Source organism: Odocoileus virginianus, chromosome 30 (genome assembly GCF_023699985.2).
Source record: "Odocoileus virginianus isolate 20LAN1187 ecotype Illinois chromosome 30, Ovbor_1.2, whole genome shotgun sequence".
Lineage (NCBI taxonomy): Eukaryota > Metazoa > Chordata > Mammalia > Artiodactyla > Cervidae > Odocoileus > Odocoileus virginianus.
This window is the reverse complement of record NC_069703.1, coordinates 25,965,175-26,087,416: the sequence shown is the minus strand read 5'-3', so window position 1 is coordinate 26,087,416 and position 122,242 is coordinate 25,965,175. Positions and strand designations below refer to the sequence as shown.

At 41.1% G+C, this 122,242-nt stretch overlaps 1 protein-coding gene across 2 annotated transcripts; it reads left to right on the top strand.

The window, feature by feature from the left end:
- The first annotated feature begins 3,914 nt into the window (after positions 1-3,914).
- Positions 3,915-100,613, top strand: PAX3 (paired box 3). Of its 2 annotated transcripts, none has more exons than XM_020910770.2 (9): positions 3,915-4,333; positions 5,633-5,868; positions 7,220-7,346; positions 8,515-8,649; positions 69,614-69,819; positions 79,307-79,472; positions 80,569-80,783; positions 99,588-99,834; positions 100,329-100,613. In XM_020910770.2, the coding sequence occupies exons 1-9, from the start codon at positions 4,249-4,251 to the stop codon at positions 100,361-100,363; spliced, it is 1,452 nt and encodes a 483-aa protein (XP_020766429.2). In that variant the 5' UTR covers positions 3,915-4,248; the 3' UTR covers positions 100,364-100,613. The 2 variants fall into 2 exon arrangements, with proteins under 2 accessions (XP_020766429.2, XP_020766428.2); XM_020910769.2 differs by having other exon boundaries at positions 7,217-7,346.
- Positions 100,614-122,242: the final 21,629 nt, after the last annotated feature.

Sequence of the window (122,242 nt, the reverse complement as noted above, 5' to 3'; positions counted from 1 at the left end):
GCCCACATTTCCATCTAGTCCTTAAATCCGACCCCATCCCAACCGATTTTTTGACAAGGGAGAAGAGAGGTGCCACAGCTTTTGACGAAAAACTGCAGGGAGCTTGATGACAGTCGCTAAGTCCGGCTCTGAGATAGGCCTCAGGTTTATTCCTGAGCAATCACCAATCTGGTGTCCGGGAGAAATGCATGGGCAGGATCTGGCGTTTTGATTTCTTCCTGGGGAACATTTCTCAAGAATTGATGGTTTCCCATTGCATTTGCTCAAGCCTTAGGACTACCTCCTGAAATGCCTGAGACCCGGCGGGAGGTCAGATGCCTTCCCCCAGAGGTTACTACCTCAAGATAAGGCAAAAAAAGATCTGGGTGGCAGGCACCCTCCAGTTCAGGCACATTATTTTATATAGATCATAATTTCCTCTTAAGGCCTGTGTCCAGATAGAATAAGGTCATCGTCTCTCAGAGACACAAGAAGTCCATGGGTCATGAAAGACTGTGGCCTGGGGCCCACAAGTGAGGGAGCTGTGTTCTGGGTGTCACCTGGCCTGGGGCAGACTTCACTTAACCTGACTGGACTGTGGACCCCTGCATCCAATCCTGCCAGGAGGGAGAGCTTCCTAGGAACTGGGCATTGTCCTCCCCTCCCCTGGAGCTGGGAGGGGAAGCTGCTGTCTATTTCACCTGAAGGGCTTCTGAAACTGGGGGTGCCAGAGGAAGCAGTGGTAAGTCGTGATCTTGTTTTGGTTGAATTATCCTACCGTTGTCCTCAAGGCTCCAGTTTCATCTTGCACATGCACAGACAGTGCGGGTGGATACCACCCTCCTTCACAAAACTGAGCTACAGATTCTCTGGCTACTTTCTGGATAATTTGTCAGCAGAAATGATGCTGCCTCCCAAACCTGGACTCAGGGCTGCATGGCGCAGGCACTCGTCTTCCAAGCCCACTGCAAGGTCACTCTTTGCCAATGAGTAGAACGGGGACTCGGTGGTCTGTAGGTTCCAGGCAGGGGTGGGGCCTGGTGGAGAGTCCTTTCCTGCTGCAGGAGTCAGGGGATGGGCTAGCTTTGGCTTCCAGAGACTTTGGAAAGAAATAAGGGGAGGCCCAAGCTTTCGAAGACAGGGAAGGATGGGCTGGAGTGTAGAATCAGGTGCCTTCTTGAGAAACCAGGTGGGAACCAGTAACCACTCTGCCGTCTGGTGACCAGCGCTCCCGTGATGCGAGACAGCCTCCCCCCACCACCACCAGACCCCCTCCCCCCTGTCTGACTTGACTGCAGTGGGCATCACTGGCCCGGGGGTCTCAACCAACACTGCTGTCCTGGCCCTCCCGAGTCAGACTTCAGGTCTACCAACCTCAGGGAATTTGGACTCTGGGGAATTCGGAAGTGATCCTGCAACCTTACAGGCCCAAGCACCTGAGGATGTCCTCCCACCCATCTCGGTCTCAGGTTCCTCTAGCTGTTGCCAGGGTGGGGAAAAGTCGAGTTAGCTGGTGGCATATAAACGCCAGAGCGCTCTGGTGGGGGGGGGGGGGGGGGGCGGGGAAGTCCGGGAAAGAGAGATTCCTGGGCCACAGGTCCCCACCCTACCCTCTCTGGTTTCCATTTGTACATTTTTATAGCAAGGGGTGGTCGGTTTATGGATGTGCGTGCTTGCCCGGCACCTATGGGCATTCGAAATCAGTTTCAATCAGCGGTATCCCCATTCAAGGGTCCTGCCGGCCCTACGGTTGAGAGGAGGATGCAAAACCTGGGAGAGTGAGTCTTTGGCTTCATGTCCCTTCACAGATCCACAGACCCTGGGAAGAGAGAACATCCCGGGAGAGAGTGTTGGGTCCACGGGCAGAGCTTGAAGACCAAGCCCTCGGCTCCGCAACAAATGAGACACAGCCCTGGCCGTTCTTTAAGTTTTTTACACTGTCATTGCCGGTGGTTGGGAGTGGTTCCCGGGTTCCTTTTAACTGCGAGTGGAGTTTGCATTTGCTCCCGTGAAACGCACTTTGGGTACCTCCCTCCTCCAACAAGAACCAGGGACCCTAGAAGGTGTTCTGGCTGCTCCGCTCAAGCTTTAGTGGCAGAAAACTTGGAAAAAGCCCAGCTCTTGAGAAGTAGCGTAGGAAACAGGACACAGGCTTTGGTGGCCCTCAAGTGTGCAAGAAGGAAGTGAGAACGTTTTCCCCCTGACGAACTGAATCATTTTGTGTTAAAACCAAGTTAAACAGGGCTGCATGCTAATCAGCATCTCTCCAGTGTAATGCGAATGCATGGGGCCTCCCCCCTTGGGTGGGTGAGGGGGTGTCCAGACTTTTTCTGGTGTCTCCATTGCCCGTCTCCCATTGCTCAGAGGGTCAACCAAACCTTTTGACTTTGGGCTGAGATGAAAGCTGCCGGCTTTTCCCACTTGCGAGTGGAGTTTTAAAGAGCCGGCTCCCACACAGTTGAGCAGCTCTACTCCCCCCAACCCCCCATCTTGCCTTCTTAGTTTGACTTAATTAGGGGGTGGAGAGTTGGGGTTGGGGGGGGGCTGAGTTCACGTAAAAACTGTCAAATGAGTTGAGGGGGAAAAGGACAAGAGAGGGTGGAGAACTCCAACACAGAAAAAAATCAAAAATCGTAAAAGGAAAAGGGGGAACTTGAAGCCCAGAAGTCATTGTTTCCTTTATTTCAAAGGGAAAAACCTGCCCGATTCTCATCCTTTTGATTGATTAAGGCCCTGAATACCTCGCAGGCCCAGAGTGACAGTCTCTGAATAGACTCGAGCGAATAAAGCGCAGTGCAGAGCGCGGGGCTGGCACTCGGGGGTGTGAAGGAGGCGAGTTCGCTGGCACTTACCAAGTTATAAATAAAAGCCTATGCACAATAGCACCTTCTCTAAGGACAGACAGTCTTTACAACACTCCTGGCGTCATATCCTGCTGGGGACACTTCAGCTCCTAGCCAAGACTTTGCTCCTTTTATTTTTCCAGCAGTTTAGTCTGAATACCATAATAAATTCCTGAGAACAAACGCTGCAGCCGGGCAAAACTTTAACATATAGATGAATCTCTGCCGGAGCATTGGGGGATCTGTACCTCTAGATTTAGAGCTGGGGCTTCTGAGAGGGTTTTTTTTTTTAATCAAAAAGAGGAGATAATTTTCTTTCTCTTCCCCTTCCCAGGCTTCGGGTAACCAGGACTGGGGCCTCCGGCCACTACCTAAGTAAGCTTCAGTGTCCCGGCTGCCAGACGGTGAAGACAAAAGAACTTATCAGCACATCCTGGACTCTTTCTGGGAGGAACCCCATAGGGAAGACCCTCATAATAAGCCTAGGCCAAGGGGCATGGGCCAGAAGAAGGAAGACTAAAGAGGTCTGGGGTCTCCAAACCTTCTTATTGGAACTGCGCCCCCTTCATTGGCAGTAAGCCGAGAAAAATGGGCGAGAGGCAGAGCCACAGGTAGAAAACCAGAGACATAGAGACACATAGAGAGACAGAACGAGAGGACGAGTCAGAGACGGAGGCACAGAGATACACAGAGAGATGAGGAGACGGAGAAAGAGAAAGTCAAGGAGAGAGACATACATGGAGTGACAGACAGACAGGCACAGATCCCTCCTCAGTCTCGGCATCTCCTGCGTACTGTCTCTGCGGGTTTCCCTGGGTCTACCCTTCTTTCCCCAGGTTAGAGGCGCAGCGCGGGTCCCTCTCCGGGCCGGCCGAGGCTTGGGCACCGCCGGGGATCGGAAGAGAAAGTGGCCGCTGTCGCCCAATCAGCGCGTATCTCCGCCACCCGGGACGGTCTCCCCGTCGGCCAATCGCAGCTCAGGGCTCCTGACCAAGCTTTGGGTGAAAGAACTAATAAATGCTCCCGAGCCCAGATCCCCGCACTCGGTGTCACGACGGGAGGAGACTCAGGCCGGCCACGCTCCCGCCCCCGACCCCCCTCCCCGGCTCGCTGCCGAGCTCCGAGCCCCCTCCCCAGCACTCCCAGCCGCGGGGCCGCCGGCCCAGACTCGCACCAAACTTTTCCGCCCTGGGCTCGGGATCCTGGACTCCCGGGGCCTCCCTGCCCAACCCCTTTCCCCAGTTCCACCTCGAGCTTCTCTTTGGACGAAGAGCGAGCAGCCCCCCTTCCCCGGGTCCCTCCTTTCTCTCCAGCCTTTTTGGGGAGGGGCTCTCCACGCTCGGGGGAGTTCCCTGGGGTCGCCAGCGCCTGTCTCGTCTATTTCGCCTTCACCTGGATATAATTTCCAAGCGAAACTGCCCCCAGGATGACCACACTGGCCGGAGCTGTGCCCAGGATGATGCGGCCGGGCCCGGGGCAGAACTACCCGCGCAGCGGGTTCCCGCTGGAAGGTAAGAAAGGGCCTCAGCGCCGCCTAGATCGTGGGTCCGCGGCCAGGCTGCTCCACCCAGCCGGGGTCCCCACGGATCCCTTCGGCGCGTCCAGGAGCCCATTCCCGGGGTACCCCCATATCAGGAGGGAACAGTCGGGCGAGATCCCCTCTCGATTTCCTCTGGGTAAACGAAGCGTCCTCTCTCTGCAACTCCTGCCGGAGCTTGGCGGCCAGGCCTGCTCCCGGGCCGGTATGCTTTTCGCCTGTTGTTTTGGAAATGCCTTGGTGCGGCAGGGATCAACCGACTTTTGAGCACCAGCAAGCAACTTTGTGCCCCCGAAGGCATCTCAAAACTACCCTGGCTGTTCCTGTATTCGCTAAACTCTTGTTAATTCTGGAAGGATTTTCTTAGGGGGTGCAAAGTTGTGGTGGCGCATGCCCCTGCAGAATCGTGCTGGGAAATTTTTAGTATTAATTGATTCCTTAATTAGGGCCCCATTTATCTCCAGCTTCATCTGGAAGTTTCCACAACTTGTTTGGGGGACTGCCTTTTAGTTAGTCTGAAGGTTCTGGACTCCAGGGAGGCAGGAGACCTTGCAAGTCCCTTTTAGGACTTTCTAGATAGTTTGCGAGGTTGGGGCGCCCGAGCCGGGATGCTGACTCTGGTCGCCTGGGCTTGGCCCTCAGTCTGAAACAGGATGTATTATTAATAATAACCAGAGCACCAGAGGTGGCGAGGGGCCTCTGAGCAGACTGGACTGTTGTCTCTGGCCCGAGGTGTAACAGGTGACTCGAGCTGACACCTGCAGCTTGCTTTCACTTGCTTTGACCTTTGGCTGTGGCACTCCTAGGCCAAAACCCAAAGGGTTGTCAACTCCTCCAAGTCTCTTAGAAAGAAAGACACCCCAATTAGACAGCGTTTAATGCCAGTCGCAGAAGGCCTGGGTGAACTTCTCTCTGCAGGGAGGCTGTTCCTTCACCAGCCTCCAGGTCTCCCCACCCCACCCTCCCACCCCCGCCCCTGCAAATTGTCCCCTTTCTTGGGTCCAGAGGGAAGACAGGTTCACTAGAGTGAGTTTATTTTGCCCTGGTTGCTCCTCTCACACAAGATTATGTGCCCTTGAACTGCTTAACAGTTTGAACAAGTGTGGTTGAAATAGGGTCTCAGGTTGGGAGCCCGAATGTAGCAATTTCAGTGCTAAGGCTGTAACATGCAGATTGGCCAGAAGAGTGTGAAATTGGGGTTCATCTTTTGGGCTGCTCTCCTCTCTCCCCAAATGACCTTCCATTTGTCTCTCTTCTTGCCTTCTGTTCCCAGTGTCCACTCCCCTCGGTCAGGGCCGGGTCAACCAGCTCGGAGGTGTTTTTATCAACGGCAGGCCACTACCCAACCACATCCGCCACAAGATCGTGGAGATGGCCCACCATGGCATACGGCCCTGCGTCATCTCCCGCCAGCTGCGTGTATCCCACGGCTGCGTCTCTAAGATCCTATGCAGGTATCAGGAGACCGGCTCCATCCGCCCTGGCGCCATTGGTGGCAGCAAGCCCAAGGTGAGCTTGGCCGGGCCCTGGGGGCCTCCTGCCTGTGGGGCCTGGAGTTAGGGCAGAGTGGGCAGCGGGAAAGGACTGCCAGCTGGGACTTTCGGAGGTGTTTTTTTCCCAAGTCTGGGAAGGTGTGTGTGTATGTGTGTGTGTTGCGGGGAGGGGGGCAGGGCGTGGTGCCGGTGGAGAGAAGGGTCTACAATGCTGTTTGAGTTGGTACTCCTTGATAAATGCTAAGGAAAAACTCCAGCCTTTTTGTGAAGGAGATAAAGCATTTGTTTTTTATGCCTCAGAATCCTGAAATTCACATCTAACTGTTTTACTAGGCAGACACCCAAAGCATGCAAGCTGTAGGTGCTCACCTGTTGCTGGTTTCTTCTCCAAGTATCTCCCCAGCTCCCAGCGACTGCACTGCCCATTCCACATTTAATACAAGGAGTCACTTTTGGTTTTTGAATGGTTTTGCTCCCAACTCTTCTCCCCAGTTGCCTCCAGTCCCAATTGTCTTCAAGGAATCAAAAGCTAGGGTGATTTGCTTTCTTTGTAATGAGCCGATGACTTGGCTTTTAAAAGGCAGTTTGGTGCTATCCTCAAATTTATTTTGGTTCTCCTTACAAAAGGAGAGAGAATCACACTGGCTATGGCTGAGTGGGAGGGGATTGCCTACAGCTGTCCTTTTTTCTGGATGTGGGGAAAATCCAATATAATTTTCTGGTTGCCACAGGGCAAAACCAAAAGGAGGGTTCTGGTAAACTGAAAATTTCCAGACAACTGCCTTTCCTTGCATGCCAGCCTGCTTTGCAACCTTTCTAAGAATTTCTGGAAACTCTTTTTCTTGGGGGGGGGGGGGGGGGGAATAAAGAGCCTGTCTTTCCAATTATTCATATTTGCTACCACTCTGACTTTTATTGGAGACTCAGCTTTTGTGTTTCATTTTGCTCTTCACTTGAGCTAAAACCTTGAGTTCCTTTGGAAAGGCCCAAGTTACAGATCTAACCTGATTTCTTCAGCTCCTCTTTCAAGCCTTCCTTTTTTGGTTTCATTTTCATGTTGATTCAGAGTAAGTGTTGCCTTTCTTTAATCTCAGGATCAGAAAGTACACCGCTTCCAAGAGGTCATATCTCTTCTTATTTTATCCCAACTGTGAGAGCTGATGTGGGGAGGAGAGGGTTGGGATGGTTTCCTCCCTGTCCCTTTCTAAAGTACACTGCTCAGAGAGTTGGGGTCCTTTTGCTAACCAGGGGAAACTTGCCATGGGGCGCAAGAAGGAGCATCCCTCCAGGCCCAGAGGCGGTGAGGCTGCCATATCGGGCCCAGAGGACTGGGTACCAACGCCGGTCTGCCGGTTCTCTTAAAGCAGGTGACAACGCCTGACGTGGAGAAGAAAATAGAGGAATACAAAAGAGAGAACCCCGGCATGTTCAGCTGGGAAATTCGAGACAAATTACTCAAGGACGCGGTCTGTGATCGAAACACCGTACCCTCAGGTACCAGGCGCATCTGCGTCTTCCCAAGACGAGGCGTCAGTCGCTATTATGCGGGCGGGCCATCTGAACCATAATCACCCCCCAGCGATCGATCGGGACGATCGGGAGGCGGTCCCTCCTGGGGCTGTGAGATATTTACGAACTAGACGTTTTATGAGGGAGTGATCACCTGCTTGTCCTGGGGTTGAGAGACCGCCGCTCAGGGCTCCCCAAAGAGGGTTTCTGTCGAAGGCGCAGGGCAGGAAACGCGAGGCGGAGGCCGAGCGTTTATTAATATTGATGTTTCCTTTTAAAGAGAAACAAATGTTTTGGTAACCCTAACCGAAGGGAGATGGGGCCGCGCCAACCGAGGCTTCTCCGTGCGCGCACGGGAGGGGAGGCTTCGGCAACGGCCGGGAGATTTTTTTTCCGGGAGAGTCCCAGGGACCATCCGGCGCCCCCGGCGGCCAAGGGGAGGCGAAGGAAGAAGAGGGGCGAGCGCAGGGCGAGCGCGAGGGCGCGCGGGTTTGTTTTTAATTAAAAGGAAACCCCCCCCCCCCCCCGCGAGAACGAGATATTTCAGAGGACGGATTTGTTTACCAGACTGGAATCTGGAAAAAATAAACGGGGAAGAGTGCATTTTCTTTTGATTTTTACAATAGGAAACGATTCTGCAGTTGAAATTTAAACCCTTTATGGTCTCAAAAGAAAAGAAAAACAGTCGAATTGCAGGGGACGGGTCCGCTCTTGTTCTTCCTGCCATACCGCGAACCGCGGGGCGCAGTGCCTTCAGGTTGAGGTGGGGGTGTGCCGAGTGGGCTGGCGGGAGAATTTTCTGAGACTGGAGATCTAGAGACCTGTCTGTGGAGTCAGGAAGGAGGCTTCCTACTGGGGAGAGAGGACCGGTACGGCTGTTCCCGGCCCCTAACCCGGAGGAACGAGCTTTCCAGGCTCCGGTCTCCGCGATCCTAGAAGACGATTGTACAATGAGGGGATGGGGGGAGGTTGAGTGGGAGGGTGAGGAGGGTTGTCGAAGGACAAGGATGCCCAAAGATGCAGGAGGGGGCAGAAGCAAACGGTGCAGGGCAGGCCTTTTTCACCCCCACTCCCATTAGGGGCTGGGGAGCCCCTTCCAGCATGGTCCTGCACATCTCAGTGGTTTGCGCCCCCTTCTTCCTCCCGCCTCCAGTGAGTTCCATCAGCCGCATCCTGAGGAGTAAATTCGGGAAAGGCGAAGAGGAGGAGGCCGACCTGGAGAGGAAGGAGGCAGAGGAGAGTGAGAAGAAAGCCAAACACAGCATCGACGGCATCCTGAGCGAGCGAGGTAAGCGACGGCGCGCTGGGCGGCGCCCTGCGGGCCCGCGCGTCCCGGACTCCGCGCTCTGATCTTGGAGGCGTCAGGGCTGCGCCTCCCCGGCTCAGGTCGCGGTCCCTCCTCGCTAGCATCTGCTGCACCCGGGTAAGAGCATTGGCGAGAAAGACCCGAGATGCACCTTCATTGAATACAAAAATCTCTCTCTCTTTTCTGTTTTATAAATCTTCGTTCCGCACCACTCAGCGGTCTGACTGAGGGGCTGCCCTCTTGCCCGCAGGCTTGCAGGACTGAATCTGAGCAGTTTGGGGCCTGGGGGGCAGTCTTTGAGCCTCCCGAGGTTAAAGGAACTTTTTGCGCCCTTAGGAAAGGCCCAGAGTCTCCAAAGAGCTTTCTTGATTGGGGACAGGGGGTAGGCAGGGGGGAGAGGAAGAGAGACTCAAAACTCTTGAAGGCAGTAGGTTCTCAAAGTTTCATCACACTGATTGCCTTATAAACGTATATGTGTACGTCGGTGGTTTTTCCTTTGTTTTAAATTGGTTTTCAAGTGCGGTAGGGTTTGAACTGTGTGTGTCTGGGAAGAAAAACAAGCCTAAGATCTCGGTTACAAGCCGAGGGGCTCTGGGATCTCGGGTTCGCAGTGTGGGCGCACTTTGTCTTCCCAGGGGTGTCTTCTCCTTGGCTGGGATCTGGCAGCCTCAAGAGAAAACCCCCCCCGTGGAGCCTTAAGTGTAGCCTTGGGGTTTTCTTCAGAGCCCCATGGAAAAAGTCAACCCCGTGGGAGTTGAACGGGGAAGGGATCTCTGGCACAAGGAGAGTCTCCGCAGTTCTGCCTCTCAGCACTTTTGGCCTGGGGGATGGTTGCACCTCTTCCAAGGCTCAAAGAGTCGGGAGTTGCCCGGTGTCCCCACCCACACATGGCCTTCCCTTGCTGGGGACTGAGACTCCTGAGGCTGAGTGGACTTTTGAGTTGACCTAGAAGGGCAGGCGGTGCTCCAGGTGGGCTTGGAGCGATCACCCACTTGGATCTGAGATGCCTGCTGGTGGTGTCCTGGGTAGTACTGTGGGTCAGGAAACTGGTTGCTTCTCTTACTTCCATTGCTCAACTCCAGCGCAGACCATTGGCCCTCCAGAGCCGGCAGCTTTACAAATCAATACAAAATCTGGACACAACCTCGAAGAGACACAGACTTAGATGTTACAAATCCAAACCACAGATTGTAGGGCTAAACTGATGCCTAGGTGCTCTGGCACACGCAGGCAATCAAGACATAAAAATCCAGGGCAGGGTGAGCGGAGAAGACACATACCCTGTGGCTTCCCTCCTTTGAAGCAGGGGTGTCACACGGACTCAGTGTAAGCCCTTCTTTTTGGAGGGGTGCCTTTCTGCCCTTGTCATTGAGAGGATGCCTGGCTTTTAGTCCTGGTCTAGCTGCTGTATTTGGAGGTGCTGGGGAGGGAGGAAGGCGAGAAGCCAGCCAACCCCAAACCCACCGGGACCCTGCAGGCAGTGAACCCAGAGGGAGGCTTGGGAAGGGGGGTGGAGGTGGCCGGGCTTTGCTACTTGTTGCTGGAGGCGCCTGCGCCACAGCTCCACCGCTCCCTCACCACACCGGCAACCGAGGGCCCAGGAGACAAAACGCCCCAAATGAGCTGGTCAAACATTTGTACAACTTTTCCAGCTTTTACAAAGAAGGCCTTCTCTACACAATCTACACTTGGAGATGAACTTGGGAGACAAAGCCGGGAGAGTCCATTGAAACTCACACTTTAGCTCGGCCCAGACAAAGCTCCCGCTCGCAGCAGCTTGATGTGAACAAAGGAAGGCAACCTTTTTATAATTCAAGGAGAAAAGAAGAGAAAACAGCTCCACAAAGGGCTGAGAATAGACATTATGGGCTTGCAATGAGGGATGAATTATTCAATGAGCCCCAAGAGCTGCTGCGCCAGGAAGTTTTATGGACTCTCCAGCCGTGGAAAAAGTGGCCATTTCACCTACAAAATGTTTCTAGTCTTTCGCGCCGTCTAGCAGGGACTGCTGCCATTCAAGGGCAATTGCTACCATTTTTAAAAGCAGAGTATTCTCCCCAGCGGGGCTGAACCGTTGAAAACACACACATACACGCACCTCGGAGGCTGAAGTCTAATTTAATTTGGGGTTGTCAAGCAAGAGGCAGCGTCAGTCTCTTTAGCGCCTCTAGCTCCTTTTCCAGATGAGCCCTGGAGGGCAAGAGGGGCCCAGAGAAAGGACAGAGTGGAGTGGAGTTGGAAGGGAAGTTTAGAAATCTCAAAAAAAAAAAAAAAAAAAAGATTCCCTGTCGTTTGGGCAGCAAAAGTCCCAGGCTGCCCGGCTCGGAAAATAGAATGAATGTTGATAAAGGGGTCTGAGCTCCCAGACGGGCCCAAGGAAGGCCGTTTGAGCGTCCTGAGCAGTGCGGCGCGCACTCTCTGAAGCTTCCAGATTCCTTTTCGGCCTGCCGGCTGTTGCTAACTGGCTCTTCTCGGGTCCATCTTTCTACTTGTCAGAGACTAGGATATAGGGTGAGAGGCACCCTGAAAGAGGTCAGAACAGCTCTCGTTTTTCTCCTCGGGGTCGCCTTCTTGATGGCCCCATTCACTTTCCCAACTTTGCCTTGTGCCTTGCCCCATCCAAGAAGAGCGTGGCGGACCGACCCGGTGCGCGCAGGCCAGTGCGCCCCGGCACGCAGCAGTCTCTGCGCGCCCCTCCTCGGATCTGCACCTCCAGCTGTTTTGCCAGGGTGGAAGGAGAGGGTTAGGCGGCCAGGAATCCCGCACCCTTCCCAGGACCTTCTTCACTCCCCTTCCTTCCCCTCCCCAGTCGGCACCGAGAGCCGACCGGGCGCAGCCGGAGGAACCCAGCCCGGTCGCGGCAACTGGGGGGCTGTGGGCACGGCCCGCGCCGCGGCCACTCAATGGGCGCCTCTGTTCCTCCCCCGACGCGGCGGAGCGGGCCCGCGGGCGCCGCCACAATGGGCACGGCCCCCACTCCTGCGCCCTGAGCCAAAGCGCCGCGCCGCGCCGCCCCCTCCCCTGCGCTCCGGCCGCTCGAAGCTTAGCTCGACGGGCTGCAGCCGACTCAATTGCCTCCTTTATGTCCTCCTCACTTTCATCTAGACACAGCCCGCCTCCCCCTCCTTCTTCTCTTTTTTCCCCCTTCCTTGCCTGAGGCTCACATTAGTGAAATTTCTGCAACCTCCCCCCATTTTTTTTTCTTCTTATTTTAAAGAAAGCCCTTAACACAAAAGCGGTGACTAATCAATAGAAACTGCTCCTTCATCAGCTCCTCCCCCCAGCCGCCGCCTCCTCCTCCTCCACCAGCGGCAGGGTGACGCTTTTCCTGTTTGTGAGTTTTGGGAAACATTTTTGCTTTGTGCCGTAATGGAATTAGAGGACAGATGAGGACTGTAAATGGACACGCGACTGCAAGACTCGCGCTTAAATATTTAGATGCAAAGTTACAATTACTGACTTGTTGCAGCAGCTTTGAAGTGGCAGCTCGGGGGTGCAGGGAGAGAGAGGCCAGATTGCCAAATTGATGTTTTGATTGGGGCTGGAGATACACTTTCATAGGACCCTAACCCTTTTTAAAAATCGCCAGTGAGCGTGAGAGGTTTGCAACAATTTCAAAGTTTGAGCCAAGAGACCCAAGCATAGGTCGGTTGGAGCTTACCCTTCTTTTATATCGATCCCTTTCAATTTGACATTTATGAAAAGCACTGTTTTGTTTGAGAAAGTAAAAGTGACAAAAGTTTTGCTCGAGTTTGCAAACTTGTGAACTTTTCTAAAATTAACGAAGACGACGTCATCTTTTCAGCGGGGCATAGGATAAAACAATTCAACACGTACTGAAGTTTTAAAGGTTCTGGAACGATTTCGTTTCCTGTGGGATCATGAACATTTTATCATTAATGGGAGCACTACTGAAATCGAGGGGAACGGAAGGCAGTATCGTGTCTCCCCCCTCCACCCAACCCCGCCAGTTAGCAGGGAAGGACTTTTTGGCGCGAGGCAAAGGGCGGGGGGCAGGCAGGGGCGGGGGCGGGGAGGGGGGAAAACTTTCCCACAGATTAAAATCATGAGCTGTAAGATCTTAGGTTTGTGGCATCGGAACCTTTATTAAAGTGGACAGCCCGCTCTCCATTTGTCAGAATCACGAATTTGAACCCATGTCGTCTCTTGTCTTTGGGGGGTAAATTTCATGTTTTTTGAAGCCCTTAAAATACTCAACAAGGAAATATCACCCATTTAAAAATCTATGGGAAATACCAGAACTTGAGTTAAATTGAAACAGCACGCTGTGTTCTTTTCGAGGAGGTAACGGTAACGATTTTCCCGTTGGACCGATTTGAAAGGAAGCAACCGAGATCAGATTGTAGCTTTCTTTTTCGCTGGTTGGTTTTGTCTGGTTGACTGCTGTCGGCTTACTTTATAGCCTTATTGAAAACATGCAGATTTTCTAATTAATGCTTGAAATTGTATGTTTATTTTGAAGTTTGATTTGTTAGGTGATAGCACCGGAACGGAGACGTTGGGGCTTCAAGTGCGTAATAATTACTGAAGGGTCATTTAAGAGTCCCCAGGGCTATGCAATAAAACCCATCCGCGCGGCGAGGTGGAACCAGCAAGTGCGCCTGGGTTCAAGGGGTGGAATATGCGGAAATTCATCAGGTGAATAGCAGTGTCGCCACCGAACTCAGATTCAACGTTCATGAGTATATGTATTTTGAGAACAACAAAAATCCTTCGTAACCATGAGGTTAAATGTTAACGTACGAAGATAGTCAATAAATGTTAAAAGCCTCAACAACAGCAACAAACAAATGGTGAGAGTTTCGTTAGGGTTGGGGGCAGAGAAGGTTCTGTTTGGTAGGGTCCTACTCCCAGGTAATTTATTTATGCGGGTAAATAAAGATTAAAGAACCATTAAGAATGTACATATATAACTAACAAGACAGTAAAAGGCAATTAAGCAGTCAGTTTAATGCCTTATCTCACTGGCTGCTCTGGGGTTGTTTTACAACAAGGAATTAAAATCTGAAAAGGAAGTTTTCAGCAGCTCTGGCCAAATATTGATTAAGTAGCTGTTTGTTGATACCATTGTTACGCATTAAAAGGCCAGGATCGCGGCCTCTCAGTGGCCATCTTCCATTGTGAAGGATTCTTAACCACTGAGATCAAAGCGGGATCATTTCAACTTATCTGTCTTGGAAAATCCCCCTTTTCCTCTGAAACCTCTAAGGAGGATTGACCGAATTCTCTTTAAGAAATAGGAACCGAAACCAGTTACATGTCCTAGGTTTGTAGAGAAGAGATTCATGGGGTGTTTTTAATTATCCTATGGTGATTTCTTGTTTAAAACTTAAGCTAAGATGGTGAATTTATCATCAAATAGATTCTCCTTGGCGGGGAGGTGGTGGGAGGCATGGAAACTAAGATCCCAGTGTCCACTAAATTTCTAAATATGGAAGTTTTACTGAAGTTGCCTTCCAAGCTGGAATGATGTAAAGGCAAGATGTCAGAGTTTTATGTAAAACTAGGTGGGGAATAATTAAATACACAGGAAACTGAGAGTTAGATTAACTGCATTTCCCTACATATGTTTCCACAATTTTTTCTGTTTACGGATGGTTAGATGAGTCCCATGTATATTTTTAAACCTCCTACAATGTAGGAGCAGATATGTGTTTGTTTGTGTGTGTAGTTTGTGCATCGTTAGAGTTTATTTATAAGTCGGTCACTATGAATTATGCTGGCAGTAAACTCTACCCAGTTGCACACACACAGAAAGGTTTATTTGTCCTGTGGCTTACACTTTCTAGAGTCATCAGAATTTGAAGTAACAGCACAGATTCCCAATTCATACTCAGCACTGCTGTTGAATGCTAGGAAAAATATTTCCCTGAATAATTTTATTACTTTTTTGGACTGTTGATTTTTCGATGAACTGCTAGACTTTTTTTTTTTTTTTTTTTGGTTTAAGAATTCAATATATTTGGAAAGATTTTTCTTTTATTATGAGAGCTAAAATTCCTGCAAAGGCTCTTCTGGAAATACCATCTCTGTGCTTAATTTGCAAATTCCAACAAATCACTCTAACTGAGGTTGTGAAATTTATGCCAGATTCGGCTTTGGATATTCAACTGAGCATCATGGATCTGCCTGTTGGGGGTCGGGGGGGCGGCAGTTTTCTGAAGCCCTTTCTCTGTGTTCATTTCACTACTAAATAATTGTGCTTAGAGACTTATTTTTATTTTATTTTATTTTACTATGTCATTCACTCTTGAGCAAGATGAATCTTGACATACAGAGTCAGAATCATTAGTGAGTATTTTCTAACATTTTCTATTATAATTCCCAATTAATGAATAATCTATCTGTGCTCAAATGTCCTTTGAAATAGTCCCAATCGTTGTGCATTGGGACAACTGCCTGAAATAGATTAAGCTGCAAGTGTGAGTCAGTGCAGATTGATTATGACTGCCTTGTCCTGGGTCCAGATGCAGTGCTAGAGAATTCTTTGCTTCATTTTTCACGTATATGTGTATTTCATGTTTCACGTACATGTGGAGTGAAAGTGACTATCCCCTCTTGGATATCAGGCTATGTGTTCATACACTGCCAGGGGGACACAGAGTCATACTCTGAGTGGAGCCTGACCTCAGTACCAAGGCAGAATTACTGACTTTGACAGTGGGCTTACGTTGATTATATCTCAATAAGGTTAGAACAAATATTTGATGTTATTGTTGAAATAAGAAAGTGCTGGCTGCCTTATCTGGAGAATTGTGATTGAAGAAAGTGAAAGGTAATTTCAGAAGTTGCTATTCTCTTGGACGATGCACACCAAACTGGGGACAGAGGACCATCCTCTACTCTTCTGGGAAGGGTTTCCTCACCCCATTCGTCCTGTTCTCAGGTGGAGAGTGGCACAGTTCTGCTTTCAGCTTTATGTTGTGGTATTGGGCCAAATGCTAACTCCAATAGTGTTGAACTTTACTGGAATGGGGTCGTCTCTTTCCTAAGAAAGCATCCTCTCACATTGTCTGTGATGGAATTATGCCCTCAAATGAACAGAATATACTTTCCAGTTTGTATGTGGAACATGCAGTTATCAAAATGCCCGTTAGGATTATAAAACCTTTATTTAAGACAGATGAGTTAGAAGTTTCACCAGTGTCAAAGGGAATTATGAAAACCATGGAAAATAGTTGTTGAAGACAGTTGAGCAATAAAAGGCTTTATGAATTTTTATCGTCAAATTCAGTTTTTCTTCCTTCCTGATAAAGACCAAGGAGACTGACATAATTTCTGCCACAGAAATGGCCACTTCTCTTTAAAGAAGTAATTGTATCTTAATAAAGGATAATGGTGTAAAATTTAGAATTTGATTTGGTGTACAGTTGTCCTAGAAAAAAAATTCCTGAGGAAGAGTTTTACCTTAGATGTTGTATATAACAAAGTTCGTAACATTTAAATTATAGCTGCAGGATTTTAAGTAAAAACAAACAAACAAACAAAACCCCAAACAACAAAGAACCCCTTTTCTCTGTGGTGAAGCAACTCAATCAAAGTAGATAGTCTGAGTTTTTACTGCAGTGGCTGGGAAACGAATCTTCCCCAGTAAAACAAATTGGAACTCATGACAGGCAATAGCAAACCAGCCGTGTTTGTCTCCCTCAACCCAGTTAGTGATTTCTTGATTCTTATGTACTTTTATTTGGCCAGCTTTACTGTATCTACAATAGTATATTAATATAAACTTTTGATTCTAGGAACCAATTTCCCACTCGTTCTGGATCTGATCCCATTGGATCTGTTTTAAAATAGCTGATCAAAATGCTTTGTGACAAGAGTGGAAGACTCTTCTTGGCCGACTAACATAGGTTTGAGGGAGAGGAAATACCACTGACTTTCAGCATTAAAAATTTTCAGGATCATATTGGAATTCAAATCGCACAGCTAAGGAGGCTTAAGTGGAAATTTAAAAAGATTTTATAATCAGATGGTAGGCATATTTCTGGAAACAACTGCAGAATTTGGTGTGCTTGGCCTTATGTCATTAGATGGAAACAATAAGTATGTTAGGATAGAATAGCTAAGAAAGGAAAATTAATGGCTTTGTGCAATTTACCTTACAACATGGAATTGGTTTTTGTATACTTTCACAGTCAACACTTACATGGTCATGTACAAATTTACATTTTTTATAGAAAGCCTGGCTTATGATTTTTACAAGTACACAGAGAGGAGAAGTACAGCCACCATACTTATGTCTTTTTTTTTTTTTTGGCAAGTTCTAATATAAACTTTAACTTACCCAGTCAATAGGCACTTAGGCATTGTCTGGGGGTATTAGCATAGTTTTTATTTCTTTTATAGGGTTTATCTTAAAAAAAATCTTATTTTTAAACAATTATAGACCCATTGAGTCTATTTTCAAACACATATTAAAAAATTCTTCCAGTATTCAAATATATTATCATGATTGAGAAAATCTTGGCCTCAGGGTGTGTGTGTCTCCCAGTTACCATGGTTGAGCTTAACCTGAACTAAAGAAAATTAATTGGTCCAATTCATTTTATTATTAAAAAAAAAAAAAGCAACAGGTTCCTTCTTTCTGAATCCCCACTTGGCTGGTTTCCTGACTGAGGTTCACTAATACAATTGAGTGTTTCTTGTCTGACTTAAACACACCCCAAAGTCCTTTCTCATGTCTTTGCTTGCCTTTAAGAGCAGAGCACCCAAGGTAAAAGTAGTCTGTCTTACAGCACTAATTTTGCTCTAAAATTGAGACCAAGCACGTTTTGGGTATGATCCCTTGAACTTCAGTTTCGACAGCTGGTGAGATGGGGGCATGTTATACTGTACCAATTTCCCAGAGTGATATGAGAATGAAACGAGAAGGTGCAAGTTATACCTATCTCATAGGACAACTCAAAACCTTGTAGGGGGAAAAAACTCTGAACTTGCAGAAAGTGCCTAGTCTGCTGGCAGATGGGCTCTGCCCAAGGGCAGATATTAATTCAGGCTTAGGAGCAACAATGAAGACCAATACACATACATGCACACACTCACGCACACCACAAAATCCACTTTCACTGGGTGAGAAAAAATTGAGTTTATAAGAAACTCTTTAATAGAATATTTGTATTGATTTAATAGATATGAAAAATAACAACATTCAAAAACTATTTGCTGGGATGTCAAAGATATTTCTTAATTACTTTCTCTCCTGATCTGAAAGTTTATTTTTCTCTCTTAGACTAACTTGGTTGTTGAAAACTCTTCCGAATCAAACTTTGTTTTCTTTGTGTATTTGCACAAGTCTTCCCCCACTCCCCCCATTAAACTGACAAATAAGTTGCTTTTTGAAAATGGATCTCATCTATATGTTCTTACTCCTGAAATCCTGGCTCAATCCTTTGTTTGTGTTTGTATAATTCCTCATCATGTCCCTTCTTCAGCCTGCTTCCTTGTTCTGAAATGTCTTTATGGCTCCGCACGTGAGATGGTGTGCATTCTTAAAGCTTTCTGCATGATTCTTTTTAATCTTTCTCTTTTAAAATTTGAGTTCAGAAATATTAAGGAAATTTTCCAAAATAGCATTTGTTAAGCTGGGGGCGGGGGATACATTTCAATGACCTTGCTATTCAGTTTTACTCTGTCTAGTCCCCAAAGCTGGGGACTTCTATGTGTCTGGGGTGCCATGCGAGGGTGAAAAGAAAGTAGCCTGGTTTGTAAGACTGGGCTGGGGGACGCGGCTGGAGAGCCCCTGCCCGTGTTTCCCCCGCTGGAGCAGCTTGCCAGTGCAGCCACTGGAGAGAAGGAAGGTTGTTTTCTTATCCCCGCATGCACTGGGCTGACCTGTCTCTGAAATAGGTCAGGCTGGGGCACCGCCAGTTTACGCAGCTGTCACGGCTTAGGCGTCTCAGCAGGCAGCCCGGCTCCTTGGCCAGTCGGCCCCCAGTGAACTGATAAAAAATTCGCTGGCGAGCCCTGGGCCTTCCTTCTGGACCGTGCTGGCCCCCTGAAGGCTTTTAGAGGCAACAGGACTCCAGGATTATGGGGGCCAATGCTCAGCCTCAAAAGGGAAGCACTCTTTTATTCCAAGGATTGCCCTCTTGTCCATCCAAACACTCAAGTGAAAAATATATGCTTTGTCAGATGGCATTTTAATTTTTAATTGTTTATTTTTTGACTGTACCACGTGGCATGTGGGATCTTTGTTCCCCGACCAGTGATCGAACCCCCACCCCCTGCATCAGAAGCATGAAATCTTAACCACTGGATTACCAGGGAAGTCTCCAGATTTTTAAATCACATTTATTTCTGACTGGGCAAACCCTTTACTCTCTGCATAATGCAAAAGATAGAAACGGGTGTTCAGGGACAAGTTTCCTTTCACCCAAGTCACTCAGTAACTTCACTGTCTTTCTAGAGAGCCTGTATAAACAAGCAATTGTATTTCTTTCTCTCTTAAAAATATTCTCTCCTCCTTTGTTTGCACAAATGGTAGCCCACTGTAGAAACTTTTCTGTGCTTTGCTTTCCGCCCCCCCCCCCCCCCCACCTTCAAATATATCTCTGCCACCACTCCACATCAGAGGCTGAGGGGTCTCCTCAATCTGTTTGTATAGCTGCATAGTATTCCATCCTGTTGGCAAATGATGATTTATTTACCAGCATTTAGAGTGTTTCCACACTCTGTTTCCACAGCACCATTTGGCACCTGTGTGAGTTTATTTGTAATTCCTCTGGGATAGGGACAAAGGGAATGACATTAGTGATTTTGATCGCTTTATTGGAATTTGGGTTCTGCATTGAGAACAAATGGTGAAGGAATGTTTAGTCAACATGGAGTGGGTGTGGGTTTGCCTGTGGCCACTTGTACGAGAAAAAAGGGACACTTCCTTCTACCGCTGTACACGGGTAGGAACATAGGTTTTGAAATTTCTGCTTGGGAAATTCCTCCAGTATTTTGGTATTTCTCCAAATGGAACATTCTCTAAATCCAAGGAAAGGTTTTGCTTTGACTTATTGGTGCCTCTTTTTATTCTATTTTTATCTACTGTTTATTTCACTTTGCCTCCATCGAAACTAGTACACATATGTTAAGCACTTATTTTTCTTTCTATACTGGAAAAATTATTTGTAGTTTTTAGAACAATTCAGAGACAACTTATTCTGATTGTTTAGTTACAAGAGAAATTGTCTCTCAGGGTTACCAAATTAGGTTTGAACTGGTAAGAGAGCAGGTTATGAATAATAAAAGAGTCTTCTATTTCTCATTTTTGAAAAAGTGCTGGCCTGATTCTCTAGGGTTTTCTTGAGTTTGGTAAAGGCTAGTTTTTAAGTCTGCGAACTTTTAGGGGGTATGTATTCATTCGCTTCTAGGCACAAAAGACTTTTTATATTTTTGCACATACCTTGCCTCCCTCAAATCATTTCAGCCTATTTTCCCTTAAATCTGATGCTCAGGAATTCAGTTGTTGATGCTGCTGAGTACCTGGCTTACCTGAGTTGGAAGTTCGAATCTGCAGAATGAGCCAGAAAGAACTGTGTTCCACCTACATGAGAAAAACATCCCTCTCCAAAGCCCCCTGAGAAAGCTGGAGATGTGAATGCCAATAAATATTTTAATGGCAATATTTCAAGTCATTCCTTCTTAGGACTGGGCCTTTCAGAAATAAGAGAACAAGTTAAATGTTAAGGATTTATTTTTGAAAATCAAAATCTTGTTTGGTTTTTAAAAATAACAGAAAAACAAACACAGGTCTTCCTTCTTGACTGTTCCTGCATCAGCCCCACAGCATGTAGCAGTCTTCTGCCAGACACAAGGCAGGAAAGTGGGTTTTCCTAATGCTAGAACTTTTGTTTGTGCTTCGATAGAAACGGCTATCTGGGTGCCTTGGTTCTCTTTCTGCTTCCCCTCCAACTGGCTTATGGAACTCCAAAGGAGTCAGTTGGTGTTGTAAACAGGCCTGGCATTTAGAGCATCTGCAAAGAGCTGAGAAGAATCAAAAGCAGCTTTTTCCCCCTCTCCCAGCTCTGTGCATAATTTGGATTGAATCAGGCCCATAATTAGTGACATCTGATTACTACCTGCAAAAGTATGCAGCCCTCCATGTAGGAAGGAGCATCTTGGGAGGGTTAATCCCAATGAGGAAAATTGTTGACCTGTTTGTCAGCTTGCTGTGATGCTCTCAACAGAAATTAAGACCATATAAAATCAGTGGTTTTCGGGTCCATGTCAGCAGAGTAACCGTACTTTAGATTCTTCACATATCCTCACGTTCTGATCACAGAGGTGAAGAAGGTAGCAGCCTGAGGTGTTCTCTGGGGAACTGGCTTAATATTAGGGAGCAGGGGTTTCGTTGGGAGAGCTGCCCCCTCTGAATTTTAGATTTAAAAATTTTTAAAAAGAGACCCATGAATTCATCCGGAGAAACACTTCAATTTTCCATTGCAAGAGTTTCAAGTGACTGGGATCTCAGTGCCTGAAATTATTGGATATATTTTGGAAACTTCTAGAACTTATTATAACCTCTCAGACTATTTCTAAGGGGTAATCATAGCCCATGTCAGGAGGTTGAGCAGATAAATGGGGTCTCTCCCAGTGCATCCTGGGAACTTGCTGTCCTGGATACACAGTGCATCCGGGTCACCTCACAATACATCCGGGGAACCTGCAAGACTCCAGGGCCGAATAGGATTTGGGAAGCTAACTGGGATGGAAACTTCCCAGGTAGTAGATTCGCCTAACTTTTATTCCTACAGGACGCATCTGGGGCTCGTGTGCATGCAACACGTATTAACTAGTGGCCTGTAGAAAAGCAAATTGTGTAGTCTCTTGCTAGAAGCCAATGTCTGCTTGTGGTGACTGGCTAGCCCTGCCAAGCTCGGAAATCTCGCTGAAGTTTTGTCTGAAAGAAGAAAGGAAATGAAGGACTGAGAACTTAGCATCAGGTCAGAAACTGTGAAGAACATGGCTGGCTAAGAGTGCAGGGGTGAGGCGGGATGCCTGGTTCGGGGAATTTCTCCCATTCTGTAGGGAATCAGTTCCAGGTAGAGGGCCTGGATGGTAACTCAAGCCCTTGCTTATTTTGGATTTAGCTCCTGGGCTTTTTTTTTTTTAATTGGAGAAGGAAATGGCAATCCACTCCAATGTTCTTGCCTGGAGAATCCCAGGGACAGGGGAGCCTAGTGGTCTGCCATCTATGGGGTTGCAGAGTCGGGCACGACTGAAGTGACTTAGCAGCAGCCTGCGCTTTTGTCTAAACTTTTTGAGCCTTAACCTCTGTCTTCATCCTGCCTGTGGAAAGTGGGTTTTCTTGGGTCGTCATGAACATAAAGCCCTTTGCGGGCTGGGAAGGCTGCCTCATTTTGTTTTCATCAGAGGTTCTGTAAGTGGATGTGGAAACAAACAAATCGTGTTCAGGTCAAGTACTCATTCCCTGGCACACCTTTGTGTCATGTGGTTTGTCTTTTTAGAAAAATTGAAACCAACAGCCACTGCACAAGCTTTTATTCCCAGTGGAGTCCTAGCAGATACCTTGGGCAGATAAGGAGAGAACAATTTCCTTATTACAAAATACAAATGACATAGAGAGCCGAATTTGATCTTCATTTTGCTGGTTGGCGAACTTTCATCATTTTATTGAATTACTATAATTTAATGTTACTCGTTTAAAAGTAATGATTTTTCCCCTGAAATGAATCCTTTTTATTTATTTACTTTTAAATTGAAAGCTCAAATTAAATTCATTTGGGAAGACAATGACTATCTTTCACATTGACATTTCTGGTTCCTGGAAAGTCCTTTTGGAAAAACTTTAGAAGATGGTCACTCAGACCATAGTTTAATAAGAAGTGATGTTCCTGGAACAATTTTTTTTCTTTTCTTTTTTTTTAAAGATCTTTTATTTGGCTGCACCATTTCTTAGTTGTGGCATATGGAATCTTGTTCCTTGACCAGGGATCAAACCTGGATCCCCTGCAGTGGGAGTTCAGAGTCTTAGCCACTGGACCACCAGGGAAGTCCCAAGTCTGGGTTTTTTACAGGGATGTTTGATACTCTCCCTGCCCTCAATCCTCTGTTTCCAAACTCCTTGAAAATGTTTTTGTCACTTGCCTTTCACAAAGGGCTTTATGGGCTGACTTTGGGTATCAAGGGGGAGGTCAGTCTTAGCTGCTGTTCCCTCTCCTTTCCTGTCTCCCTGCCATCCTGCTTCTTTCTGCCTGGCTTACTCTCTGCTTGTGCACCCTGATTCCACACACACACCTACCATTGCTTCCGCTGAGCTTTATTTTACCTCATTCACATGAAGACGCAACTGTTACCCTTCCTAAGGATGTTTGCAGTTTCTAAAAGGCCCCTGGGAGCTGGTCTCCTGACATAGAGGAATGAACCCCCAATGGCAGAATTCCAGGTACCCATGTAGGACAGTTTTTTGGTGGAGGCAAGGGGCAGGTTTCTGATGCCCCTCAGATCACACCCCAGCAGATACCAGCTTCACTGTGAATGGGCAGGATTAGTTCTGCTCCGAGGAAGCTCTTTGCTGGTGAGTGTGGCTTTCCAGGGCATGGTACCCCACTGAGTACCCAGGGGGAGGCAGGGCCAGGTGGGGCTCAAGAGCATCCTCCCCTGCAGGTGGATTTCCGATGCATCCAGGATGCCAGGGAAGGGCCTTGGCTTGTGTCCTTTGGACTTTCCAGCAAGAAGCAGGGCCAGAGGAAGGACATACAGTGTCTGTTCTGGCTTGGAGCCAGGGAGGGCACTTTGGGGCTCATCCTGCCTCTGTGCTCACAACCCTCCCAGGAAGCAGACATCTGATTTGGGTATCCATGTTTCTAGTGGTGCCTGGATAGTTGTCGGTGGTCAGAGGAAGTGAGGTTCTCCTCCTCAAAACAGGTAGGGCCCAAGTGGCATTTATGATGGATCCACTGGCTCGGAGAGCTTCTGGAAAGTGCTCTGAAGCACTTCCAGGAGTCTTCCGGAATGCAAGAATCTCCTAAAGTCTCAGTGCTGGCATTCTGGAGAGCCTCAGAAACTGTGGCTTTAGAGGATGTAAGTCACTAGGGTCCCAGAGGGACCGCTGACATTTGGTCCACCTGTGATATATGGGGTTCAGAAACAGCCTGCTAGGTTGGTTGACTCTGATGATCTTGGCTTACTGCTGAGCCCCCAAAGTTGACACTTAGACTTGATTAATGTTTTGCAAGTATTAACAACAGTGCATACGAGCACCTAGAAATAGCCTCCATCTCTCCCAGGCCCTCTCAAGTGGAGGATGAGAGAGAGCTGAGCTGATGAACCTTCAGTTCCAGAGCCCCACACCTGTGTGTGTTGCTTCCAGGGGCTCTCTGAATTATAAAAGCTTCAGGTCCCATGAAACTGCATCTACCCTTGTCTTCGTTCAGTTTAGCGTGGGAAAGGTAGAGGCTACCTGTATATACAGTATAGGCCTGGCACAGCTGTGTTTGAGAGCAAAGCGATGATGATAATAATAGTTCTGATACCCAGTTACCCTCCACTTGTATCTTGGCCTTTAAAAGTTTCCAGGATGCTTCCTCGTTTCTTATGCCTTACCTTGTTTATTCATGGAGTCAAAGTCTGTGTCTAGCAATCCAGAGGTGCTGAGAATTTACCCACGCGGCCCTCCTACTGTACAGTATTCCCAGTGCTTGCATGGAGACCCTTACAGGGATCGTAGACCAGCTCCATCAATCTGGAGGAACCTCCATCCGCTTACTGCCTATGGGTCGGTGGGTATGACTGTAATTCTGGGGGGGTGGGGGCTCGGTGCCCTCAGCTGTAAAGGTGTATTTGGCAATTTTTAGACATTTCTTGTAGGTCTTTACAACTATCACTGTGAACAGGTCGTGTTCCCTCTCTCGACCTCCTTCTCCCTTGTTCTTAAAGATGGAAGCATAGGCTAGGTAAAGATGATGGTCTTTCCCACCCTGGCAGCTTGTGGCAGCTGCGGTCACTTGAAGCTCTTGATAGACTTTGGGAAGGCCCGGGCAGCTGTCTGAGGAGACAGTGGGGCCTCAGGCAGTCAGGGAATCGGGGCAAGGATGGCCCTCAGTGTCTGAGAAGGTGAGCAGCTCCTGCCTGTTTTCCGTCTCAGGGGAAGGGTAGTGGCGGTGGGGCCTTGTACTGTTCAGCTGGCGGGCACACTGGCTTTTCCCCATCCATGTGGGGAAATGCTTGCTTTCTTGGACCTCCTCTCATAGCTGCAGCTTCCAGATGAGGCTGGAAAGGCCTGGGGGTATTGGCTAGAGAACTTTGCTTTAAGTTAGAGTTGCTTAAGCAGGACGGTAACTTTCCTTCTTTCAATCCTCTGTGCCTCGACATTTTCCCCGACACCCAGAGAGGGACACAGATTTCTGGCAGCCGATGAGGTCAAAGCTAGAAACTGCCTGGGCTTGAGGAGAAAATCAAGACAATGGTGCGTTCACTTCATCGAATTCTGCTGTCATTTCTTAAACTTAAATTAGCAAATTAGCTTCCTCACTTGTAGTTCTCAGAAACTCAATCAGATAAACAAGATTTGTTTTTTTGTTTAAGTTATAATACACGTCTATACACATAAAATTTAAAAAATCATATTTGAATCAATTAAAAATTTCCATACCAAACATTTGGTGAGGAAACTCAAGATTAAATGGGAGATGGTTCACATCTAAAAACTATCGTTTTTTGAGAACTTTGCTATGAAGCGTTTTAGAAACTTGGAGAGGATGTAAGAAGTATTTTTTGTTACATTGAAAACAGTTCAAAGCAAGATGTCCTAGCCTAACAAGGGAAGATTTCAATAAATTTTTCCCCCTCACTTTTTTACTTTTATTTTTGTGGAGGAAAATTATTTTAGAAGTCAACACATACTACTTATCAACTTTTAAATATATATTCTGAAAATAGACAATGGTTCATTCAAATGCTACAGTCCTTAATTATAAAGACCAAATGATAAAATTAAAAATGTAAAATGTGTTGTGAAAAGTTATTTTTTATTTGAGGAATTTTTAGAGTATATAAAATAGCCAATCTAATATTTGCATTTATAACTTTTCTTATGTATCTGAAATCTGTGGCTCTAATTTTATTGTAGTTTTCTTTATCTTAAGCAAATAGATTTTGTAAGTGAATACTGCTACAACATATCTACCAATCTTTAAAAATAGAAGCAGAACATTATAAAATGAGAACATCAGGAAGAGAAACTGTACCCCTTTATACATTCAGAATAATAAGTACTACTGTTTACCATATGAAAGAGTTTGTTTCTGTTTTTCTTAGTGATTATCCTATACTCAGATCAAATGTATTGCAATTTTGAACTTTGAATCACAAATTAAAATTTTTATTTGATAGGAGAGAAAGTCGCTACTTGACCTACAGATTAAAGAAGAAATCTGATCTCAGCTACTTTTAGTCAACATTAGAATTTTTATTGAGTAACTCCATACAAATCAAAACAATTCAAATTATTGACTCCCATTTCTGTATCCATAAGCAAACTTCTGACTTACATTGCCACATGAATTCAGTTCCATCAGCTTTGAAGAAGTAGAATTTGTGAGAGTTATGGCATTCATTTGTTTAACATAGCTTCAATAGCCAGATAACTATAACTTTTAAAACGGCAGGAATTTATAATGCCATGTTTGGGGTGGTGAGCAGTATTCGATCTGAGTATTTGATTTCTTGTACTTATTTTTTCTTTTCATGTTTTCTTAGGGAAGTGCTAGTTGAGCTTCGAAGACTTGTTATTCTATCTAACTATATAAAAACATTAAAACATTTTAGGGAATGCAAAAATACATATGCTTCAGGTTAAAATATTGAGACATCTTGGATATTTTAATAACATTTCCACTATAAAGTAGCAAAAGCAGACTTTTTAAAACTTTGTACATGAGGTTACATTTGCTGATTAAAGTAATTTGAACACTTTGGAAGGACACTCAACTTTCTAGTGGTAAGACTTTTTACTATTTTCCATGCTGCTATTTATTTCTATATAGAGTACCATTATGATCATTTTTGTAACTGTTCAGAGGGACAATTCTTAAAAGTCAATGTGAATGCAAATGTATATGAATGAAAGAAAACGAAATCAACAAATGCTAAAACTAAACAGTAAGACGACATTCTATAAAGTAAATATATATGCCATATAATAATATATACATTAAGTATTTATATTAGTAATACTTAAAGACTGTTGTACAATTCCATTTGAATGTTCGACAGGAAAAATATCCCTTTAGGATTTGGAGAAATTGAAACTGTTGCCATTTGCGAGGAAAGGGACCCACAGAGGAGAACACTTTCTAGGGAAGTGAAAGGCATACTTAAACTTCTTCTTCAGAGGCTAAGGATTTTCTATCTTATATACAGAGTGAAGAGTACTTCCTGAAGTTGATTTCTCACATTAAGATGAAAAAGATAATTTCCTAGAAAGTGATAAAAAAACAAAAGCCCACCAAACTCCAAATTCACTTGCAGGGTGGATGACGGTTTAGATTTGCTTTTACTTAAATGATGGGAATTTTTTAATGAAGGAAAGTGAACTGAGGAACAAATTCAAGAAATTATAGCACCAACTTTGTTATATTGTGGTTGAATTTTTTTTTTTGCTCTATTATAGTCCCAAGAGCTGTCAAATTACCTAAAGAGAACAATGAATTTCTCAACAGAAAACAAAAAGGAAAAAGAAATTACCCAGAGATGCTGCAGCTTACAAAACAGTCACTCCTGCTAGGCTTCGTATAGCTTTAAATGCAATTGACTATTAATTCTATCAGACCTAGTTGACTTAAAAGCTAGGATGGATCAGGAGCTGATTTTTGGCATTCCTTCATTTTCCCACTCTTTTGTTCAGTTGACACGCAGCTTTTATACACTGGCTTTGCAGGAACCACTGGCATGATCTCTGAACAATCTGTCGGAGGAGGAAAGGGCTCCTCCAACCAGCAGCCAGAGTTTTAATTAAATACTGTGCATCCCGTCTATCTCAAACAGCTGAAGAAAATGCTGTTGGCGTAAAGGTACCAATGAACTTATGTTCTCTGGGGTTAATACGGCAAGGAACCTTCTTGGTGGTTTAAAAAAACCACAAAAAACAGAACTCCAAGCTACCCTCAGTCATGTCATTATTATTTTTTAAGTTAAGAAGACCCACACTGAAGCAACAGTGCTGCTCTGTGGAGCTCAAGTCAGTATCACGTTGAAAGGGACATGCAGGTTGGAGAAATGATTTTGTTTATTAATTCAGGTTACATGTCCTGCCAAGCTGGCTGGAAGAGAAGGGAAAGAGAGGTGTAACTTTTAAGCACACACTGATTTGTTCTTATTACATAACAAAAGTCTATTTCTTTATCATGTTATCATTCAGTTAATAAAAATTAGCTACAATAACAGCATCAACTTAAAAACCCCTCAAAGTCCAGGGGATTTTCTTTCACAATGAACATGAATACTGTTCAGAAATACAAACAGTCAAAGGATAACTTTAGGTCTGAAAGAGAAACCTGGCAAGGGTAATTGAATAAGCCTGGGTCCCTTGACTGTGTCATGGTGAGGGCAGTCAACATGTCATAATTAGGTTTATTGAGGGCCATTCCAACAATCTGCTCCTATTCTTCCTGCCTTATTGTCCACAGCTAGGCAAATAGCCAAGGGACAAAAGGAATCAAGTGCTGACAAAACATGAAAGAGGAAAAAGATTTAGCTGCTTTTATCAAAGAAACTGAGAAGGACTTTGTGTAAATAAAATAAGTGACTGGCCATCCTGCATTTAGGCAATGCCGTTTTCATTAGAATTAATTCTTGACATATTGGAAGAGTTCCAAGGGAAGGATTTCTACTTCTGACAAGTTTAATTTGTAAATTAAAAACAGTTGGTTAAACATGAGCCTCCATCAACAAAACTTAACCAAAGCCATACACGGCAAAGGGCTAAGCAGGTGAAAAAGAGAATTACTTTGAAAACAAAGTCTTCCCCAAAATTATGCAAATTCTTATTACTTCATAACAAATGTTTCCCATTGAAGCCTACAGCAGGATGTCTGCTCAGGGAGGTTTGTTTAGATCACATTTTCTTCCTCTTTAAGCCTCTTTAGTTGACATAACACTTACTCCTTGCGTGGGCACCGTGCTGCTTCTTGGGAGAAGTGGCAACAAGAACAGAAGAGATAGATTGACATTTTAAGAGAAGTCACGCTAATACCACTTTTGTAAGTCTCCAGATTTCAGGACAGCCTCCTCTGCGTTTTCTTCAAGGTGAGAGTCCGAGTGTGCTTTCAATTGCTAATGGGGATAAACAGTGGAGACCGCGATGCGGTATTTCCTAAACTATTAATAGTCATCATCAGCTCTCAGGTCAATGCTGTCTGCCTAGAGGCTTGCATGCAAAACCGGCAGCGCTGTTGGTTAAGACTTGGTGACGCAGAGAAAGTGGAAACCTTCGGGAGAGAGCCGTAGCTTGTATCTGGACAAGGCTTTAAGTCTAGAAAGCCCCTTTAATACAATAGCTATTTGTGGAGTTGTAATACCTTTTCTGTTGCATTTTTTTCAGCTTGCAAATTAAGCTTCAGATAGGGATCTTTTCCATGAACCTGAATTTCAGAAGCTGCAAAAGAGAAGGTGGCTGGAAAAGAGAACTCTATCGTGAACAATTTGTCCTTTGGGGATACAAATTTTACTTGGATACCAAGTGCCCCTTAGTTTAATTGAGAGTAACAGAGGTGATAAGAAACCTATGACTGGGGTAGCTTCAGTGACTAAGCTGTTTAGATTTAAAAACTTCACATTGCTTTACTTCACCTGACATATTAGAGACTTACATTACTGTATTCCTTGGCACTTGAAATGAGCGTGAAAAAATTTTTTTTCTCATGTCAAAGAATTATATAATTCCATCTGATAGTGGATATGAAAGAGTTAAAGCCCTGGTGGAATGCAAGACTTCATGGTGATCATCAGTACCCTTATCATCAGTATCAGTACTGATGTTTGAATGGAGCCTCTCTCAATGGTTATATTTGTATGACTGTAGCATCCTGAGGAAGTATTAAAATACATGGTCCCAACAATTTTTTTGTGCTCATGAAGCTGGATCTGCAGTGTCTTGAAGTTTATTCCACTTGTGGATTTTGGTAAAAGAAAAAACACAAAAAACCAAAAACCCACACAGTTGGACTGCTGATCTAGTTCTGCACCAGATGTAACTGTGGTTTTTATGAAGGATTTTTTTTTTGTTGTTGTTAAAAGATTTTGCTTGAGGTCCCAGTTCAATCTCTAGCTAGCTGTGTGATGAAGGGAAACTCAGTAGCCATCCTGAGTTGGATTCCTCTGAAGTGAGGCGGACAGTAAGATGCTTGCTGTCTCCAAGGATTGTTGTGATGTGTTAGTGGCCCTGAATGCATTTCAGGTTCTGAGCAAGTATAAGGAATTATTTGTCTATAATCTACCCATCGCTTTTGTATTCAGCAAAACAGGATTTGGTGGCCTGTTTGCCTTAATGTGCTTTCTTAGAGTACAGTTTAACAAGAATTAAGTGGGTCTTCCTGTGGTCAGTCTAGAATACCCTTAAATAATTCTATATCCAGGACATGCGGGGCCTGGTTGCTGGGATGACAGTGCTTTATTGCAGAGCGGCACGCTGGTGTACATCTAGTGGAAAAGTGGTATGGGAGAAGCTGCTTTAAAGGCTCGGATTTGTGCAAAATAAGTCTTTTTGATTTCCACATTGTTCCGATGCCCGTTGGCTCATGTCACAAAATTGGAAGGCCCAGCAGGCCAGGAAGGAGTCTTTCTGGAAGGAGTTGGAGATTTATGCAGATTGGCTGCCTCTCTGACATTTATTTGCTGCCCTTTTCTCACTCTGTTTTGGCAACTCTGAACCAGATGGACAAGCCCATGGAAATGAAGGCCAGTGAAGAGAAGATGCTTTTGATTTCTTCAAAGATAAGGGAGAACGGTTTCTTTCTCTCTTTCTTTTAACATAGCCGTGGCAATTTTTTTTTTTTTTTTGTGCACAGATCAAAACTGGCAAGTCACTTTTGGAGACTGATTGGAACATTTGAACAAGGACTTTCCTTGTTACGTCATTGAGAGTAACATAAACTCTGTTTACCAAGGCATCCACGGAAGAGAAATGTCCAGGCAATGGTCCAAATGTTATGTCTACCAGAAACAAGCCATGTACTTTGTAGCTGGGCACCAAGAATGTTGTCTGAGTTTCGGCTAGGATGATAATTCACCAGGACTGAAATCCTTCCTTAATCACCAAGCTCTCCAAAAGGAGAGTGATGACGAGGGGAAGCATGGCTTACTGTTTCACTCTGTAATCATTTATGATTTGAGCTGTATTTTACCTTACAATGACCTCTGGTGCTGTTAGTGGATCATTCTAGACTTGCAGCTACAGTATTACAGGGCCACCATGAAGACAATAGCCACTAAATGGTGATTTCTCCGAGAGAGTTGGAAAATATGACCTTCTTGCATAAAAAGATGCACAGAGGTATTTTCCTATTTTAGATGCAAACGACAGTCTCTGTACTGAGAGTGTTCATAAAGAATCAATTATTTAAGCACAAATATTCACTTCAAAAGTAATTATGTCTTGAGCACTGGGATGTATTTTTGAAAGATACTGTTTCTTTCCTGCATTTTAAAGTCATACGCTTGTCCCTCTGTGTTACCCATGGTGCAAAATTTCAGACTGAAAATATTTCATCTCAGGCATGTGACTGAACCTCGTCCTTGGAATTTCAGTGTTGAAATATGGGATTAAAAATGGTGAATGGATTTGCTAATTAGGTGCAGCTTTTTTTTTTTTTAAGGGAAGTAAGGGGGGGGGGGTTGTGCAGCTCCTGATTTTCCCTTATTATTTATTGTATGTTGTCGCTGTCTGTAGACTTTTTCTTTTATTTGTTTACTCTTGTTTGTTTGAACTAATCACTACTTACGAAAAAGTCCTCTCAGGACGGACAGCCTCCTCTTCCTGAAGCCTGTAGCTTCGGTGACCGTTCAGGCATAAAAACGTGCTTATCTGCAAATGAATGGTAGCTCTTTGCTTCATTAAAGCCCCTTTCTCTTTTGGCACTCGCATTGTGACCCTTTGATATTAATTCAAAGGGCAATTAAAGAATGCGGCCCATCTTTGAAGTAAGGCATTCAGGGCAGGGGTAGGGATGAACCTGGGCCTCTGATGGACTGTGTGTATTCAACAGGCCTTTTCAAGACAGTTTGAAGTGAGTCAAAGAAAATGGGCAGGAGAAGGTCAAAGAGAAAAAAAGGGCTAAAGAAACAGTCTGTATTTGTTCGGAGTATTAGCCAAGCAAACTGCAAATAGCAACAAAATGAAACAGTTAATAGAGCAGCCAGACAGAGCCATGTCAATCACTTAACTTGAACAGCGTTAGGCGATTGGCGCTGCGTCCACTGTGTTACCTAATTATCTTGGGAAAGGCAGTAACTGGAAGTAATGGTATTGTATTTCTTTCTGCTTACTGCCCAGAAAAGGTGATAAATACTCACTGCTCCATAATTATGCAACATATATACATAAAGGAGTAGGAGGGGGTGGGAGGAGGTGGAAGGGGGCTGCATGGGGAAGGAGGTCTCATTGAAGTTGTGTTCCTAGTCAGAGGACCAAATATGGCACAAATATGGCATTTTCAAACATTAGCATGCTGGAGAATCACTTAACTCGTTTCATCTGGAGCTGTCTGAAATATGCATGATTTCTCCTTTCACAACCCTTAAAGACAAACACGTTGAGCCATTCGAGAAAAGTTCTTTCGCAGGAAAAAAAAAAGCTTAACCTGCAAAAGCTGTGCTCAAATAATATGAAGGATTGGCCTGAGCATTCCCGCTGCCTCCGTGGAAACTGAGTGAAGCCGCCCTGGGACCCTTGTTCTTCCCACTGTGCCTGGCTGTTGAGACCCTTTCTTGCAAGAAAAGTCCAGAATAAGCCTCTAACCTTAGTAGATGGTCTAGGGGAGGAGGCAGAACTGGAGGACTGATTGGAGGCAAAATGGGTTTCTGTTCCTAGGGTTAGGAAGGATATTTTTGGATTCCATTTTTATGGGGTCATTTTAAAAAACAAAAGAAGAGCATCAACCACACGCTTCTTTGAATGGTGTGAGGAAACTGATTTTAGAAAGATTTCCAACTCCCTCAGGGGTGTCTGGGTGAGAGAGGGGGAAATCCCAAGCCCCCCACTGGAATGTCTGCAGATAGGTCGAACTGATTTCCGAATTGCAAAACGCGGCTGCCTTTTAAAGGGGCCACTGAGAACTCTATTCGGATCCTTTGTAACAGGGGCTGTTGCGGATTGCTGTTTGATGTTGGCTTTGTGCATAATGGGTTTTGTTTGGAGGGACAATAATAGATCTGAAGGGTCTGTTATGCAGCTTTTTGACATACTGTTCCAGAATGTATCTATTAATATAAAACTTTCTGCCTTTGTAAAAATTCCATTACTGAACTAAGTACTCAATTGCTCCGCATTTTAACACACCAGTCCTGGCACTTGAAAACTGCGTTCTTAAAATCTGGTTTGAAGGTCACCCAGGGTGAGTTGTAAACAGAGCTAGGAAAACAAATTATATGGTCAGGTTTTGAATATATTAATAACTTCAGCTATTTAGTAGTGTCAACACATAAATTCTCTCTTGCCCTGTGTAATGCTACATAGGATGGAACAGTGTCTGGGGGCCTAAGGGGCATTTCTACTTGGAAACAAAGTTAAAATGGAGAGCAGTAGCTGCTTAAGAAACTGAAATTCGGTGAATTTACAAATTTCCTTAGGTGACCTGCTTGCAGACTCTTTACCTTCTGGCCCACCAGCGAAGCCCAAAAGTAGCACAAGATACCTTAAATAATAATAAAAACTTAGTTAAATAGTAATTGTCAAAAAAGGGGAGACTCAGGCAATAGAAATAGAATAATCTAGGACATTTTCACCAGTAAAAAACTGTGGAAACTTTTCTACTTAGAGAAATTTTTTTTCAGACAGATTTTGAAAAATTGTTTCATTTTAGTTGTAAAATTACTCAATTTAGAGCTCAATCTTATGTTTTTCAGGATGATTAAAAATCATGGTATCTGGAAATACTAGGAAATGTCCATTATCTTAGGATGCTGAAAAGCTGACATAACTTTCAGATCAAAATCAGCTCCAGGTGGGAAGAAAGACTCGGGGCAGCTTTGTTATTCTTTGTCTTCTTCCTATCCCTGGGTGATTTGTAGATTTTCACCAACTTTTACCCTTCTAGCCTCCTTCCCCCACACAAACCCCCAGTTTTCTTGCCAGAAGTGAAGGCTGGAGGATAGTGGTGAGGAAGAACAATTTGGGTTCTCCTTTTTCTCCTGCGTTAACCTTGCTCACCCTTCCTGAACTCAGAATCCTGTGCAGTCTCTAGGAGACTGGTTTTGAAGACATGATACATTAAAAAAAATTTTTTATTTTTAATTGGAGGATAATTGATTTACAATATTGTATTGGCTTCTGCCATATAGCACTGTGAATCAGCCGTAAGTATACATATATCCCCTATTTCCTGAACCTGCCCCCAAGCCCCCACCCCATCCTACCCCTCTGGGTTGAGCTCCCTGCGTTATACAACAACTTCCTGTTAGCTGTCTATTTTACATATGGTAATGTATACCTAGATGTCCGCTAACAGATGAATGGATAAAGAAGTTATGGTACATATATAGAGTGAGATATTACTTAGCCATAAAAAAGAACACATTTGAGTCAGTTCTAGTGAGGTAGATGAACCTAGAACCTGTTACACAGAGTGAAGTAAGTCAGAAAAACAAATTTCCTGTATTAATGCATATGTATGGAATCTAGAAAAATGGTACTGTTGAACATGGTTACAGGACAGGAAGAGAGACATGGAGACAGACACAGAGAACAGACTTTTGACACAGCGGGAGGAAGGAGAGGGTGGGAGGAATTGAGAGAAGTTACATTTTATCATTTGCTCTTCCTGTACCGTGGAGAATTTGAATTGAAATGGATGAGTCGAGTTTACAGAGCATCAGTTGCAGTTACTGCACTTATAGCCCCTGCTACATTCAGGTTCAATGCCATATCCTTTCATGGGTCTGTAATGCAAAGAACTCCATTCTGTCATCCCCTCGCTGCTTCCTAGAGATACACGAGGAATTCCTAGTATCTGTATGATCTTTCAGATCTCATGGTTTTAGCGATTTCCCCCAAATCAGAATTTATCCCTATCCTTGGATCAACAGTCAGTTCTCCAGGGGCCAGACAGGTAATGAGAAAGCAGCAATATAAATGTATTCCTATTTTATGTCTAAGGATACAGAAGTGGGAGACTAACACTGCTTGTAAAGGTGGAGCTGGGCTCGGGATCCAGGTTCTTTGGACTCCAGGATCGCCACACTGTGTAACTGGCTTGTGGCTTCTAGGAAGGCAGGTGATAATAAGAAAGTGTTGAGAAGGGGGTCTGTTTTCAGGGAGCATGCCTAGGAACTCTGGCAGCTAGTAGGTCTATGAAATGCGGCCAGTAATAATATTTGCCTTACAAAATTGTGATAAAAATTATGTGAGAAAGAAAAACTATGAGAGACTACACAGGGATACAAGTACCCCTCAATATAAATGTCAAGTACTGTCTTTGTTAATCTCTTTTGTGGGGCATGGCTCAGAAGTGAGTTCCCAGGAAGCAAAGAAAGCTTCATGTGTAGGGCTTTTAGGTCCATGAACCCCTGAGGGTGCTGGGTGCTGTGGAGTCCTGGGTGGGGGCAGGAAATCAGGATGACTTTTTGTGTAAGAATTCCTACTAAACTGCCTTGAGAGGTAAATACAGCAGGTAACTCCAGTAATAACTTACTGTAATTTTCCTCCCATTCAAAATAAATATTCACTTTGTACCAGGCTTTTGTAGTTGATAAATTTATATTCTTCTTAAGAAGGTCCCCCCAAACCTAGATCAGCTACTGGGTGTTGCCGCAGTAGTTGCCGCGGTAGTTGCCACAGCCTCTCCAAGGCTGGCCCTTGGAGAGAGACCCTCTCCAGGCACCTACTTTACTGATGGGTTAGTTCAGAGTTTGATTTATTCATAGGCATTAACTGAGAATTCTGTCTGTTCTGTCAGAGTCTTTGTGCATGCACTAAGTTGGCAAAACCACTGTCCTACTCTGGAATTGTCTCAAGTATAGTTAGCTTAATGTTCTAATTCCCAGTATCCTGAGAGAGATGGAGGCAAAATCTTGCTGTTGGTATGAAGACTCCGTAGGAGGCTGACTCAAAACAACTGGGAAGGTATAGAACCTAGGGAATTAGAAGTCATTTTGAAGCAAGAGGAACAGATCCTGTATGAATAAGGAGATACCAACACTTGTTCAGAAACCAATTCAGACTGTTTTATGAGAAATATACAACAAGCAGCACCAACCAACTACACTTTTAAAGTCCAGGGCACCAAGGAAATGCAGGGAAGGTTCATCTGGCCATCTCCAGGTTCAGAGATGCTTCCCGGAAGAGAAGATGTCAGAGCTGAGCATTAGAGGATGACCGGGAGTTGACAGCCCAAGAACTAGAGGAAAGGTGTTACAGGCAGAGGGAACAGCATGGGCGACAAAGGCATGGAGCAGTCAGACCCACAGCGAACCTGTGGACTGGCAACAACTGAAGGCAACAAGGAGTCCTGTCACATTCACTCAGTCTTAAAAGGCAAAAAAAGCACCCCCTTTCGTCTTTCCCTGTTGAAAGTGAACAAGTGATACTCTGTAACACAACCCCATTCTCAAAAGGCTTGATAGATTGCTTTCTCCCTATGCGCAGCTTTACTGAGATATAATTCACATATAACATGGTGTGAGTTTAAGATGTTTGGTGTGTTGATTTGATACACTTGTATGTTGCAGAGTGATTACCAGGACATACACTTGTAACTTCATGTTAGCTAATACCTTCATCATATCACATAATGAGTATTTCTTCTTTTGCGGTGAGAACATTGAAGATCTACTCTCTTAGCAACTTTCAAGTATATAATTCAGTATGATTAACTATAATCACTGTGCTGGATTTAGGATTAGGTTTCCAGAACTTATTCTTACAAATGGAAGTTTGTACCCTTTGACCAAGATCTCCCTTTTCCCCCCACATTACAGCCCCTGCTAACTACCATTTGGGTCTCTGTTTCTAGGAGTTTGCTTTTTTTAGATTCCACATATAAAGGAGAGATCACACAGTACTTGTCTTTCTCTACCTGACTTATTCACTTAGCATGATGCTTTCAAGTGTCCATCCATATCAAAATATGTCTCTTTAACATTTATTGTTAAGTGTTGTTTGAAAAGAAAATGGATTTCATACACTTCAGTTCTTTCTTTTTTTAATGGGGCAAAAATTTTCTCACTATAAGTGACTACTTTAAGACGCATTTTTTTTAATGGAATGAAAAAAGTCTCCCACTCTGAGTGACCACTTTGGTGAGCATTTTTGGGAAGAACAGAGCCTGCTGTACGGAAGTGAGGTCCTTGGGAGTGTAATGGCCTAACTCAGTCTTCCTTTACACTTGAACAATCAAGGAGGTGATCTGAGCTTGGAGTTATAAACTCTATTTTTTTTTCTAGATTCCTTCTTTTTGTGACTTAAATTTATATTTTGAATTGGTCATATAGTAAAATAGACTTTAGGTTTTTTTTGCATTGAGGTGAAATTCATACAAACCATTTTAAAGTGAACAATTCACTGGCATTTAGTACGTTCACAATGTAATGCAACCACCAATTCTGCCTAGTTGTAAAAAATTTCATCACCCTGAAAAGAGACCCTGTACCCAGTAAGTAGTTGCTCCCCATTTCCTTCCTCCCCCAGCAACTTCCAGTGTGTTCTGTCTCTGTAGATTTAAATATTCTGATTATTTAACATGAACAGAATCATATGACCTTTTTTGTCTGTCTTCTGTCACTTAGCATCATGTTTCAGAGGTTCATTCACACCGTAGCCTGTGTCAGAACCTCATTCCTTTTTATGGCTGAATAATACTCCATTTGTATGCATGAACCACCGCTTCTTTATCTAACCACCCACTGGTGGGCCTTTGGGCTGTTCCCACCTCTTGGCTATTATGAATAGCATTTCTGTGAACTTGTATATACATATGTTTATTCTTTTTTAAAATTTTAACAGATGTATATATTCATGTAATGACCATCATAAGCAGTATACAGTATAGTTCCGTCATCCCCCCAAATCCCTTCATGCTCTCCCTTTGAATGGACACCCTCCTCCCACTCCCAGCTCCTGGCAACCACTGGTACGTTCTCCAGTTTTGTCCTTTTAAGAATATCCTATAAATGGAATCATACAGTATTTAACTGTTTTAGACTGGTTTCTTTTACTCAGTATAATTATTCTGAGATTCATCCAAGCCATTGAATGTGTCAATATTTCATTTCTTTAAAAAAAATTGACATATTATTTTATTTTAGTTTGGAATTAGTATTTAGTTTGAAGTATTTAGTTTGTTTTATTTAGTTTGGAGTTGATTCACAGTGTTGTGTTAGTTTCAGGTATATAGCTAAAGTGATTCAGTTATACATGTATGTATTCTTTTAAAAATTTTTTTCTGTTTAGGTTATTGAGCAGAGTTCCCTGTGCCATACAGTAGGTCTTTGTTGGTTATTTTTATTTTTGGTTATTTTTAATACAGCAGTGCATACATGTCCATCCCAAATTCCCAATTCATCCTTCCCCTTCCCCCCCTAGTATTCATGAGTTTGTTCTCTAAGTCTGTGAATCTGTTTCTGTTTTGTAAATACATTCATTCATATCATTTTTAAGATTCTGCATATAAGCGATATCATATGATATTTGTCTTTCTCTTTCTCTGTCTGGCTCTGATTTACTTCGCTTATTATGGGTAACTGCCGGGTCCATCCATGTTGCTGCGAATGGCATTATTTCATTCTTTTTAATGGCTGAGTAGTACCCCCTTGTACATATGTGCCAACCTTCTTTATCCATTCACTTGTTGATGGGCATTTAGCTGCTTTCATGTCTTGGCTACCACTGTAGCCAAGCACTGTAATGAACATGGGGATGCATGTAGCCTTTCAAACCATATTGATGAATACTATCCTACTGACTGGTTGTGCTACAGTTTATTTATTTACCTGTTGAGGAACATTTAGATTATGTCCAGTTTTTGTTCATTATGAATAGAGCTGGCATACGTATTTGTGTAAAAGTTTTGTTCGAACACAAAATTTCATTTCTCTTGAGTAAATGCCTGGGAGTGGGATTGCTAGGTTATATATTAAATGTATGTTTAACTTTATAAGAAACTGCCAGCGAAGTAAGCCAGAAAGATAAAGACCATTACAGTATACTAACACATATATACGGAATTTAGAAAGATGGTAACGATAACCCTATATGCAAAAAAAGAAAAAGAGACTCAGATGTATAGAACAGACTTGTGGACTCTATGGGAGAACGCGGGGGTGGGATGTTTCAAGAGAACAGCATCGAAACATGTATATCTAGGGTGAAACAGATCACCAGCCCAGGTTGGATGCATGAGACAAGTGCTCAGGCCTGGTGCACTGGGAAGACCCAGAGGGATGGGGTGGAGAGGGAGGTGGGAGGGGGGACTGGGATGGGGAATACATGTAAATCCATGGCTAATTCAATGTATGACAAAAACCACTGCAATGCTGTAAAGTAATTAGCCTCCAACTAATAAAAATAAATGGGAAAAAAAAAAAAAAAAGAAACTGCCAAACCATTTTCTACAATGGCTATACCATTCTGCATTCTACCAGCAATGGATAAGAGGTCTGGCTGCTCTGTGTTGGTGCTGGCCTTGATATTGTCAGTATTTAAAATTTTACCTAATCTGAATAGATGTCTAGAGATATCTAATCATGGTTTAATTCACATTTCCCTAATGACTAATGATACTGAACACCTTTGAATGTGTTTATTTATCATCATATATTCTCTTGGGTGAAATATCTGTTTGTTTTGCTCATTTTATTTTATTTTATTTTTTGTTTTGCTCATTTTAAAATTATATTGTTTTCTTATTATTAAATTTTGAGAGTTCTTGTTATTTTGGAATCAACGCCTTTGTCGAATATGTGATTTGCTCTCGATCTTAGCTTGTTTGTTCATTCTTCCAACAGTGTCTTTTGTAGAGCAGAATACTTTGATTTCAGTGAAGTTGTTTGTCAATTTAAAATTTTATGGTTGTGCTTTTTAGTATCATGTGTAAGAACCTTGTGCATAGCCCTGGTTATGAAGATTTTCTCCTATAAATCAGATTTTGCATTTAGGCCTGTGGTCCACTTTCAGTTAATGTTTGCATGTGGTTTTATGTTTAGGGCAAAGGTTATTTGTTTTTGCACATGGATGTCCAAATGTTTCAACACCATTTATTGAAAAGATTATTCTTTCTCTGTTGAATTGTGTTTGCACTTTTGTCAAAATCAACTGGTGGTGTTTGTATGGGTCTGTTTCTGAACTCTCTGTTCTGTTCCATTGATTTATAAGCCAATTCCTTTGCCAGTACCACAATGTCTTCATCACTATAGTTTTGTAGTAATTCTTTAAATTCAGTGATATGATTCCTCCAAACTTCTTTTTCAAAATTGCTTTTGGCTACTCTAATGATTTTCTACATACACTTTCACTATAGCTAATCTTATAGCTATGAAAATTCCTCCTGGGAGCATATTATCTTTTTGAAAGGCATTTGTTTTGGTTTTGAATAGTTTTGGAAATGAAAGAGTGAAAATAAGTCTATTTCTGTTTCACGCAAAATTAATGAAATTATCAAATTGGAGATTTCATTCTATTACAAATTCTTCCTCTGTAAAGTGCTCAGTTTTAGTGAAATGGTTGGCTGTAAGTCAGAGAAATTGAGCAGAGTCATGTCTACATGAGAGATAAACTTTGAATCACCACATATGTTTAACCTGCTTTTTGAATTGGTCACGCAACACTCAGAATCAGTCTCAGTCTCAAGGAAGGCATACGTAAAACATTTAATGTATGTTCATGAAGAACAGGTCAACCTGCCCTTGGCTTGAGTATCATTTATTTAATTTATACAGTTTTAGGCCTTTGGGTCCTTTCAAAACATTTGCAAATGTGCAGCATTATAGGGTTTCCAGGCAAGTGTTCTTCCCATAAATTAAAAACTATAACACGAGAAATTCAGGAAGGGACGTAGAAGGTAGGAAGTTTTGCTTTCTTTTTCTGCTTTGAAGGAAGAAAGAAATTCATCCCCTGCCCCACTTTAGAAGAGAATTCTTAGAAAGATGCCACAATCTTCTTGGCATCTTTTCCTTAGAGTCTAGAACTTCATTGCAAAATTCCAGTGATCTTTGACTGTCATGTCCTTATGTTTTATACAGAATGACATGCATGCCAGTTATTAGTGTGTTTGTCCTATCCATTTTCTAACACTTAGAATAAAATGAACATTTAACACTTACAAAGTCAATGTGAGCATTATGAAAGTGAACTTAAAATATAATTAAGGATTCAACAAGTAAATGTCAAATTGGGCAGAGGTTGCCCTGATGCTGTTGATTTTTTTGAGGGTTTTTTGAGGGTTGCTGTTAAAATCAATTATCTTGAAACTCTTGGCAGCTCATTATGTGCATACCAGGTCTGCCAAAATAGTTCCGTTTGTTGATCTAAATTTTGGAAGCTTTGGGTTAAAGCCTGCTTATTTCAAGTTATTCTTTAAAAACTGTATATTGAGATGAATATCCAAGGTTAAAGTTTATCAGTTAAGTAATTTTAGAAATTTTACTTTGAGAAGTGAAGGATGTGACTACTTGAGTTCATTCTAATCATACCAAGTCTAGGTGGCTCTTGGTAATGCTCTCTTACATTGAGAGTATTATTTTTAAATTTTATGTTTATCATTCCTCAACCAAGACCTTATGGTGTTGAAACATAGCTACAGGTAAATGAACATTAGTTCTTTGATTTCTTAGTTAAAGAATAGATAGGCATGTAGTTCAGTGAAACTAATACAGTTCAGCAAATTATTATAATGTTTTATTTCTCTGCGGTTCTTTTACATGTAGTTTTTGTTTGCTACTTCATATTGTGATGTGCTGCAGAATGGCATGGCTTTCCCCACCTCGGAGATGAAAGTGAGCCTCAGAGAAGTAGTTGATCTGAAGTTGCTGAGCTAGGAGTACATAGCAGAATCAGTCTGAAAACCTCATTCTCCTGAGGCCATTTTACTTTTAGGTAAAACAAATTCTTATCGTATATCTGTGAGAAAAGGGAGAGGATGACTCCAGAGTACTGCAGTTCAGATTCTGTGGCAAAAGCTATTTGATATTTTTTGAGTCTTTCCATTAAAACTAAAAGGCAAAAATGTTGAATTCTGTAGCACCAGCTCTGGCTTTGAAGTATTCTAAAAAACATAGGCATTTGTATTTTTCTTTCTCTAAACACAATCAGTGTTACTTCCCAGGGGAATTTCTCTGTTTGGACTAGTAGTTATAAACCCTTTATTTTGATATTCTTAATAGATGTTGATTGGTATAATGCTATGCCAGGTCTTTATATTTGATATATCACACAGTACCTGCAAAGTGCTTATTTGTTTTGTACAATCTTTTGGTCTTAACCTTTTGATCTAGATATAAAACAGGCAGAAGCAATGTAATTCCTGCCTTTAATGTAATATGATGCCAGGAATCAGGAATGTCCATTTTAGAATGTGTCAGGAAGTGGGGAGTGGTCTTATTCAACAATGATGTTGTGTTGGATATATTGTGTTGGTTGCTGCCTTGTTTGTCTGCTTGTGCACAAGTGTGAGTGTTCATTTAGAAGGAGTAAGAATAGATTCTTCCTTTCCCAATAAGCCATTCTTGGAAGGGAGATCTCAGCAGCTGTAGATGAGATAAAATATAGAATAAATTAGGTTTAGGAAAATTTAAAACTTTAAGATTAGTTTTTTTTTTTTTTTTTTTTTAAAGAAGGAACCCATTGAGGTGCAAATCTGCAGGAAGAATTTTTCTCAATCTAGTTTCCTTGTTGAGGCCAGTTTAGTGGCTCACTTCACAGAATGCCTCAGGGTTTGAGATTTTTATAGTGTGTATAAAATCAGTGCCATGCACTCAATCCCAGATCTGACCCAAGAGAATAAGACCCCGGGGGAAAATATCTCAGCATTACCAATAAGAGAACTACTTTTTTTTTTTTAAGAACTCAATTGCAGATCCACACTTGAAAGATATGGTCAGTACCCAGTAAAACTCAGATTAAAAAGAATCCTCCATCTGCCCCAAATATTCTCTAATTGCAAACAATATGCAAGGGTTAGGAATCAAGTCCAAAGGTTAAAGGTTCTTGCTGGCAAGTGAAAGAGGGAGGAAAGAGGTATATTGATGCATGTCAGTTTCCAGATTCTGGGGTCAAGCTATTGTGCCTAAAAGGAACAAGGCATCTTCAGAAAAAGTGTGATTATCAAACAACAGGTCAAAGTTTATCTCTAGGTCAATGAAAAGGGTGGGGGGAGGGTCACCATTCAGATTCTGAATATAAGCTTTGTATTTAAATTTGTGACAAGGTATTCAATATTTTACAAAATTAACCTATTTGGTTTATCAAGTGTCATTTAATAATGAAATCAGAAAAATTGTTCTCACTTTTAGTAAATATGAAGTAATTATAATAATAAAGCCTCACATACCTTATATAATTTAATCCTCAAAAGAGTGCTGTGAGGTATATATTATTATTCCCACTTTGTAGATGAAGTAATTGAAACACTTCTTCTAAGGTCATTTATGTTAAGAGTCACTCAGTTGTGTCCGACTTTTTGCGACCCCATGGACTATAGCCTGCCAGGTTCCTCTGCCTGTGGGGTTCTCCAGGCAAGAATACTGGAGTGGGTAACCATTCCCTTCTCCAGGGCATCTTCCCAACTCAGGGATGGAACCCAGGTTTCCTGCATTGCAGGCAGATTCTTTACTGTCTGAGACACCAGGGAAACCCCAAGGTCATAGGGGCATGTAAATATACTGTTCTTTCTGCCACTGTAGTTCTCCCTGAAAAACTGAATGGTGTGATATGATTTAGTCCTAATTTGATTCATCATAAAATATAAATGTTCTTGAGTGCACTTGGTTTTAGGATGGGAAAATGTCTCTCAAATATTCCTCTTCCTTGAAGCAGTTCTTTTTTTCTTCTCATTTCCCCAGAAGGGTTTGCTGTCCATATCACTCCAAAGCCCCTTTTGTCCTCTGCCTGGACATTGCCTGGCCAGGCCTGGTGGGGACTCTGAGCCGGACCGTACAGGACACCGGCGTAGCGGCGGCCGGCAACAGCAATGAGAAGGGCGCAGGGCCCCAAGGACACAAAAGCCTCCCGAGGCCCGGCCTCCCAACCTCTGCGCTGCTCTCAGATGCTAATGGCCCTTCGCTCCTCAGCACCCCTTCTTGTTTGGGTTAGAAAAATATTTTGGGAGGGCATTGGACCAGTGATTACAGGCAATCTGATTAGCATTCAAAAAGATCAACCAAGACAGTTAGTTGATAACGATTATTTTTTTTCTTCACTAAAGGAAGGATGTTTTTGAACCAATATCTGGGAAATAGACAGTTTCTTAGTGGAAGCTGCTGAGAGCAGGCATCTCCATAATTAGGGTAGTAAAACCTCCAATAGTAATTAAAACAATTCACAAACTAAGCTGGTTTTAATTTTTCTGGTAGCTGCAGAGGCAGAAAGCAATTGTTCTAGCAAATTACTGATGCTTAAAACGTAAAAGCCTATTATTAATTGGCTGTTTAGTTATATCAGTAAAAAGTAAAGGGAAAGAGTGTACACCTTGAATTACCATGACCTCATAGCATCAGTAGTCAGGCAGAGTGTAAGGAATTAGACATTATCTGAAGGTCTAAAAATGCTGAGCCCTTTAGTCAACAAACTTATGTGTGTGTGTGTCCTTGTTAAGAAAGAAAAAGCACGTGTAGACAAATGAAGCAAAATATATATCTACATGGAAGTTGTTTTTTTTTCCCCCCAGTTGGTAGTTTTTCCTCACCAAAAAAAAAAAAAAAAAAAGAGCTTGTGTTATGGTGTTACCTGTGTGTGTACATTCTGTGAATATTTTCTAGATTTAACCAGCAGGCCATACCTAATATTCAACTATCAGTAGTTATTTATACTGCTTCCAATTGGCCTTATTAAACAAAACTACCTCACAATTGCAGAGCCCACTTCCCTCTTGCAGACTGAACTGAAGTTTAGAGCCCTGTGGCCACATCTGTACCTTTCAAGGTGGAGCCCACTAGGGATCGTGCACCATTTCACAATGGAGAGAGAACCAATCTATCAAATTCCACGCCTGCTTTCCCAGGTGGAGTCAAGTTACGTTCCCTCAAACAAGTTACCTCGTTGAAGCCCAACTTAAAGAGTTCCATATTCATATTCACTTTCTGATTTTTTAGGAAAAGGAAATTTAAAAGATAATTCGTTTAAACAGCGCCGTTGCATACAGTATTTAATTTTGTATTCATGAGAAAAATGAGACTTCCAGGGTACTAGTAAAGAAAAGTTAATTCCTTGCAGTAGAGAAATCAAAGCGCAGTTTCCGAGTCTCCCGGGTAGAGGGCTTAGAGGAGGTTAGGGGGTCTTTGTGCCCGGGGGATTGTCTCAGTGGGAGTGGAGAGGGAGAGGGAGAGATCAGGAAGTGCCTGCCTCGGTCCGAGCCTGATGGATCAAGGAGGGACCGCAGGGGGCTCTGAGAAGGAGGATGGCGTTAGCTGCGCGAGGAGGTCCTGGATGGCGTGAGCTGCTCGAGGAGGTCCTGCTCGGATCAAGGCATCTTCCAGGCTACGATGAGCAAAGTCCTCGGGGGCTGGTTGGAGGGAAAGAATGGTTTTCTGTGAGCAGAGAAAAGTCCTTCGTGGAAACTCCGAAAACACTTAACAGCACTGCCTCCTGGAGTGTGATTGATTCCAGCACACTCCTAATCCCAGAAGGAAAAAAAAAAAGAAAGCCCAGGGGCTCAGAGGCTTCCCAGGACAGGGTCTGGCTCAAACCATGGAGAAGAAGTTGCTCATTCTCAAGGTAGGATCTCACAACCACCAACAAAGAATGCGACTGACTGGCCTTGTCAATGCTGCTCAAGGCTGGAACTTTTCTTAAGGGCACTTGTGCACCCTGTGAGACTCCAGGCTCTCGATCAGCTCTCAGCAGAGTTCTAGGGCGCTCCTGTTGGGTTCTTTATGTGTAATCAGAAATTCCATCATCACAACAGTGTGCAAAATAGGAATTATTACCCCTGTTTTACACTTGAGTTCCCTGGGGTGGCCGCAGGGGAGGTTAAATAACCACTGGCAGCCACACTGGCAGTTCCAGGATTTAACTCCATGCGCGTTTTACCCTGAAACCTAGCCCGGTGGTCCGACTTCACAGAAACTAAGTCATACATACAGAACATGAGTTAATACTTAAAAAAAAATTCTCAGAACTTTGACTAAGTGCTAGATAAGTGTTAATATTATACTTGATTTCTGGGCTTCTTGCATAAGAGAATATTTCTGGAACCATCTTCAAGTGATTTTGATTGTGCATATGTGGGGTGGAGCTCAGAAATCATCATTTTTAACAAACATGTCAGGTGATTCTGATGCTTATACTGGTAGATGACTTGTGTGATGTTCCCACTTAATAGCAGTGCTAAGACTTTGGAGTAAGAAGAGGCAACCCACTCCAGTATTCTTGCCTGGAAAATTCCATGGACAGAGGAGCCTGGTGGGCCACAGGCCATGGGGTTGCAGAGTCAGACACAACTGAGCGATTGAGCATTAAGGCTTAATTACCTAATGGGGCCTCTCCAGCTAGGAGGTCCTCCTCCTATCTTCCTTGACCATATTTAGGCAGGGCAGACATTTCCTATCTCATAACCTCAAGAGTAGGGTCCTATCACACAGGTTAACTTATTTTCAGTATTAAAATCAGATCCCATGACTTACATATTTGAACACCACATGTTCCCTCTTTCCCCAGTGAAATTTGTGAGTTTGACCACTGAACAAAATCTCTAATTCTGTTATTGTTGCAACTTGCCCAACTGGCTAAGTTGAGAATAGGAAGTTTAATAGTAAATCTTAAGTATATGATAAACACATGTTGATATAAACTGAGATGTTTGACATGCAGTCACTGTAAAGTGACATGAAAATAATATGAAAAAAGATCTCAGATCTCCAAGTGGTCTCAGCCAGTCACAATACTTTCTTACATCCTAAATAAACATGGCCTTGATGGAGACATAAGTTTGAGGGCAGACCCTGAGATGGGCCTCAGAGATACCTTCGTGATAAAATAATACTCTGAGACTATGGGAAATCCAGATTTCCAAAGGTCTTCCGGGATATCTAAGAGACCCTGACTTTCAGACCTTCTGAGTAACAATATATGTCTGAAGTATTGACAGTACTTATCGTGGGGGAATGTATGTCAGAACAGACAAACATATTTCAGTACAACAAAATTGAAATGTAAGGTGAGAAAAGACTGACAAAATATAAAGTGAAAAAATACTAACAGCTACTCACCATACACCACCCCCCCAACTAGGCAAATAATATATCTACTGAACACCAAGTGGGATTAGAAGTCCAACTGTTACTTGGTAGACCATCTAATATGTCTGACTGAAAACTTAAAGTGAAACTCCAATAAAAAAATTTGCAATTGACATTTCCTTGAGGTTGGATGTCAGATTCTTAAAAATTTGCTGTTTGCTAAACTCAGTTCTGTTCTGTTCACTTTTCTGCATGTACTGCTTTGTACAGACCTGGGCTTAGAGTAGGCACTAAATAAACATTTGGTGAATAAATAAATGAGGAATTAGAGAAAAATTTTGTGATGAGGTTATTTAAAATTTCAGTCTCTTTTTCCTGGAAAGGAAAACATATGTCCAAATGTGTGTATGGGTAGATTATGTCCTGTTATCTGGACTCTGGTTATATCTTTGCCAACTTGTCTTATTGCTATTTCTGGTGGTGCATCATTTAGGGTTATTTATATAAATAAGGCCTTGATTAGCCTTAAAATTTGGATCCTGAATCACAGCCTAGAATGTCTTTAGTGTTTGAGAAAGTTAGCACACTAATGTAAACCAGGGTACATAGTTTATACTTGAAAATGATAACTTGTATTTTACATTTCTACAGTCCTCTACATTTTTCAAGGTTTATTCACACTTCTGTAAATCTGTTCTTTACAATCACCTATGGATTTTTTATGACTCCTTAACAGATAGTATATCCAAGAATGATTAGGCAACCTTTAGTCCAACTGAATGTCTGGGCTGAGAATATAATCCTAGAGGTAGAATGCTAGTTCTTTCTTTTATGTTATTTTTAACTTCCTTGTTTACCAAATAGGTAAATTTGCTGCCTTGGTAGTGGCCACTTTGATAAAAACGATGAGAGTGGTGTGTGGGGCATCAGGGCATAGGACTGGGGAGTCAGGCGACAAGTATGGTTCTAGCATTTCTGCAGGTGTAGACGGTGGCTTGTGTCAGAGGTCACTGAGTTCATGGCATGGAGCTCCAAGACAATCCAAGACTCTAAAGTCAAAGCCAAGGTGAATATTAAGCTAAAGTAACCGTAGCAGCAAGACTTGAGACCACCTGGGAAACTGTTGTCCAATGAAAAAAATTTCTCCATTTTCTATCTCCTCCTAAACGGAGTAATAACTTTGGTTTTGGGTGTAATTAATTCATGAATTAGGTTTGGCACTCAACTCTGTAAAGCTGAGTAACATCACATGGACCTGGGCTCTCGTGGGAAAAAAAGTCTGCTGCAACTCTGGCTTCATTCATGCCTGGAGATGGGGGAACGACAGCAGTAGGAGACAGGATGAGGAGCCCTCCACCCACAGTGCGCACGGAGTGGGACTTGAATCATGCTGTGGAAAAATGAGAGTGTGGGTTTTATATTTTGCCTACCCCTGGGTAATGAGAGTGGTGGTAGGTTTGGATGGTAATAGGGCAGGTGAAGAAGAAATTTGGCACAGAATTCAGAAACATGAGCATCTGTATTAGAAAATTATTATATCAAACCTACTTCCACTCCGTACTACTTAAGTAACTCTTTTTGTGCCTCAGATTTTTCACCCATAAAGTGCAGAATGGTCTTAATTTGCAGATTAGATGAACAAAAGAAAGTAAAAATGTTTCACACAGTACTTGGAGCATAGTAAGTACTCATAAAATGTTGACTATTGCATAGATCAGGTACTGTTGTATAGACCTTTATCTAATAAAGGATTGTATAGTGAATATTTTTGGTTCTGTGGACTACTGGTCTCTGTCACAACTACTCTGTTTACCTTTGTAGCATGTAGCCATGTGCTCTGTGCTAAGTCACTTCGGTCATTTCTGACTCTTTGTGACCCCATTGTAGCCCTCCAGGCTCCTCTGTCCATGGGAGCCATTTTCTTCTCCAAGCATGTAGCCATAAAAATACATAAATGAATAGATGTGGGTACGTGCCAATAAACTTTATTTATGGACACTAATATTTCATTTATTTTATTGGACTCCAAAATCACTGTAGATGGTGACTGCAGCCATGACATTAAGAGACACTTGCTCCTTGGAAGAAAAGCTATGACAAACCCAGACAGCATATTAAAAAGCAGAGACATTACTTTGCTGTCAAGGTCCACATAGTCAAAGCTATGGTTTTTCCAGTAGTCATGTATGGATGTGAGATGGACCATAAAGAAGGCTGAGTGCTGAAGAATTGATGCTTTTGAACTGTGGTGTTGGAGAAGACTCTTGAGAGTCCCTTGGACTGCGAGGAGATCCAACCAGTCAATCCTAAAGGAAATCAATCCTGAATATTCATTGGAAGAACTGATGCTGAGGCTGAAGCTCTAATACTTTTGGCCACCTGATGGGGAAAACTGATTCTTTAGAAAAGACCCTGATGCTGGGAAACATTGAAGGCAGGAGGAGAAGGGTATGACAGAGAATGAGATGGTTGGATGGCATCACTGACTCGATGGACATGAGTTTGAGCAAGCTTCGGGAGTTGGTGATGGACATGGAAGGCTGGCATGCTGCAGCCCATGGGGTCTCCAAGTGTCACACACGACTGAGCGACTGAACTGAGTATTTCATTTAGTTTTCATGCACTGATGTTATTCATCTTATAATTTTGTTCAACTATTTAAGAGTGTAAACACCATCCCTAGATCACAGGACATGCAAGGACAGGCAGTGGGTCGTGTTTGTCTGACCTCTGCTGTAGACCTTCACATCTTCAGTTTGGAAGTCTTATTTGCCTAGTGAGCTTCCCTGGTGGTTCAGATGGTAAAGAGTCTGCTTGTGATGCGGAATACCTGGGTTTGATCCCTGGATTGGAAAGATCCCTTGGAGGAGAGCATGGCAACTCCCTCCAGTATTCTTGCCTGGAGAATCCCAATGGACAGAGGAGCCTGTCAGACTACATACAGTCCATGGGGTTGCACAGAGTTGGACATGAGTGAACGACTGAGCTCAGCATAGCACAGGGCCACGTCTGTGCTCGTGGAGATGCCCATTGTTAGAGTTCTGTTGGCCACTTCTGGTTCTGCTGCAGAGCATGTGATGGGATGTCAGCAGTCCTTCCTCATTCACCGGAGACTGGTTATATCCACCACGTGGAACACTTCTAGGAGACAATTGAAGTGACGGACTAAGTGGTCCTTTAAATGCAAACATGCATTTCTTGGGTAGGGACATGTCCCAGGTTCCCAAGATGTTTCTTTAAGGTTTGAAAACAAAGCAAAATGGCTTTCGGTACTTGCCATGAGTTTCTCTGCACACTCCATGACCTTATAACTGAGTTATCCTAGTTTATAGAATGGGTTTTGCTCATAGGTGGAGGAAGTGGCTGCCCCTGATGGGTGATTTTACTGGGATTGAGGAAGAAACCCTATGTGCCCATGAAAGACTCAAGGAAGTTCACAATCATGAGTATTGGTTGACTTGTCTGTCCCTGCTGTTTGGGGGGTAAACTGGGCTTCATTGCTGTTGTTTAGGGATGTTTGCACTATATTCATGGTAAGAAGTATAGAAAGAGAGTGTCTTTCTTTTGTTCACTGCATTTAAGGACTCTGGTGTTGCCAGGGGTTCATGAGCAAAAGTAGATTTACAGTGAAGCTAACTTCAGAACCCTTCTTCCAAATCCTTGCAAAGGACCCCCAAACTGTGTCATGTGGTTTTGCAATTTTGTGAAATAAGCAAAAATAACCTAGTTTTGTGTGTCGTTTTTTAAAGAACTCTGCCCTTTTAAACTGTAAAAGCTTCAGACCCCACAAAACATGGATCTGCTTCAGATTCTGTATTTGCAGGCTGGGACTGACTTACACCTTTTTAGAAGGTGAGAAGAAAAACACCTTTGTTGGTAGATAAGGAGGATTCTGGGATTTGTGAGTAAATCTTCCTTAGGGTCTCAGACTGAAGAAAATGTAAAAGATTTTCTTAGGGAAAGGGGCATGAAACTGAGAGAGGAATGACATTGTTGGTATTTTCCTGTGTTCCCCACCCCACTAACCCCAGAAAAAAAAAATCAGGATATTTGAGAAAAAGAAGGGCAGGTATCTTAAGCTGATCAGAAAAGAACCTCATATAGTCACATTTTTGAATGCTTCATATATTGTCTAATTTTATACTGGCTGGTAATGTCTAGTGCTGCATTATCTGCTATAATAATGATGATGATATGCTGGTAATGATGATAAAAACACATATGTTATATGACTGTTACCATTTACAAAACCACTTTCACATACTTTCTCTCATTGGTAACCACTGAAGCCAAGAAAGCATCTCTTTATTTATGGTCTTTGGATGCCTCCAGAATTAACTGGGATCCAGTGAAAGATTGAGATAGAATGGTCTCAATGCTCTGTTTAATTATGCTCTACTTGCGTGCATGTGTGCCCAGGTGCTCCGTCGTGTTTGCCTCTCTGCGACCCCATGGACTGCAGCCCACCGGGCGCCTGTCTCAGTGGAATTTCCCTGGTGAGACTCCTGGAGCGGGTTGCCCTTTCCTTCTCCAGGGATCTTCCTGCCCCAGGGACTGAATCCACATCCCCTGCATTACAGGCAGATGCTTTACCACTGAGCCACTAGAGAAGAACCTGTCCTTTCCTTATTTTGTGGTAAAAACCGTGACACCCGCCAGTTTCTCTTCTTTTGTGAATTCTTCAGCACTGGGACAGTCAAAATAATCATTGGACTTTGGCACACAAAGCCGTTTGCTTCTCTTCAAGTGTGTTCGAAGTTTTGCTCACAAAACTACTCAGCTGGCAAGCAAAGAGCTCAGTTCCCTCAAAACCTACTCTTAGCAAGGCAGTGTTTGCATTCATCAGCTTTGTCTGTAAAAACATACTGCTGACCTCTGACTGTTTGACCTTTTAAATGAGAAAGCACCACTGGGACACATAATTAAATTTATACACATTCAAGGACGTGCTCAATCAGAGAAATGTGTGGTTGTGAAAGAGTTGATCTGGAAGTTTAGTCAGTAGTTCAGTTAAGAAGGAAAAGCTCTAGCAGAATGGAAAAGATGAGGTGCTTTTGAGTGCAGAGAAAGGAGGGGTGTATAGGATTGGAAGGTTCAGGGAGGGTCTGGAATGGGGTTTTGAGTCCTTTGACATGGGCAGAAAGGGCATTCTAGGTAGAACAGATAGTGAGTTGAGGTGGAAAGGTCAAGATATGGCCAATTGTTGGTCCATTTTGGCAAGTACATGGGATTCAGGGAAGTAGGTTTGTTTCAGTCAAATGAAACCTTTAAACTCCATTTAGTGACTCTTTGCAGATACTCATGTACACATTCAATTTCATGTTAATGAATAGTTTTCAAGTTTTTAAAGCTGATTTACTCAGGAATATATGAATCATTATTTCTTATAAAAATTGGTTATTAGTGCTTGGTATTTGAATATTCATGTTACTTGAGCAAAGAAATTTGAGAATGATACGAAGAAATAGATGATCTAGAAATCATTTAATGTATTTTTAGAGAGAAGACTGGTGATTATCTTCTTAATTCTGACACTTCACTGAGACTTTGGGTCCTTTTAAACACTCTGAGTATCATCTTCATTTGAAAAACAAGAATAATTTAGAATTTGAAGATCTAGATTTGAGATTTAACTCTGCCACTAAAAAGGCAGATGATGATAGATGGATCATTTCATCCATTTGAAGCTCAGTTATTATTTTATATGTAAGGTAAAGCATGGTCTGGTGATTTTTAAAGTGATTTCCAGCTTTTAAATTTCTGTTTTCAGCAGCACATTTTAATACAAAACAGGAGCATTTCTGGGCTTCCCACGTGGCTCAGTGGAAAAAAATCCACCTGCCAAGCAAGAGATGCAGGTTTGATCCCTGAGTCGGGAAGATCCCCTGGAGAAGAAAATGGCAAACCACTCTAGTATCCTTGCCTGGAAAATCCCATGGACCATGGAGAGAGGAGCCTGGTTGGCTACAGTCCTTGAGGTCATAAAGATTCAGACAGTGGTGACTGGGTGACTGAGCATGCACATACACATGAATGTCTCTAGCAAATAATTGAAAAAATATTTTAAACAATATTCCTGATTTTTTCCCCCTGTAGTTTACATGATTAGTTACTTGGAACATCACCTTCCTGTATCAGTTGGTTTTCTTCTGTAGCCACTGTCTCTCTTCATGCCCATCTTATACGCAGACATTCACACACGGATCATGCTCTGGCTTCTTCTACCAGGAAGAAGAAAGTATTTTAAGGGCAACCTCTTACTTAATTGAATCATGATTAGAAATGGGGATGAGGATTTGGGAGGATGGTTAGTAAGGACAACCATCTCTGATGTCTCAGACTTTCTTAAAACTGTGGTTTATTTATTATGAGTATGGAGAGATGTGTGAGAGTGGCTCCTGTGCTTGTTTGAATTAATTATGTCACTGCTTTATGTGAATGCAATGTGAGTACATGTCATTTATCTCAATCATATATAGAGATGGGCAGATGCTTGTATTTGTACATTCAAATATATATGCAAGTGTAGATGAGCAGATTGGAAGCACCCTATGTAATCTCAGAACTGAATTGAAATTTTCATGTATTAGCAATACTACCAAACAGTTTTGTTGTTATTAATAAAACAACAGAGACAAATTCATTTGAATACTTGGAGGAAAGAATTTTATTTACTTTTAAATTGTGTAGCTAATCAAGAGAAAGGTTTTAAAAACTTATATTTTGTTAATAATATACACGGAACAAAAGAACGGAAAAAACACCATAAAGGAGTTTGACTAATTCATCTCTCTCTTGATCCATCTATCCATCCATGCATCCATTCATCCACCCATTCATTTATATAATCTATTCCCTAATTTAAAGTCAATAGTGATTATTTTGAATTCTGGAACTATAGTTGTTTTTTATTTTTATATACTGCTCAAATTTTAGTTTGTAATGTGTTTTTATAATGTAAAGACAAAAACGCACAACAAAATAAGAAATGTATTTTGTCCAGGAAACACTTCTTAGGAATAAACTTAGAATTGGGTGATGAGGAGTAGGACTTCAGTTTGAACTAAATTGGCAACATAGTTTTTAGATGTTGGCATAATACTGACATATCAATGGGATGATTTCCAGTTACATTATTGGTTGGTGTGGGTAGGAAGGATGAGTAGGACTATCTTTGGTCCATCCAGGTCATCCAGGGTCCTTAATTTATTCAAACCTGCCAAAGATAGAGACACATATTTAGACCCTTAGCCCCCACCCCTCCGAGCAGGCATTCCTGACTCAACAAGACTTGTCATCAGAGCCATTGGAGAAAGAAGTGCCTGGGGTCAACCCTCTAATTCTGAAGTCACTTACTGTGTTATTATTCTTCTTTGTGAGAAAGGGGACCCTCTTCTTTCCTCTTCTCTCCTCCCCTCCCTTACTCTGTCCTACCTAGTACTTCCATCCTTTCCCTTTCAGCTCTGCAAGATAATTCCTGGAAAGAAAATGTCCAGAGGAAATGCAGTTGCCCAACAATTCACCTGGAAGCCTGCTTTTAAAGGAGTTCTTCATTTTATTTCTCATGGAGATGGAAGCCTGACCTATTCACATTGGCCAGGGGCACTAAAATGAGCAGATAGAGAATTGCTCAAAGCTATACTTCATTTTACCTATGTAGATTCGTATCAGTGGACAAAAATGAAGAGGAGAATTTGCCCGTGGAAATTCTTCCCCATGGAAACCAAAATGAATGTTGGCACAGAGTGGAGGCCGTGTACTTCGTTTATTTTAGGCTGTTTGCTGGATGTTTGTTAAGCTCAGCCCTCTTGCTTAAGCCCTGAGGTATTTGGGAGCACAGAATTTATTTACTGTCATAGCTACCTTAATCTTTGATTCTGCAGCACAGATGCATGTCTTGGGTCAGGAAGAGTAGAGTGCCCTGGGTTACATTTTAGATATTTTTAAAATTAATTTTTATCAGAGTACAGTTGCATTACAGTGCTGCATTAGTTTCCACTGAATTGCAAAATGAATCGGCCATACCTATACATATATGCCCTCTCTTTTGGATTTCCATCCCATTCAGGTCCCTGTAGAGTTTTTGTGCTATATAGTAGGTTCTCATTCAGAGCTGAACATCCTTTTAAAGCAGATATATATATACTAGCTGATTGTGGGCAGGATCTTCAGAAGAGGAAGCAGATGGGAGATTGGATGATGATCTTATTTCATAAACTCAGGAAATTCTACGAACATCTTCGAACTTTTGGTGATCATTTTTCTCCCTCGGTCTTAGAACATAGCACTTTTCTCACACTAATTTTTTTTTTTTTTTTTAAATGCCTGGTGGGGTTTGGATAATATGAAGGTGAAGGTATGCAGAGGGCTGCATGTTAGAAGGATCTATTGTGCATTGGGAGCAGTTATGTGCTTTGCAAACTCTTCTTTCTTTAAAACCAGTCTTTGAAGCAGGTGTTTAAAAACCACATTTACTAATGAAAGAACTGAATCAGAGGCTTAAGCAGCTGGCCCCAAATCAGAGAGGAAGTGGCCAGGTGGGCGTTTGACGTAGATTGACTTTTCTCTAGAACTGGAGGTCTTTTTCCATGGCTTTTTTTTTTTTGCCCACTTTGTTTGCTCCAACCTTTGGTATCATCTCTTCTGAACTCAGTGGTGACTGTTGCTTAGATGTAAAGAGAAAATTTCATAAACCAGCCATCCCTATCTAACTAAGGATAGTGATAAATCATTCACATTATCTGCTTAATCATCTAGACTGGCTTGCCAGTTCCTCCTGGGGTTTTGGTGGGATAGGACACCAATCTGGAAACCAACCTTCCAAGCCTGAGCATCATACCTATGCAGGATGAAGGAGAGAAACCCCACTCTCGTCTTCATTATCCCTTTCGTCCCAGCCTCTGGCAAAGTACTGCTTGCACAGTAGGTTTCCCGTGAGTGCTTTCTGATGGTGACCTTGATGTTGCCACTAATACTTTTGCCAGTGAGAATTAAGCTCAGCCTCCCTCTTTTGCCTCCAGGAAAAGTTTCCTCTTTCGTTTATATTCAGTTATTACCTCTTCCTATCTTCCAACAAGCAGTAATTGACCCAGATAAGATTTGGATTTTCAAAACAAGCTTCCTGCACTGTCTCTTTTCTTAGTTATGGAACCCAACAGAAAACGAAAAGCAAAAAAAACAATCTTGAAATGCCATATGGGAAGTGTCACTTAAAGCATTTATGTATTAATTTGATCTCTATATTAAAGATCACAGGCGCACAGAACCTATGGCTCCGTTATTTAGTAAATAATATATCTGGGTTTTTCAGTCTTGAGAGACCACTTAATCTTTCTGTTGCCTCGGGGCATGGCTGAATTACCTTCCTGAATTACTGATACAGGACTTGGATTCAGGGGGAAGAGCACTGGAGTGGGAGTTAAGTGATTGAAGTTTTACTTTCTGAGTTTAAGCACCATACTTGCATCCTCAGTGCCAAGGACAATATCAGCCAAATCTTAGGCTTTCAGTAAATGTTTGCTGAAAGATGTGTGATTTGAGGCAACCGCCCTTGCTTTCTCTGAGCTTCAGCTGCCGAATGAAAGGATTGTCCTAAAGTTTCTTCCGATGATTCTGCAATTCTCTTAAGTGTTTTTGTTCTGTATTTCAAGTCTCTTAGTCATTTATCTTCTTACCTCCTTTGGTAGGTTTCTGGCACCAAAAGTGCAGTATTTAACTTTCTTCTTAAACCTGCCTTTCTTCTCTTTTCCAAACATCTCCAGTCATGCTAATCCTGACAAAGTTTGGTTGTTTAGGTTTTGTGTATCTCTAGGTTGTCTTGTCTTAATAAGGGTGGCAAAAGTGTTCTTTTGTTTTCTGCCCTCTGAAAGGCTCTCTGTGTAACTTGTCACCTCTTTTACATATTCAACCTTAGTTTATTTGTTGACTTTTAAATAACCAATGCACACAATAGCAAAAATATTCAGTCGTGGAAAATAAAGGCAGAGTGATTCTTTGTCAATTGTGTTTTATTTAAAGCTCTGTAAATATGGCTAAGGTTTGGGTTTCATAGGCAGAATTCTTTCTTAGGAACTGCACGTAACATAATTTCACATAGAGCAACCACCATGGAAAATATCACTCACCTTTTATGGTCATGTTTTCACAACGAATTTATAGGGTTGACTGTGACCAGGAAGAAAAAATGTGTCGATATTGGCCAGTCTTTTTCTCAGCCCACCTCACTGGTTGAACCAACTTACTCCTCAAAAGACAATGCTAATAAAAGTGTATATTTGATATATAAGATCTAATATTTAGGCAGCTTGTCTTAGTTCTCATGGATCAGGTAGGTTACAGGACTCTTGAGATCTTATTTTTTCTCATCTATAAAATGGGGATGACAGTACTCATACAGGGTTTCGGGAACTTTGAAAGAATATGCACATAAAGAATGCCAGAAGCAGAGGTTGGCTATCTTAAGCTGTCAGCAAATCAGTGAATTGAAGCTTTTAAAAAAATCCTTATTATTATTATTGAGTTGGTTTTGCCCAGAACGTTGAAGAAGCGATCACAAGAAGGTCTTTGAGAGATCCATGTCCTGCCTCTAGTTAACCAGTTTACACAGAAATGATTTCAGAATTAAATTGTTCTACATGGCAGTGGATGAACCACATTTGGACCAAAAAATGTGGTTTCAATTCAGATGCAGGAACAGAAACATAAGCTAAATCTCCCATAAAGTGAGTGTTTTGTGACATGGTTTTTCTTTCCCTATTAAAGAAATATTTTTCCATAGGAGGAAAGGAAGGTGAGTATGTTTGGGAGAGTGAAAGGGCTGGACACAATTGTTTCTTAAACTGATATCACTGGTGATATTAATGGTACGCAACCCAGAATGAGAGCATTTCTAATATTCTACAATTCTGAATGACTAAGGTGTAAGTGGAAGAAAGAGATATAATTAGCATAGGGAACACAATCTTCTGTCTCATTGGGTCTATTTATTTATTTTTTCATTCATGACATCTTAGAAATGCATAGTTAACCCTGAGAGATGAAAAATGCCTATTCTTTCGAATTGTTTGCTGTGTCCTGCTTTTCTTTCCTGACTCAATTCTGTTGAATACTTACGAGTTGTCCCATTTTTAGTAAGTAATAACTGTGTCAAGCTGTGAAGACAAAATATCCCAACATAACTGTTAATAAGCATTGTCATTTTAAGCATGAAACAGTTTAGCCAATGATTTATCTCTTATAATGCAGCACTTGGGGCAGCTGTATGATTTGTCTCTTTAGCAAGTCAAGTAATTTCTTTAACAAAATGTTAAGCACAGATGGGCCATAAGCTGTCAGTTAACTATTATTGTGTCTGCATCTGCTTGCTTTGAATGCACTGTTTTATGTATTCAGTCAGTTACTTAGCTGCAGCTCGGTGAAAAGCTGAACCTACTCTGATTGGCAAATAAAATGTTCATTTGTCTCTTCTTCCTATTGTTTTGTTTTGGTAACACATGTCAGCAGCTCAATTACCCAGTTCATTAACAGCTCCCAAAGGACATGATGGCCAGCCCGTGATAAGAGGGCAATTGTGGCACATATGGTCAATAATGGCCTCTCTCTTAGCAATTGTAAATAAAAGTCACTTGGCCCTTTTCCTTTCACCAGAACTACTGTTTTCCTGTTCCCCTTCACTGTGAAAATTACCTTTCTTTGCTCCCTGCAATCCAATCCCAGTAAAGCAAAACCCAGTTTACTGTTTTTTGAGACTCAGAGACTTCAGCAGAGAGGGAGCTCTGGTTCTTAATTTTAATTATGACTGACTTTTAAGCTCTTGAGGGAGGAAAGTTCTTATCAAGGGAGACTATTCTTAGAAAGCTGTTAGCTGATTAATTAGTTAACTAATCAGTTTTCTTAATTGAATAGCAACACATTTTCTTGGGGCTTTTATCTCTTTTCCTCTTTGAAATACTCTGGTGACTGAAATACTCTGGTTACCACAGAATTTAAAGCAGCAATTTATTAATAAAACAAAAATGTGCTAGTAGAAATCATTTGCAGGGGGCAGATAGGTGTGACTTCATCTTTGCTCCATGAGAGATTCATTTCCTTACAGAATTCTTGTTCCAGGTAAGTCTCAAAATAAAGGGTTTAAGAAGCCACTGGGTTCATCCGAGTCACTGTCAGAGTCCCCCCAAACTAGTAAGGATTCCTTCTTCCTTTTTATACCTTTGGAAGGAGATGCCGAAACAGTTGCTTTGGGGTTTTGTGGCTCCCTTAAGCAAAATGTTGCTTGTGTCAGGGGAAAAGAAAGGGCAGAAGCCTGTTTTTACTTCAGCATATCAACGAATACAAAATAATCGTTTCTAAAGCTCCTAAAAATAATCACTAGCAGGGCTGAGATGGATGAGAGAGAAATAAACCTTTTTTTCCTGTGTTTTTACAAAAGAGGCCTTTACGGGACTCGTGGTCAGGTAGTGGCTGTGAGAAGAGAACTCCATCCCACTGCGCTTCCTTAGTGTCAAGCGGATGGAGACCTCACGCGCACGTGCAATTCAGTGTTATTGGAACCTCAGGATGGGGGGGGGGGGGGTGGTCTCGGGGCCATGCAGCTCAATGCTTCGGAGGCAACTCGGCTGTACCGCCAGCCTCTGCTTCGCAGCCCTTATCTTACACAAACACCCAACGGTGCACGTTGTCCTTTTCAAGTCAGCCCCGGGCCCGGAGCACACGCGGCCCTCCTGGGCTGCCCCCGCGGCCGGCCATATTCATAACCAATCTGTATTCTCCTCCCAGGGCAGCGGGGACTCCGGGAGTTGTTGAGTGTCAGGGTTTATTTGTGCTATTTTGATTAGCACCAACCTGGCAGGAGCTTATTTTCCTTCTAATGACCCCGTGCTGTGAGAAGGCAGCTTCCGAGGGAAGGGCTTGGGTCACAGGGGAGGGGACCGGCATTACGTTTCTGCAGCCCCCAAGTGGGGTGGGGGGCGCTGCTGGGCGGGAACACGGGTAGGTGAAGGGCTGGAGGGTCTTAATTATATTGAGAGTTTCTGAAAGAACCTTTCCGAGAAAGCCCAGAATATTCTTCCCATAAACTGTCCTGCCTTTTTTTTCTTTTTTTTTTTTTTGGCAATTGCTAAAGATTCTTGGGCTGGCTGGCACATTTTGCGGGAGAAAATTGTAGTGGCTATAAAAGCCAAACAAGACCCCTACCCGCCCACCTCCCCCACCAGGCCGCTGATCAGGTTATAAACTAAACCATCTCTCCTAGTTTATCAACGAACACAGAGTCACTCAAATTCTAGTTCTGAATTAGGAGTTCTGGGAAGTTCGTGAATTCCTTAGGCCACACACACTGGCTAGATCTAGATACCTTAGGATTTTGTTGGAAAACTTTGGTTTGTTCTTTTCAGCGGAATTTTTTTTTTTTCTCTCGACGTATATGCAATTTTAAACATTAAATAAAATCGCCGGTTACTTTTTAGCTTGTGAATTAATGTGGAAGAGAAGCTTCCAGGTGCTGAAGTCTCTCAACTGGCTTGGATTAACCCCTACTGTGCGTCCATTTCAACCTCCCCCTCCTCCCGCCTCTGGAAAAAAAAAAAAGTACCCAACCTCCCCTTTCTCATCCACTCCGGCTTTCTTTGTGTCTGCAGCTCCCTGCCAGGCAGGTGTCAGAGCCCTGAATGGGGGTAAACGCTTCGCTGATGGATTCCCCAGATGGAGCGTGGAAATTGGTAGAATAGACCCCGGCCACAGGCCATTTCTGGGGATCCAACAAAAGCCTCCAAATAAGTCAACAAAAATCCCAAAGATCACAAAGGGAAAATGTCATTTGTCATTTATTCTGGGGCTGTGAGGGAATATCAGACTCTTCCTGGCTTTCACCCGAGTAAACACGAGAGAGGTCATTCACATCTCTCTCAGTGTAAAAGGACCACTTCAGATCAGAAAACAGTTAGTTGTCCCATTGTCTCCTCCTATGTTGAATAGTGAAACTCACAAACACACGAGACATTCTACGACTGGATGCCGAGTAAGTGCATCCAACTTCAAGTTGACCCGTTGAGGACCTCAGGGGATATACCTCTGAAATACCCGCACAGTGTCGAACACAGGGTGAAACCACCTCGTGGGGCTCTCAGGAACCATTTTTATTTTTCTCTTGTTCTTTCATCAGTGAAACACAGATTTGAGGACCGGTGCTGACAGGTTTAACTCCAAAAGGTTAGTACAGACACGGGGACCATGTGATTCGGTCTGGGGCCGTCTTAGAAGAAATGACCGATGACCAAGGAAGTTCAGCCTCAAAACCTGTAGGGAGAGAGTCCCTCATCTCCTCCCATGTCTGTAAATCGCGTTGTATTATATCAGGGGCAAACATAGAGTTTAAATGGTTGTCATGTTTTGATTCTTTAATTATTCAAATGAAAGGTCTTGCTGAGAAGAAAGAGTGTGCCAAGTGCACTCTTGTGAGTTATTTTGTTTCTCCATTTTTTGCCTGTCTCCCATCTCTGAATTATACTGGTCTGGAAACCAGTAATTATAGAATCCCACGTGACTAAATCCCTATAAAATTGAGGTAAGATCTCATGTATAATAGCGTTAACTAGGATGAAATATTTCCTGAGGCTACAGAAGAGGTCACAAGGGGTTAAGGGACAAAGACATACTCTCTAATTCTGTAATTCCTTCTTTAATTAAACTTCATGGTCGGTCCGCTGGTGGTAAGACTTTTGCCTTCTCCTCCCAGTTTGTTTCTGAAGGAAGAATTTGTAATCCTGTGGGGTATGATTGTTGCCTATGCTTGACCTTTTTTATTTTTTTAAGCTGAAATTATCCATTTTCCCAAGGTTGGTTTTGGGAGTTAGTGTGAGATCATTGGGATAACTAAAATTTTTGCTCCTAACACTTAGAATTAGCTTGACATAGAAAAAGAAGTGAAGTTCTTTCAAAATTAAGAATAAAACACAAGGTTGAAGTACTTAGGCACTTGGTGAAAGGTGACATTTTCCAGTGATCACACTGAGGTTTCTGCTGAATAACTTGTGAATATCCCAACAGATTTCAAATTTTTATTCCTGTCCTTTTTGTCTTAAAAGAATTTGAGGTTACCTTATAGCTCTTGATATCCTTTCATCAGGGTGCCTTTAATGTAAAAAAAAGAAGGCTTTAATACAGATATGAACTGAGTGATCAGTTCAACTGCTTGTGATCAATAATATTTTCCAGCTTGACCCTGGATCTTAGGACCAAGGGTCTATGATGATTATTAATGGAGACTGCAAATGATCAGACAATTTTAATTCCTTAAAATGATTCAATATTTTGGAAAATTGATTAGTTTCCTAGTGCTTTATTTGAATATACAAAGAACTCAGTGAATATTTGTTGAATTAAATTCACTTGATTTATCAATTTCCCAATTGAATTTAATTCAACAGATATTTATCGAATTCTTTGTATGTTCAAAGTATGGAGGCTTCCCTGGTAGCTCAGCTGGTAAAGAATCTGCCTGCAGTGCAGGAGATCTGGGTTCAATCCCTGGGTTGGGAAGATCCCCTGGAGAAGGGAATGGCAACCCTCTCCAGTATTCTTCCCTGCAGAATTCCATGGACAGAGGAGACTGGCAGGCTGTATGTAGTCCATGGGGTCGCAAAGAGTCAGACATGACTGAATGGCTAACATTTTCACACTTTCACTTTCAAACTGTTGTATTTCTGTCGATTTTTGCTTGAGTCTTAAGTTTTGAAAATTTGAGACAAATGAGAACAGTGGTGGTAATCAGCTAAATGATTTGTATTGGAATTTCTGATTTCGTGTTTCTGGTATTCCTCTTCAAAAGGACTGTGTATATGTGTGTGTGTGTGTGCGTGCGTGCGTGTGTGTGTGTGTGTGTGTGTGTGTGTGTGAGAGAGAGAGAGAGATAAAGGAACGCAACACCTATTTAGGATGTTCCAGGCTAGAAGGGAGAGTTCTCTGAGGTCCTATAAACCTGGGTCAAATCCTAGTTTCCCAGCTGTGTGACCTGAATAACCTCTCTGAGTCTTTCCATTTCCTGTGCAATGGGGTGAGTATTTACTTTACAGGATTTTTGTTTAGTTGCATAAGGAAAGGAGAGAAATTCTCAACCTCTTGGTAAGATTTGTTCCAGGTTCATTGGTGACATAGAGTTAAACTAATGCATAAATCAGAGAATGGATTGTGAAGAGGTTTTGGTAATAGGGTCAAAACTTTCAATGTCTGATAACATGGATTGGGATAAAATCTGAGATTTTTTATGCAATTTAAAATAATAAAATTTCCACTTAAAAAACTATATTATGTATCGATACAGATTTTCTTGTGAGAACCATTCTGGAATTTCAAACTGGGGGACAGTATCTCTAATGAATGATAAAACAAACTTTGTGAAGGCAGGTGTAGAATGTGATAGAGCAACTTAAATGTATGAGCATCTCCCTTCAGTATTAAAACCAGACAGTAGAAGTAGACTGAAAAAATTATATTTAATCTAATTGCTATATCCGGGCAATTTACAAAAATTTAGATAAACATCTTGTTAATGCTGCTTGTAGTTTCAAAGTCATAGCTTAAGTATTCTACACAGAAAAAATATATATAATTTCTTTCTGTCAAGCTGTCTGAAAATAAAATCTTGTTTTTACTTTGCTGTAATATTTAGCAAGGTTAGAAACTTGGTGTCTAGTATCTAATTTGTTCCAGTTTTGAACAAAGTTAAATATGTAAACTAGAACTTCAGTGGAATGATTTAATTTGTGCTATCAAAATGGGATTTAAGTTTTAGACTTGTTTTTGGTAAAACTGATTCAAGTTCAGGACATTATTGCAAACCATGTTCTGTGTGACTAATATATTTTAATTCTGTTGAGTGATACAAGAAATGGTAGTATTTCTGTCTTTAGAAAGAGCTAGTATTTCCTAGCTTGCAGATTAATCTAGGGTGGTTCTCTAAACATTTTTAAAAGCCCACATCCCTCTGGAATTCACAGATGGGGAAAAGTTAGAATTAGCTTGTAAGACTGTGGCTTCACAGTGTCAAAAATGATCAGTTTGTTAGAGTAATTTTCCAGCAGAAAAATCAGGCAAATTGTTTCCTCAGTGCCTTTGAAATTATGCTGTTTGGAATTTTTCCTAGTTAGATGGAACCTTTGGATTGCTTTTTAATAAATAGTCTAGAAATAAAAGTAGTAATTTGCTAACTTGTTAAAGAAAAATTTATTTTTGGTGGTGAAGGCTGTCCTATTGAACTCTTAGTTATTCTGAGTCTTTTTCATCACTGGCTGTTGATAGTTCCTCACCTTTTTTTTTTTTTTAAATAACAATCCTCTTTGAATTGATAATTATTCCTCAGAAAAAATTCAATTGCATTCAAATGCTTGCAACAATTTTCAAGTAATTTTTAAGGATTCAAGACCTCCATCCTCAAAGCTCATCTAAATGGTGGGTGACTCGTAAGAGCAGAATTTTCATTTTAAAGATCTAAAATGATGGCAGAGAAGTCAATTTTAGTTCAAAACTTAATTTTTCTCCTGTACTTCTAGCCATTCAGCATATATTTATTGAGCACATATTATGTTTCAGCAGTAGTTCTAGCAATGAACAAGGCAAAGGAAGGGACTTGAGCTCACAGAGTTTATATTCTTGGTGGGGGTAGAGGTGGGCGGGTATTAATTGTTAAGTTGAAACAGTGGTCTTGATCCTCAGACTTAACTCTGGCTGGTTCTTGTACATCTAAGCAGCCATTTTTCTCCAGAAACTAGTGATGATTTTGATTAATTGACCTGACAGTGCATGGCACATCATATTTACTTGGGAGGATTTAATAGCCCCGGAGACTCCCAAAGGAAACATGAAAATTTCCACATACTATTATCCTAATGGGATCAGAGTAAGAGAAAGTGCAAGCAAAGATTTAAAGTTCTCACAGGCAGAGGAGAGATTTAGGTCAGTTCTTAAATGCTGTTGAGTTTTTTTTTACCTGAATTCACATTAGACAAAAAAGTCAAGGCAACAAAAACTGAAAGCATGGAAGGAATACATTTTATAAAAATTTATTTTCTTCTTAGGGGGATGAGTAATTTGTTTCTTGAGTATATTATTTATAATTGAAAAAGTACAAGTAGGGGCAAGTTTTTGGATAAATGGTGGTGGAAAATATTTTATATACTCAGGAATTTTACAGGGGAAGCAAATAACTAGTCTGGAATATTCTGTAGAGATGGTTCTCAAAGTGTCAATCCAGGATCAATAAAATCAGCATCAGCCACCAGGGAATGTCTTAGAAATGTGACTTCTCAGAGCCCATTCCGTACCAACGAAATCAGAGGAAGGGACAGCCATCTGAGTTTTAACAAGTTTATCCAGTGATTCTGATGCTCCAGAGATTTGAGAACCACTGCCCTACAATTATGCACAAATTATTATCCTTTTAATTTGGTTCACATTTATTAAAGGTAGACACATGTAAGTTGTATTGGCTGCTTTTTAAGTTTAGCACGCAGTGCACAACATATTTCTTAGCAAGTTAATGTTGTTTGTTGTTCACTTGCTATGAGTCCGACTCTTTGCGACCCCATGGACTGCAGCTTGCAGTCAGCATGTTAATACTCCTGTAAATATTCCCATACTTAAAGAAAGCCTATTTTTCTTTCTTTCAGTTGGTGCTAAAATAAGATTTACATTAAATTAGACCATTTTATATTAAATTAGATAACATAATTGAAAAACCAAGCATAATGGCCAACATACAGTAGGGCATTATATAATTACTTTTTGCTTTTATGTACCAGAATTGGTTTTCTTTAATTTGTCATATATATTATTAATGTACTTTCTTAATTTCACAGTATTTGAATGTGAATAAAATGTAGAAGTATTAAAATAATAGAAAACTTAGAATTATATTTATGAGTTCTTTTGTATGGGTACTTTTCTGGGACAAATTATAGCTTATTCTGAAGTTGAATGAAATTTAAAATTTCCATAGGGCAGAATTAAGTTTGAGCTCAAGAGAAAAGAAAATTGGTATTGTAGGAGATACTGCATTTTCTTTTTCTTTTTTTCCAATTTATTTTTATTAGTTGGAGGCTAATTACTTTACATCATTGCAGTGGTTTTTGTCATACATTGAAATGAATTAGCCATGGATTTACATGTATTCCCCATCCCGGTCCCCCCTCCCACCTCCCTCTCCATCCGATCCCTCTGGGTCTTCCCAGTCCACCAGGCCCGAGCACTTGTCTCATGTACCCAACCTGGGCTGGTGATCTGTTTCACCCTAGATAATATACATGTTTCGATGCTGTTCTCTTGAAACATCCCACCCTCGCCTTCTCCCAGAGTCCACAAGTCTGTTCTATATTTCTGAGTCTCTTTTTCTGTTTTGCATATAGGGTTATCGTTACCATCTTTCTAAATTCCATATATATGTGTTAGTATACTGTAATGGTCTTTATCTTTCTGGCTTACTTCACTCTGTATAATGGGCTCAGTTTCATCCATCTCATTAGAACTGATTCAAATGAATTCTTTTTAATGGCTGAGTAATATTCCATGGTGTATATGTACCACAGCTTCCTCATCCATTCGTCTGCTGATGGGCATCTGGGTTGCTTCCATGTCCTGGCTATTATAAACAGTGCTGCGATGAACATTGGGGTGCACGTGTCTCTTTCAGATCTGGTTTCCTTGGTGTGTATGCCCAGAAGTGGGATTGCTGGGTCATATGGCAGTTCTATTTCCAGCTTTTTAAGAAATCTCCACACTGTTTTCCATAGTGGCTGTACTAATTTGCATTCCCACCAACAGTGTAAGAGGGTTCCCTTTTCTCCACACCCTCTCCAGCATTTATTGCTTGTAGACTTTTGGATAGCAGCCATCCTGACTGGCGTATAATGGTACCTCATTGTGGTTTTGATTTGCATTTCTCTGATAATGAGTGATGTTGAGCATCTTTTCATGTGTTTTTCTGCCATCAGTATGTCTTCCTTGGAGAAATGTCTGTTTAGTTCTTTGGCCCATTTTTTGATTGGGTCATTTATTTTTCTGGAGTTGAGCTGGAGGAGTTGCTTGTATATTTTTGAGATTAATCCTTTGTCTGTTGCTTCGTTTGCTATTATTTTCTCCCAATCTGAGGGCTGTCTTTTCACCTTGCTTATAGTTTCCTTTGTTGTGCAAAAGCTTTTAAGTTTCATTAGGTCCCATTTGTTTATTTTTGCTTTTATTTCTAAAATTCTGGGATGTGGGTCATAGAGGATCCTGCTGTGATTTATGTCGGAGAGTGTTTTGCCTATGTTCTCCTCTAGGAGTTTGATAGTTTCTGGTCTTACATTTAGATCTTTAATCCATTTTGAGTTTATTTTTGTGTATGGTGAGATACTGCATTTTAGGATCGCTTCTAGCGCCCCTTGCATTTCCCCAAGTCCTCCGGCCTGAGGGGGCAAGTGAATTACCTTGACACTGTGTATGTCTGCTCAGTCATGTCCAGCTGTTTGCAACTCCATGAACTGTAGCCCGCCAGGCTCCTCTGTCTATGGAATTTTCCAGTCTAGAATACTGGAGTGGGTTGCCATTTCCTTCTCCAGGGAATCTTCCCAACCCAGGAATCAATTCCATGTCTTTTTCATCTCCTGCGTTGGCAGGTGGATTCTTTACCACTGTGCCACCTGGGAAGCCCACTAGTAATCTACAATTTTATGGCTGGCAGCATACGTAGGCCGCTTCCCCAGAGGATCCCCCAGTTGTTTGGGGAGTTTTCTGAGCGCATTTGGATATGTTCCGGAGCACGGTGGCTCCAGCTCCTGCGCTGTGCTCAGAGTTGATGGCCTGACAGCCTCTGCCCCTGCCCGGAGCTCCAGGCCTCTGAGAGAGGAACTGCTCTCCTGGTGAGAATCCTTGTGTGATGTGTTCTCAAACTGCAGCACCTGCTGTTTGCCAACAGGTGCTTGGTTACTGTTACATGTCACACACACCAAACTGCATCACGAATGCGAATTTCTACTTAATTTCCCAGCTCCCCTCCTCTTTCTTAGGCACCTGCATTCTCAGTTTGGAAGGTCTTCTTCCCTGAGCGTGCTCATACACAGGCAAATTCAAGCTTTGGTAGTGGGGGCTGCAGCAAGGCTGGCTCCAGGGCCATGTGACCGATTCAGTCCCCCAGGGCCCCCTGTGCAGAGAAGGGCCCTGTGTTTAGCTTTAGGCTCCGTTGTTGCCATCTTGAAATTCATGAATAACTTTCGAACTGCATTTTCATTTTTGCACTGTGTTCTTCAAGTTAGAGTACTGGTATTATTCTATTTTTTCTTTTTTAACTTGGTTGGTGGATTGCTTACTGGTTTATCCACTAAGTCTCTCAGTCATATCCGATTTTTTGTGACCCCATGGGCTGTATAGGCTGCCAGGCTCCTCTCTCCATGGGATTCCCCAGGCAAGAATACTGGACTGGGTTGCCATTCCCTTCTCCAGGGGACCTTCCTGACCCAGGGATCGAACCCATCTTCTGCACTACAGGCAGATTCTTTACCATCACTTTATGCCTCAAATGAGGCAGCAGTTCTGAGCAGCTGCCTATCCATTCAGCAGAGATCCAGACTCTGAATCTCTGTTTAGAAACAATTCACTAGACTATGCCTCCTTCTTCCTGCGTCTGTTCTTGAGACTTACATTAACAATATCTAAACTCCCCTTAAAGCACTTCCTAATATCTGCTAATGAGATAGTAAATTTAACATGGTTTTTCTTATAAGGAGTGGTACAGTCCACCAATTTATAGGAATCCCGTGATAGTTTACCGTTATTGCTTTTTTGGATACAAAGTCAGTTTTGGAATACTTATTTTTAAAAATCACTCTTTAACAAATTTTCTCCTGGTCTAAGAGCTGGTGAAAATTTATCAGGAACCAAATTAAATGTGATTCATTTATTGGACAAGAACCGAGTATCCGTTAAATGCTAAGGGTGAGGGCCAGAAAAAATGGAGGAGGCCTATCCTTGCTTTTTGAGAGCTCGTAATGGACTTAGAATGACAGATGCAGAGAGCAATTATTTCTGCCTAGGGGAGCCTGGAAATGGGGTTGGGGAAGAGATTAAATACTATTTAATGTAACCCTCCAAGGAGGGACTTGGTGTCTATGGGAGGACTTTGGCAGTGTACTTTAGGTTAGGATTTGAGTCATTATATCTTGGTCAGACTTTTTTTTCCTCCCCATGTGTTGGCCCCATCAAGCAGCTTTCAGGATCTCAGTTGCCTGACCAGGGATCAAACCCAGGCCCTGGCAGTGACCGTCCAGAATCCTAACCACTAGGCTAGCAGGGAACTCCCCCGACTTGTTTGTTGATGCACATTAGATCACTTCTTTTTTCCTGTGCTTTTTAGCCTCGGCCCCCCAATCAGATGAAGGCTCTGACATCGACTCTGAACCAGACTTGCCCCTCAAGAGGAAACAGCGCCGGAGCCGCACCACCTTCACAGCCGAACAGCTTGAAGAGCTAGAGCGGGCTTTTGAGAGAACCCACTATCCTGACATTTACACCAGGGAGGAACTGGCCCAGAGGGCAAAGCTTACGGAGGCCCGAGTACAGGTACTGACATCCCAACATCCCATCCTGTGTAAACCCAGACAGGGAACAAGAGCATCTTCTTCTCTAAGGTATATTTCAAACTAAGAAGGTAAATATGTTAGGAATGGTCCTTCATTGTGAATGGTCGCCTCTCACATTATAAAGTTCATCTTTTCTGATTTCTTTCCTTTACGTTTTGCCTTGTCATGATAGCAATATCATGACCTCTTTTTCTTTTTATCTGCACTTGTGTGGTCCAACCACCTGCTCCTCTGCTCCTCCCCTCCCCCCGCCCCCCCACCCCCCTCGCCTCTGCCCCCTCACCCGCCCCTGCCCCCTTCCTCAAGGTATGTCTGTGGGATACAGCAACGTTTTACTATGCTAACCAGTAAGTCAGAAAATGTCCTTTTTCCCTTAATAGTTTGGTAAGTCCAATTGTTGATATGATGGCTATATTTGACTTCTTTTCTGTCACATTGTTTGATCCGAATATTTTATATGTATAGGTTTAAAACTGTGATCTATTTAATTAGCTTTCTTTCCATTCTTAGTATATTTTGTATTTATGAACATGTATGTTCTTATTTTAGACTTTGGTTGTCATTATGAGGAGACTGTGTTAATAACTGTATCAAATGTAACAGAGAAGAATGTCAATTTGTGTTCCTCATGCATCATTTCAGGGATCCTTGTTATGTACCAGGGAAGGCATAGATTTTGGGGGTGGTACATGGACAACAACGAAGTTTTGAGTGGTGGTTGTGTGCCAGGCACTGTTCTAGATGCTTTGTATGGATTAACTCATTTACTTATCATTAAAACCCTAGGTTGGTACTATGAATATCCCCAATTTATAGATGAAGGAAACTGAGACTCAGAGCATTTAAGTAACTACCCAAAGTCAAGTAGCTAGTAAGTGATCACGGTAATTGGATTCCATATATTTCCTCTCCGTAGCTATTCAAGCATGAAGAAGTGCAAAGTTGTATAAGGTAAAATCCTTTCCTTTAAGTCTAGAAGCTTTTCAAGTAGCTGTATTATTTTAAGAACATGTAAAATTGCCTTTTCAACTTAGAAGTGTTCTGAACCCTGGAGAAAGGCTACTTTGGTGTAATTTGTTTCTATTGAGTTATCAAATAATGTTTCATTATGAATGATGAACAGTCTCCCCAAGGTAGAAAAGCACTGCTGGAAAGATTACAGGTGCCTCAGGGTATCCTGGAATTCTTTACTGGCCCAGGAGTTGAAGTCACTTTATCCGGAAATGTCATGTTATTCCCAGATACTTGACTTTCATAGTCAGAGTGAGACTGAGGACTCAGCAGCAAACTAGGCAGTTGATGTGGTCTCTAGATTGATTGACACCTTCCCCTATGCATCTAACTATCTCTCCCATCACAGATTGTTCTGGAATAGCCTCTTATAGTCTGCAGAGCCAAGTCAGATTGCTTTTCTCAGCTTGACTTTCTGATTGTCACAGTGCTATGAAAGTCAAGGAACACTAAGATGAATGAAGACAAATTTCTCAAGGAACTAGTGTTACATGGGGTAATAAAGTAGACACACAAATAATTTGAAAGCAAAGCTGATATGATAAGTGTATTAGAGAGAAATGAAGTGCAGTGAGAGCTGAGAGGAGGAAAGGTGTGAGATCTTGTTGGGGTAAACAAGGGGGGCTCATGAAGAAGGGAGGGTTCAGATGGACTTTTTTTTCAGATGGACTTCTGGGTCTAGATAGATATTCATTGGGCAGGGCAGGTGGGAGAGCATTTTAGTAACACAGAATAATGAGCAGAAGCACAGAGTGCTGGATGCACACGAGTTACAGGTCAGATGAACTTTCATTTTCACTCTAGTCATGTTGAAGAAACAGTGAATAGTTCAATTTGGTTAAATAGAGGGAGTGGTAGGGTGGCAGGAAGGAAGCTGATTGGAAATCTGTTTGCTTTCTTTGTATGCTGTTTTTGTTCTGTCACTAAGTCTTGTCTGACTCTTTGCAACCCCATGAACTACAGCATGCCAGTTCTTCACTAGCTGCTGGAGTTTGCTCAAATTCACGTTCATTGAATCAGAGATGCCATCCAACCATCTCGCCCTCTGTCGTCCCCTTCTCCTCTTGCCTTCAATTTTTCCCAGCATCAGGGTCTTTTCTTAGTGTTTATTTTTTGGTACTTAGGAAATGTGCATTCTTACCTTCAGTTATCATTCTGGGTAGAATATGATTCTATCAGACATAACATATAGAGAGGTGTGTCAATTCTTGTTATTCAGTCATCACTTCAGGGATCCTTGTTATGTACCAGGCACTCTGTGGACTGTAGGAGTGGTGCATAAACAATAGTGAAATTTTGAGTGCTTACATACATTTGGTGGAGAGCTTGGGCTTTAGGCAAGGCAGCTAAATTTGACGCAAAGGGCATCGGAGATGGTGGACATGAAATAGGTCAGCGGCAATGGGAATGGAAAGGAGAGAACTGCTGTGGAAGGTGGAATGTAGGCATCTGATTGTGTGAGCTGGAGGTGCATGCAGCGAAGAGTCCCAGATATGCTGGGATTTATAGCACAAATGTTTTACAGCTGAACCTATTCAATCCCTGTATTTAGTACATTGGGACATAGTGCTCCTTCCCAGAAATGACCACTTCTAACCTCAAAGTGGGCTTCCCTGGTGGCTCAGATGGTAAAGAATCCGCCTGCTATACAGGAGACCTGAATTTGATTCCTGGGTTAGGAAGATCGCCTGGAGAAAGAAGGGAATGGTAACCCACTCCAGTACTCTTGCCTGGAGAATCCCATGGACAGAGGAGCCTGGCAGATTACAGTTCATGGTATCTCAAAGAGTCATATATGACTGAATGACTAACACTTTTTCAACCACAAATCATGATGTATATATATATCACATATTATTTATAGTAACATATACTCATATATCATATTTATATAGCATATATAATGTATAATATAATATATATTACTTATAGTAACATATACAGTATACATATTATAATTATATAACAATGCTATGTGTATTATTTACATCAAATCTCTTTGCTTTTATTATAGTTCTGTGATCACCCAGTTTAAATGTGAAGTTGAGGTCCATTCATTCTTCCTTTCTTTCGGCAAACCTTTATTGAGTGCCCTCTATATCCCAGGGTCTGATCCCTGTCCCCCCAAGGCTGGTCAAGCCCACATACTGGGTCTGCCCTTAAGACAGACTGGAGGTTAGTTCTGACCTCAGAGTCAAAAAATAAACATTGGATTTAAAGAAATCAAACAAAGAGAGTGACGGAAAACTGAGAAGACTGTTCCCTGTTCCTCTGCCTCCTGTTGCATTCGCCAAAGATACGTATGCGGGGACAGAGTTCGTCTCAACCGCGTGCATCTTGTACGGGGCTGGGCACTCAAATCTGGTTCAGGAAATGTGAAGGAGAGTAAGAGTGGCCCATTAACTTCCAGAGGACAAGGCCTCAAACCAATAAAGAGTGGTTCCTATTTTTCTGTACAGTGACCTCCTTTCCAAAGCGGGGCCCTCATTAACCTAACAGCTGTCCTAATGTGGCTTTAACCCGGTGACTCTTTACATTCCTTATGGCTTCATTAGTTCCCTTGAGACGCATCATGTCTTGCACCGCAGCTATGATCTACAGCCTAACAAATTCCCTACAACACCCGGCATATGGATCTTTTACTTAACCCAGCAGGAAAAAGAAGGGAGTAGTTAATCACTGATTAAAATGCCAGAACAAAATCCTTTAGTTTTTAGAAGGATCTGGGAAAGCAGTCGCAGCGTCAGTTCGGTTTGAGTGATAGCCAGAGAGTGTGTTAGTTTAATTTGGGGCACCTGGGAAAACCCAACACCAAACCAAAAAAAAAAAAAACAAAACCCCAAATGTGTCTACATTCCCCTCCCTCCATGGAGGAAAATTTCTAAGCTCTTGTGGATAAAGATGAGATTAAAGCTTTAATAATTTAGACCTTTGTCAGTATTTGAAAAAATTTATTTGGACAGTAACTATGTTATATTTATCAGGGCTAAATCTGAGTACACAGTCTAAGAAGTTCAGCAAAGACTTAATTCGCTTAATTCACCTTCCTGGTAGCTGTTATTAGGAAAATAATGGCAAAAACTACAATTTTGTAAGGAGTGACTTGCAAACACTTATGATGTGTAAAAGTTTTAGTAAATATTCCATCCAAGAACTGTATGAAGCAGGCAAGTATTCTTGACACCCAGGTAATGGAAGACAGGAAAGAAAGCTGCTTGTGGAAAAAAGGATTTTGCTAGGAGTCAGAAGATGTGGGTTTTGGTCTCAGCTTTAACCAAAGGGTTTTGTCGAGCAAGTCACTTAATTTTGCTCTAATCCTACTGGACTTCATTTTTTCTAATTTTATTTTTAAAATATGGGATTTAGATCAGATGGTCTTAGGCTGAGTCCGTGAATGACTGGGATAATCATGAATGGACTTCAGGAGACCTGGGAAACTTGACATTTGAACACAGATGTTCTGCTTTTGCCTCTGTGTGTGTGCACACAAGTGTTAGATAGGGAGAGGGATGCTAGCTGTCCTCATATTCTTACAAATCACCACCCCTTGCTCATTTCATTATTTGAAACCCTCTAAGATGCGTGATCTCTCAGGATGCTTCTTGCATTGATAATTTGGGATTCTCATGGAAGCCCAATGATGGTTTAAAACGATCTAACAGATCTTTGTAGTTCAGGAGGTATGGAATATTTGACCCTGAAGTCCATAATGAAGCAAAAATGTGGTCATCCTACCAATCTCTGCCACAGTTTGCTCTTGTGATGTATAAAGTTGTGTATGCCCTCATGTGTGATATTCACAGGAAGATGGCATTTCTTCTTGTCAGCCTGGCCCGTCCTCTCTCCATCCTGCTCTTCATTCACACAGTGGTCTAGGCTGGGTAGCAGCCGTGGTAGGAGGGCTAGGCAAGTGGAGTGAGTAAGAAGTTCCAGGGAACAAGCAGCTTGTTTTGAATTTACCTACTTGGAAAGTACTGTAATTGGCACTTTAGTATCAGCTCTGGTAGTTAATGAAACATTTTGTAATCTTGTTGTAAATTCTAAGGGTTAATGATTACACTCTCTTCCCATTTTTCAAACTGTATTTGAAATAACCCATCTGGAATAAAGTAGGTTAGATTGCTTTTGAGGGCCACACCAAAAATGTGAACCGGTAATTTATTGAGAGCAAAATTAGGCTTACACCATGGGACAATTAGCACTAATCCATGAAACTTGGAAGCAATTTGGACCTAAGCCTCCGTTCAAGCCAGACTGGCTTTCAATTATTTGAGGTGTTATTTGGGCACTTTCCTGCTTGCTCAGGGGCATGAAAGGCTTTGGCTATAGACAGAACTCAGAAAACAAAGCAAGGCTTTAATTCTTGGATTTCCCAATGTGACATTTTTACTTAATAACTAACATTTACTGAACATATTATCTTTTTTTTATAGTATTCTTTTACCAGCTTTGTTTATATTGTCTCATTTAATTGTTTATGTTGTCTCGTTTAATCCTGTGAAGGAGTTTTTTATTTCTCCCATTTAGTAGATGAGAAAGCAGAGACCCACAGATGTTAAGCAAATTTTTCAAGGTTACAGAGATAGTGAGGGACAGGAAAAGCTGGGATTCAACTCTTGCCTGCGTTGCTCCCATGTGAATGTATTTATAAATTGGTGACTTATTTTATTCAGGAAGAGGAAAATTTATAAAAACCTATTCTTTTGTGATTATCTTTTTTCCCTAGTTATTGTGATATTATAGGGATCTTTCAATCAATTTCAGTTTTGCTTCAAAAAAATCATTGGATGTTATATTACTCCAGAATGGACCTGAAGATCATTTCCAAAAGCATGAAGAGAGACATACAGGCAGGGAAAGATTGAGGGAGCAGGTGAAATTGAACCAGGCTCAGTTCATCAAATGAAATAAAAACCTGCTGCAAGGGAAGGTTCTGATGTTGTGTGATATTGCACAGGCAATTATAAGCAACTGTGCCTGATAGTAGTTATCCACTGATATATGCCTCCTGCCCCACTTCCTTACTATGCGAAATGTGATATGGAAGGCCAGGTAATGCTGGGGAGAGTGAAATCACACTGAATTAGAGATTGTAAGGTGACATTTAACAGGAAGGTAGTGGACTTTGAGATGGAAAAGACTGAAGGCAAAAGGAGAAGGGGGCAGCAGAGGATGAGGTTGTTAGATAGCATCACCAACTCAGTGGACATAAATTTGAGCAAACTCTGGGAGATAGTGAAGGACAGAGGAGCCTGGCAGGCTCCAGTCCATGGAGTCTCAAAGAGTCAGACATGACTTACTGACTGAACAGCAACAGCCACAAGCTGACTTTGTAAACTCGTTCTTTCTGCCCTACTGGCTAAGAAATTGGTGGAACACTCATATTCTCCTCTAGAACCTCAAAGGCCAGTTTGTTGCTATTGCTGCTCTTTTCAAAATGAAGAAAAGTTTCTAGTCATTGTGAAAACCGAATCATAAATACCTTCTACCGATTTAGGGACTTCTCTCGTGGCTCAGGTGGTAAAGAATCTCCCTGCGATGCCGGAGACCTAGGTTCTATCCCTGGGTTGGGAAGATCCCCTGGAGAAGGGAATGGCAACCCACTCCAGTATTCTAGCCTGGAGAATTCCATGGACAGAGCACCCTGGTGTGCTATAGTCCATGGGGTTCCAAAGAGTCAGACATGACTGAGCGACTCACACTTTTACTTTCCACCCATTTTAAGTTATTTTATTCAGCCTTATGCACTTACACATGTCATCCAGTAGATTATTCCTTGATTGTCTGTTAGGAATTAGGTGATATAATATTGGAAGAGTTAGGTAGGACTTCTGAGTGCCAGGGGAATGTTTTCAGTCATAGATTGGGTAATAACAGCACCCCAGAATCATTGTGCTTAAAATGAAGCACTTGGGTACTTAAAGTGAAGGTGATTTCAAGGGCACCTTTTTTCTATTAAAAATAGATGTGTTTTTATGAGTTTCAAAGCCTAAAGAAGGCAAGGACCATTTCCCAGTTTGCAGCTTCAGTGTATTTTTACTTCAGCACCGCTTCTGGCAGTTTCACTGCTTCTTGGAGATGCAGAGGCTGCCAGGGGCAAGATGATAGAAAGCTCTGGTTAGCTGGCCAGAGACAGGCAGCTCAGTCCTCAAGAAGCCCTTATTCTCTCAGAAATAGCCCTCTGGATTTTTTTAGCCTGAATTTAAACAACATTTAAATTCCTTCCTTTGGGAAACTCTTAAACCTCCTGTTAAAGGTTTATCAGTAAAGATTTGCTTTCCAACTATTTTTCGTCTTTTACGGTAATTATATATATACTGTATGGTAAATATAAGAACTTATAAATCCACCACCTGGTGGGTTTATTACATGTCATCAATGTTTACTTGTATCATTGTGGAAAAATTAAACAAAACCAAACAACCTTGTACCCCTAGCCTTTTGGGTTTAATCTTTTGAAGGGATTTGTAGAAAGTCATGATGTTCCTTCTAACTTATTATCTGAATGAAGACATTTTTGATTTTAAAAAATTGGGTTATGGAGGAGTTAGCATGAACATAAATCAAAAGTAGGTTGGGATTGATGGAGTAACCAGGCAGAGCCCACCCACTGGATAAATCAAATTTGGTTTACTTATCTAAAGGTTACAGCAGGAAGTTAGCCCAGAGAGATTGGAGACACGCTCTGATAATGTCAGAAGGGCAAGCTTCTGAGATCTTCATAATGAATCTCACCAGTAGGTTTGGTGACAGTAAGTCTGAAGGAGTGAAGTCACATCATAACTTTCGGAAATTCAACTCTCCTCCCTGCCTAGGCAGCTGAAGACGCACTGCACATGGGTTGGTCAAGATAGGTGTGGGGACCCTTCACTTGAGCCAGGTGTGGCTCATTGATCTTGAGGTTATATACTATAAAATATGACCACAGTGCATGGGATGGTACAGTACACTCTGGCATGAATACAACCCTCATTCCTTACCCTCAGCCTCCTCAGGCTAACCAGTTTGTTACAAGCACTCCTGAAAACAGTTTTTTTGCCCTGATGCCTCTGGGAGTCATGGTAACAGACACTTAGACTTCCAGTGAGAAAACCCAATTGATCCAGAACCGAAATTGAATGCTGTTCCTGGTTCTATTATCCCAGGTGGCAATTTATTAAGTTAAGTAAAACTCTAATTCAATTATGTATCAACTTGAGAAAATATTGACTTACCTTCTTTTCCTGTTGGATACTTAAGGAGTATTAAATGTTAATGTTCTGAGGAAGTTCAAACAGCTTTCCTTGCCAGTATGTTGCAGCATGGCTAGAGAAGACCAGACTCCTTTTCAGACAGATGCTTGAGTGAATAGCAAAAGTTTAAGCAAAAAAAAAAAAAGTTTAAGCAGATGCCTTGGTAAAGTATTAAACTGGGCTTTCTTGTTTAAGAAAGGAGGGAGGGAGGCATTCCTCTCTCCACTCTTAAAAATTTTGTGACTTGAGGTTTACAATTAAGTTGCTTAAGTGTTAACTTTGTTCTGTGGGGAAATCAAGTCATCTTTTCTCAAGCATGCTGGTCTCTTGTATCATCTCTTCCGTCTGGACTGACCACTTTTTGAAATCATATCCAAGCTTAAAATGAGTTGACATTCTGTCTCTCATAAAAAGTTGTCCTGATTCTCTGCATTTCCAAACATGGAAATTCTACCTTTAGTGAGCAATTAGTTTGGTGCCCTTGACTGCTCTGTGAATTCCTTCAAGACAAGACAGTAAGCTCCTTGAGCTCAGGGATCCTATCTTATCTACTCCTTTTTCCCTCTGATAAACATATAGGTGCTTACAGCTGTTAGGGAAAGAAATCATAAAACAAACTCATTTTTTAAGGGATCTTCATAGATAAAATGCTTTCTTTTCTTGAAGTACCTCTTCAACATTTATTTCTATTAAGATCAGTATAATGTCTCACATTTTGGAAGAGACGGTAAACAATAGCTCCACTTATCCTTCTGGTCAATTTATAAGACTGTTCAGGAGCTGTGCGCATAATGTTCATAGAAATACAGAGACAGTGATAAGACTATGAAATACAAGGGTGAGTGCAGTAGGCAAGGCCACATTAGGACACATGTCATGGAGGGGGCCATTGAGACTCCTGGATCCCCCCTAAAGTGCCGCAGTACATGATGGTGGGAGGGTGCTGATGGCGATGGCACCCCTGCTCAGCCATCCCTCCTCATAGTCACCCCAGAGTTCATGGGGGCTCTTGCCAGACCTCGAAAAGCCCTTGAAGTTCCTCTACTGACCCCTGACATCTAACTCTGCTTTCTCCCCTGACAATGCAAGCCAGAAGGTAGAGGACCCTTGTGTCTATTTGCCCTGTCAGTAAGGGGCCTTTAATCTGTTTTAGCATGAAAAATTCATTAAGAATATACTATTATTTCATCAGTGAAATTCTCAAATTTTAAATTAAATCCATAGGTCTGGTTTAGCAACCGCCGTGCAAGATGGAGGAAGCAGGCTGGGGCCAATCAACTGATGGCTTTCAACCATCTCATTCCGGGGGGATTCCCTCCCACAGCCATGCCGACCCTGCCAACGTACCAGCTGTCGGAGACCTCTTACCAGCCCACAGCTATTCCACAAGGTATGGAGGAAGGGAGTCAAGGGGTTAAAACGTAATTCCTGGTCTTGTTCCCTGCTGCTTACTTTATATGGTGAAATCTTCTGTGATGTCCCTGTGGCTGTTTGTATGTTTGTTACATTATATCGGGTTGTCCTGAAAGTACCTGTCACCTTTCAGAAGCATAGTTTGTTCTATGACATGTCTGAATCTCTCTAGTTAAACTGTGTTGTAATATAATATTGTTTCAGGATTTTAAAACAAACCCAAACAATGAACCAAAACAATCTCCCAAAATAAGCATGCAATTGGCTTTTCCTTTGTTAAAACCTCTACATTTGTACTCCAGTCTGCAATTAACTGACATTCTGATGGCTCCTCACTGGGGTAGGAATTGAGGGTAGGTAAACTTTGATAAAGTCCTTCTATGTTAGAGCATGGGCTTCCCAGGTGGCTCAGTGCTAAAGAATCTGCCTGCCACTCATGAGACATGGGTTCGATTCCTGGGTCAGGAAGATCCCCTGGAGAAGGAAGTGGCAACCCACTCCAGTAGTCTTGCCTGGGAAATCCCATGGACAGAAAAGCCTGGCAGGCTACAGTCCACAGGGTTGCCAAGAGTCAGACACAGTTTAGCAACGGCAACAAAATGTTAGTGTATAGAGGTGAATGGGATAAGTAAGAAGACTAAATCATTTTGGATTACAAAAGATAGCATTGCGGGCATTTGAAACTATACTAACACACTAATGTTTAGGTGTTTTGGAAGTTTATTTGATAAGAAATTTAAGACGCAATTCTTAAGTTGGTTAATCTTTATGTTGATTAGTAACATTCACTACTAGTATAGGTGTGTTCTCACTGTTAATGTGATTTCTGAATTCCTGTTCTGGTTAAGTGTTCCTTGGAAGTCTATAAATAAACTATGTACTTGTACATAGGTGTGGAAGAGATGTGGCTCTATCAAGTTGATACTATCAAGTATCAAGTTCTGTGCAGTATGAAATTTACATTTATTTGACCAGTGGATATGCTGATGGCTCGGTGACTGCGAGCTTTTGCACTGAACCTTCTCTGCCGGCCTCCAAAGGAGATTTATAGCCGATAACCTCTTCCCTTGCAGCCGTGTCGGACCCCAGCAGCACCGTCCACAGACCTCAGCCGCTTCCTCCGAGCACTGTACACCAAAGCACTCTTCCTTCCAACCCGGACAGCAGCTCGGCCTACTGCCTTCCCAGCACCAGGCATGGATTTTCCAGCTATACAGACAGCTTCGTGCCTCCATCCGGGCCCTCCAACCCCATGAACTCCGCCATTGGCAATGGCCTTTCACCTCAGGTCAGTCCCGTGTTTCCAGACAGACGAGCTGCTGTATGCCAGAACCAAATAGTCAATTCCCCGAGGCAGTCATAGAATGAATTGCCAAATTTAAACCATAATATATTCTTTATACAAGCCACATGATTTCAGTTTTCTGGTTTCCTTTCTCTCCACCCTTCTTACTTTCTGTATCAAAAGTTAGAGCTTAGACTTAAAATTCAAGCGACTTTTTTCATAATCGGGGAGATTTTCTGTTTATACTTAGTTGTCAAGGTGTCATCTTCTCCACATGTAGTAGCTCTGGGTTTTGGCTAAGAAGTTCACACACATTTTTTAAAATGGTATTTGGTCAGCTGATGGCGTTGTGAGCAAGAACGCTTAATAAGAAAACACCACAGCTTTCCTATAATTTCAGAGAGAAGGTTAACAAGTTGTGTGGAGCCATCTGATGGCTGCAGAACTTTGGGATAAATGAGTTATAAATGCAAAAATTAGGAGAATTACTGCTCCTTGGGAATATATAGAAATTTGAATGTTGTAATTGTTTTTCTAATTTGCATTGGACTATGAGCTTTTCTTGAGAGATTATATTAATAAATTGCCTTGATAATTGCATGTCAGAGGGTTGGTTAAATTTCCTACATGTGGCATCTGTCTGGGGTTGACATTATTAGCAGTTGTTTAAATACAGATCATTTGATTTTATTAGAGAGCACTTGGCCCAGGTGGCGAGGAGAGCTGCCCGCTAAATTTGGAGAAATGTCACGAAGGGGTTGCAATCTATAATTGCAATCAAGAATCTCTTCAGGGCTGAGAGTGAGAGTTTTAACAGCTTTATCTTTTCTTAACCCCCCTTTTCCTCTTGGTGGTTAGAAAAACAGAGAGAAGCTCAGAATGACACAAATGAAAAGTGAAAAGACAATTATACTCAATTACACACTAATCACTGACTATCACCACTGCCTAAACACCAAGAGGGCATTCTAATAGGCAGAAAATGAGATTTTAATGGCACAAAGGGTGGCCAAAAGAAGGACTCATATATCTTTGCCTTCTTCGTTTTCTTCAACTTGTGGTTTGCGTCTTGGGAGTGGAGTTCCTGGGCTCTGCACAACGGTGATAACTCTGAGCAGCTGAAAAGTTCAAAGCCGTTGCAGTTGAAAAGAATGAATAGCAAAGGCAATGAAATAAACATTTCTGCCTAAAGGCAAAAGTTCATAAATCCTTTTTTGTAACAGTAAATGTAATTAAGTTTCATAGATTCCTATAGCACATCCTGGGATAAAAACTAAGAGGTGGCTTTAAACCTCGGCTGCAAAATAGCAACATGAAAACAATAGATGTGCTTGCTACAGGACTTTAATAGACTTAATTTCAAGTACTGGCATTTGTGACTGTGGTTTTGCATGAAAATCATGGACTTATATTAATAGATTCATGTTTAAAGGCCTGCATTTAAAGCATAGAAGCTTCTCCCACAGTTTGCAAGTAACATCAGAAATAGTTGTTGTCTCTGCAGTTTAAAACCTAAGTAGTTTGGGGCCACAGAAAAGTTTTTTATGAACATGATTCAGCTGAGAGTTTGCATAAAAGTAAACTTCAACTCTGTAAGGTAAGACCCAGGATTCTGTTGGCATTTGTCAGTGGTTGAGTATAATAAAAATGACACGAATCTATATTCTCAAGACACCGAAGCTGCTAGTGTCTTGTATTATAGATGTCTACTCTTATATGTTTTAACACATGTATTATACTGTGTTATTTAAGTGGAGGTACTAGCACTTGACTTTGAAACTGCTAGCCCTTGATTTCAAGAAGACTGGCTGTGATTCTAGAGTTGGCAGTAGGACAGGAAGGATTCCATTATCAAGCAATGGGAAATTCCATAGGCAACTTCTCCTGTGTTTCTTTACAATACTCTTATACATTATGTTAACTCCTTGCTTATTATATTGCGGATATCCAGAGTATTTAGCATTTCTACCATACATTTCCTCTCAAACCACCACTTGTGTTAGTTACTGTAGCATCTCTAGTGAGTTAGAAGAGAGATGAATAATATGAAGTTCCTCCTTATTTCCTTAGGCAAAAATTGGAGAAAAATAGCTAAGTGAATCAACATCTTGCCAGACGTATCTACAAAATAGATGGAATAGGAGCATTAGAAGAATTGGGAATTAGGACTCAGATTTCTATAGGCTTGAGACTGACCACTTCTCAGGAATGCCTCTATTTAAGCAAAGAGGGATGTGCCCACTGTTTTTGGTTGTTTGTCTTTATTAAAAATATCATAGGGATTTCCCTGGCAGTCCAGTGGTTAAGACTGCCTTCCAATGCTAGGGGGTGTGAGTTTGATCCCTGGCCAGGGAACTAGATCCGCCATGACATGGGGTGTGGCCAAAGGACCAAGAGGGAGGGGATGTGTGTATCCATAGAGCCTGTTCGCTTTGTAGTACCGCGGAAACTAACACAACACTGTAATGCAATTACACTCCAATAAGAAAGTTAAAAAAATTGTAAAGAAAATTGAAGAAAAGAGTCCACATTTAACAGCTGGTTTACCTGTTACATAAAAAGGGTAAAGAATGGTGATGGCCAAGTCTTTTTGCTTATTATAGGGAAGTGCTTATTAATATATTGGATCATATAATATTAAATATGGGGAACTTCCCTGGTGGTGCAATGGTTAAGACTTTGCCTTCCATTGCAGGACGGTGCAGTTTAATCCCTGGTTGCTAAGATCCCACATGCCTCAGGGCCAAAAAATCAAAACAGAAGCAATATTGTAACAAATTCAATATTGTAACAAATTCACTAAAAATAGTCTACATTAAAAAAAAAAAACTTAAAGGAGCTAATCCTACAACTGCCATTTTTCCTCTTCTCCAACTCTTGCACTTCCTATCTCTGGAAGTCTGATATGCAGACAAATCAACTGAGGCTCAGAGAACTTGTGGCCATAGCTGATAGTGAGAGAACTGGTACTAGACAGAATTCCTGGCTCCTTGTCTAGAACCTCATTACTTACAGCACCCAGTTGGGTAGAAGGAAGACAGATTGAAAAAAATAAATAAAGGTGGGGGCTTTATTCATGTTTTAAAATAATTTTATAGAGGCTAGTTTTCTAAACTTTTGGATTGGGGTTAATTAACACTCTTTGCTAATGCATTCTTTACATGTTTTTTTGCTTTATGCATTTTTATTATCAATCTTTTAACTTCCCCTAGTAATTAAAAGTACTTTATGGTTATTGTAGAAAATGGGAAAAAATTTTTTTTTTTTAAGATTTCCTTCCTCTGGAGTAGGAAAAAATTCCCCTGGGCAGCCACTGCTAATATTTTTGCATTTTGCCTTCCAGCCTTTTTGGTTGTTATGCTTTAAAAATACATATGTAATTGAGATAGTATGTATGTACTATATCATAAAATATGTAAGCTTCCATTTTGCCTTTCCCTGCCTTTACACTTCATCATAGGTCTTTTCTTATCTATTAATTTAAGTGAAATTGGATCTAAAGTTGTTTGAGTCATTATGATCAGTTCATTGCAGATCTCTTTAGTAGATGCCATTTTATTTGTGCATTTTATTTCATTTTTTTCCTAGTGGCATTGATGTTGATGTATCATTTGCCCTTCAGACTTGGAAATCATGAGTTAGAAGGTGTGTGAACTATTGTAAAGTCAGCTTTCTAGTTAATGGAATTAATAGACACCTTTATGATAAGCAAATTATTCCTTACAGTTTGTGTGTGGGATTTAGTTGATTTTCCTCTGGGGCCTTTAACATAGCTATTTACTCCCTCAAACAAAGGTTCTTTTAAGGCTTGGCATCAGAGCCATGAGTCAAAGGGTGTTTCTTAGATGCTTTCTGTGCTTTTCTCTGAGAAATTCTCAGCTTTAGGAGGGATGGGTATGAAGCAGTGACTCAGGAAAAGGTCACTGTCCAGTTGGTCAGATGAGAGTGGCAACAGATTGACAAACACGTGTGACATTCTGAATCTCAGAATTCTGATCAAAACTTTTAGAAACATTGATCATATCCTTCCTCACGTTGCTGAAAGTGCCTGTGCATTACTGAATTGTTGCCAAGTGTATTTGGTTCTGAGGGACTCCATAACTGTATCCCTTTTATTTATGGAAAAGCTGAGGCCAGTGTAACACAGTCAGAGTCACGGGCAGAGGTCAAAGCCAAGTCTATGTCTCTTCCAGGCTTTTTTGGCTGCGCTGGGTCTTCATTTATGGCACACAGGCTTTCCTAGTTGCGGTGTGTGGGCTTCACTAGTTTCAGTGCGTGGGATTCTCCAGTTGTGGCGTTCAGGCTTCTCTGGTTATGGCTCGCGGTGTTAGTTGCCCCGTGGTGCAGAATATTAGTTCCCTGAACAGTGATCGAACCCACGTCCCCTGCATTGGATGGCAGATTCTTTACCACTGGACTACCAGAGAAGTCTCTCTTCCAGTTTTACTAGTTCTTTAATAAGCCAGATTACACATTTAATTTGCCAAAGAGGCATGATGTCGTAGAAAGTTTTTCATGGGGTCCAGCACTGATATTCAACTTAGTTTTCCAGCGAGGAGAATGGAAAGGCTTCACAGATGAATGATTGGGCTTCACGCTGCCTCCAAAGCTGGATTTGTTAAGACACCTTGAGATTCTCAGTGTTGGGTGGAAGGAGAATAGGATAATTCCCTTGAAATTTTCTTCTGTCTTGGAATTTCTACGTAACTTTTCTAGAAGATGAGGCTTTTATAACAAATGACAAAATACCCCCTGAGAAGAAAACTGTTCAACTCACTGTACCCTGCAGTAGCGCCCTCTTTGGAAAAGTTATGTGATTTTGGTGTGGGGACACCACAGAAAGAAAACAGGGAAATAGAGACCATGTATTTTCCCTCCAAACCCAGCTGATATGTTCCCAGCACCTTCCTGCATGTGCAGTGTAGAAAAAGGAACGCCGACTTGGAATATGGAGCCACGCAAATACAACCAGATGCTTGAGACGTGAGACTAATTAACATTTGGCCCATGTTCTTCTAATTAACTTTCCTTTGCAAGAAATACTACCCTGACTGCTCCCCCACCTCCAAAACACACATAGCCAAACCTCCAAAACAAGGCCAATAAAATGAACAAACTTATATCATTTCAAACCACCCCCCCGACCCAAATCCTACAAAACTCCACAGTTTTTGGTGACAGCTTCTAATGATTTCTTGAGTGAAATACAGTATCAGTGGGTTACAGGTTTATAGGAAGCTTTTTTTGTTGTTGTTACGTAGTATACAAAAATGGGCTAACTTGGCTGCATTTAGAGTTCATCAACCATTGCAAATGATTCTTCAAATGTTTTGGGTTTGGTAAAACCTAAAACACATTTTGCCAAGCACTTTTCCTCCTTAATTTTTCAAACTGTGTATTTTAGGGAAAATTTGATCCATATGGTTTTGATTCATTTACTCTTATATCATTGACATTTTTTTTTTTCCTATGGAGCCATTTGATATCCAAGAAGCTTTCTGAGCCTTTGCTGTGTTCATTTTAAGCATTTTCTTCCTTAAAAAGAGGAAGTCCTCTTTGCAACCACAGAGGCTATAAATTTTGAGTACTCTCTCAATTCAGCAATACTTAAAAATACATTTGGTATAAATCTGTATTATTATGAACATATTTTATGTTAGAACAGATGGAGTGATTTTCGTTTCTGGTTTTATGAGTGAAACCAATGATAAAATAAGAAAATAGGCTTAAATTACAAAAAAAGTTTTGTTTTAGACAACGTTTAACTGTTATTAATAAATCCCCACAGTAAGATCTACGCTCACAGACCTCACTGCAAATTTTGTCCAGGTCTTGGGTAAGATGTAATTGAATAACCAGTACACCTGTCCTATTTCATGGATAATCTACTGAGGAAAGAAAAAAAATTCTCATAAAGGTTTGTGTACCAGGCTTCAACATGCTTGAATGTTTGCTCACCACTCAGCACCTCAGGAACAAAGAGTAGGTCTGCAGATCTCATCAAGTTTATGGACTGTTCCTCTGTTAAGTCTGGTTGAATCATCACAGCTTTGTGGGGATGAGATGCTGTCTCTGAAACAGAACCAAGAAAGAGCGGATAGATCTTTATACTAATGAGATTGCGGTTAATGGCAGAAGACGCCAGGATCAACTTTTGTTCTTGTTCACATTTTACAAAAGGAACCCTTTAACTTCACCACCCATCCAGTTGCTTTTAAAGAATAATATTAAAATTGAGATTATTAGTGTGTAATGTATGTAAATTGCATATTTGGTGTCAGCTACGCCTGTTAGGCAGCTTCTCCATTTCATGCATATATGTATTAGACTGTCGTGGTCCCATTTCAAATCAGAGTTCAGTTGCTCAGCACAGTTTCTTTTGACAAACATTTGTTAATCCTGAAACTTATTAGGGAGATGCACTTAAGTGTTAATATGTATACACCAAACTCAAGACTGCTTTTGATTTTGCTTGTCATTTCTTGGACCACAGTGTTCCTAATTATCTCAAATTCCTTAGCTGCAAGGCAAGATGAAGGATCTGTATCCGTCGAAGGTGTAAGGGTTTACTACAGATCAGTTTGTTATGTGAATGGGGTACTGTCCTTAAGAATGGCTGTGATGGATCCTCTTCTGTTTCCTACAGAAAGAATATCCCTTTCATTGTGGCATGGCAATCCCTTGACCTCCTTTTGTGCTGTTGATGCATGTGAAAGCAGTCAGACTTACCCTCGTGGCAGCTCCTGTTTCAGGAGAGCTATTTTTCTGGACATTTTGGGCACACATCCAGAAGCTACTTGATGCCAGGCCATTTGTTCTGTCCATTTCACACACGAGTTTGCAGATCCTCTGCCCTCAACTTACCTTTATCATCGTGAAGGAGCAGGCAAGCAGGTGGCCTGCCACCAACTCATTTCCCAACAGAGGCACTTCTTTTCTTTCTTTTTTTTTTTTTTTTTACAATTTCCAGAGATTCATCTGTGGACTGAAAAGAGTGCTTTTGATTAAAGAGATTGGTTGGGTGTCAAACAAAGCCTGGAGAGAGAAAGTGGCAGCTTTCTCTGAAGCTTCAGCCTCTTTCTGTTTCATTTCTAAAGCAATTCATGGGGTGCAGAAGCCTTACATGTTTATGAAGGCTCAAGGATGTTTATGATCATCAATAAGCCCATTTCAGCTACACCAGAGTAGCCGCTGACCATTTGCAGGTTTCCATTTTGCCATATTAGGTTTTCAAGATGTCCTGCTTGGTGGTGAAAACATTGCTGCTAATCCATTTGTTGAATCAAGGCAGGCTGTAATTGACATGGTGCCTTTGGTTTTTCTCCAAAGGCTGTGGTTGCTACCCTTAAAGAGTGTGAGGAGAGCGCTGGTTTATATCAGTTCTAGCCATGGCCTCTTGCGTTAGTTATACAGGGTTGAAGAATTGTGAGAGAAACAAGTCCTTGGCCAAAGTCTCCTTTTTTAAGAAAAGAAAGGAGCAGCAGCCTCCAAAGACTGAATCTTAACTCATGTCACTGAAATGAGCCACGAGAAAACCTTTCTTGCTGAATTAAGTTTTTGTGTGTGTGTGAATTATATTGATTCAAATAGAAATTCTGTCAGCTACTTTCTCTTCTACATTGAACAAATCAAATGTAACAACCCCATGGTTTTTAGGCCCATTTGAATTCCGTTAGCCATTGAGGAGAAAAAATTGAGTGTGATTGCTTGGTCTGTAACTAAGCTACTAGAATAAAAAGTTTTTCTTTGTAATCAGTAAAACATAGGAGAGCCGTGCTGGATTCTAGCGTGAGGCCAATGGTCTGAATCAACCCTTTATATGTGGTTGGAATGCAATGTAAAGCTTTTAATTTATTACTGCATTCGCAAAACAGCAATATCTACAGAAATCTGAATACTTGCATATTTATTCAATTAGAGGCTGAATGTATGCTTTGTACTGCAGATGCAGAAGACTGGATTCAGTCATTAGTTGTGTACTATTTTTTGTTGTTTTTTCTTTCTTTTTTTTTTTTTTAAAGAATCTGTCTCTGCAAAACAGTCTGGGTTTCATCAGAGGTGTATATTTTTCAATGTGTAGTATTTAAAAATTACTCTTGACATTTAGCTAGAGTTCAGTGAACTAGAGTTTCTGAGATTAGTGATTGTATTGTCTCCACTGATCAATGGAAAAGATGATAAATTTGGGAGACCCTTTGAAACAGTGCATTTTATAGAATCAAAGGGTTGGGAATATTTCTTAGCTGCGAGGGGGCTGGGCAAGCAGTCCTCAGCACCAAACTAATGAAGGATGCAGGCATTATTTAAAGAAATAACCATCTTCCACCGCCCCCCCCCCCCGAAATACTGATGTCTCATTTTGCACTGCTTGCATTAAAAAATCTAATTAGATAGTTACAGATTAAAGAAACACTCTGTATCACTTCTTGGCCTTTTGGCTAAGATGAAGTGTTAAAATCCTCAAAAGCAATGACCCTCTATATGTACAATTCCACAGGAAAATTTCTAGTTCAATGTCAACCCTTTTGTGATGCTTCTAGGCAGAATCTCTTTAGTCTCTGTTGATGCCACAGTAGTGTGTTTATACCTTGTTAAAACACATACCACACTGTATTATGATATATCCATCCCGCCTTGGACCATGAGCTTCTAGAGGCATGATACTAGGTTGTAATCATCTTTGAATGCCTAGAAACCAAACAGTGTCTTATAATAAAGGCTTGTTCCCAAAGTGGGCTCTGTGGAATGGTGGTTTGGGGAAAAAAGATTTTGGATCACAAATCTGGTAAAATATTTCAAATTATATCCCTTTATCTTTCAGAGTCCCAGTGCATATTAGCCTACTAAAGGCTCTGACAAATCTTGCAGTATAAAAACATGTTTAAATTGGCATTCTTTGATTTGACTATGGATCCCTTTTGTTGAGTATCAGACCACTAAATTTTGAGGAACATTTTCTAGGAAGTGCTGAATGAAAGCAGTGGAGAGTAGAGACCCAACTCATGATTTGTCCATTTCTAGAATTGTTCTTTACATCTTTTCACTAGTGACTGTTTCTTCTCTTAGCATCTGATATTATCTTCTGCTTGAATACATTGTCATCCTCTGTAGGTGACCTTAGGGAGAAATGGGGTAATTTTTAGAAAAGAAGCTATAAACTGCTTAATAATATCAATAGGTATGAAAAGGAGTAAAAAAAGAATTCCTGTTTAGTGAATTGACGGCCATGTGGGTGTAACTCATTGATCTAAGCAGGAACGCCAAAGTCAAAAGCACTAGATTGCAATACTTGACAGCTAGTTACTAGCTGTGTGTCTTGGGGCCAGCTGCTTAAACTATCTCATCTTCTGTTCCATTCTCTTGTTAAACTTGGGAGGCATTGAAAAAGAATCACCCTATAGAGCTATGCTGAGAAGCATAGTACTTAAAAGAACTAAATGCATTTTGGTAAAGAGATAATACTGTTTGTTGCAACAAAGCTTTCATTATTGTTTACTTAAAAAAAAAAATCATGTGGGCCTCTGACAAAAAAACATACTTTTGTTTGTCTCTGATGAAGAAGGCAAATGTGGAAGCTGAATACCATCAAAGGAAAAGCAGTTTCTTGGTGACTGGGGTATTTTCGGTTATTCTACTTAGACATTTTAAAGGCTCAAGGACTCATAGTGGTGTCCATTCAGAATGCAGTCATCATAATTAATATACCTGGGATATGATACTGTCCCAAAATACATTGTACAAAAATTGGTTTTGTTTGAGTAATTCAGATCACCTGTGGCTTCCCAGGTGGCTCAGTGGTAAAGAATCTGCCTGTGAATGCAGGAGACTCAGGAGATGTGGATTCGATCCCTGGGTTGGGAAGATCCCCTAGAGGAGGAAATGGCAACCCACTCCAGTATCCTTGTCAGGAATTCCATGGACAGAGGAGCCTGGCAGGCTATAGTCCATGGGGTCTCAAAGAGTTGGATGTGACTCAGTGACTGAGCTTGCACTATAATGAAAACAAGAGGCAACCATCTTTCATTACATGGGGCTAAGAGTAGGGATGGGCCAAAGTTGTCATATTGTTTCCTATTCTTATTCTTGTTTTGATTTATTGAAGTGTAATACTGACATTCCCAGGTGGCGCTAGTGGTAAAGAACCTGCCTGCAAATGTAGGAGACCCAAGAGACGCAGGTTTAATCCCTGGGTGGGAAAGAATCCCTGGAGAAGGAAATGGCAATCCACTCTAGTGTTCTTGTCTTGAGACTCCCATGAACAGAGGAGCCTGGTTGGCTACAGTCCATAGGGTTGCAAAGAGTTGGATACAACTGAAGTGACTTAGCAAGCAAGCAATAGTAACATGAACTAATTTTTAAAAAATCAGTGGTTCTGCTTCTGTGATACTAGATACCTCAAAGGCAGGAGAATCTGATGAACTATACTTCTCTCTCACCAGCAAAGGAGAAAGTTAGCTAAAAAACAACAGGTACAATAGAAAGGTTTTAGAAAGTAAGGGACAACCTTAAGTAATTTTGAGTTAACTGACTGGGCAGTATTCTTTCTGTCACTAAATTACAAAGATTCTATTTTGTCAGGATCTGTAGGAGCAGAGTTCATTTCTGTAGATAAAAGAACTATCTATGTACATGGACTCTGAATCTTGCCAGCTACTTCAGGTTGCCTGGGCAATAGGAGACATAGCCCCTGGCTATTATGATCAAGGACACAAATAAGTTTAGAGGCGAAAGGTGAAAAAGCATTACTATGTCTTTATTGGTCATATCTCTGGCATTGTGAAGGTGGGGGAATTAAAGTAAGTCGAATTTTAGCTTACTGGAAGCTTCTGGTTCTTAGAAGACTGTGTTCTCAGATGTTGTCCCATATGTATACATTTGTTACAAATTTCCAAGCATTTTAAATGAAAGTTTATTCTGCCTTAACACAAAAACCTATGAAACAGGCCAGAAAACTCTTCCTGAAGGGTAAGTTTATTCTCAGACTTTTATGAGCTCTGCTTTCCCATGGATAATAGAGATAGTTTCCCTGATAACTACTTGTTAAATCAGTATCACTTGATCTTTTCAGTTGGTTCTTTTCTCTGTCCTGAGGACATATCTTCCTTCACAGGAAGAGAAGGTAGGAAGGTCCTTTCCTGTAATCTTCAAGCATTTAGTAGATGGAGTCTTATGACATGGGCTTTGGGCAACCACAAAAATATTTGCCTACATCATACATGGTCTGGAAGAAAGAAGAAATTTCGTTGTTGAGCTGGGCAACTTTTTCCTCCCTTGGTAGCCTGAAACGTCTGCCTTCCAAGTTTGTGGGGGTACTGGAGATGTAGTATAATTGAGCATCCTTCTGCTTCAGAGGGGGCAGTGTTGAGGCCCTTCTTTCTAAAAGGTAATGTGGATGCTAGGTTATTGTAAGGTTGTATGCGAATCTCAAACAGAACTGGGCAGTTAAGATTCAGTAAGGTGGGCGTTTACAAATGGTTATTAGGGTGAATCAGCCCTGCATGTCCTTGAATGCAGGCATAGTTTATAGGCAATTAGAATTTTAAGGACTGTGGAATGCCCAGGTGTAGAGCTTCTCCCTGTCTGTATTTGGTGTCTTAAGTCTCAAAAGGTCAATTAATATTTAGCAAACGTGTCCAGAAGTAGTCATGAAATTAAACCAAGATATATGCTTGATTTTCCACAGTCATGTTTTTTAGACAGGTTTTTGAAACAGTGATCGGTTTGAGTACTTACTCTTCAGCGGGCTACTGTGGTTGGTGAGAAATTTCCTGAAAGGAGAAAAGTTAACAGCAGGTAATGTCATTCCTCTGAGAAAGAGTTGGAGACTCTCTGTGCTAAGTGATGAATGAGGGTATCTGACCCACATGTGTTTTACATTAGAATGGAACATTGCCCTGACATCGTTAGGAGCATTTGTCAAGATTCCCTGGACAGAGCTTCTGTAAATTACATGCTGCAAATGTGTCAGGGTCAGATAAGAGGATATCATTAACTCCCTCAAGTTTACTCAGGGCTCTGTCAGTCCATCTTAATATGCTAACGGCCCACAATTTTCCTTGAGCCATTTTGCTGTATTTTTCATTCATAGAAGAAAAAATATGTATGCTACACCCTCCCCTCCCCCCAATATCACACATGTTCTTTTCTCATAAATCATATTAATTGTAGACATGGTCACAAAGCATATTAAATGCAGGCATGCGTAAATGAATTAAAACATATGAGAATTTTATTACAGCCCATGGTGGGTCTAACATAGTCAAATAGCAATTGTATTAACCGTAAGTGTTCATTTAGGTGAAATGAGCTTTTTCTTAATGGGCTTTATTTTATTGATAATAGATGGACATGATATGATTGTCCATCATTGTCTAGAAATACACTCTATGTATATGTGTGTATGTATATATGTATATATGTCTCTTGCAAGCCGTTTCTATGTTAATTTTCTGCCTAGATTTATATTTTAGTCATCAGTGTCTAAAGAAGTCTCTGTTGCTATCCATTTGACAGTTTAGGTCTATTGAGAAAGAAGTATTCTAAAGAACCGATGAAGTAAAAATCATTCTGTGACTGGCCACAGAGTTGGAGATTGAAGCTCATGTAACACTTAAAGGTTTAGCTTATACAATACTTGCAGTGCTCTTTTCAAATAAATCTTAGAAATGTATGCACCATATGAACCACACTTGTCTGGCACTCATACTTTTTCATCATGCATGAAACAGAGCTACTTAAAAATGTTAGTTAAGGATTAACATTAAAGAAAAATATTGAGTTGGCCAAAAATTTCATTCGAGTTTTTCTGTTTGGGTTTTTAAGCGTACAGAAAAACCCAGACAAACTTTTTGCCCAACACAATAAGTATGTATTTGGCTGGACATTTTACATGCACTGGTTTTCTTTCTGGTTAGGCAGAGGTCAGCCATGCCCTTCCCTAACTCTGGGTGGGTGAGAAGGTCACCATCCTTACCTTAAGAGAAACTTCTGCCTTAAGGCAACTTCCTTCTTACAGCTTTCAAACAGAGAGGGCAAAAAAAATCTAATTATTTAGATGCTAATCAACTGCAGGATAATTCCTAAGGCATTTGAATCTGAAGACAACATTTTCAGGAAAGTCTCCACTGTTCAAGTTTAGGTTTAGGTATAGCCTTAAAAATACAGTTGCTGAAATTTAACCATCAGATAACTTCAGTAGCACCCATATTGGAAAATACACTTGCATAAACATTTGGATTTTTTGTTTGGTTCTGGAAATAAATTATATCCAGATTTTAAAAGTTTAAAATCATTAGATTTTTAAGAAAAGTGTAGAAACTATTTTTTAAAAAAAAACCTCTTTGTATTATACAAAGCTGTAACTCACAGTGGTTTTCTAAAATGCAACTAAATGTGTATTACACTAAATGTGTATTAGTAAATGTTAAATCAGAAAAGCATCTGATTACTTAAGAGCAAAAAAGAAAATAAAGACATGAATCAGGATTCCTGCTAAGGAAGAAAAGAAGTGCCTGGACTACACCATAATATGCTAAATCATTTTAGATTTCTGATAAGCTCTAAGCACTTTTAACTGATGGCAAAATCATAACACGTAAGCCAAGACAAATATTTTCGAGACACATTGTTCTAAATGTAAATCTTAATTTGGCTCATGGTTTTTTTTATCTTTTATATTTAATCTTACAATAGGAAAATTAATTCAAGAAATATGGCATGAAGCAATTGTGAAGTTAGTTTTTCCTGAACCATATAATCTTCCAATCAAGATATAAACAACCTATTTGGAATTCTGAAACTTGAGAATGAGTTTAAAAGGATCTTCAAAAAAGCCTCTAATAATGGGAATGACTAAGGAACCGGCAGAAATCCCGGTTCACGATTCTAAGGTTTGAATTTATTTTTAAAGGTTGTCCATAAAACAATTTAGAAATGACATCTGGGAAATATTTACCAATATATTTAATAGATTGTTTTTAGATGCTTCACCTTAGAGTTGTACTCAACTAAAAGTTAAAAAAATCGTCCTCCTATCTCCCTTCCCAAGGAGACAGACAGATATCTTTATAAAAGGAATAATTTTCTTGTTCGTTGCAGTTCCTGGAATTATCTGACATTTAATAAAAAGATGACTGATGTTCAGTTGACAGAACTGAGTAGCCCTTTTTTTTTCCCCCTCTGAAATTATTTGTGAAAACCAGGCAGTCGTGTTTCTCCTATCTCAAATTAAAAAATAAAATCCGGCAAAAATGGCCTGTAGTAGAAATAACTTACTGATAGCTTATGAGGAAAAAACCCCACTTTGCAACCAGTGAAGATTTTATTTTAGACTTTGAATTACAATTCGCTGTAGGAAAAGCATATATGAAAAGAGATCCTGACAATATTCTTTAAAATATGACTGGAAGACATTCTGTGACCATATTGGGGGAATTCTAAGAAGTTCGTTTACCAACTTTGTGCAGCAAAAAAGAAATTTCCATAGCTTCCCTTGAACCACATGGAATAGCAAAATTACTTTCAAAGAACATACATAAAAATGTAATGGGACCCTTCCATAGAGACTTGAGGTTTTAAATTATGTTAGGGGAAAGTAATACATTTTGTATTGATATAGTTATTTTTCTTTCCTAACACAGGTTTCCTTTTTGATTTTTAAATAAGAAGTTATTAAAATGATGTATATACATCTCACGTTTCCTCAGCATGAAACATTGAAATTAATTGTGTTAGTTATCATCATTCATTAGCTTCCATTTCAGAGCAAATGTAGGGTCATATTAGTGCTTCTTTCTCCATCCTTATACAATTCCTGAGAAAGAAGTCATGATTACAATGTGTGACTATCTCAGTGGAAAGAAAAACTCATGGGAGACTGTCTCTTGGGCTTGCTCAGGGAAGTCAAAGGGATAATGGGTCTCCGGTCCTCTTTATTTCCTCACATTAGCCTCTGCAAGTATTGGGCTGCTGAGCTAAGGGCAGCTGCTGATATAGGAGCTGTCACTAGCTTCCAGTGTGTGACATTGGTAATAGCCACAGGAAGACCTAACAGGCATCCTTCCTGTCCCATTCACACGGCAGCCGCGCCTCCTGATTGGACTGGGACCCAGGATGTCTTCAGGATACTGTGCCCTGGCACCTTTAAGGAGCTCTTTCTCTTGCCCTAGAATACGGCCTTGGAGATAGTACCCTATCTTCTCCATCCATCAATAGATAATGTTTCAAGGTCTTCCTGTCCTAAGGTATTTTCTAATTCAGCAACTGCAAGAAGTTGCTACATAAACAGCATAAGCTGAATTTTGCTTATTGGAAGGACTCATTTCTTCTCTTTTAGGGTCTTCATGTATTTTTCCCATGGACAAAGTTATTGCTGCCTTCAAAGTTTTGCAAACAAGAAATATATGACAGAGGATTAAAAAAGTTTATCACAAAAATGCACATATAGCTCATGGGAGAGTGGGCATGTTTTGAATAAAATTCTGCTCTTACTCTTCAACTGTAATGGTACATATAGTATTCCATTTCTTCCTTAAAGTGATATACCGCTACCAGAATTTCAAATAGTAGCTTCATGAAAAATACTATTAAAAATATACTTCTTTTTTATCCAGTAACACTGTATATTTTTCTTCTCTGATTTGATATAGTTACAAAGTTGCTTTTCCTAAGTGCTTTTTGAAAAAAACTTAGCACAGATTATTTACACAGTAAAATATTTGTGCCCTGTGTGAAAATCCCCTTTCATTAAAAATGTCATACTTTAAAAATTTTTCTATTTTTTATTGGGGTATAGTTGATTAACAATGTCGTGTTAGTTTCAGATGTATAGCAAAATTATTCAGGTATACCTATAGCTATATTTATTCTTTTAAAAATTCTTTTCCTATTTAGGTTATTAGAGTGTATTGATCTCTACAGCAGGTCTGTGTTGGTTATATATTTTAAATATATCAGTGTGTATATATCAATCCCAAACTTTCAGTCTATCCCTCCCTGCCCACACTTCCCTTCTAGTAACTGTAAATTCATTCTCTAAGTCTGTAAGTCTATTTCTATTTTGTAAATAAGTTCACTGTATCATTTTTTAAGATTCTTCATATCATCTGATACTTGTCTTTCTCTGACTTACTTCACTTAGTATGATAATCTCCAGGTCTATCCATGTTGCTGCAAATGGCATTATTTCATTCTTTTTTGGTTGAATAATATTCCTTTGTATATACGTACCACATTTTCTTTATCTATTCATCTGTCCATGCACATTTAGGTTGCTTCCATACCTTGGCTATTGTAAATAGTGCTGCGGTGAACACTGGGGTGCATGTATCTTCTTGAACTATGGTTTTCTCTGGATATATGTCCAGGAGTGGGATTGCTGTTTTTTATTTTATTTTTTTGGATTGCTGTTTTTTAAAGGAATCTCCATACTGTTCTCCATAGTGGCTGTACCAGTTTACATCCGCATCCACAGTGTAGGAGGGTTCCCCCAAAATGGTACATTTTTAGTATTTTTATTTTCCTTATCCACTTTTGTCCATTAGGCTGGTATACAGAGAAGTACTTCTGATTTGAAAGGACTGTGTTTGGTACTGAGCAACTTCTATTTTTACAATAGTCTTTAAAATTTAAAATTTAAATATTTTTAAATAGTCTTTAAGACTTTTTCCTTCTAATAGACATTAGTAATTTAGGCTGAAAAAAATTTAATAAATTAATATATCAACTGACTTTTACAAATTTTCCTAATATATACTATGAAATCACCTACATGAGCTCAAAGAAAGGCAAAAAAAAGTATAGGTGGAAGAACATTCAGGAAATAAATGCATTTTGCATTATGTTTAGGTTTTTTTAAAATGAGAAAATGAAGTAATCAACTTACTGTAAATAGCATTATATGAGGGCCCAAGTTCTGTTGACTTTCGTCCTCATGGAGCTGGGAATCCTATAAATTCTTTCTTTACTTTGTGACTCTCATCTTCCCTAATCCCCAAGAAAACAGAACTATGCTCTGAAACATATAATTATTTTTTTGAATGTAATTTTAGAGATTTTGAAATATCTCAAGCTCAGGAAAATTTAGATCCCTTGGAATGTCTTTTAAAATTTGGGAACAACTGAGTTGCTTGCCATACGCTGGCCTCCCTTCCCATCCGCTCACACATCTTACACAAGAACTCAAGTGAAGGGAGACAAGGAAATGGAGAACAGAGACTTGGGTGTGTGGGGAAGGGGGAGGTGAGGAGGATCATGACTTGTTAAAATGGAGGAAGAAAGAGTAATCCATAGAAGGTGGTGAACAGATTCTCTTTTGTTTTCTTACCCATCCCCCCTTTTTTTGGTCTTTTGGGGCTAATTGAAGATGAATCAGTTTAAAGCTTTGTTTCAAGAAGATTTTGTTTAGCTATGAGGATTATGCAAACCCTTCCCAAAGGGGATTGTGGCATCACTGGTTTTGGAATCTAATTTAGCAAGCTTTCTGGAATGCAAAATTCACCCCTCCCTCCTGCCTCACTGGTGCACCTCCATCCAGGATTCTGTGACCTGAATTACCTTAGTGGGTAACAGAGGCCTCCAGTCAAGGTTGAGTTCTATTACTGCCCTCTCATCTTGCTTTTATTTCTGCATTTTCATCTCCATATTTGCCTCAGACTTCCTAAAATACAGCGGGACTAGGATGGAAGTATTGTGCCATGGTGGGCCCCTGCATTGAAATACTTTGTGAGCAGGTGAAGCTCTTTACCCAGCCATCTATTTCTTCTGCGATTGCTTTTTGAGCCCTGCCACCGACTTGTACGAAGTTGAGAAAAATCACTTCCTCTCTTGGGTGGCAGATTTCCAGCTGCAAAATTAATTATCCACTTGCTTCCATCACAGGGTGTTGTAAGGGTCAGCAAGCCTGAGTTTGTGAAACTCGTCACCGTGCTAATCAGAAAGTTGTTCTGTTATTACAGTTTTGTTTTTTTAAAAGTTCTCTTGCTCTCCAGGGTTATTTAAAAAGCCAAACAGACTTCTTATAATATGTTTGCATTTCAGGCTTTTTTTTTTTTGACACTTCTTATGAAAATGTTAGTTTGGAGAAGAAAGGATTAGGTAATGGAGGAAGTTATTTGAAGCATGATTTGCCTGATAAGTGCTAAGAACTCTGTTAGAGGTTGAGAATATAAGAATCAGTAGTTCACTCCTCTCAGAACACTCACAATTCAAAGTAGGTGACCAAGTACGAATTTCACAGTAAGAAGGATGGGGAAAATACAAGGGAATGTCAGAGAAGGAGTCCTTTATTTCTAACTATTGAAGGATGGCCAACATAGGGAGAGTAGTTTTCCTGAGAGGGAACTCTATGAAAAAAGACAGAGATCTCAAAATACACAAAAAGAATTTGATTTAGATTCACTTAAAAATAATACAAGCAAATACCTGTTTGAAATGACACGTGACACTCCCAGTTGTAACATGGTTAAACATTATTCAAAATGAACAGTTACAATTTCTCCCTCCTTCCATCCTTCTGTCCCTGTGTCCCTACTTCCTTGAATTTCCAGCCTGATCTTATCACTAGGGATGTGGTATCCGCTCTCTCCCACCCTCTCTCCTTCTTTCTGAAACTGCAGTCTGATGTTATCACTGGACATGATGTAATAGCTCTGCCACTTTGAATTGAGGTTACCTTCTTTGGGACGGCTCTCTCATAGCAGATTTTCAAAGAAATCAAACTTGGCCTCTTCCAGTTATCCCTTCAGCTACAGGCTAGGGTCTGGTCCTCCCTGCATTCTTACTTCTTCCTCATCTGCCTGTTTATTTTAGGTAATGGGACTTCTGACCAACCACGGCGGGGTACCCCATCAACCCCAGACTGACTACGCGCTCTCGCCTCTCACTGGGGGCCTGGAACCTACCACCACGGTGTCGGCCAGCTGCAGTCAGAGACTAGACCATATGAAGAGCTTGGACAGTCTGCCGACCTCTCAGTCTTATTGTCCACCCACCTATAGCACCACGGGCTACAGTATGGACCCTGTCACGGGCTATCAATATGGGCAGTATGGACAAAGTAAGCCTTGGACTTTCTAGGGAGTGATTATTCCTGGAAGAGTGAAACACTTTAACTCTTCCTGGAGAAAGGGGAGCTGCAAACATGATTAAGCCTTCCATCCCGGTATCAATTTTGTGGCAAAGCCAGCTGGTTGTTCCAGCAAGGGCTTCCTTGTATAATTATTTTCTTAACTGATGTCAACAACCTCTTGTGGTTATTAATTGCTGAGACGTGAAAGCTGATTGCCACTAGGTAAAACACAAGTGTTGGCCCAAACGAAATAACCCCTCGCATTAGAAACACATGTTCTTAATGAGGTCAGCTCAAGGATCATATGGGGTATAATCCCCAGGACACAGAGTTCTGTCAAACTTGTCTCAGGAATAAAAATATTAGTCTCAATCCTTTGATACCCCGGTATTAAATATGACATTGTCAGCCTGTAGCTGATTTTGCCCCTTGCTGTGAATTGTCCCAGCCTGACCTGAAAAGCTGCATATGTTTCCTTACAGGTGCCTTTCATTATCTCAAGCCAGATATCGCATAAGTGAACTGTCCACTTGGAGTGTAAACTGGCCCTGTTTCCGGTCTCCACAGCCTAGACATGAAGAATCTTCTCAGAAAAAAAAAAAAAAAATTACCCTCTTGGGGGGTCAGTCTCGACAGGAGACAAAGGAGAATGATTGATTTTCTTTCTCCAGTAGTTGGTTTCAAATTCTTTTGAACGTGTCGAACAAAAGCAGTGGAGAAAAGGAAGATCCGGAACAATAAAAGACAAATGCAACATTTTAAGGCAATGATTTAACATGGCTATATATCAAATATCCCAACTCTAGTGCAGATGATCAAGGAGCTAAAACATTCCACTTGTGTGTGTGTGTGTGTGTGTGTGTGATTTATTTCAACTGGTTTGGGTAAGCAGAACGTTCTGAAAACATAGTCGGAGAAGAAAGCAGAACAAGTTGGACGTCCGATGCTGACACTTGTACAACTTTAAAACTGCTCGCTCCATGAAGCAGGAACGGAGGAGTCTTGGACACACTGGAAAAGGATATAAAAATAATGCCACCGTTTTTAGGAAGTTAGACTAGATGTAAAGATCTCCCAATAAATTATTTGTTATCTTACCCTCATCTGTAATTCGGTTGTCGACACATGTCCTGGGTGGACACATCTTGCTAACAGGATTGGAGGGGGGCGGGAATCCAGGAGAAAAGCTTGTTTTCTTTCTCAGTGTGGAAGAGGTGTGTGACATTTGCCCAGCTTATTTTCATTCGGAAGCTAACCTGGGGTGGGGGGTAGGGTGAAGAAGTGGTGCGCATTCCCAGAGCTGCTTATCAGAGTGCAATACTGTGTACCTCACGGATGCTTTGGCAAAGGCCAGGGCCCTAGAAACAGAAGCAGAATTCTATTTTTGCAGGTGCTTTATTTTTTGCAGCCCATGATTCATTGTGGTAGAATGCAGTGACGTTTGCCATTTGCTGGACGACCAACACCCAGCTTGCTCCTTTTGATGAGAGAACATGTTCGAGAGTAATCCTTTTTAAATGACTACGTTTACATTCTTCTCTTTTCTATGAAAGGCAGGGCAGCAATACTGATGTCCGTGTTGGCTCTCATGTACTTTTAAATTATACAATAATATCCAATATGGAAAGGTAATAGGAACTGAGGTTTACATATGTTTGTGTGGTGACATTTTAGAATGTCAATAAATTTGTTTTTTGAGGTGTTCAGAGGAACAGGACGGTGGAAGGCAGTGTTATTTATTTCTTTCTATTCTTGGAACCATGAATGAGGTAGGCACAAATACATTCCTTTTAGAGTTAAGAACTATGATGTAGTGAGTTAGTGAGATTAGACATAGTACTGAGTTTAGTTCCTACGTTGGTCTTAGAGGGTGATGGATCGAGAGAAGAGCTATCTTCATGTTGCAGCCTCAACCAACAACGATGTGTTGTAAAAATGTCTTTCCTGTAAAAAGGTGCAGTAAATATTTACTATTTATAATGAATAAACAGTTATGAAAACTTGCCCAACACTGATTTTTTGGGGGGAACTGGTGAATGCAGTATTAATAACAACGTGGAAATGTAGACCCATCAAAGTTTATGCTTCACTTATATTCTAATGCCTTTTAGATTAAACTAACAGTCCCCACCCATTTTGGGACCAGGGATTGGTTTCATGGAAGACAAGCTTTCCACGGGCTGGGTAGGCAGAGGGCATGGTTTTGGGATGATTCTCTTAAGGAGCACACAACCTCCACGTGGACCTTGCTTGCTCAGTTCACTGTTGGGTCCCTGCTCCTATGGGACCATCAGAATTAGATCAGAATCTAATGCCATCACTGATCTGAAAGGAGGTGGAACTTAGACAGTCATGTGAGCCATGGGGAGTGGCTATGATACAGAGAAGCTTTGCTCGTTAGTCTTTCACTCACCTCCCACCATGAGGCCTGGATCTTAACAGTCCATGGTCTGGGGGTTAGGGACCCCTGGATTAGACTATCACATGGACATATACGGTCACACAACCCACACCTGTGTGTTCTTGATGAAGCTTGGTTGAGAATATTTTTAAGGACTGAAGTTTGTATTTTAATAGGTGTGGAATCTCTTCGTAGACAATCCCTTCAAGGCCAGCTTCCTATCCCCCTGGTTCTCTCAGAGCTATCAGCTCCCTTCATAGTCACTTGGAAGTGTGTTTTCCCTCAGAGAATGTCATTTCATCTTCATTGTCAGCAGTCATGTCCACTGAGATTTTTATTGAAAGCTCTCATATTTTGTTCTTCTGTTTTGGAAGCTTGTTTTACTCTTCATGAGAAAGCATTACTGCCTATTTTATTCATTCTTCTTCCCTCCCTCCCTTCCTCCTCTTCTGCTGTTCTCCCCCCTCCCTTTCCTCTTCTTTTCCCTCTCTTTGTTCCTTCAACACTTTGTTTAAACACTTATTTAATGAGAGTCTAAATGTGCCAGCCATGTACTTGGCCTTGGTGTTACAGCAGTAATTATAACCTCGTGGGTGAGACAGATAAGCAAATACATGGCTGTAGTAAAGCATGAGGACTCTCTATTGGCGAAATGATCATAACACTCTTTGAAGCTCTTACTTGTGTTTATTCCTCCCAACATCTTATTTGAGGCAGATGATGTCATTAGCATTCTTCTTTTAGGTAAGATCACCCAATGGCAGAGCTGGGATGTAAACCCAGGCAATCCAACTTCAGAGCCTGTGAGCTTCAGCTCATTCTCTCTGCTTCCCCAAGGCTAGACTGGTGTGAGAGAACCTTATAATAAAGGAATACCATCGAATTTGGTCTCCTGCACTGCAGGCAGATTCTTTACATCTGAATCACCAGAGAAGCTACAACAAACCATGTATGGCTATTTAAACAAGTAATTGAAAGTAAATAAAGTTCAGATTCCACTTGCACTAGCCACATCCCCAGTGCGCGAAGGCCACGTGTGGCCAGAAGCTTCCACACTGGGCAATAATAAAGAACAGCCCACCATCACAGAAAGTTCTGTTGTTCAGCACTGATCTAAAAGCACCTGCGTGTGTGCTAAGTTGCTTCAGTCACGTCCAACTGTAGCCCGCTAGTCTCCACTGTCCATAGTATTCTCCAGGCAGGAATACTGGAGAAGGTTGCCATTTTCCTCTCCAGGGAATCCTCCTGACCTAGGGATTGAACTCACGTTTCGTACATCTCCTGCATTGACAGGCAGGTTCTTTACCACTAGTGCCACCTGAGAACAAAGCACTGGAGCTCATTGTTAAAAACTCCAAGGACTCACAGTACTGTAGATTAAAATGTCCAAATTCTTTAAATGCCTTAAGGTCTTTTAAGCACAGACACTCATCCTTCCAAGTCAATATGTTTCCCCTTTTCTGACAATCATTTATTCCAAAATAATACAAGGAGAGGAAGATAATCGTTACTGAATGCCTACTCTTGTAATCTAGCTTAATCTTTACAAAATCCTGTGAGATGGCCATTATAAGCCCCAATTTATAGATAAACAGACTGAGGTCCAGAATTGTTCATTAGTTTGGGTGAGGTCACACGCCATCAGAAATAGCAGAAGCAGACTTTGACTTCCATTCAGTCTGGTGGTGGAACTCTTTATTACTATATCTGTGCAAATCCTGCTTGTGGTACTCACTTCATTATGTCAATCTATCTTCATGCCAAACTCAAGTTGAAAACAAAGTAAAGGAAAAATCATTCACTCCCAACACACGAGAGAAATGCTACCAGGCCGTGGGATTACTCAACAGAAACTGATCTTACATATCACTTTCCCTTCCCTTCTAATCTCAGAACTTGCCATATGTCGCTCATACCTCTTTTTGATACTCCTTTATGCCCTTCTCTTATTTCTACATGTCTCTGAGATCTGTTACTCTGCTTGTATTTCTTATGTTGGAAGTCTCTATAGATCATTTTCCCCTGACTTCTTTTGGTATCTAATCCATCTCCAGGGTATTGGGGCTCTGACTTCCCCCAGTCCTAAACCCTAGTTGGGGTCTCTGCTCTTACCCTCTGGGACAGGCAGCCCTCAGGACTTTGAACTCTCAGCATTCAGCTGAGTTCAAACTTGACTTTATGAAGGGCTTCCCCTTTGTCCGTGTAGTTATACACTTTGATCTAAAAATCTTAAATGTAAAAACTGAAATTTAGAGCTTGAAATTATTAAATAGTGAAGTATGAATGTTAACTGCTGAGTTGTTTCTTGACAGCAATTTTCCTAGAAACTGACACATTTTGAGCCTGCTAAGGAAACAAACATATTGCTTTAGGCTTTTAATTAGCCCAATTTGAAAATGCATGTTCACACACACTTTAGATATTTGGAGAACATCCTTTGTTAGAAGGGATCTTCATTAGTGTTGGCATACAGAACCAGTGTAATTGAGCAGGTCACTGGTTGTGAATTTAGAAAGAGACTTAAATGGGGGTGGGATGGATTAATTAATGCTCTTTGTGTGTACATGCCATGGATGAATCACTCCTCAAACTATGTAATTGCTGCATGGAACCAGAACTGAGATCTCTTTGGAAGGAAATCCATTTTGGGGGTGAAGATTTGGGCCTCAACCATTCTGAGAATCTGGTTTTTGGTGTTTAATCATTTATGAGTAAGGAGCATGCTAAGTCGCTTCAGTTGTGTCTGATTCTTTGAGACCCTATAGGCTATAGCCCACCAGGTTCTTCTGCCCATGGGGTTCCCCAGGCAAGAATACTGGAGAGGGTTGCCATCCCCTCCTCCAGGGAATCTTTCTGACCCAGAGATACAACATGCATCTCTTGGGTCTTCTGCATTGGCAAGCAAGTTCTTTACTACTAGTGCCAGCTGGAAGTAAGGAGAGCTGGCATCAAACATCAACAAGTGACAAGTGGCAATATTTATGCAAGGAGATCCAGAGGCCTTGGACAAGCACTCATGGATCTTCAATCAGTGTTAGATGATATATATGCGAAGACAGGAATAAAGAACTTGATTTAGGGTTCTTGCCAAATGCCAGTGATATAAGCTAGTTCTATCTTTTTCATAGACCCACTCCTTGGTATTTCTGATAGGTACCCAAGTACCTAGTCCCACGTGTGACCCCAAATGAGTACTCAGTGCCTCCCTGTTGAATAAATAAATGAATGAAGAGTGTCTCAAAGTATCCCAACGTGATCTTCTGAAGAAGGATCTCCACCTCAAGGGTGTGTGAATTATAGCAGGAATGGAATCAGTTAGGGACAGGCTTTATTCAGGACAAAGAGCACGTTCTAAAACACTTTCTACTTAAATAAGGAAAGTAAGGAAGAATATAGACATATTGGTGGGTGGATGAGGAGACCACGAAGTTGCAGGAGTTCACTTCTGCCGCTTCTGTGTTCTCTGAAGCTGAGCACGGCGGGAGGAAGCAAACATTTAAAACAGCCTCAGTGGAGCAGTGAGGGACCTGTCATGGGATACAGACAGGATGTGGAGCCACCTTGAGCACCCAAGAGAGGGCAGGATGACTTTGTTCAGCTGCGCTTGGTGGCTCACGCACGGGGTCTGAGTGGGCTGGAGACTGGACTGGTTCTTTTAGGGGGATTTGCAGCATCGCCAGTTAGGAATGAGTGGTGGAAATGTTGCTGGAGAGGATGGAAGAGGCTAAGTGTTGCAGGGCCTTGAAGGCCGTTGTGAGAGCTTCCTCCTTAGTACCTATGAGACTGATAGACAAGGATTTTTTAAAAAAATTGAGGTATAATTGCTTTGCAGCTGTGTTAGTTTCTGCTGTATAAGGAAGTAAATCACCATATATATATTTATCTCCCCTCCCTCCGGAACCTCCCTCCCCTAGGTCATCACAGAGCCCCAAGCTGAGCTCCCTGCGCGAATTCCCTGTCAAATAGCTGTTTTACACGTGTAGTGTTTTAAAGCAGGAGGAGATACAACCAGACATACACTGTTGGAAAGATCATTTTGGAAAGCTGCCTTTTGGTGCTGGGGATGAGAACTGAAATGGGATCCACTGCACACCAGAGAAGAGATGACATCTCTGCCTAGAGATTTCAGAGATATATAGAAAAGGGACCCCAAGCTCCTAGACTTGACAGGGTTATGAAGTATAGGGGACAATCTTCTGAGAAAACTGTTCTTCCATGCCTTTGCATCCTCACATCTTTAAGAATGACACACTGCTCTAAAAGTAGTTTTCTGAAAGCAGTGTAGCCTAATGCTATAGATTTTGAGAATGCTAGACCTAGGTTTTAAATTCTCCATGGGCAATTTAAAAACTTGTGCTCCTAATAAGTCATCTAGTTTCTCTAAACTAATTTAAATTACTCTAAAGAACAAAAAATGGTGATGATTTCTTTATTGGACTCTATAGAGGGTTAAATGGTATCTTGAATATGCCTGGCAGATGGTGGGCAATGTATAAATCTTAGCTATTGATATTATTAGTTAATCACCTTGGTCATAATATGCAGCTTATAAAATGTGCATATTTTTTAACTCGCACAATAACCTAGCCAAGTTGCTAAAATAATGAGGAATTATTTTTAATGACTATGAATAGAGAAGTCAGAAAATAGTGCTTTTATGTGAATATAACTTATTGAACAGACGTATTTATAGTTTCTTTTCTTCTTTGCCATATATGGTCATGGTTTTTAAATGATTCTCTCTTACCATTGAGAGTTCCCCAATTAATGGGACTGAGGTCACAAACAAGAAAATAATAAGCTGACCTCTGCTCCAAAGAATTCTTACTGATGATGGTTCATTTATCAGGGCAATTTTTGTCATGGTAAAACAGGTATGTTTCTAAGATGCAAAGGAAGTACAGTAAAGGTCAGTCAGAGACAGAGGTCTCCAATACATGTTTATACACAGAGGGCTATCTCATTGCAAGACTGACACTTAACAGCGTATGATGGCAGTGGGGAGCAGTTATTGGGGATATCAGGGTTTTTGGGGGAGAAGCATTTCTAGTTCTTTTGGGTTTGGATTTTACAGGAATGTGTATTTGTCAGGGGAGAAAGTGTGAGTAGATTTTTGCAGGCACAAGTCTTGAGGACTTTTAACCTCATGATGCAGGGCAGGAGGTGGTTTACTGCTTGACTACCTAAGTGGTGGTTCCCATCTGTCTTCTTTGCTGAAAAAGCCCCAACTTCTTTCAGTTGTGTTGCAGCCAGGTACTGGGCTCAGTAGAACCCAGTGAAATCCAGGGCATAGATGGAGAGGGAAGAATCACTGGGTTCTAGCAATACCACTGACACACTCTTGAGATGAGAGTAAGGCAAATGCTCAATATTATGCTAACAATTAGAATGTGAACTGGGAGCCATTGAGATCTGAGTTCCGTGGGAAGATCCCGCATACCATGAGCAATGGAGCCCAATCGCTGCAACTACTGAAGCCCATGCACCCTAGATCCCACGCTCTGAAACAAGAGACGCCACCACAATGAGAAGCCCGCACACCACAACTAGAGAGTAGCCCCCTCTCGCCACAACTAGAGAAAGCCCACACGCAGCAAGAGACCAAGTACAGCCGGAATAAATAAATAAATGAAAGAAAGAATAAGCAAACATATAATTAGAAATCACGCTGAGTGTTGGGAAGGAAAAGAATAAGACGCAAAGAGAGATTAACGGGACTGACTTAGACTGAGCCTTTAGGGAAGGCCTGGCAGAAAATGAGAAACAGTGACTTGGGAAGAGAACAGGGAAATTTTCTAAATAGCTGCTGCTGCTAAGTCGCTTCAGTCGTGTCCGACTCTGTGTGACCCCATAGACGGCAGCCCACCAGGCTCCCCTGTCCCTGGGATTCTCCAGGCAAGAACACTGGAGTGGGTTGCCATTTCCTTCTCCAATGCATGAAAGTGAAAAGTGAAAGTGAAGTCGTTGAGTGGGAACAGCAATTGTGATGGCCTGGGTTTGAGAATGAATTTTGCTTGTTTGAGGTACTGAAATTAGGTCCTTGCATCTGGTATGAGGCTGGCCTGGGCTGAGTCATGCCAGGGCCCCTATAGGCCACAGTTAGGGGCTTGGGTTTGATTCTGTATGCAGTGGAAGGGACTGAGGACTTTCAAGCAGAGGAAGGACATTATCTAATTTTCATCCTTCATGTAAGATGTGTTGGAGGGATGCAGGACTGGAGATCCTGGGAGATGACATAGTGAGACTTGACCTGCACGTGTTGTCCTGGAAAGAGTATGGCTGTGAATACTTAGATGTGGATTTGAATACTGATTCAATCTCTTATGATTATTTACTTTTTCCCTCCAAACAATAACTTCTCTGAGCTGCCATTTTCAAACTTAAGTGAATAAGAATTCACAGGATAGTGAGATTAACTGAGTTAATTCTATGTGTTTCAACACAGACTGTTGCATAGAGTGAACTTCCAAGAAATGTTAATTCTCTTTCTGTCCCCACTGGGAGTAGACAAAGGACCTGATACTCTACTTCTTAGTGAAGATGTGTGTGTGTGTGTGTGTGTGTGTGTGTGTGTGTGACATTGAGGCCAATGGGTTGATGAAAGTAAAACAGGGAAAAGATATTACTGCTTTCCTTACTTGGTCTATCATACACGTGTGCTCAGTCGCTCAGCTGTGTCCAACATTTTTATGGCCCCATATGGGCTGCAGCCCACCAGGCTTCTCTATCCATGAAATTTTCCAGGCAAGAATACTGGAGTGGGTTGCCATTTCCTCCTCCAGGGGATCTTCCCAACCCAGAGATCAAACCTGTGTCTCTTGGGTCTCCTATATTGGCAGGTGGATTCTTTACCACTGTGCCACCTGGGAAGCTCCTGGTCTATTATAGGGGTAGCAATGTCTGTTAGTATTCACAATATTAAAAATTATGTTTTCATTGTAAAAATACTAACTGCCCATTAAAAAAATTAGAAACCATAGAAAAGTAGAAAGATTAAAAAATAAAGCAAAAAAAAAAAATAAAGCTCATCTAAATTAACAGAAAGTAAAAGTCGCTCAGTTGTGTCTGACTCTTTGCAACCCCACAGACTATACAGTCAATGGTATTCTCCAGGCCAGAATACTGGAGTAGGTAGTCGTTCCCTTCTCCAGGGGATCTTCCCAACCCAGGCATTGAACCCAAGTCTCCCACATTGTAGGCAGATTGTTTACCAGATGAGCCTCCAGGGAAGCCTGAAGCCCAAAGAATTGATGCTTTTGAACTGTGGTGCTGGAGAAGACTCTTGAGAGTCCCTTGGCCTGCAAGGAGATCCAACCAGTCCATCCTAAAGGAAATCAGTCCTGAATATCCATTGGAAGGACTAACGCTGAAGCTGAAGCTCCAATACTTTGGCCACCTGATGTGAAGAAAAGATCCTGATGCTGGGAAAGATTTTGAGGGCAGGAGAAGGGGACAACAGAGGATGAGATGGTTGGATGGCATCACTGACTCAATGGACATAAGTTTGAGCAAGCTTCGGGAGTTGGTGATGGACAGGGACTGGCGTGCTGCAGTCCATGGGGTCACAGAGAGTCGGGCATGACTGAGCAACTGAACTGAACTGAACTAAGAGAAACAGAAGCCAAACATTGCCACTGGTAATATTTTGGTTTTATTAGCCTCTTTGCACTGAGGATAATATGGCAGACAGTGTTTACTTGTTAGGGAGGCTGAAAGAAAATTGAGATATTTGTGAAAGTTTTAAAAATTTTGGATGAAAGATTCTACACAAATAGAATGCCCTGCAGTTTCATTGCCACTTTCAGAATTATTGTAAAGATTTAAATTTTGGGGTTCTCTTTTGGACTGGGCAGTATTTCAGGGCCTCAAGCCTTGTTTCAATATTAGGGAAAGCAGACATCTTGAGGAAGAGAACTCTGGTATCTCATAAATTATTATATAGCAGCTAAATGGATATTATGCCTTATAAATCATTTATTTCATTTAAGAAAAAGTGTTGACTATGGCAACCTGAGGATCTGATGCCCTACTGCTGCAGAGATGAGTTGGAATTAATTCATTTTTGTAATGGTAAGCAGTTAAATTGTATTTCTGACAGCTGGTAACTGGAAGATTTTCAAGCACAAAAAAGGAACTGGCTGAGTTACTACACACACACAGTACTGCATAAAACCCCACTGTCTAAGTGACCAATATCACACCACAGGAAATCAGCACTTGGGCGTAAATGTCTTCCAGTCTTTGGAAATACAGTGTATATTATCCCGTTACTCAGTCTGTGTCATGAAATATGAAAATAGTTCAGGAAAGACACATCCCACTTGACCTTTGCAGAATGATTTAATAAAGTTAGCTTGATACAAAAATATGAAAGCGGAATTGCTGATAAAAGCAGACTTGTGGCTTCCTTCTTTCAGATCCTCCTTTCTTTGGAAACACTTCACAGGCTTTATTAACTCTTTAATGTTGTTGTAATTGGTGGCATTTGTCCCTGAGGCCATGTTACCAGCCCTGGAGTTGGGTTCCATTAGAGCAGAGATTCCGCATCTCCTACGTTTTCAACCCCTTTCAGCACTCATCTTGATATCTTTGTCTACATAATTAGGCAAATATGTTTTCAATTGTTTTTACGTGTGTACACATTTCACCCCTTTTACTGCTATCTTGATTGGTGTTTTATGGGATACATTTTCATTGGTGGCCTCTGCTTAGAGAGGTGCCAACGTTGGCTTCTGCATCCACTTAGGACTCTATCGCTTCCATCTGCAGGTGTAACTGAATCTGGTCCTTCACTTTCCCAATAAGGGCTGTCCTTCCCAGGCTTTCTCACTGACATCTCTATCACCCCATCTTTCCATTTCCTGTTATTTATTTATTTTATAGTGTTATTCTGATTTGAAATGAAATGCAGAGAAAATTTGGAGACTACAAAGACGTTGAAAAGAAAACTTCCTTGTGGATTTATAACTGTCATCACAACGGCAACCATCAGCTAACGTGGTTTCTTCCCAGAGGCCTCTTGGACCTCCCAGTAACACTATACAGTTTATTTTCATCCAAGGGTACCCCGTTACCTGATATTTTCTTGCTCACTCATTTGTTTGTGTAAATTGTGACCGTAGGGATTTTGTCTCTCCTACATAATGGTACTTCTTCTGTGCCTATGATGGCCTGGGATATATTTGGTCCTCAGTAAATATTTGCCTATTTTAATAAATGAACTGATTTATATTTTCAAACACATCTTTTTTTTCTCTCTTAAACATCTAAAAATACTAAAAAGAACTAATGTAATTATTGGGTTTACATCAGCATTTCTTTCTGATGTTGTACCAGCCAGGAGAAGCTGGACAATGCTGCCCATAACAATCTCAAACCTTCATGACTGAAGACAATGAAGATTTATTCCTAACTTTCTCTACATGTCCAATGAGCTCCGCTCAGCATCGCCACTCAGGAGCCCTGCCTGATGGAAGTTTTATCTTTGCACATGCTTTCTACAACCTGGGGCAGGAGAAAGGCCAGGATAAGTTGAACATTGGCTGTTACAACTTCTGCTCCGTTGAGACATGTTTTATATCTGCTCACATTTAATTGACCAAAGCAAGCCATGCAGCCTAACCTCAAAAAAGGTGGAGGAAAGAAATTACTCTAACTAGAGCCCTTGTGATGATAATGTGGGTTAATATCACATTTGGTAGATGATGAAAAGTAATTCCGTGTCTTACCCTAGGCTCCCAATCCTTCATTCCAGCCTCTCCACTATTTACAGGTTCTGGTATATCATGCTCAAAAATTTTCCCTTCATATGAAAATATATGTAATGTGTATATAGATGTATGCATGCATCCTTTTCTGGGTACTCGAGAATATTCAATAAACGCTATTCTGTCTTTTCTTTTCTTGGTCATTGGATTGTTTTATTTCTACATATTTTAAAAGATCTTTCTCTATACATCATATAGTTCTCTTGCATTAATGGCCATTGCTGTATGTACCATACTTCATTTAGTTGACTTCAGTTCAGTTGCTCAGTCCTGTCCGATTCTTTGCCACCCCATGGACTGCAGCACACCAGGCTTTGCTGTCCATCACCAACTCCTGGAGCTTGCTCAAACTCATTTCATTTAACCACTTCCCTTTTGATGGTAGGAGGTTTCAAAAAAAAAAAAAAATTGCCTCCTTTGACAACTGTGCTAACAGCGCACTTTGATGAAGCTGCTGTGATGTAGTGTAATAAGAACAAGCCTGTCTTGGCTTTAGAAAGATCTTGTTTGCAACCCCAAATCCCATTGATTACCTGGATAGGCAACTCATCAAGCCTCATGCATCTTGGTTTTTTCAGTTATGAAGAGGAGATATTAACGCATCCTTTACAGTGCTCTTGTGAGAAGTAAATGGGATAATTTCTTGTAACCTTTCAATATTGAAGCCTTTCAATAAAAATTTTGTGTGACAACTTGAATTTAAAGGATTATTCATACGGAATCTTACTATAATAGTAGGTAGCAGTTAGTAAGCACTCAAATTTATAAATACCATAGAGATTTTCTCATTCACTTTTTCTCTATTTTATTGTATAAACCCTGAATTTTTTTGCTCAATCTTAAATAGTTTTCATTTATTTTATTAAAAATGTATCTATTAACTTAAGTCCATTTCTGATCAAGAGCAGACAGAATTGCATAGCTTGTTACATGAACTCATAATTATCTAGCACATCCATGCTATGTAATCTGGGGTTTCAGTCCATTAGTAAGTATGTCTTATAACTGTGCAGTCCACGTGGTTTCAATAGAAATGTACATTAATTTTATGGCCCCAATTAATGATTCAGAAAATCCTGCCCTCAAAGTCTTCCTTCTGTTTCATAGCATTACTATTAGCACGGGGTCGCAAAGAATCAGACGCAACTGAGCGACTAGTACACATACTACCAACCATCTAAATTGTGGTGCCACCTGAATTTACACACTCACCAGAGTGACTCACTTCACTTCTGGTCGTATTTCATTAGCCAAAGCAAATCCTTTGGTCCTTCTCACTCCAAACATAACGTATCTGAAGGCGAATTCTTTATCCTCCTTTGGTTACAGTCTGAGTCTATCTACAGTAGGATAGATTCTATCTATTCTGCTCCTCATCTAAGTAAACAGCATCACTATTCACCTGGTTCATCATGCCCCCAAATTGGGAGTCATTTTGACTTCTCTTTTTCTCTCATGCTGCACATCCAAATTATCAGCACATTGTAGTAGCTTTAAAAGTATATCTCAAATCTAATCACCTCTTAATATTTCTGTTGTTAACAATTTAATGTAGTCATTGGTTTCTCTCGGTACCTGGACCACTACCTCAATACCTTCCAAATGTGATCTTGGTTTCCACTCTTAGCACTCCGCCCTAGTCTGTTTTCCAAACAGCAGCCACAGTGATTATTTTAAATGTAGGTCAACTCTAGTGACATTCTCTCAACCTAGACATTGTTCTCAACCTAGAACAAAGTTCAGTGCTTTTCAAACTGGTTTGTAATCTCTGTGTGTGTGTGTCTGTTTCTGTGTGATACATATTTCTAAACCTATGCTATTTTTTGATGCAGATGCTTTTTTCTTACTTCGAGTTGCAATAGGAAAAAAAAAAAACATAAACTCAATTTTATAATCTGGCTTCTGGATCTCTTTGCAACCTCTTGTTCTAATTCTCCCATTAGTTCAGCCCTTATCACACTGTCCTTATTGCCGTTTCTTAGCACTCCAAGCACCCATTACCTCAGGACCTTTGCACTTGCTGTTTATTTGCGTTGGATCATTAATCAGCCAGATATTCAGCAGCTTTAGTTTCCTTTACCTACTTAGAAACCCTCCTTCCATTTTCTTTGTCATTTTCAGAAGCTGAAAGGCTGGTTCAAAAATTTAGATTCTAGGAGAAAGGATCTAAAAAAATGGATAAGGAGCAAAGCTAATATATTTTTCTTATGATCATCTATTAGTATATGTATATAAGATTCAATACTTTTTATAACCAAACTAGAAAGAGGTACCTCTATAAAAATTCTAGAATCTGCCTATCTCCCTCCAGCTCCCCAAATTAACAGTATCTTTCCACTTATTCCTTCAGTTCAGTTCAGTTCAAGTGCTCAGTCGTGTCCGACTCTTTGCGACCCCATGAACCGCAGCATGCCAGGCCTCCCTGTCCATCACCAACTCCCGGAGTCCACCCAAACCCATGGCCATTGAGTCGGTGATGCCATCCAACCATCTCGTCCTCTGTCGTCCCCTTCTCCTCCTGCCCTCAATCTTTCTCAGCATCAGGGTCTTTTCAAATGAGTCAGCTCTTCGCATCAGATGGCCAAAGTATTGGAGTTGCGGCTTCAACAATGAACACCCAGGCCTGATCTCCTTACCTTCTTTTCTTAGCTTGGTCATGGCTCCCACCCCAGCGGCCCCACTGAAGTGCACACGGGAGGGTGACAGCGGGACGTAAAGTAGCTATTGTGGCTCCTGACCTAAGCTGTTTGTTTATAGTGACCCCACCGCAGAAGCAGTGTGCTCCTTTTGACCACAGACAAAGAGGGCAATTAATATAAAATTCATGTGCTTTTCTGGATTGTAATTCTATACTACCTGCCTTTAAGAGAACTTTGAATAAAATTAAACATAGGGGGGAGTTTGGAAAATTTTTACATAGTTCATTCATAAAAGAGAAGAGGACTTAAAGCTCCTGCTTAAATCAGGAGCTTTAAGTCCCATTCAGTTGTGTTGCTGGAATATATGCCTCCAAGTGTTTGAGAAAGAATATATGAAATACATCATTAGAGCACTTAAATGCCATAAACAGTTGTTTAAATAATTCCACCAAATGATTCTAATTTAAATCTGTATTTTTATCGGAATTCAGTTGGCATTGGGGTAATAGAACACCTTTTCGATTTTGTCTCTTCATCCTGGCTTCTCTTTCATGATTTACTCGTTCTGTTTTATCTTCTAGAGCTTCTAAATTACTTAGCTGTTGTATTTTTCAAGCAAGTAGTATTTGGCAATTAGGATTTGGTGGTTAAGAAGTATTTAGGACTTCCCTGCTGGCCCAGTGGTTAAGACTCTGAGCTCCCAATGCAGGGGGCCCAGGTTCGATCCCTGGTCAGGGAACTAGATACCACATGTTGCAACTAAGACCTGGTGCAGCCAAATAAATGAATACATTAAAAAAAAAATTTTTTTTAAAAAAAAGAAATCTTTAGTTTTGGGTTAACCGAAGTTAAAGGAGCAGCAACAACAACCACCAAAAAAGCCAAAGGAAATATGTGGACCAGGAAGAACATAATGAAGAAACTTCCAATGAATTCACCAGAACTAAAATCAACTAGTCTAATACCTACACATATTTAATGATAAACTAAATACTCCATTTTAAGAAGTTCAAATCAATTTGATAAAATTGATTAATACAACCTGAAATACTTTCTATATTTTAAAGTAAATTTAAGTGATTAACTCCTGATATCAAAATGACATAATAAAAAAGCCGAAAGGTAATAATATACAAAGACCACTATTAAATGACTCTACATGGCAGTGTTGGCTACCTGGTTTCACTTTATCAGCGATTTCAACTCAGAACCTAGGGCACTGATCAAATAAAAATCAAGAAACGAAAGGGGATTTCATGACATTATTGTTGACTATGTTCTCTTTGCCTGAGATTTTTTGTTTGTTTGTTTGTTTGATGAGAAAATGAAGAATTTGATTCTTGAAGGCAGTGGGGGTGTTGCACAAAGCATGGAACTACAATGCTATCACTTCTATTCTGATCTTGCTCAAGTTCATCAGGGAAATTAACCTTGGCAGCTTATTCAGTGACTAAATCTTGATATTTTTCTGGCTTAATTCATAACATAACTGTAAGCTATTGCTCTATGTTTATATTTCCCATCCATTTCTCACATTTCCAAAGCATGCTGATATGTGATCCAGGCAGTTTAGCTACCATAATTGGCATTTTTCTTGGGCCAAAAGGAAACAAATTCCTTATCCTCCATACTTTTTTAATTTCTGAAAAACAACAAGTAACATGGTTAATCCTCTTTTTGATCTTTTTTCCTTTTGAATTTTCCTTATATTCTTTCTCTCTTTTAATCTTTTACTCTCTTTTTAATCTTCTCATTTTGCCCCACCCCTTTTATTTGACTTCTCGTTATGTACTCCTTTAAAAGAATCGGTCCAGTCTATAGAAATGGGTCTTCAGAGGCTGTTCAAAGAGCTATTATCCACAGTTAGAGGCCCTACTATTTCTCCAAAGAATTTCATTGCAACACTTGCCAAGATGTCTCAACAGACTATCTTTCACAGTATTAATAGCACATTAATCTTGTGGACAAAATGATGCTTAATGAAATTATTTTCTTGTGATGAAACGTTAAAATATATTCCATTTTTCACCTTCCGAATATATATGTAAGACAAAAGGTTATCCTAACTACTCAGAAAAATTGGTCATTTGCAAGTCATTAGCTTTTTCAATCAGGAACATCCACATACATCTTTAATTTCTGTTAGACTACTTTGGTGACAACAAATGAAGCAGAAGGGCAGTTTAGTTTCAAATGCAAGCACTATTGTATTAATCTTTACTCTCTTACACAATTTTGAAACTCACATAGTAGTGACATTGTTTATGCATAAGGTACATTTTAACAGTAGCCAAGAGTTTGGAAAGAAAGGAATGAAAGTTTGGGAACTTAAAAATATGTAGGCCTTCCTCCTAACTTGAAAGACATATTTAAAATGAGTTGCCTATTTCTCTTATAAGTCACATTTTCAAAACACACTCATAAGATGTTCGGCTGCTAGTCTAATATTACACCTTTCCCTTTCATCTTTCTTTTTACTACAAACCCTTAATGGCAAATGCAGGCAGACCAGTGATACTGATATACCGCGAGCTTAGCATGTGAATTAGTCATCAGACAATCAGTTCAGGGGTCAGGCTTAGAGAAACAGTGCAAAGTTTGCAAAATGCAGGTCAGCAGAGGTGCTCTCCACTTCAAAGGGGGCGTGCTTGGCCACGAGAACTCGGATCCCAGGCAGAAACAGCTGGGATTGTCGTTTGTCCAGAGATGGAAGGCTTGTGTGTGTTTGAGCATGTTTGTGGCCAAGATTGGGTTTCACTACTTTGTAGAACAACAATTTACTTTAGGAGGCAGTGCTGATAAAACACAATAGGAAGCTGGTGTCCACAGAAGCCCAGGTCACTAATATCAAGCAAGGGGACTGATCTGGGGCAAACCACACAAAAAGATACCTGAAACGTCCCCATGTGGGACTTGTTCAGGATTTCAGTTTCCGAGAAATTTATAAAAGCATTTACTTTTCTCGGAAGTAAAGTGAGAACCCCGTTTTGTTTGTATAGGAACTGAAGAGAAAACATGAAAATTTGAACCTGTTCTGAAGATTTTAGAATTTGCTTTTTCTACCTTATTTTGTTCACGGGCAAATAAAAGAAAGAAAAAGTTTGATTCAGACTTTGGTTTAATAAATAAAGAAAAAAAAATATGTTAAGTTATGGTTAAAAAAAAAAGAAAGTATATAGGAAAACCAATATTTCCTTTTCCACTTCAGTTTATTTTTCTAAGGAAAAATTTAAAAAAGGAAGTCAAGTCTGCATGTTACCCTACTGTTAAAACTTATTTTAATTAAAGTTGTAATGAATTTGTATTCAGTCTGTAAGTGCATTTTAGTTTCAGTTTTAAAAAAGATTTCTTCTCAGTGTCTTTAGGGTTTTAGGGAAGCTCATCTAGAACTCAGCAAGTAGAGAAGTCACTAACTTCAGAGGAGGAAATGTACAGGATGCTAGTTTGACCTCAAGCTGATGTTACCGTTTTTCATTTTTGAGAAAAACTACAGCGTGAATCAAGAGAACTGGGTTCTTGCATCTCAGGGTTTTTCAACTACTGGAAAGAAAACTGGAAAGCGAAGTAAAAAATGCTACAGAAGAGAAAAAAAAAAATCCAAAATCCAAACCATATGACAATGCCTATTTCTTCATTTTCTTTGTCATGTTGGTTTACTCTTTCTTGGCATTAACTGTCTTGTTGGGTTATGGTTGCTCCAAGAAAGCCATTTCAAAGAAAGATCTTTACCAGGAGTTCAATGAGAGTGAGCCCTGAAACAAGAATGTGACCCGTCGATGGTGGAGAAGCATTACTTTGAAGACGAAAAGTCTTCTTTGAACACTGAAACCAGGATATTGTGCTAAATACTCGTAGAAGGCTCCTATCGTAGGGGGGCTGTAGACACCTTATTCAGCTAATTCCAGCCTGATAAGCCAAATTATTGCCTGAATGCGGAAAAAGACTGACTTTCTAAAAAAACAAAAAACAAAAAACCCAAAAAAACCCCTGATTTATTTGCAAAAGAATTTTCAAGAGGAGGTATAACTTATAAAGCTTTTCTGTCTTTTTATAAATCAGTATTATCATGCCACTAATTCATCACGGCGCATCAGTAATGGAATGTTTTGGACTGTATTGTTTTAAGTTATAGGCAGAAAAAGAAGAAAAAACCAGCTCGACTCAAGTATGGTGAATAGTTTGAAGGAATTTGTTACTTATGATATTATCTGGTGATAAAGCTCATGAATTTCTGGTTTCATTGGAAATTAACTCTGGGAGTACAAGCAGTATAGCAGAACATGTTTTACCCTTCTTTATGAACTAATACCACTGAATATGGGAATATATCAATTCCCTCCATGCCCCTGCCCCCACTACTCAGCTGAGTTCATATGCAATGGGAAAATTATTAGCACAACATCTGCAGAACATAATTACACTGCTGTTTTATATCCTTTTACTGGAAAGCTAGGAGTTGAAAGCTGACATTTTTTCTTTCCATGACTTGAAAACATTCATAAATCTTATAACACAAGTGTGCCTCTGATTTTCATTGGTAGCCACTAATGGTCATTTATTTCTGCAGGGCTATTTCCATGAATATTTTTTTTAAAGTATATTTTTAATACTGATTACATTAATGCAAAAGTACAGTGTATTTAATATGCATTTATTTTCAATGTATCAGATTATCTGACTCTTTTTGTCAATTTCTTTGACATTGTAGATTGATTTATAAACATTTTGTGTTTGTTTTGAACATCTGAAATTTCGGGTTTCCCAGCTGGAACAGGGGTAAAGAATCGGCCTGCCAATGCAGGTGATGCAGGAGATTCCTGGGTTGGTCAGGGAATGGCACTCTTGAGAGGATTATAATAATAATAATAATATCATCTATATTAACAAACATTATGTTGCGAGCATCGTAAGTAAATAAGGATGGTTGCCATTGTCTACAAGTGCATCACAATGATTGCGTTGTGGCCAACTGAGTGTTTCCTATGTGACAGACACACGTCTAGGAGCTGGGGATGTAGGGAGGGGCAAAACAAAGTACTTACCTTCATGGAGATTACCTTTTAGGAGAAGAGACAGACAATAAATAAATGAGAGGTTAGTAAACATGGAAAGGAGAAAAATAAAGCAAGATAAGTGATTAAGGTTGAGGGTGCTGTTTTAGGGAAGGGGTTAGACCCAGTATGTCTGAACGGGTGATTTAAGCTTTGGTGATATTGAGATTTGAATGACAAGAAAGAGTTAGCTATGTGATGATCTGGGGGAAGAAGATTCTAGGCAAAGGAACCAGAAAGTGTGAAGGCAATGTTAAGAGGAAGAGCTGGGCATGTTGTTTTAGTTTTGTTTTGTTTAAATGTTTTTATTTAAAAAAATTAGAGATCTTCCTGTCACCACTTCTTCACAGCACAGTTAAGTTTTATTTATACCAATTACAATACAATTACAACCAATAAATCAAAAAGGGTTGGGGGGGGGTACTTATGGCTTCATATTTAAAAGGGGAGGAGGGCCACTTCAAACAAAGTAAAAGACTACCTGAATTTTAAGAGTAATTGCCAGCACAACTGTCAGATTGGCATTCTATTTCCTGCCATCTAATCAGTAATCAGTGCAGACACAGGTGATGAAGGGTCCCCAAACAAGGTATACAGAGGAAGTAATTTACAACCACAGAAGTTGTCACTCTGTAAACCCCTGCCCCTCACCCAACTGGGTCTTTTTTAAAAGAGTTTTTTTTATATGGACCATTTTTAAAGCCTTTATTGAATTTGTTACAATATCACTCCTGTTTTTTTGTTTGTTTTTTTCTGGCCACAAGGCATGCAGATCTTAGCGTCCTGACCAGGGATGGAACCCACACCCCTATCATTGGTAGGTAAAGTGTTAACCATGGTCAGCTAGGGAAGTCCTGGGTCTTTTTTTTTTTCATGCTTTTGCAGTGACTCCTTATGTAGCATTTTAAAAACTTCTATTTCTTTTAAAAGGCTTTTGGGTGGCGTTTCAAAGTCTTCTGCATTCACCTTCAGTTTCTTGCAAGGTCTGAGGCATGTTAGGAGGTTCAGCTGTTTGCAGCTTCCCACATCAGCCTCAACTACACCTAGGTTCTCTGAGCTACATGGGTAGGATGTGAAGTCTTGATTTACAATCCTCCTCAGTATCTCAAAAGAAAGAATACATTTGTCATAAGTGGCCTGTTCAAATCCCAACTGGTGCAAAAATAATCACAGATTGTGTCTCTGGCACATCCAGTGCTTAGAGCTTCTGCACAGATTCAGCATGGTAACCTCCTCCCCTGCAGCATTCTAGGGCAAGAAAGGGTCAAGAAAGATAAATACCCTCTGGAAGTGGTCACAAAAAGGAAAGATGGTTTTCTGAGGAGGCCTTACAAATAACTGAGAAAAGAAGAGAAGCAAAGGCAAAGGAGAAAAGGAAAGATATACCCATTTGAATACAGAGTGCCTAAGAATAGCAAAGAGCAATAAGAAATCCTTCCTCAGTGATCAAGCAAAGAAACAGAGGAAAACAACAGAATGGGAAAGACTAGAGATCTCTTCAAGAAAATTAGAGATACCAAGGGAACACTTCATGCAAAGATGGGCACAATAAAGGACAGAAATGATATGGACCTAACAGAAGCAGAAGATATTAAGAAGAGGTGGCAAGAATACAAAGAAGAACTAGACAAAAAAGATCTTCATGACCCATATAATCACAATGGTGTGATCACTCACCTAGAGGCAGACATCCTGGAATGTGAAGTCAAGTGGGCCTTAGGAAGCATCACTATGAACAAAGCTAGTGGAGGTGATGGAATTCCAGTTGAGCTATTTCAAATCCTAAAAGATGATGCTGTGAAAGTGCTGCACTCAATATGCCATTGAATTTGGAAAACTCAGCAGTGGCCACAGGACTGGAAAAGGTCAGTTTTCATTCCAATCCTAAAGAAAACCAATGCCAAAGAATGCTCAAACTACCATACAATTGGCCTCATCTCACACTCTAGCAAAGTAATGTTCAAAATTCTCCAAGCCAGGCTTCGACAATACGTGAACTGTGAACTTCCAGATGTTCAAGCTAGATTTAGAAAAGGCAGAGGAACCAGAGATCAAATTTCCAACATCTGTTGGATCATTGAAAAAGCAAGAGAGTTCCAGAAAAACATCTACTTCTGCTTTATTGACTACACCAAAGCCTTTGACTGTGTGGATCAAAACAAATTGTGGAACATTTTTAAAGAGATGGGAATACCAGGCCACCTTACCTGCCTCCTGAGAAATCTGTATGTAGGTCAAGAAGGAACAGTTAGAATTGGACATGGAACAACAGACCGGTTCCAAATTGGGAAAGGAGTACATCAAGGCTGTATATTGTCACTCTGCTTATTTAACTTATATGCAGAGTACATTATGAGAAATGCCGGGCTGAATGAAGCACAACCTGGAATCAAGATTGCCAGGAGAAATATCAATAACCTCAGATATGCAGATGACACCACCCTTATGGCTGAAAGCGAAGAACTAAAGAGCCTCTTGATGAAAATGAAAGAGGAGAGTGTAAAACGTTGGCTTAAAACTCAACATTCAGAAAACTAA

What these genes read in the sequence shown, in the direction of transcription:
- PAX3 (XM_020910769.2), top strand. Translation starts at nt 4,249, where the DNA reads ATGACCACACTGGCCGGAGCTGTGCCCAGGATGATGCGGCCGGGCCCG. An exon ending in TCGAAACACCGTACCCTCAG is followed by an intron (nt 7,347 to 8,514) that starts GTACCAGGCGCA and finishes TCCCGCCTCCAG; the next exon opens with TGAGTTCCATCAGCCGCATC. An exon ending in CGGCATCCTGAGCGAGCGAG is followed by an intron (nt 8,650 to 69,613) that starts GTAAGCGACGGC and finishes TGTGCTTTTTAG; the next exon opens with CCTCGGCCCCCCAATCAGAT.